This window comes from Mesocricetus auratus, unplaced genomic scaffold (assembly GCF_017639785.1).
Source record: "Mesocricetus auratus isolate SY011 unplaced genomic scaffold, BCM_Maur_2.0 Super-Scaffold_100014, whole genome shotgun sequence".
NCBI classification, from domain to species: Eukaryota; Metazoa; Chordata; class Mammalia; order Rodentia; family Cricetidae; genus Mesocricetus; species Mesocricetus auratus.
This window is the reverse complement of record NW_024429197.1, coordinates 8,561,605-8,667,359: the sequence shown is the minus strand read 5'-3', so window position 1 is coordinate 8,667,359 and position 105,755 is coordinate 8,561,605. Positions and strand designations below refer to the sequence as shown.

The following is a 105,755-nucleotide window of genomic DNA, read 5'->3' as shown; positions in this document are numbered from 1 at the left end:
ACAGCATCTGTTGGACCTCGGAGTTCTACATGCCTGGGCTCTTCAATCAAATCCTCCATTTTTGCATGTGTCACCTCAAACTAACAGTGCCTCAGTTTTCCTGTCAGCATAGTGGGCTCATAGCCACCTTTGAGGACTTTGTGAGGCTTCTGAGGCTTGAAGCAGGTGCCCAACCAACAGCCATGCTGGTCATCTTAAATTTGCAGTGAGCCTGTCTGTGGGCAGTTCACAACAGGCGAGCAGGTCTCCAGCAGGGGACTGGAAGTCCTCATGCTCCCAGGGTCCCCTGGAGCCACTGGGGAATGCCTGGAGGTGCCCACAAATCTAGCCAAAGACACCCTTTCTATTTTTCTCTTCTCTGATGTGTCTTGGGGGGGGGGGAGGCTCTGAAGCTGGAGGAATGGCAGAGCTGATGTACTCCTGAGGAGCCCCACCCCGCCCACCCCACTGCTGTCCCCAGTGAACCCTGCAGCTGTCACCTCCCAGCGTGGGCAGCCCTGGGAGATCCAAGGCTGCAGAGCAACTGAGCTAATTAAGAACGACAAAGCACTGTGTAATTGCCAGCGGCTGATGAGTCCCCTGTCTCTTCCTGCCCTCCTTCTCTGGCCCTCCCTGGAGGCCACACTGAGAAACTGAGCACTGACTGGTGTCCGGAGATGGAAAGCCGGCCACCTCTGCCACCCCCTCGAGGGAGGAAACTGAGCAAGCAGTTCCTTGATTGTCTTAAATTGCCTCCAACACACACACACACACACACACACACACACACACACACACACACACACACACACACACACCACCCTATGCAATCCACAGGGCCCTTGACTGCGTGCAAAGGGGAGGGAGAAACACAAGGTTCAGGGCCTCCAGAGACTCGACAAGGCTTTGGGGCTCAGCTCCTCTCTCACCAGCTGTCACCAGCTGTGCAACCTCGGGCAGGTCACTTGCCTCCTCTGAGCAGGCTCTTTTCCTATGCTGTGGAAGTTGTTCGAAGCTCCTGGCTGTGACCAGGAGAGCCCGTACACCCAAGAAGAGAGCCGGACAGCATGCCTTGCCGAGTGAGGACAAGCCTGAGATTGGGAACTTGTGAGCAGGTGGGGGAGGATTTTATGTCTACCATGTCTCAAAATAAAAACATTAGGTGGAACTGGAGAGAGAGATGGCTCAGTGGCTAAGAGCACTGGCTGCTCTTCCAGAGAACCCAGGTTCAATTCCCAGCACCCACTCGGCAGCTCACAACCATCTGTACCTCCAGTTCCAAGGGACATGCATGGCAAATACCAATGAATATGTTTTTTAAAAAGTCAGCCAAGCCGGGCGTTGGTGGCGCACGCCTTTAATGCCAGCACTCGGGAGGCAGAGGCAGGCGGATCTCTGTGAGGTTCGAGGCCAGCCTGGTCTACAGAGTGAGTTCCAGGACAGCCTCCAAAGCCACAGAGAAACCTTGTCTCGAAACCCCCCCCCAAAAAAGTCAGCCAAAAATAAAAATAAAAACATTAGGTTTGAGGGGTTTCCCCCAATTAATTTTCCATGTATTTTATAAAAATATTCATCTTTTCTTTCTTTTTTGTTTTGTTTGTTTGGTTTGGTTTCAAGATAAGATTTCTCTGTGTAGCTCTATCTGTCCTGGAACTCTCTCTGTAGACTAGGCTGGCCTCAAACTCACAGATACCTGTCTGCCTCTGCCTCCGGAGTGCTGGGATTAAAGGTTTAGCCACTATGCCCAGTTAGAAACATTGCAAAAACACTCCCCAGATGACTGGAGGCTGCACATGCCGAGGGGGATAAGAGCAGTGCAGTGTGCTCTCTACCTAGATCTACACTTTGATTTATAGGAACTGCCCACATTTGCCAAGTCCCCGGGCCACATCCACCTTTTTCAAACTGCAGCGTGGTGCTATATTTACAGAGTTTGTGCTCAAGAACAGCACATTCAAGTTACAAAAAAAAAAAAAAAAAAAAATGGCCGCCAAAAAAAAAAACCCCAAACGGACATTTTTGTGTTTGTGTGTTCACATGGTTGATGCCAGGTATCTTCACCAATTTCTCAAAATGTTTGTTAAAAATTATTTCTTTACTATTTATTTTATGTGTGGAGCATGTGATGCTGCGTGAGGGGAGGAGGCAGCTCTCTCCTGCCAGCATGCAGTCCTGGGGATTGAACTCAGGTTAGCAGACTTGGTGCAAGTGCTGTCATCTGACATGCCATCTCTCCGGGCCTTCACCTTATTTATCGAGACAGACTCTCCCTGAGCCTCGAGTTCACTGATTTGGCTAGACTGGCTGGCCAGGGAGCTCCAGGCATCATTTAGCCTCTGACTCCCCAGGACTGGAATGACAGGAGAGCACTGCTCTGCCTGGTCCTTTTTTTTTTTCTTCACTGAGACAAGGGTAACCTCAGACTCGAAGATCTGCCTGCCTCTCCCTCCTGGGTTTAAAAGCATGTGTCGTTACTGACCAGCTTGTGCCTGATTCTTTACAAGATGAATGCTGGGAACTGAACTCAGGTGGGGATTGAACTCTGGTGTTGTTGGCTTTTTTTTTTTTTTTTTGTCCTTTGGGGGCCCACCACCCAATTCCCAAAGAAATACACACACACACACACACACACACACACACACACACACACACACACACACAGAGAGAGAGAGAGAGAGAGAGAGAGAGAGAGAGAGAGAGAGAGAGAGAGAGGCTTGCTCTTACTTATGAATGCCAGCCTTAGCTTAGCTTGTTTCTAGCCAGCTTTTCTTAAATTATCCCAGCTCTCTTTTGCCTCTGGGCTTTTACCTTTCTCTTTCTCTGTTCTAGTATCTCTCTTTACTTCTTACTTCAAGGCTTGCAGTCTGACCGGGTACGTGGCTCCTGACGTCCTCCTCTCCTTCTTCTTTTCTCACCCTTGGTCCTCTCCTCCCAGATTCTCCTCCTATTTATTCTCTCCTCCTGCCAGCCCCACCCAGCCTTTCTCCTGCCCAGCTATTGACCATTCATCTCTTTATTAGACCAATCAGGTGTTTTAGTCAGGCAAAGTAACAGAGCTTCACAGAGTTAAACAAATGCAACATAAAAGAATGCAACACAACTCTGCGTCATTAAAAAATATTCCACAGCATAAACAAATGTAACACATCTTCAGCTGACATCCCATAACACTCAGTCCTCATGCTTGTGTAGCGAGCACCTCTCTAACGGAACGGAACGTCTCCCCATCACCTCAAGTTGTTTGAAGTGAGTTTACAGCTCTAAATTGGACTGCTTTCACAGCAAGGGCCACAGATCAGACCTGATAAATACCAAGTCTTCTAGACTTGTTTTCTAGAAACTTCTCATTCCAATCCCATATTCGTTTCTCTTTTGGTTTCTTACAATGACACAGGGCATTGAGTGGCCCAGCACTGCCACCCCCACTTACAGTGTTTTCTTACTCCTCTGGGCCTCCCGTCTACCTCTCCTACCTGCAAAGCCTTCCCTGACTCTGCTCTTCAACTGGAAAATTCCATTCTTCCTTCAAGGCCTGATCAAATGTCACCACCCCAAGAAGCCTTTCCTGCTGCTGCCCCAGCTCCTGCCCTCCTCAGAGACCCATGGAGGCAGGCCTCACAGTCAAAGCTTGAGCTCGGGAGCCAGCAGTATTTATCTCAGCTGTGACTAGCAGGTGGCTGTCCTGTCTAGATACACTGGCTCGAGCTGTGTGGTGTGACAAGGGATGGTGTGAATGGCCGAAAGAAGAGACCTGAGCCGGGCGGTGGTGGAGCACGCCTTTAGTTCCAGCACTCAGGAGGAAGTGACAGGCGGATTTCAGTGAGTTCGAGGTCAGACTGGTCTACAGAATGAGATCCAGGACAGCTAGGACTACACAGAGGAACCCTGTCTTGGGGAGACAGACAGACAGACACACACACACAGAGAGAGAGAGAGAGAGAGAGAGAGAGAGAGAGAGAGAGAGAGAGAGAGAGAGAGAGAGAGAGAGAGATCTGAGGAGTGACCACTGCTGCCACTGCCGCTGCCATCATGCCTTGGGACTGAGTCATTCTTTCTTCTGGCTCACTGCTAGACAGAGGGTAAGCGTTCCTTGGAGGGTCTGACTCACCTGGAGGTTTCCTGGGAAGCACTGCCTTCTGAGGTCTCCATCTGTTTCCTGCCGGGTGATGCTGGTGGCTGGAGCGCTCTTGTGACCGGCATTGACAATCCCACTCTGGAAGGAAAAACACGTACCACGCCGCTGTAGCGTGTTGGCACAGAGCACAGATCTCCCCTCAAAGGGAGAAAGACAGTTTATTTTCAGCCAAATGTGAGTGGCTATGGCCCAGGATGATATCCACTGTGGGAGCGGTTACATGAGATTTTATTAGTTACAAAACAAAGGAAGTCATTAATCAAGATGTTCACCAAGTATGCAAGTGGAAACACAGGTAGGTAGGTTGTAGCAAAGCACAGAAAACTCTGTTATGGGTCTCAGGTGCTGTCTGATGGTGTACTCAGCTTTTTTTTTTTTTTTTTTTGTTCTTTGTTGTTTTGGTATTTTTGGTTTTTCGAGACAGAGTTTTTCTGTGTAACTTTGGAGCTTATCCTGGCACTCACTATGTAGCCCAGGTTGGCCTCGAACTCACAGAGATCCACTTGCCTCTGCCTCCAATGCCCTCCAGTGCACCACCAATGCCCAGCTGTACTCAGCTTTTGGGTTGGTGGAAGCTGATAGTATTTTTTTTTGTTGTTGGTTTTTGGTTTTTTCTTTTGTTTAGTTTTGCTTTGTTTGGCTTTTTGAGATAGGGTTTCTCTGTGTAGTCCCAACTGTCCTGGAACTCACTCTGTAGACTAGGCTGGCCTCAAACTCATAGAGATCCACTTGCCTCTGACTTCCAAGTGCTGGGATTAAAGGTGTGTACTACCACTGCTAGCCCAGCTTGGTCGCTATAGTCTTATTCATTTATTTACTTATTTTTATGTGCATCAGTGTTTTGCCTGCATGTATATCTATGTGAGAGTGCCAGATTCCCTGGAACTAGAGTTACAGACAGTTGTGAGCTGCCACATGAGTGCTGGGAATCGAACCAAGGTCCTCTGGAAGAGCAGCCATTTCTCCAGCCCCAGAAGCTAGTAGTCTTTTTTTGTTTGTTTGTTTTTGTTTTTGTTTTTGGAGACAGGGTTTCTCTGTATTGTTCTGGAGGCTGTCCTGGAACTTGCTCTGTAGACCAGGCTGGCCTCGAACTCACAGAGATCTGCCGCGCCTGCTGCGCAGCCTGTATCCGAGAATGTGGTGAGGGTGTCAGGATAGATGACACAGAGACCAGTCCATTGACTTAAGAAATCTTTATGCTCCCCAAATCGGCTTAGGAGAACTTCCCAAGAAAAACGCTTCCCTCCAGAAAAGCTTCTGCCATACATACACACAACATCTCCTACACACCTCTCTTTTTTCCCCTCCTGCCTGGTGGTTAAATCTCTGACACCAGAATCGGGAACAGCAGGGAGCAGAAAGAAGTAGCTAGCCATCGGGAAGATCAAAGTCAGGGTGTTTCAGTGAGCGAGTCCTTATGGCATTGGATTGTTTTCAGTAAACATTGTCTCGCAGCTGCCTGCTCCCAGGCTGATGGAGGAGTGGGTTTCCGGCCAGGGTCCCCACAATTCCTCCTTTTTTATTTTCTTATGAGGCACTCCTGTCTTAGGTCAAATGGGGTGGCCCCCCTATTCCGTCTTCTGAAGTACCCGACTACCCCTACCTTAGGCGGGGGGGCATGACTCTACCCATAGGTTGCCCGTCGTCAGAGAACCTCATCTTAGAATCATCTGTAATCAGGCTTTATGGCTATCAGGATTGCCATGGGCTAAGGCACGTTTGAACTCAGCATGAAGCCAGAATGCCTACTGCCACTGTCACCATTTCTAGGACCCCCACTGACATAGCACCTCTCTGTCATCTGCCCATCCCCCGATCTGGGCCATAGCATTCTACCACTAGCCTTTCTTTGCTACGAGGGTGATTTACAGTTACAATTTGACGGTCAAAACAGTGATAAAGTTTACAATCATTCCAAGATCTACTTAGGAAAACATTTAAAAAGTGCACTTGCACACATACATTAGGTACAATCATTGATGTTACACATGTAGCATTATAAAAAATATGAACAAGAGGCTTGTTGCACTATTTACAGAGTACCAATTTGTTCCTGTGGTGATGTAGTTTGTTGATTTAACATCAGTAGCCTCAGCTGAATATGTAACTTGAGTCAAAGTCTCCTTTTTGTCGAATTAGGACAAATTGCATTTCTCCAGAAAGATACACTGGCATAGGTTCGATTCCAGAAACAGGAACCACCAAGTCTGATATTTCAAGTGACCATGTCCTGTTCAAATACTGAAAAGAGGCTTTTGTCACTCATCACAGTCCATACCAATGTCCAAATGTTTTAAATGGGTCCTTTTATTCCCCCAAAGGGAAAAACTGGCAAAATGAATTCTGTTGTTTTAAGGTGTGTCAAGGGCAAACTGCTAATCTTCCAGTTTTTTGCTGGCTTCGGGATGAAAACTCACGGGTCCAGGAGGTTGATGTAGCAGGCCTGTTGAGAACTGGAAATCTCGAACCGACTGTTTTATTTCTTTCTCGGGCTGTAGATTTGATGACATCAAGGGTCAGGAACACTGATTTGGGAGATCTCGAATTGGCTTGGGCAGGCTCCCACAGTCTCAGGTCCAGTTTTTCTCTGCTCCATGCATCTCACCAAATGTTGTGACAGCTGCTGAAGCTTTATTCTTTTCCTGCAAGAAAACACAAACATGCCCTCGACCCCAAATTAGGGTCTTCTCCACTGTCTCCACTGCATGGATGTCTCCATTTGACCTGAGTAATAGTTGCTCAAGTTCCATTATGCCAGAATCTGTCTGAAGCAGATTGCTCATTGGCATTTACATTTTAAAAATTTTTAAATGAGGAGTGGATCATGTGGGGACTGGGGACATTACTCCCTTTTTTTATTTTTTAAATTTTGTTTGAACTGTTGAAGTTGGACCATAACAGTAGAAGGATTTGTCTACCCTCCTTAGTTAACTATCTAGGTGAATTGGGATTACTATTTAAATTATTAGTAGATGTCCTTTAAAGGGGACATAACCATTAAGTACTTTTGAGAATCATTTAAGGATTGTAAACTATACTATGTCCCAAATAATTTTTTTATAATTATCTGAAGTCTGAAGTCTGTGAGTAGTCTTTTTTTTTTCTCTAACCGGTAGCTCTCACTAGCTGACAAGGCCTCATTTGCATCTACACAGACACCTTTGGGGGTGGGGCCTGCCAAAGTGGCAGGGCAGTTTTCTAAGAAAACCTCTCTTTTTTTTTTTTTGACTGGCTCTGAAGTTAAACCTTAACTTTTTTGTTAAGACATTAACCGACCGACTGGATGTTTCTTTTGGCTATATCTAAATAGATTTAGGTAGCTTTTAACTGTATTTGAAGGGATTTAAGTATTCCTTTAATCATCTCCAAGGCAATTAGAACAGTTGCTTTTGTCAACATTCACGCATTTACACTTCACACTTCATACATACTGACGTGGCCACGCCTATACACACAGACCATGCAAACATATCTCTCCTTTTGCCTAGGTTATGATTAGTTTGTTGAAATGAAACTTCTTTAACAGAACAACTCCAGTCAATCCTTGAATTAAAACAAAAGGTTGAAAAAGTCCTGTATGTCCCTTGTCATTTCTTCATTTGAGAAGTTTTGAGCTACACTTAGGGGCTACAGCCGTACCCACTCCTATAATTCTGTAGATGCAAAGTGGAAAGGCCAGGCTTTTGCCAAAAGTTTTTAGAGATGACTAATAAAATTGACCTTAAATTTGTATCAATAACCTACCCCATATAAATGTAAGTAAACATTTTTTTATTTTATATACCTTTGCCTTTTTCTTTACTAAATACAAATACCTCATTTATTAACTGTTACCAACTTTTTAAATTTACCCATCTTTAATCCATTCTCCCATTGAGGATGATCCCTTAGACAAGGGCCTGGAGATTTAATCCAATCCACCCTCCAACTGAGGGCAACTTCTTAGGTTTCCCTTTTCTTTTCTGACCTTGTGTCAGGCGAAGGCCTAGAGATTTAATCTGGTACCCCTAGCTTGGTACCTCCTTTTTAATACATCCTTATAGCCTTACTTGATGGCCAGCCTTTTAGATCTCTCAGTTTCCCTTTTCTCTTTAATTTTTTTTTTTAATTTTTTCGAGCCTTGCAAGGAGGAGGAGCAACTGAGCAATCCGCTCTCCTGCTGGGATGGAAACAATCCCACTAGCCACTGATGTCATTATTTTAATTTCTTCCTTGCTATCCCGGTCTATAACCTCAGGGTATACCTGGATGCCTCGAAGGATAGTACTGGACCGTCCCAAAAGTAGTCCGACTGTGCCTGGGGGCAATGGCCCATGTACCCCAGTAGGGAGGGCCTGGATCCCCATCTCGGGTGTTAGGACTCTGGGCAGAGGGACCGATGTCCAGTCCTGCACTGCCTGAAGTGGCTCTAAGGAGGTCTGAGAGATGAAGGGGTTGCTCTGGGGGAAAAAACGAATCTTGCTGCTGCCTACAGCAGGGGTCATTGCCCCATCCACATTGGTTTTTGGGCCCTGGGGCGGGCCCTCTTCCAGTTTTTTTTATTATTATTAGCAGGAAGGAAATTGCCCCCCAAGTCAGTTCTAGTGTAGCAGTCAGTGGCCCAATGATATCCCCTTTGGCAGCGGGGGCATAAACCAGGTCTCTTGAGACTAGTAGTACTATTTTGAGGGCACTCTCTACGGAAGTGTCCCTCCCTACCGCAGCTGAAACATGTTTTTCTCCCTCCCTGATTAGATCTTTCTTTTCCCCCTTGGGGTGGAATAGCAACAGCTAACACTTGGCCCTGGACGAAATTACCATTAATGTCTCTACAGATCCGGATGTAGTCATTTAGACTTTTGTTGCAGTGGGGGCGAAGGGCCTCCTTACAGTACTTATTTGCATTTTCTAAAGCCATCTGTTTGATGACTGGCATCGCAGGCCCAATGCCCCCAAATATTCTCTCTGCTACCTGACTGAGGCAGTCTACAAAGTCTTGGAAAGGTTCAGAGGGTCCTTGAAGGACATTGGACAGGTGATCCCCTCCTTCCTTGGAAGGCAATGCTTTCCAAGCCCCTTGGGCTGCTGCTGCCACTTGGGCATAGACAGCGATGCCATATTGCATTTGTTGTTGAGCGGTGGCATATTGACCACTCCCGGTAAGCATCTCCACATTTCTCTGGGGCTGTCCGGCCTGTGCATTTCTTTGGGCTGTCTGGCTGCATCTTTCTTGAAACTCACCTCTCCAAATCAAATAATCTCCCCCGGACAGAGCTGCTCTGCAAAGCTGCTGCCAATTGCCAGGTGTCAAATTAAGAGGCACAAAAGAAGCTGGGCGTTGGTGGCGCACGCCTTTAATGCCAGCACTCGGGAGGCAGAGGCAGGCGGATCTCTGTGAGTTCGAGGCCAGCCTGGTCTACAGAGTGAGTTCCAGGACAGCCTCCAAAGCTACAGAGAAACCCTGTCTCAAAAAACCAAAAAAAAAAAAAAAAAAAAAAAAGAGGCACAAAAGATTCCATTAAGGAAAGTGTAAAGGGAGCCTGTGCTCCATAATTTAGAGTTGCCTCTTTAAGTTGTTTTACATCTTTGAAACTTAAAGGGTCATGGCGCCGAATGACCGGCTCAGGATTGTTTGGGTCTGGAAATTCCATTACTGGGGCCACCACCAGGCAGCATTGGACCCCTCCTCTCGGTCTTCCCTTAAGGTCCGAGAAGGAGGAGTCCCTTATTTTAGAGTATGGAGGAGGGTTTCTCTCCTTGTCCTGTCTTTTTTAATTCGAGTCCTTTTTAGTGCTTTTTTAAGGGCCCAGACCTCAGCAAGTAACCGTTCCTTCTCAGACTCTGACTTGTCTGAGCTATTTTCATTTTCTAGGTCTGACAGAGTAGGATATACCCGATTCTGACTGGAGCCCCTCTTTTTGGGTCTCGCCCTGAGATCTCTATTTATTCTTTTGTTGTTGCTAAGAGGCTCCTCCTCATCCTCACTAACAATGGAGCCTCTAGTTTCAGGCAGGGTTTCTTCAGATGATTCATCCTCACTCTCTGCCTCAGAACTCAGGGAGCCTTGAGTCTCAGTCTCTTGTAACTCTGAAAAAGCCTCTTTTGTGGCCTGGACTACCTGGCCTGGCGGTGGCTAGCCTTATCTGTCAAAAGTGCGCCCCTCACTAATCTCCATTAGGAGAATGTGGATGGGGGCAGGGACTCAGGTCCCTTTTTTCGTAAAAGTTGATGAAGATCACGGCGAACCTCCTCCCAATCTGGGATATTTAAGCTTCCCCCAGTAATGAACCATGGACCTGCTCGGTCAATCGATTTTAGAAAGCCTTCTAAGGTTTTAGACTTTTACTGTAGTCCCATGTCCTTCAAGTAACGTTTTTACTTGATACTGTAATTCAAGCTTCCCGGAACTATTCCCCATGGTTTCTTCTCTTATTTTCCCCAATCTGTCCCTGGCCAGAAAAAGAGACGAACTCGCCCACTTACCTCGCTTTCACGATCTCAGTGGGACCTCCAATTGCCGCAGCCTGTATCCCAGAATGTGGCGAGGGCGTCGGGATAGATGACACAGAGACCAGTCCATTGACTTAAGAAATCCTTATGCTCCCCAAATCGGCTTAGGAGAACTTCCCAAGAAAAACGCTTCCCCCCAGAAAAGCTTCTGCCATACATACACACAACATCTCCTACACACCTCTCTTTTTTCCCCTCCTAGCTGGTGGTTAACTCTCTGACACCAGAATCGGGAACAGCAGGGAGCAGAAAGAAGTAGCTAGCCATCGGGAAGATCAAAGTCAGGGTGTTTCAGTGAGCTGAGCCCTTATCAAGCCCTTATCAGGAACTTATGGCATTGGATTGTTTTCAGTAAACATGTTTTCAATAAACATTGTCTGCCTCTGCCTCCCAGGCTGATGCAGGAGTGGGTTTCCGGCCAGGGTCTGTGGTCCCCACAGAGATCTGCCTGCCTCTGCCTCCCGAGTGCTGGGATTAAAAGCGTGAGCCACCAACGCCCAGCTAAAGCTAGTAGTCTTAAAGAATGCATTTTAAAGGTTTTACCTGACAGTCAAAGGGTGTTAAGTTAAGCACAGGGGTAGGCAGTGAACGCTTTTATTTTATTTTGCTTTTTGAAGATTTGTTTTTATTTTGCATGTGTGTATAAGGTATATAAGTGCATGCCACATGTGTTCCACAAATGTGGAGGTGCTTATAGTGGACAGAAGAGGGTATCAGATCTCCTTCCAGCTTGAGCTGGGTGCAGTGCCAGTAACTAGCTCTGGAACAACCAGTGTTCTTAGCCACTGAGTCATGTCTCCAGTCCCATGAATGGGTTTTTAAAGGACAAAGAATAACCCAAGAAAATGTGGCTTTGAAGTTGTGACATTCTAACCCTGCAATCATGAAGTCTGAATCAGTCATTTAACCTTGTAGAATTCTTTAGCACAGGTGTGTCCCCTCCCTCTGTGGGGACTTCAGCTTACAACAGTGCTTGCTGATTCCCATGGCATCAACACAGCTTCCATGACTAGTTTCAAGTTGCTAAAAGTTTAAAAGTGCTAGGCGGTGGTGGCGCATGCCTTTAACCCCAGCACTCGGGAGGCAGAGGCAGGAGGATCTCTGTGAGTTCTAGACCAGCCTGATCTACAAGATCGAGTTCCAGGACAGCCTCCAAAGCCACAGAGAAACCCTGTCTCGGAAAAAAAAAATTTTAAAGCTAGCTTGCAAATTCCCCAAGTAGTTTCTACTCTGTTCTTCTGGGCTTCCTGCCTCTAGCACTCAGCTATTATACTCAGCTCCAGCACCCAGTACCCAGTTCCAGCACCAAACTCTGGCTCCCAGCTCCTTCACCAGCCCCAGCATCCAGGTCCAGCACCCAGCTCCTGCAACAGCTCCTGCACCAGCACCCTGTGGGTGTGACCTGTGTTATCTATGGAACCAGACCTCATCTAAATCCCCCAGAATGTTTATTCCAGACTCTTCCTCCCCAGATCTTTCCGTCCACAGAAGCCATCCTCAGGGAAATGTCACATGTATTTTATAGCCTGCTGACCTCTACACTATCTCAGTCAGAGACCACACCCTCATTCACATCCCAGACACTTTAACTATACAACCCATCTTCATGGCCACACGTACTGTGCAAAGCAGTTTCTAGGTAGCCATGCCTTAAGCTTTATTGTGCATCTGGAACTGGAATGACTGTTTAAATATGCTAACAATAAACTGCCTGGCATCAAACTCTCTCCTTTACTTTCCCACCATCCTCAGTCTGCCGTGTCTGTCATTCTGGCCAGCTCAAACCCATCCTCATTTCCCGGGATGAATCACAAAATACAAATCTTGCGGTTTTTATGATTCCACACATGAGGGACAGACTCTGATGTTTGCATCTAAAACTGGCAATTCTCACAACAAAGATGAATGGCAAAACTCATGCTAACCATTTAAATTTTTAAATTTTCATTACCTAGAATGACATCAACAGCATATTTAAAAAGCGGTGGCAAGAGATGGGGGCAGGGACAGCAGAGGGAAGGGAAAATTGCCCCAGGACCTGCATTTACACTTGACTTTTTCAAATCTTCGGTTGTCTTGTCTCCAGGCTCCTGTGGGTCCTTTTTATAATAGCTTCAGAACTGGGAGGTGGTGGTGCACGCCTTTAATCCCAGCACTTGAGAGGCAGAGGCAGGAGGTTCTCTATGAGTTGGACGCCAGCCTAGTAGTTTCAGGACAGCAGAGCTGTTACACAGAGAAACCCTGTCTCAAAAGAACCAATAAATAAATAAACCAAAAATAAAATAGCTTCAGAAGCATCCTGGCTGTCTGAGTGATTGACTTTTTGTTATGGTTGTGGGGATGTCCCCTGCTAGAACCCAGACTCCGGAGGAAGAGGGGTTGCCTGGCTCACAGAGGGACTCAATGCGAACTTACTTGGCAAACAAAGAAACACAAAAGGAAGGCATGGGAGAGAGTGGATGGGTGGAGCAGACCTTCCCTGGTCCATCTCTTCTATCCTGTTCATTTTGGCGCAGGCACTTCAGGCCAGAACTTGGTGGCTCTGGCAGTCCTGTGTCCAGACTCTAAGGATACACCAGCCATTTCCTGTCACCCTGGGCCTGTGGCTGTGAGCAGTGGGTCTACAGGCTTGGAGGCCTGAGGCCCTGGTCCAAAGGCATCCCCGCCCCCGCCCCTGGGATTCCTTAGGTCATTTCCATCCATTGTCTGTGGCCTCTCTTTCCCTTGATGGCCTCCCATCTGCTTCCCCCTCAAACCCATTCTGGCTCCAAATCCTCTGCTAGGGTTTCCTCAGCCCCTTCCGCTTCTAACCGCCAGCCAGAGAGACCTTGGGCAAGCCAGTCACCATCCTCCAGTCAGTCAGGCCTTCCCAATAGGAGGACTCAGCGGGGACCTTTGCCCTTTCCCCCTAAGTCTGAGCCCTTAGAAGACCACTGGCTGCACAGCTGGATTCTGTATGGCTCAGAAATGCTGCATTTCTCATGTCTTATGACCCCCCTTCTGTCCCTTTCTTTTTGGGGGTTGGGGGGCCCGAGACAGGGTTTCTTTGCAGTTTTGGAGGCTATCCTGGAACTAGGTCTTGTAGACCAGGCTGGTCTCGAACTCACAGAGATCTACCTGCCTCTGCCTCCTGAGTGCTGGAATTAAAGGCAAGCAGGACCAACGCCCGGCCTGTCCCTTTCTTTAGTTGCATGAGAAACAGCTTTTGTGGTAGCAGCCATTCATTCTTTCACTCATTATACAGTGAAAAGGTCCTTGAGAGCTCTGGGTTTCCTTCTCCCTTCTCTCTCCATCACATGGGATCAAAAATAACATAACCCCCAGTGACCCCAACAGTGGCTTAGAGAATACAGATCAGGCTCCTATCTCTTCCCCATTTTGAATGTTTGTTTGATACAAGATCCCACTATGTAGCCTAGGCTAACTTGCAATCCAGCCAAGGATGCCTTTCAACTTCTGATCTTCCTGCCTCAGCCTTCCAGGTGCTGGGATTGCAGCGGCAACCCACTCTGGCTGAGTGTTTCTCTCTCACAGACCATCCTGGGCAAACATTCTAGACCTGGAAGGACTTGGCCACCTCACAGAGACCCAGAATCCTTCCTCGCAGTGACCGTCATTTTATCCGGGGTTGTCATCAAGTCTAAGATGAGCCAGCAGGAAGGAACAGAGGGTCTTCTGGGACCGAGGGCTGGTCCTGCAGTGGCCTCGTCGTCCTGCTTTCACACTGGGAGGCAAGGACTTGGTGTTGGCCCAGTGTTGCAAGGGAGGCCCCCTCCCCCACACTCCCTCTTAAAGGTAAGTGTGGGTTTTACTTTATTAAAAATGATTATTTTTACCAGGCAGTGGAAGCACACGCCTTTAATCCCAGCACTCAGGAGGCAGAGGCAGGTAGATCTCTATGAGTCTGAGGCCAGCCTGGTCTACAGAGTGAGTTCTAGGACAGCCAGAACTGTTAAACAGAGATTTTTTTTTTACTGGGTTTACTTATTTTTGTGTATGAACATGTTTGCATCAAGCTTGAAGGACAATCTATAGGAGTTGGTTTAGCTCTCTCTTTCTACCATGTGGAGCCTGGGATTGAACCCATGCTGTCAGGCTTGGCAGCAAGCACCTTTACCTGCTGAGTCATCCCAATAGCCCATATCTGGGTTTCAGGCAGAATTCTTTCAGGTTTTGTATCACAGAATCAAGAAAATGGATAGAAATCCTTAAGCAAAAACTTGAGAGGGAAAGGGAAGCACAAAGGTTTTGAAAGCATCGTAGAGGGCTGGAGAAATGGCTTACTAGTTAAGAGCACTGGCTGCTCTTCCAGAGGACCTGGGTTCAATTCCCAGCACCCTCCTGGTAGCTCACAACTGTCTGTAACTCCAATCCCAGGGGATCTGATGTCCTCTTCTCACCTCAGTGGGCATGAGGCACAAATGTGGTACACATTTATACACACAGGCAAAACACTCAAACATGCCTGGCGTTGGTGGCTCACGCCTTTAATCCCAGCACTCGGGAGGCAGAGGCAGGCGGATCTCTGTGAGTTCGAGACCAGCCTGGTCTACAAGAGCTAGTTCCGGGACAGCCTCCAAAGCCACAGAGAAACCCTGTTTCGAAAAACCAACCAAACAAACAAACAAAACCACTCAAACATATGAATTGGTTCTTTTAATTTAAAAATTTAAAGATAAAAATAAAAGTATTACAGTTATAAATAATGATTGCAGTTTTTAATCCATTTATCTATTTGTTATTATTATCTTATTATTAATGTGTATATGCACATGTGTGCACTTGGAAAGCTGCTGTGGGGACAGAAACAAAAAGGACAGTAGTGCACACCTTTAGTCCCAGCACTGGGGAGGCAGAGGCAGGCGGATCTCTGTGAGTTCAAGACCAACCTGGTCTACAGCCTGGTCTACACAGAGAAACCCTGTCTCGAAAAAACAAAACAGTCTGTTTTCCTCAGAAATGCCCAGATTTTCCCCACGAATGCCGCGCATGTGCTCACGGCCCCATCTCAAGACTGCAGTGCAGGCCCTGAGCGGTGTGGCGGGGTGTGAGGGAGGCTTGCTTTGAGCTGACTGAGTCCTGGGTTACACCCCAGCCCAGTTTGCTGTTTGTCTCAGGGCAGCGTCTAGCTGGCCTCAGCTGGGCCTCCCAAAATCGGTGACTCTGATAACCTGGAGTCTCTGAGCCTATCAGACTTGATTATCCCAAGCCAGCAACTGCCGTCCTGGGCACCTGTCATGTCCTCTGCAGGGTATAATGGAAACAGGAACCCGCAGGAGGCCCGAGATGGGGCCCTGAGCCTAGCTGGAGCAATAGGATGGGTCAGGCCCTGAGTGTCCCAGGCCTCTGAGCAGCACGGAATGGAGGAGGCTAGAATGTACAATGTGGGAGTGGACAGGGGCCTGGCTAGGTGGGACAGCAGGACAGAGCAGGTGGACAGCAGGGACTTATTTCCTTGGTCACCAGCTGCAGGGAACACAGCTCAGTGTTGCTTGGTTGGCTGGGCAACTGAGGAGCGTCCCTCAGAACTTCAGGGGCTCCCAGCTGGGACTCAAGACTTAGGCCACAGGGAAGAACTTCAGTCACTGAAACAGGCAGTTGCCATGCTTGAGGAGAGTCAAGGGAGGGACAGTGGGGAATGAGGAACAGAGCAGCAGCCACTGTAGAGGAGCCCTAGGGCCAGGCATGGTGATGCACGCCTGTCATCTCACCACTGGAAGGGCTGAGGCAGGAGGAACGCCCTCAGTTTGAGGCCAGCTTTGGCTGTATAGCGAGCTTTAGAGACCCTGCCTCAATACACAGAACAAAGAACCAAAGTGATTTAGGGTGGTGATCTGTCATAGGGCAGGGTCAAAAAGGAAACAGTTGGTGGCAGGACCTAGGACACAGAAGCAAATGTCTACCCCCTTCTTACTGACCACCATCACCAAACCAAGGTAACATTCCAGCAAAGTCCATTTTGGAAAATCAATAAGATTATTAGGTTTGCTGGCTGGGCAATGGTGGCCCACACCTTTAGTCCCAGCACTCAGGAGACAGAGGCAGGAAGATCTCTGTGAGCCGGAGGCCAGTTTTCTGCCCAGAAGAGAGGTGGGTCTTTACAGCACTGACTAGAGACTTAGGAATGGCTCTTCCTGATGGCTCTACCCACAGCACATCCTGGGGGCTGGAGAGATGACTCAGGTTAAGAGCTTTGACTCTTCTTCCAGAAGAGGGCAGCAGATCTCATTATAGATGGTTTTGAGCCACCAAGTGGTTGCTGGGAATTGAACTCAGGACCTTTGGAAGAGCAGCCAGTGCTCCTAACCACTGAGCCATCTCTCCAGCCCTGTTGTTTTGGTTTTTTTGTTTTTTGAGACAGGATCACTTTCTAGGACTTGGGGCTCAGCACTTAGTGTAGACTGGCTGGCCCAAGGATCCAACTACCTCCATCCCACCCTCACTGGGATAACGAGTGCATAGCTCCATCCCAGGTGCTCCCATGTGAGTTCTGAGGATTGAACTTGGGGAGTCCTCAGGCTTGTCTGACAAGTGTTTCACAGACTAAGCTATCTATCTAGCTCCCTCTTGGTGTGGCAAAATTGTTTGTTTTTCCGTTTTGATTCCTGCTTTAGTCTTGACCACACTTCTTCCTCGTGTCGGCCTTCCTGGGGCTGCGTAGTCCACTCTATATAGTTTCATTTGTTCAAAAACCCTTTCTGTGCTGGGCAGTGGTGGTGCACACCTTTAATCCCAACACTACAGTTACACACTGTAGCACCCCCCACCCCTTATATCCTGTAGCACCTGCCCAGTAGCCATGGGGAGAGGCAGGAGGGAGTGGCCAGAGTCCAAAGACCCTCCCCACCTCTCCTTCTGTGGGAGAATACCAGCTGTCCACAGGCCAGGCCTCCAGGGTATGTGTAGTCACCTCTGCTCTGATGACGATGCGGGCTGTTAGGACAGCAGTCTGGACAATTGGCCTCCTCACGTCCTTGTCAAAAGAAAAGATGATTTTATTTCTAAAGCGTTATTTATTTGTCTATTTTCATTTTCCAGACAGGGTTTCTTTGTAGCCACAGGGTTTGTAGCGCTGGCTGTCCTGGAACTAGCTCCATAGACCAGGATGGCCTTGAACTCACAGTCCCGAGTGCTGGGACTAAAGGGGTGCACCACCACTGCCCTGCTGTGACAGGTTCTTAACTGGGTTATCAGACATTTGCCTCCCTGCAAGACTATACACTGCTCCCTGAGGGCAGGGCATGTGCTCCCACTATAGGAGCTGGCATAGAAGAGGTACTCAGCGCATGCACAATTGGAGAGCATGGACAGGAACCCGGTGAGGCTCCAGGCTCATTCACTTTCCTGGCATGGGGGTCTGTTCTGTGGACCTGGAGAAGAGGAGGGGGACAGAATCTAGAGAGACGGACAGACACCTGCCGAGGGAAGGCAGCAGATTTGGTGTTGTGGTTTTGCGGTGACAGCTGTCTGCCATGACTGAAACAATGATAAAAACAGGAAGTGTCACAGGACCTTGGGTGGGACCCTCCCCACCTGGCTGTCCTTCCAGGTCCAGCAGCCTTAAGCCTGCCTGTATGCCAGAACTCATGCCGATGCCTATTGCAAGGATCTCAAGAAGACCCTGAGCTCCTGGCTGTACTCTCCTATGCCACGAGGGAGGACTCCCCACAGCCATGAGGCTCTTGGCATGTTGGGTGTTGGTCCAACTCTGCCTCTGCCTCGGTGTGACAGTGACAAGCCCTTCCTATCTACTCTAGCTTTCCTCCTAGGAAGGAGTTGAATGACAAGGGGCCTAGGCAGCAGGACACAGGCCTGGGCAGTCCAGGGCACCCCCACTACAAGGTGTGAGCCAGTTTCCCGCAGGCTCCAGACCCAAGTGCCATACTGAAGGCCCAGCCCAAGTGATGGCATGAGGACTTTTGGCCATTCATGCACTACAGCTGCTGCCTACATGAAGCTGTGGCTACAGACGGGGACAAAAGAGCCAGACACGACTTTGCCCTTGAAGGGTTCCTAGACCAGGTGAGAGACTGGTCCAAAAGAAATGATGGCATCCTGATAACCTTATTCACATTGCAAGCCAGGTGGTGGTGGTGGTGGTGCACACCTCTAATCCCAGCACTCAGGAGGCAGAGGCAGGCCAATCTGAGTTCAAGGTCAGCCCGGTCTACAGACTGAGTTCCAGGATAGCTAGAGCTACATGGAGGAACCCTGTCTCAAAAAACAAAACAAAAGAAAAAAAGATTGCTCACATACTCTCCAGGGGTATGGAGGGGAATGTTAGCTAGCATTGGGGCTTTTTGTTGCTGTTTAGGTGTGATTTACTTGTATGTATGTCTGTGTGAGGGTGTTGAATCCTGGAGTTACAGACAACTGTGAGCCGCCATGTGGGTGCTGGGTATTGAACCCAGGTCCTCTGGAAGAGCAGTCAGTGCTCTTAATCACTGAACCATCTCTCCAGCCCATGCTTAAGTAGTTTGTTTGTTTGTTCACTTATTTGTTATCCTTAAGTGTATATGTACACTCCTGAATGAGTGTCTGTGCATCGCATGTGTGCAGGAGCACAGAGACCAGAAGAGGGCATCCGATCTCAGAACTGAAGTTAGAGGGGGTTATGAACCACCAGATGGATGCTAGGAATTGAACCCATGTCCTCTTGAAAGAATGGGAAAGACTCTTTACCACTGAACCATCTCTCCAGCTCCTCATGGCTTTTTTTGTTTTGTCTTTGTTTGGTTTGGTGTTCGTTTTTTTGAGACAGCGTTTCTGTGTGTGGTCCTGGCTGTCCTGGACTCACTCTGTAGACCAGGCTGGCCGTGAACTCAGAGATCCTCCTGCCTCTGCCTCCTGAGTGCTTGTTTTTTTTAATCATGAAGATTTATTATTATTTTATATTCATTTTATTTTTGTGTGTATATTGCTGTGGTAGAGGCCCATGGTCAGTGTCTAGGGGCCAGAAAAGGACATGTGGTGTCTCTCTCCCTCTGTCACTTTCCACCTAATTCTCTAGAGACAATCTCTCATTAAACTTGGAGGTGGCTCTTCAGCTGGGCTAACTGGCCAGTGAACCGCAGTGACTCTCCTATCTGCCCGTCAGGGAATTGGGGTTACAGTCGAATGAAGCCACACCCAGTCCTTCCTCCCTCCCCTCCCCCGTGCCCTGAGACAGGGTTCCTCTGTGTAGCTTTGGAGCCTGTCCTGGCACTCTGTAGACCAGGCTGACCTCAAACTCAGAGATCTGCCTACCTCTGCCTCCTGAGTGCTGGGATCAAAGGTGTGTGCCACCACTACCCGGCATCATGTAGTCATTTTTTCATTATTTCTTTCAGAGCATAACCCAGAGTTCCCCATTGTAGGTTTCTCACCAGGGAACTCCTCATGGCTTTTTCCTTCCCTGTCTCACTTCCCCACTGCCTAAGGGAACTGGCTGCTCTTTCGCCTTTGTTGAGAGTTGGTTTCCAAAGACTCAGGCTTCACAGGAGTGTAGAGAACTACAAAATGAGGCCATGCCTGCTCTTGGCCTGGTCCCTGCAGCAAGCCATAGTGCAAGCATCAGTGTTACCTACCCATTCTACAGATAGAAAACCTGAAGCTCCAAGAAGCACTGGCAAAGACCGGGACCAGGGTTCCCATATCCTGAACACTCAGTTCGGTGTCTCTGGGCCCCTAGAGGGCCTAGCACCCTGGTGAGGTCACCTCTGTGCCTGTGCCACCCATCTGACCAGCCAGGCCAACTCCAGCCCCTAGTGAACCCTGGACAGCGAAGGGCTGCCAGTGGTGATGACTGGTTATGAATTCCATTCATCACTAGGTGGTCCTGGCCTCATTCTGTCTTCAAAAGACCTGTCCCAGGGCTAGCCGTGGGCAGCATGGCGTGGGATGCTGACCCAGAAGGAAAGGTAGTGGGGGCTGCGAGGATCAGGGGCGACTCTGTGATTCCATGTCCCCACCATGAGATGGCAGCCAGGGCCCCGGGGCAGTGAGAGGAAGAGGCAAGGCTGGGGCAACAGCCTACTCCCACCTCAGCTCCTAATGCCTCTTAACTGCCTGCGCCATGGACACCCAGACCCACCAAATCCAGACTCCCACGCTCCAGGAGATGGGGCTGGGACAGTGGAGAGGCTAAGACACTAAATGGGGTGTTAAGAGCGTGCTGTTGTTCAGTGGATGCTAATTTGTCCTGGTAGTTGTTGGCGTGTGCTGGGGTTGGCTTACCACTGAGCCACACTGCTCCTCTTGTACACGATTTTATTTATTTATTTATTTATTTGGTTGGTTGGTTGGTTTTCTGAGACAAGGTTTCTCTATATAACAGTCCTGGCTGCACAGAAACTTGTTCTGTAGACCTTGAACTCAGAAAGATCCGCCTGCCTCTGCCTCCCAAGTGCTGGGATCAAAGGAGTACACCACCAGCACCTGGTTTTACTCTTTATTTTTTTAAATCTCAGTTCTTTTCTTTTCTTTTTTTTTTTTTTGAGATAGGTCTCATGTAGCCCAGGCTAACCTTGAACTCACTGTATAGTCGAGGATGACCTTGAACCTCTAATATGCCTGCCTAGATCTCCTGAATTAAAGGTAGGAAGGAAGGAAGAAAGGAAAGAGAGGAGGCATGAATACTCCTAACTATGGAGAAGATCTTTGTAGATATAAGGAAGAAAGCAGGAAGAGTCCAGACTGGGGGTGGCTGGTAGACCATGATGACAATCCAGGGGGAGGGAGGGGGAGGGAGAGGGAAGGAGAAGGGAAAGGGGGAGGGAGGGAGAGGGAGAGGAGGGAGGGGGAAGGAGGAGGAGCCGCTGACCAAGAGGTAGCTCAGGTCAAGAGGTCAAGAGGGTGGAGGGTAGACCAAGGGCTGGGTGACCAAAATGGCTAGCTGATACAGAGAATTTCGGCTGGGGGAAGGGCAGTCCAGCCCCTGGGCTGGAGAGTTCAGGGTAGGGGAAGGGTATGCCAGCCATACCCTGTAACAGGTAGGGACTGAGGGATGCTGGGAGAACCTGGCAGTCAGGTTCACCTTGATATGTTAACTAGGCACCTCAGTCAGCCATTTGTCCAAGGTTTGAGACCTAACATCGCCCAAGTGGGATTACCAGCAGGGGCTGTCATGCCTGCTTGGGGTGCGAGCCTGGGTTTGTGCGTGCTATGCTCACTCGCACTCCAGCAAGTGAACGGCGGCCCAGCCCTCCTTTTGCTTTTTATTTCGAGCCAGGGTCTCCCTGAATCAGGCTGGACGAGAAGTCTCTATAGCTAGACAAGCCTCCAACTAGGAAGCCTCCTGCTTCAGCCTTCCAAATAGTGGAAATGCCAGGCTGGTGGGTAGCCTTCACTCAGTCCTTACTCTTTTGGAGCTAAGTCAGGTTTTACCTCCAGGCCCAGCTCAATGACATCTTTTACTGTGCTGGGCACAAAGTCCCATTTCCTGTCTCAGGTCAGAAGGTGGGTCTGAGTTCTAGAGGGGTCAGACCTAGACAGGAATCCCACCTGGGCCAGTCCCTTGCCTTGCTAACTGTAATGCGCCACCTCTCTGGCCCTTGTAGAAATACTTGTGGGCGAGGCTTTCCTGGGGGCCCAGAGAGGGCACGGAAGCAGTCAGGGAATGCAGAGCAGGATGGCACCTAAGCTGGTACTGGAAGCCAGCACGCTCTGTCCAGGCTTCGGTTCAGGGCCCCCAATGTCATTTCCAGCTCTTCTCTGGTCCCATCCCGTACCCACCTCACCCCCTCTTTGCAGAAAATTCCAGGCCCCAATCAATGGAAGCTACCAAGGAGTGGGACTGAGACCCCCTTCTTCTCTTCCTGCAGGAGCTGATTGTCTGGAACGTACTGAGCACCTTAAAGGTTTGGTCACATCGGACATCTGGGTTACCATGGTGACCTCACTTTTAATTCGCTCTTCTGAGGGAGGTAGTGATGACAGCGCTCACTGTTGGCGGCCCACAGCCAGCGTGGGGGTGCATCATGGACTCACAGCACAGGAGAAGCAGTGCCTCCTCCAAATGTCCCCAAGGAGGCAGGGAGGGGGATGACAACGGCAGGCCCACTCAGCCCTTCACCTGGCAGTCACTGTCTGGAGATGAGCATTTGCTATGTCCTGGACCCTGGCACCAGCAGTGATGGAAAGGCTGGTGTTCCGGGTTTCAGGGCGTTTCTGCTGGCTTCCAAGGCTGGGGCCACCCAGCTCCAGGGTTTCCTCCTCTCCTCCCCCCAGTTACGCCAGGGGTGCTCTGGAAATGCCAGGCTGGTGGGTAGCCTTCACTCAGTCCTTACTGTTTTGGAGCTAAGTCAGGTTTTACTAAACGGTCTGGAGGGTGGGAACCAGAGAAGGGGCCCCGGAGGCAGATTCAAGGGGCCTTCAGGTAGGGCACAGCTTCTACGTTTCAGACAAAGGGCTCTTTAAAGCAGAGCCCTGTGGGGTGCTCAGCCTCGGGGGCTCTGTGCCAGGGTTTCTTGCACACCCCTCCCCCAATCTGGGAGGAGGGGAAGACAGATGTGGTGTTATGCGATTGGCCTCCATAGGCTTGGTCTGCAGTTGATGAGCTGTCAGGGAAGGGTGTGGCCTTGTTGGGGAAGGTGTATCACTAGGGGTGGGCTTCTAGGTTTCAAAAGTCCAGGCCAGGCCCAGTGAGCCTCTTTTCTCTGTGTCCAGGGCTCATGGGTCGGGGTGTAGAGCTCTCGGCGGCTTCTCCAGCGCCACCCCTGCCTGCATGCTGCCACGCTCCCCACCGTGACCATGGACTAGCCCTCTGAAACTGCAAGCAAAATCCCCGATTAAATGCTTTCTTTCTGAGCTGCCTTGGCCGTGGTGTCTCTTCACAGCACTAGAACGACATGGCAAATATGTAATAGAATGAGCAAGAGGGCTCAGTCTGAGTCCAGACTTGGTTCCACTGCCTGAGTGCCTCAGAGACCCACAGCCAACACAAGATCAATGCGGTTCGAATAGAAGCAGCCCAAGGGTAGGGCCTGCACCCGTGAGCCTTTATCCTCGGGCGGAACTCTCTCCAGACTGGACCTGGTTGAGGGCCAGGGGAGGGCTTAGCTCTGGTGCACAGGGGAGGGCAGAGCGGGCTGGGAATGCAGTGGCTGGAGGACAGAACCAGGAGGGAAGGAGAACCAGGATGGCTTCCTGACAGAAACTGGAGACGGTGGCTCAGAAAAAAGAAAGCAGCTGTAGACTTGGGCACTCATTTGGGAAAGCAGGCTTGAGCAACGGGGTGAAGGACTAGCTCTGATATCTTTAGTCGTGTCAAATAAATTGGGGCTTAAAATATTTTGTTCACTGGGACGCTAATCAAACCTGTGACTTTAGTATGCTGTCACCAGGTGGCGCTATAATGTGGCTACTCAGAATTTGATTAAAAAGACAATTTTCACTTAGTTTTTTTCAAATGTTTAATACTGCTTTATTTTTCAAACCCTGGATGATTTGTTTTTCTTTGCCTTGTTCCCACTGACTTGACATTGACTTTCATCTAAGTTTACCATCTTCTCAGTTTTTTCCATCACTACAAATCTGTTCACTTAGGTTTTTTTTTTTTTTTTTTGAGACAGGGTTTCTCTGTATTGCTTTGGAGGCTCTCCTGGAACTCATTCTGTAGACCAGGTTGGCCTCAAACTCACAGAGATCCGTCTGCCTCTGCCACCAATGCCCGGTGCACTTAGTTTTTAAGAAGACAAAAGTCCTGAAGACTTTTGAGCTGGGGCGATGACCCAGGGGTTAGGTGCTTGCTGTATATGATTGAGGAACCTAAGTTCCAGCCCCAGAACCTGGCCAGACAGGTAGCACGGCTCTATAATCCCAGAGCTTCTGCAGAGAGATGGGAAGCAGAGAGGAGACTCCAGAAGCTTATGGGCTAGCTTGGTGTACACAGGAGATTGTGCTCTGATCTCCACAGGCACACTGTGGAATGGGCACACCCACACTCACATACATAAACACGCATGTGCAGGAATATGCACATACATATGAGGTTTTTAAACTTTTATTTATTAGTTGGGTGGTGGTGGTGCGCGTCTTTAATCCCAGAACTCAGGAGGCAGAGGCAGGTGGATCTCTGTGAGTTTGAGAACCAGCCTGGTCTACAGAGTTAGTTTTAGTTCCAGAGAAACCCTGTCTCGAAAAACCAGGCCCTGACCTCAGTTTCTTCTGGCTACATCTCTTACACTGATGTTTACCAGTGTCAATTAACCCCAGAATTTATTCAAGGAAGTTCTGTGAACATCACCTGAATTTGTGGTCTGTATGTTTCACCATTTGTGGCGGTCTTGTTTGGTTTTGTTGATGGAGTCTTGTTATTTTGCCCTGGCTGGCCTCAAACTCCTGGGTGAGCCTCTTGCTTCAGCCTCTCAAGTAGCTGGGACCACAGGCACATACCACCATGATTGGCTTTACCTCAGGCTTTTCCATAATCAGCCATAGAAACTGGGGCCAGGACAAGCCCAAAGAAGACAAAGCCAGGACAAGCCCTGCACTGTCAGGAAGCCAGGGACCTGGCCAGGGACAGAGAGAGCAGCCAGCCAGCAGACCAGTCTGCTGGACAGGAGCCACTGGTCGTGAGTCCACCCCTCTGTGCTGTGATCTGTTGTGAGGCATAACACTATGAACGGGTCAGAGCAGAAGTGAATGGCGTATACACCAGGGACTCAGCCTCTTGCTTCCCTCGGTAATAACAGTAGTCCCAGGGGGGCATTGGTGGCGCACGCCTTTAATCCCAGCACTCGGGAGGCAGAGGCAGGCGGATCTCTGTGAGTCTGAGGCCAGCCTAGTCTTCAAAGAGAATTCCAGGACAGTTTCTAAACCTACAGAGAAATCTTGTCTCGAAAAACAAAAACAAACCAAAATGTTACAACAGAAGAAAGTAGAGCCAGCCCTCAGGTCAGGTGGCAAAAACTTGTGTCATGCATTAGGGTTTGGAGACTGTTATTCCAGTGAAAATGATTGACACAGAGAAAGCACCTGGTTGGGGTCCCCTGTTCTCTCTGTGGCCAAACTCGGGGCTAGAGTTTGGGAGCCCAGGAAGGAAACTTGGGCCCTGCCAAGCTCTTAATATGCATATCTGTCCCTAGTTCCTATGTTGACATCCAACCCCAAGGAAACGGCCCATGATCCCAGCTACTCAGGAGGCTAAGGCAGGGGCAAGATGCCATCTCAAAGTCTGCCTGGGCCATGGAGAGAATTCTCAGCCAGCCTGGAGGACTTACAGGGACTCTGTCTCAAAAGGGGAAAGTAGGCTGGGGATGTAGCTCAGTGGTAGAGCATTTGCCTAGCACGCGAGTCTCAGGTTCAATCCTTACTGCAAGTCAGTAAATGCCAGTGGGGGAGTTGCAGGTGTAAAGTCTACTTACTGTGCAGGGGCAGGGGTGAGGGGGCACAGAGGCAGGGGTGAGGGGGCACAGAGGCAGGGGTGAGGGGGCACAGAGGCAGGGGTGAGGGGGCACAGAGGCAGGGATGAGGGGGCACAGAGGCAGGGGTGAGGGGGCACAGAGGCAGGGGTGAGGGGGCACAGAGGCAGGGGTGAGGGGGCACAGAGGCAGGGGTGAGGGGGCACAGAGGCAGGGGTGAGGGGGCACAGAGGCAGGGGTGAGGGGGCACAGAGGCAGGGGTGAGGGGGCACAGAGGCAGGGGTGAGGGGCACAGAGGCAGGGATGAGGGTGCACAGAGGCAGGGGTGAGGGGGAACACAGAGGCAGGGGTGAGGGGGCACAGAGGCAGGGGTGAGGGGGCACAGAGGCAGGGGTGAGGGGCACAGAGGCAGGGGTGAGGGGGCACAGAGGCAGGGGTGAGGGGGCACAGAGGCAGGGGTGAGGGGGCACAGAGGCAGGGGTGAGGGGGCACAGAGGCAGGGGTGAGGGGGCACAGAGGCAGGGGTGAGGGGGAACACAGAGGCAGGGGTGAGGGGGAACACAGAGGCAGGGGTGAGGGGGAACACAGAGGCAGGGGTGAGGGGGAACACAGAGGCAGGGGTGAGGGGGAACACAGAGGCAGGGGTGAGGGGAACACAGAGGCAGGGGTGAGGGGGCACAGAGGCAGGGGTGAGGGGGTACACAGAGGCAGGGGTGAGGGTACACAGAGGCAGGGGTGAGGGTACACAGAGGCAGGGGTGAGGGTACACAGAGGCAGGGGTGAGGGGGAACACAGATGCAGGGGTGAGGGGGAACACAGAGGCAGGGGTGAGGGGAACACAGAGGCAGGGGTGAAGGGAACACAGAGGCAGGGGTGAGGGGGAACACAGAGGCAGGGGTGAGGGGGAACACAGAGGCAGGGGTGAGGGGGCACACAGAGGCAGGGGTGAGGGGGCACACAGAGGCAGGGGTGAGGGGGCACACAGAGGCAGGGGTGAGGGGGCACACAGAGGCAGGGGTGAGGGGGCACACAGAGGCAGGGGTGAGGGGGAACACAGAGGCAGGGGTGAGGGGAACACAGAGGCAGGGGTGAAGGGAACACAGAAGCAGGGGTGAGGGGAACATAGAGGCAGGGGTGAGGGGAACACAGAGGCAGGGGTGAGGGGGCACACAGAGGCAGGGGTGAGGGGGAACACAGAGGCAGGGGTGAGGGGGCACACAGAGGCAGGGTTGAGGGGGTACACAGAGGCAGGGGTGAGAGTGGGCAGAACCTCAGAGCTGGGGCAGCTGAGAGACGGAAGCTGCCTGTGTCCCTTCCAGGGAAGATAGGAGTCAGCAGCTGTTGACCAGTCAGTCAGAAAGACAGACAGACCATTGGACAGCCTGAGGGTTAGACGTTACATAAAGCTATAGACTGGAGAGATGGCTCAGCTGTTAAGAGCTCTGCCTCTGCCGCTGCCGCCCGGGAGCTGGGATTAAAGGTGTGTGACATTGCCTGGCATTTATTACTCTTTATTAAACAAAACAAACAAAACTTTTACTATTTTTATGCTGTGTACATGTGTGTTTGCAAGAATGTCTGGTTACCACATGTGTCCCTGGTGGTCATGGAGGCCAAAAGAGGGTGTCAGATCGCCTGAAGCTGGAGTTACAGACAGCTGTGAGCTGCCTTGTGAGTGCTGGAATTGAACCTGGGTCCTCTGAAGAGCAGCCCATGTTTTTAACTACTGTGCCATCTCTCCAGTACCTCATTCCCAATAAAATAAATCTTTTGAAAAGTAATGGGCCTGCTGGTAGTGGTGGCACACAGCTTTAATCCCAGCACTTGGGAGACAGAGGCAGGAGGATCTCTGAATTTGAAGTCAGCCTGGTCTACAGAGTGAGTTCCAGTACAACCAGGACACAGAGAAACCCTGTCGCCCTCATCAAAAATATCCCAAATTAAAAAAAAATCAAATTGCCAGGTGGTGGTGGTGCACACATTTAATCCCAGCACTCGGGAGGCAGAGGCAGCTTGTGAGTTCGAGACCAGCCTTGTCTACAAGAGCTAGTTCCAGGACAGCCTCCAAAGCCTCAGAGAAACCCTGTCTCAAAAAACAAAACTTGTCAGGTGTTGGTGGCACATGCCTTTAATCCAGCACTCGGGAGGCAGAGGCAGGTGGATCTCTGTGAGTTGAGGCCAGCCTGGTCTACAGAGCAAGTTCCAAGGCAGCCTCCAAAACAATACAGAGAAACCCTATCTCGAAAAACCAAAAAAATAAAAAATAAAAAATAAAAAAATTAAAATAAAAAAGGAAAATAAAAAAATCAAATTAAAGAATTATTTAGATCTGAAGCTTGGGGATTAAAAGTATTTGCTGCTATTTTGCAGGGGACCTGGGTTTGATTCCCAGTGACTATATGATGGCAGCTTGCAGCTAGCTGTCCCTTGGATCTGCTGCCCTCTTTTGGCCTCCATGAGCACCAGGAGACTGAGTCCAACTCTATAACTTCTCCACCTCTGGCTCCATCCCAGAATCACTCATTTATCTCCCCTGAGGCCCCAGGCCATCAGGACAGCAGCTTCCTTTCAACCCCCTGCCCCCCATTCCCAGTTTTCCAACCCTGCTGCCAAAGGATGTCTGGGTGGCTAGAAGAGGGCATGTTGCCAGTTCCCAGGCAATCATGTAGGCGGGGTGGAACCATGGCCCCACCGCCCCCAGGGGCTGCAGAATACAGGGGGTATTTGAACAGAAACCTCCAAATCCTTGGTCAGGTGTATAGTCCTAGCACTCAAGAGGCAGGAGGAATGGGAATTGAGGCTAGCCTGATCTACACCAAGACCCAGTTTCAAAAGCAAAGTAAGTCAGGCATTGTGGTTCAAGACTGGCATCCCAACTGTTGAGATGCCAAGGCAGTGGCAAGGCCAGCCTAGGCTACATGGCAAGACCCCATCTCTAAATGGGTGATAGATAGATAGATAATCCATAGATGACACATACATAGTTGAATGATAGATGATTGATAGAACCTCAGAAACTTGATATGCACTCTCCCAATTTTTAAATGTCTGAAATTCTACGCAACACAAACAATATGTTGACAAGCCACAGATGTCTATGCCAGGATGTCTCTGAGGTTTTATATGTTGTCCTGCTCCCAGTCACTCGGCCATGGGTGTTCCCAGGCATTCAAGAATGGCTATGTCTGCACGTGATTTAAGGGATGAACTTGGACTGGGCTATCTGAACCCAAACACTCTGGACTCCAACTCTAGGGACAGTGCACTGCAGAGGGGATGGTGGTGGGGTACACTGCAGTGATGGGGCAGATCCTTACCTTTCCTGGACACTCAGCCAACTGTGACCCCACTAAATCTTCACCCCAGGCAGATACCTCAATAGAACCCGACAGTAGGGGTTAAGTACCAGTGGGGCGTTCTTCAAGCTGCTCAAGCCCCTGAATCTTCTCCCTCCCCTTCCTTCTCCCTTTATCCTTCCCTTCCCCCTCCTCTTCAAGCCATGTGTGTGTGAGAGCAGGTGCATAGGTGCCATGGCCAGCAAGGGGGTCCGAGGGTAACTTTCCAGAGTCTGTTCTCTGCCACTACCATGGAATTTGGGGATCAAACTTAGGTCTTCAGGCGCACATAGCAAGTACTTCCAATCCCTGAGTCATCTTACCACCCCTGTTCTTTTTTCCCCTCTGTCTTTTAGATTACATCTAAAAGGTTTTAAAATTAATTTCTTATAAAAGCAATCAGGTTTATAGTTGAAATCTGGGGATACGTATGAGGCACAGAGAAGAAACAAATCTCACCTACCATTTTATCTAGAGGAATTCTGAACAAAGGTTCTCTATCAGGGGAGGGAGGTCAGCCAGCACCCCCAGGAGGAGAACTGTGCTTGTCAGAGATTCTGAGAGCCATTCAGATAGAAGGGAGTCTTAGGGGAAGAGCCTCTTGCCCAGTGGTGCCGGTGGCTGGGGAGGGCCAGGTACCCCTGGCTGGTGGCCTGTGCCCTCTGGTGGCAGCTGGTGGGCATGGCCTCCGGCAGTGGTTCAGGTCAGGGGCTCTCAAAGTAGGGTGGAGGACCTGGGACTCAGCCTCACTGGGAGCTTGTTCGGGATGTATTTTGAGGTCTAACCCCTGAACCTTGTGTGTCAGGGGATGGAACTTGGAGTGTTTATTTCAGGCCATTCCTATGAACCCTAAATTTGAGAACCAGCTAAGTCGGCACGAGTCTGATACAGACTTCTGAGAGTAAGGCCCCATCTCTGATTGACACCACCATGGAGCAATAGGGGGTGGGGGTGGAGTGGAGTGGAGTGGAAGATCGAAGATTCAAAGTACGGGTTTGGAGACCAACAAGGGTAGCCAGTAAAGGAGCTTGCAGATAAACGGGGTAACTTGAATTGACTCCCATAGCCCGAGGAGGAGAGAGGGCACTGACTCTGAGGCTGTCTGTCCTCTGACTTCTGTACGTTTGCTGTGCTCCATCTCCCTCAGCCCCCTCAGGGAATAAATGGAAAGAGAGAGTAAAAGAAAGTGCAGGTTCCAGGTCAAACTCACAAAGCCTGGCATCCCTAGGAGCAGAGCCGAAGAACTTGAGGACAACTCCAGGATCCAGAGAGCCCAGCCCAAGGGGATCTGAGCTTGAATCTCAACTAAGGACAGAGGAAATAAAGGCAAATGCTGAGACGCAGAAGCAGCCAGAAAGGAAGGAGGGAAGAAAAGTGTGGCGCCCTTGGCCAAATGAAGATCCCTGGACAGTAGTCTCCAGACTCCTTCCTGGAGGAAGAAATGGGAAAAGCCCCCCCCCCCCCAGGAAAGAATGGCTGGCTCCCCTGTTCCACGTCCCCTGCTTCCAGGGTGCCCCAGGGAACAGCTTGTTCTTAGAGCGCCCAGCTGTTGCGCCTGACTAGAACAAGCACGTGCTTGTGGGGAGAACCTGACGAGAAACACAAGGCTTCAGCAAAAGCAGAGCCAGGCAGATGGGAGACGTCATGGTAAATAGACTCCTTCTGCTCCCGCCTGTCCTGGGGGCAGTCTGTTTGGACTTGTCTAAAATGCCAGTTGGGCACTGATACAGGATGCTCCGGTCAGCTGATCTGGGTCAGTCAGTGGTACTGACCGCACACTGTTGTGTGGCCCACACTACCGTGAAGCAGAGGGGGAAATCTCCACTCTCAAAGCCTGGGCTCCTAGACGGGGGTGGGGGAGGGTGGGGGGGGACAGCAATGGCACACGTTGAGGCAGAGGTCTACACAGCCAGTTATAGGCCAGGCAGAGCTACACGGTGAGACTATCTCCAGACAAAACAAGAAGTAGGGCTTAGAGGTCTTCACCTTCACCCCTCATCAGCTAAGTTCTTCACCCTAACACTTCAAAAGCCATGCTGGATGGTGGCGGCACATGCCTTTAATCCAGACAGAGGCAGGCAGATGGATCTATGTGAGTTCAAGGCCAGCAAAGAAAAAAAAAAACAGAAACCTGACGATGGCTTTTTTGGACTAGAAGCAAAAAGATACCATTTTGCATCTTCAGGTTGGAGATGTCACACAGGAAGGGGTGTCTGACTATGTAGCAGTGGAATCAGTGCAGACTTTGTTAAAAGTGGGATCAGGCCGGGCGTTGGTGGCGCACGCCTTCAATCCCAGCACTTGGGAGGCAGAGGCAGGTGGATCTCTGTGAGTTCGAGGCCAGCCTGGTCTATAAGCACTAGTTCCAGGGCAGCCAGAGCTACACAGGGAGATCCTGTCTCTAGAATAAAAGAGGATACTGAGGCAGTGACCCCGAGGAACAATTACCATCGCCCCACAGTCAGGCACTTGAGGTCTAAGACCTTTACCGTTAGTGAGCCTGGCTCCCATCCCTCCCCTAGCTCACCCTGAAAAGAGCTGACTAGTTTACCTCTGAGGCATCTGGGTTCTCTCTCCTTCAGCTCCTTCCATGTGGTCTGAACCAATTGTTTCTTTTCATAATGTAGCTGGCCTCAAACGCACTGGACTTGGGCCTGCGATGCTTCTCAGGACTGTGTCACAGGCAGCAATCAGACAGCAGCTGTTCTGGGTGGCATGGGATAAGGGGATGACAGGGTGAAGGACTGGTTGGTCCCTTCCCTCAGTTCTGAGCCACAGTTGTTCTTTCTCGATTTTAGGATCTCTTGGAAGGATTACCAAGGTGGGAAGGACAGGTAACAGCCATTTCCTCATGTAGTTGAGGGATGTCAACCAAGAGGATTCTTGGCTAGTGACAACACACTCAGCCCATCCTTTCTATAAATACTGGACCATCTAGAATGGCAAACATTGCTTTATGACATCTAATAAATCACAAATCTTAGGATGTGGAGTCACTTTATAATGGGCAGACATGACAAGTGGTGATTCCTAGTGAGAGCACCACGGGCAGGCACGCTCTTCCAGGGAATGGGAAGGCCAGTGCCACGCCCAGGACTTTCCTGGGGAACTCTGCTCCTGGTATCAAGTGTGGTGTGTCTGTAAGCCTTAATGACCATGAAACAGGACAAAGGGTGAGATGCCAAGAGCAAAATTTTCTAGAAACTCGATCCCAGATAAATTGTAATAATGGCCAAGATGGAGAGCATGGGCCAAGACAGGCAGGTAGCTACTACCTCTCAGATAAAAATAGACAAGCCTCTAAAAACAAGGGCAAGGGGGTGGGATGGGTGGAATCTGTCACCTTGGGAGGTTGGTTAACGATCCATAGCAGAAGGGAAACCCAACAGGGTATCTGGTCATTAAGTAGCCAAGTGAGAGTCTAGAAAGTGGAAGGGGGGTAAGGGAGTGTGAAGGGAATTGGTTCTCAGGATTCTCCTTCTGGAGCAGTCACTTCCTGACCCATTCCAGTTTGGGTCTTGGGGAAGGAGGTTGCACCAGAAGCAAAGACAGCTTTGGCTATAATGGATGCTGGAGAAGGGGAGAAGTGGGAGGAAGGCGGATGGCGGGAAATGTGTCTGAAACCAGCTGGAACTCCTGGGAATGCACGCTCTCAAGTTCTCACTGGCTCCCTGACCAGTGCCACGTGTAGCACCGCCGTCTGACCTGAGCTGAGACGAGGTGAAAACAAGCTGGCCAAGGCCTCAGCCCCACCACAACCATCTAACTGCCTGCGCCCTCCTGAAATGTTAAAAAGGCAGAAAACTAATTATCAGTAAGAAAATGTTTATTCTTATGAACCCCACAGGGGAAAAAAAAGAATGCAGCCAAGACCAATATTTAACGAAAACAGTGTCCCAAAGGCAGCAAAATGGGGGAACCTCAACACAAAGTTGGTGACAATTTTCCATGTCTTTGCACAAAGATGGAAAAAAAAAACTGACAATTCTGAGTAACACTTTCATGGTGACAGTTACACAAGATGATTCAAAATGCAAATGGCAGCAACATGCACACCTGGCTAAAGCTAGAAGTTTGTTTTACTCCAAAATAAGATCTGTGATTGAAAGGGTGATTCTCTTTAATACTTCTAATTTTACTGACTGGTTGTCCTACCTAATTTGCTTTAAATAAGATATACATGCCAATCAACAGGAAATTTTAGAACTATGTCCTTCCAGAACACACAGCACAGAAGCAAAGCCAATTGATTTGGTTTCTTAATTTCACCAAACTTCCAAATGCAACTCTGCTTTGCCTGTCCTCTCCCCTGCCCTCCCCCTCCCTGATCCTTAACACACTTTCTGCACAGAAACTTTCTACCAACGTATAATACACAGTTGAACCAGCATCTTTGTGCAGAGTTTAGGTCTTAAAAACAAACAACAACAAATCCTCCTTGGCACAAGAGCTCCGGAATAGTCAAGCACCCATAAACCACACACGAAATGAGGAGAGTGGAGAGAGCAGCAGATGACATGTGGAGTCTGCTCCTAGACCACAGCGTTCATTAGCTATCGTTCGGCCTCTTTCCACACCCACCAGGCTGACTCCCTAAGGTTCTTGACTGGTAGCAAGCATGGAACCCTGTGCAGTTCTCATGGAAAAAAGCCTGTGGTGGCGTGGTGACCAGCAGCCCAGCCACCTACCAGCTGTATAACAGAATTCACAGTGAACTTGACAAATAGAAGAGAGATGACAGAAAAGGGGCAGGGGGTACTGGAAAGTGATCATGTTTCCTCTTGAAATGTCTTTTCTCAAGATGATACAAAGAATACTCTCAGACATGTTCTAGAACTACACATCAACGGGAATGTCAATACTCCAAACACGCCGTCACAAGCTTGCAAGCTAGCCTCACCCCTTAAGTCTCTCTCATGAGGCTTCCTTGATCTGTCTAGTCCTTGTAGGGGCAATCAATCTTTCCTTTCTGTAATAGCAATAATGATCTTTAATTCAGCTATGCAATCAGAGCTGTGTCGGGTTATTTAGCCCTCTCCTGCTGGAAATAAGCTTTTGTTGTCATCCATGTGAATACAATGTGCAATTTTCTTGCTTATTTAAGAACAAAACAGAGTTGAAAAGCAAAAAATTCTGCTTTTTTTTTTCTTCAAGAGGAAACTATGTAAAAATACATAGAAAGGCAAAATTGGCTACTTGAAATCCAAGAATGGTTTTAATGTGTTGGCCAAGAAAAATAAACTGCAAAGTCCTGTGAGGTCTTCTAAAAACTTACAAGAACAACTGATGGGCAGTTCTAATCAGACTTGGATGTTATTTCCCCCCTTTTAAAAATGACAACATATACAGTCCCACAAAACACAATATCAACGTTTTTATCTTGACCGCCAGAGACGCTGCTTTTCGAAGACTTCTGGTTCCAAATGGTTGGGCAAACACACAGCTGGCCTTCATTTCTTCAGGGGCTGATAGACAGAGGCATTAGGATCGAGTCCAGAGGGGCTGGTCTCCACAAACTTGGAAGAATAGTGGGGGGACACGGGGCTCAGGGGACTGGTGGCAGCACTGTATGTTATGCTGGGCATGACGGCCATGACTTCGGCTATCTTCTGTTTTAGGTCCTTGATTTCCTGGTCTTTCTGAAGGATTTGTCCTGCAAGATCAAAGACCTAGCGTGAGTGAGGAGAGAGGGCTCATACACATACACCCCAGGTCAGTCCCATACTGTTTGCAAAGGCAGGCACCTCCACGTAAAGTGCCCAACAGCAGGGCATTTTTAGGCACCATGGTTCCTATGCTAGCCTCTGTCATTCTCCTTTTCTAAGTACGGAAAATGCTGACCAGCTCTTAGGTTGTGGGGGTACAAGAAAGTAGCAGCCTGAGGGGTGCTGGTTTTACAGCTCTACCTCCTAAGCTAGGGTTTCTTTCTAGAAGGCTGGGCTCTGAGGTTAGATCAAGGAATGTAGCACCAGGATCTTTGATCGGTCACGACAGGTTCTCTGACAGAAAGCAGATAACATTCTGGGACAGGTGCCCAGCTTAATGGCAAGATGCCCTAACCTCTGCCTACCATTCAGCCGGCTGCTTCAGCACATCAGCTAGCTTAGATCTTCGTGCATCCCCTGTGTATGTGCTGTTATCTCCTGATCATCAATCTCAATCAGTGTCCAAGTCCGAGATTCTCAACACACCCCCAACTTTCCCTTATGTTCTGTTGTCTCTTCAGTTATGACAGCAGCTAAAACCCAGCATGGCATAGGGGTCTGAGTGCTCACAGACCTACCTGCTTCTTGCTTACAACCACGAGAGAGGAGTATTAGCACCATCCATTTTATGATGAAAGAGCAGGGAACAGGAAGCCGTACCACTTGGTCAAGTACTGCTAGTGACAGAGCTGGGAGCTGACTCCATTGGTCGGGCTGTAGCACATACATGTCCCCAATGCATTAGATGACCCATCATCTCTCTGCTGGATCATGGGCTCTGTGAGGCAAAGACTGTGCCTCTTAATTTTCCATTGCTAAATCCCTGCACCCAGCCCAGGAGACCCAAGGCTTCACAAATTATTCATCTTCTTCAGTCCATCTCTTATTAAGACAGAGCAGGACTGAGACCAGGACCACCCTGTTCCAAATCCATGCAATCTCCATTGTACTAGGTGCCTCCCTGATCTAGGGAAGGAAAGAGGCTGTGTGTTGAGCAGCCCTCTCTGTGTGAAGACAACAGTGTGTCTAAGATGTGAGAAGGTTGGGAAGCATATTCCAGAGGATGGGGTAAGATAGAGTCACTTTGTAACCAGGATGAATAACAGCATAGGAAGGAACAGGTTTGGATTTGAATTACAAAGTTGGACAGGATCTGGAGGGAGGCAGTGGGAAAGCAGGAACAAAGAGCAGGAGAAAAGATCTGCACCCTCACTTCCTTCAGGGCCCCTAAGTTTCAAGTAAGCATCAAAGAGCCACTTTCTCTTGAATACAATGAACTTCAGATGAATAAAGTACTCAGTAGCACCTGAAACATGAGCTACTGTTTTCCCAATGCAGACTTCAGTCTGATTTCTTTAACTAAAAGAGGAAAACATCCCAACAGCTTCAACATGGACCCTTCGCTCTTTGTGGGCTAAGAGTGGAGTAAAGTTGCCAGGAAGCCTGATGCCTTGACCGCAGAGAGCAGGTGCTGCTTCCATGCTAGGGGATCTTCTCCAAGTGCACAGATCCCAGCACTAACCAATCAGTTAAGCAGAGCTGTCCATTCCTCAGTGCTAAGCCAGACAGGGAAGAAAGGGCCAGTGGAGGTGAGATCCCTAGTGCAAGGCAGGGTCCCTAGGAACCTTCCAAGTACTTGTCCCTGAGCCCACACACAAGGTAGCCTGATGTACATCCTATGCCCCGGCTTAATCACATGGGCCACCCCAAGCCTCTCAGGTGGGTTTACCAACGTCTTAGCTTCTCTATTTTCTAAACATTTCCAGGCAAGGTCAAAGTTCCCAGTGACTGATGACTGTGCTTCACCTGGGAGTCTAAGGAGCACCTACCAATCAGTGTCTCGAACCAAACACACTCCCTTCCTCGCTTCCTAGAACGTCTCTGTTCTTCTGCCTTGCTTCCAGCACCCTGATCCTCTTATCGTTCAGGCACCTCTGCTCTTCATACACCATCCTTCCCTTGCCCTGTATTTCCTTAGACAGGACACAGCACCGGTTTCTCAAGTGGCTCCGCCTCTGCTCCACTGAGCTCATCATTCATGCTGCCATTTGGAAGAGCCCGCTTTCTCTGGAAGACCTAGGGACTACATTCTTTGGTGAGCTTCAGTCACAGTCCACTTAAGCTCCCACTCCTTTCTTCCATAGCTTCCAAAGGCTCGGGGTCACCAGAACCCTGGCCTGGACAGCCCCGAGCTTTCTTTTCCTGGCTTACACCACTCCCTGACCGTGCTCCTCCCATCATTCTCTGCTTTCAGGGTTCATCCCATGAGCCTACTCGCTCCTGCCTGCACGATGCCCAACTCTGCTCTCCCATCTTCTCCATCCTGTCTACCTGGCTTTCCCTAACTCAGCAATTCTCAACATGCAGGGCCCACAGGACATCAAAGCACCATTGTCTTCCGCAGTCAACAAGCACAAGCTAGGCCTTTGGTGGCCTGCGCAGAGTGTAAAATCGCAACAAAACGAACAGCAATAGAAGAGCATGCAAATATTTTCTATTATGTCGCACAGTAAAGATACATGATAAATCTAAGAAAATGACATTTCTTGTTATTTTTTGATGACAGTTATTTTCATAAAATATCATTAACAGTAATATGTTTACATCATTTTAAATGGCTTACTAGATGTTTTAGGACTCAGTAGGGAGAAAGAGCTAGATAATCTACATGAAATAAGTTTATCCAGGATGCTCAGTAATCTTAAGCATCTGGGCCCTGCTACCCAAGTAGACTCTGGGCTTTCTGGGACAGTGGCTTCTAGAGCTTGGCTACTTGGTGAGTCCTACTCAAGTACCCTTTCCATGTACCAGGTCAACCGGCGGAAAGGTTTTCTCAGTATTCTAATCATTTAGGTGATTAATCTGTTTTCTTTTCCCTCCCGTACCCCTCCATGTCACTTAAAGTTCTGAGCTCTTTCCACTGGACACTGCTACAAAACCTGGCTGCTGCTACCCTTGCCCCTCCTGGGCCAGCAGACTGCTAAGTCTCTTCCCCGCCCATGGGCTTTGCCTTCCTGGTCTCACTCTGCTCAAACACCACATGTTCAAGGACTCCTCTGTGACCACCATGTGCCAGGAGACCTCTTTCTTCCCCTTCTCCTCCTACTTCGTTCACTGCCCTTTCCCTATCTTACAAATACTGTAATGGTTTGCTCACTGCTTGTCCTTGGTGGGGTGTCTATCAGTTATCAGACACTAGTAGCTCTCAGCAATTCTCTGCTGAGTGGATAGCCTGTTCTTCAGACTCTAGTCTCCTCTGCTGCACTGTCCACCCCAATTCTAGCCTTCTGCAGCTTGGAAGGTCCTGTGAAACTGTATCTTCTGCAAGGTTTCCTGACCCTCACTCTCACCATGCTCCCAATCCCCTTTCATCATTCATGACCAGCTTAAACATCAGCTCCCATGATGTGACTTAGCTCCATAGCCTGCTTTAAGCCCTGCCTCTCTCTGTCCCTAAAGACTGCCGGCGCACAGGGTGACAGAGCTCTAGACTCAGTGCACCCTTTGAGGAGACATTCATAGTCTTCTCTATAAGTTCAGTACTTGCTATGCTCTCATCTCAACATGCACCATGAATTGATAGGTCTCCTAATCTTAACGCTGGGCCCACGCACTGAGGTGCCCTCTGGTTCAGAGCTCCTGAGAGGAGGTCCACTCTATGCAGCCCCATGAGTCCACATCTTGCCACCCCACTGGGGCCTGCCGCTTTCCTACCCTGGGCAATCTCGAGCTGCCGCTTTGCATCACCCAGTGCAGAGAACAGGTCCAACTTGATTCTTGTCTCTGCGCTGAGGCTGTTCTCCAGGTGTTGCGTCTTGTCTTGCATGGCGGAGAGTGCTGACATCAACACCTCAGTGTCCTTCTCATTCTCTTTGTACTTCCGAAGCTCCTATCAACAGCATCGAACCAGCAATGTCATGAAGCAGTTCTGGTATTGATGTATACAGATTACACTTGAACTCACAAATTAAATTCCAGTCCTATTGACCTGGCCATTAGAACAGAGAACCCTGATACTTTGTGTGTTTACACTTCCTTTTTAGAGCCCATGCCATGCAATGCTCTAAGATTCTCAATATTCAGGTTCTCAAAGGTGTGCAGCGGGCTGTGTGGAGCACATGGTTGGAAAACAGTGGCCTCTGCTTCCAATCAAGTACTCTCTTTGAAGACTGACTCAGAGCAGAGACACTGCTCTTCTTAGCCACTTGCAAACAGTGCCTTATGCTGAAGTTACATTTCTAAAAAACGTGCTAAAAATTGAAGAAATGTTTGTTATTTGATAAGGCAAACTGTAGGAAAGCCCATTTATAATAGTTGGTAATACAGACAGTATTGAACTTGATTCTTTTTTTTCATTTTGAAACATGGTTTCACAATGTAAACTAGGTTGACTTGCAACTCACTATATAGCCTTGGCTGGCCTTGAATTCTTAGAGATCTTCCTGTCTGTGCCTTCAAAGTACTAGGGTGAGGGTCAGTGCCACCATGCCTGGCCTGAATTTTTTTTAAGATAGAAATCCAAATTTACTTCGGAGAATTCAGAAATACAGAAAAGTTCAAAGCTACCAATAATCTTTTAATATAACCCAAATCATACCATATGTACAGTGCTAGTTGAAGCCTTTTTAAAAACTAAAACTTAGATAATTTCAATTATTCAGGTTCCCAAGTGCTAGGTTACAGGCATGTGCCACCACACCTGACTGAAAAAAACCTTCTGATGGCTCAGTGATGTTTCTGTATGTATAGATACTATAAGCAAATATCTGCCCATTATTAAAACTGTTTCCTTCTTTTTTGTTTTTGTGTCTCTATACCACCACACCGGACATGGTGTAGGTCACTGATGAGGTCTTATCGTCTAGAATCCTGTGCTGGACACGGCAACCCACACCTATGATCTCAGGATATGGTAGGCAGAAGCAGAAGGATTGCCATGACTTTGAGGCAAACCTGGGTCACATAACAAGACCCTGTGTCAAAGCAAAATGAAAATTCTTTGCCAATTTCATAGGAGAGAAATGATATCTAGTTTTTACACTCATGTCATTACTGGCTAATAAGAGTATATTTAAAAATGTTTACATTAATCTTAATTTTTAAAAATATTTAATTTTATTTGAATGTATGTGTGTCTGAGAGTATGTATTGTACCATGTGCTTGCAGGAGTATGTGGAGGTCAGAGAGGCGTCAGAGCAGCTGAGCTAGAGTTACAGTTATGAGACACCATGTGGGTGATGAACATGGAACCTGGGTTCCAAAAGAGCAGCAAGAGCTCCTAACCACTGAGCCATCTCTCTAGGCCCTATCTTGATTGTGTGTGGTGGGGAGCATTTGGGAGTCAGAGGACATGGAAGTTGGTTCTCTCCTTCACCACGTGGGTAACTGGGGTCATTAGGCTTGGCATGGAGCCACGTTGTTGATCCTGAAGATCCACTTTTAGCACTTGCATTTCTTCTGTAAATTATGTTTGCATCCTTCATTTCTCTGTATCTGTTTGTAGCTTTCGTCAGCTATTTATACTCTAAAAGTGCTACTTATTTTTAATATTCATTGATATCTGTATTTTTTTGTTTTTGTTGTTTGTTTGAGACAGGGTTTCTCTGCGTAGCTCTGGCTGTCCTGGAATTCACTCTGTAGACCTGACTATCCTGGAACTCACAGAGATCCCCCTGCTTTTGCCTCCTGAGTGCTGAGATTAAAGGGGTATGCCACCACACTCAGTGAGCATCTCTCATTTTTAAAAAGTTTAAAGTATCTTTATTGTATCAATGTTTTGCCTGCATGTGCACTTGTTTGTCACATGTGAGCCTCATCCCTGTCCCCGAGGAGGTCAGAAGAGGGCATCAGATTCTCTGGAACATTAGGCAGCTGTGAGCCACTGTGTAGGTGATAGGAATTGAACTCAGGTCCTCTGCCAGAGCAGCCAGTGCTCTTGACCACTCAGCGACCCATCTCTCCAGCCCCCACCCCCAAGTACCTCTCTCTCTTACGCAACTCTTTTTGGATGTTGTTGTTGAGTTTGTCTACTGTTTTTATGCTTACAAGTTCTTCTTGTGTCTTAAAATTCAATAAATGAAACTTTATTTCCCCTATCTTTTCTTTTTCTACATTCAATTCTTTGTCTGGAATTTCCTTTTCTGTGTTAATAAAACTCTGATTTTATGTCCCCCACTTGTCCAGCTATTCGAAATCCTTTTACTGGCTCACTTTCCCATTTCCTGCCAATTTCTAAAGCCATCTTTACTACATACTTTAATTTCTGTCTCAAGTTATCTGTTATGCTCCACTGACTTGCCAGTGATTTCCTATCAGTCTCACACAATTTAAGTTACTATGCTCTTTACAAAATGACATTAATTTAAAATGTCACTTTGAAAAGCTGTTATCAAGTTCTTAAGTTACCTATGTCCACTGCCCTGGCATCTTTTCTGCACATGTTCAGCACTGCCACCTGCCTGGTCAGAGCCACCAGGTGGCAGTGGACAGGAGGTCAGGAGAGATCCAAGGAGAGATGCAGGTCCCATAGGAATTAACTTTGTCTATAGCCTTAAAAAGTTAAAGGACTCCCTGCTAAGACAGATTCTGGGCTGATACGCGCAGTATACTGTCAAAACTTGCAGCTGGCATTAGGACCTGGCTGTGTCAAACAGGACAAGGTTGGGGTTTAAGTCCCCTTCTGTGTGGATGATGAGAGACTCTGGTATGCGGTGCTGTTCTACAGGGGAGCACACACCCTGGCAGGCTGCAGGGGACCGGGTGACGGGAGGCCTCCCTCCTGCTCACCTGGACCTTCAGCTCCAGCTCCCTGATCTGTTCCTCTTTCACCTTCATGTCCGTTGTGAGCTTCTTGCCCTCAGCTTCTAGCTCTCTGATTCGACTCCGCAAGGTTTCGGTGCACTCTCCCCTTTTGAAAAGACAGAGGAAATAAGGTTTATTGTTTCCCCTTACAAGGGAGATTGTTTTGAAGACCACCATGGATACAGATTCTACACATGCTCAAATCCCTCATATAAAATAGCAGTTTTTACACAGACTTTCCATAAAGTCATCTCTAAATTACTAATAGCTAGCACAATGTCATCTGTGCATGCTCAGCAGTTGCAATTTAGCTTTTCAAATGTTTTCTTTCAACTTCTTATCACAGTCATACTTCACCACACCAAGTTTTCAAATACTTTCAGTGTTGACTCCATTTGTAGAGTTGATGGGAAGGTTAAGTGTACTTACTTCAGGACTCACACACTTTTCTTAAGAGTCTAGGTCTGCCTAATTATTACGGTGATTCCCCCCCAAAACTGGGTTTCTCCGTGTAGCCCTGGCTATCCTGGAACTCACTCTGTAGACTAGGCTGGCCTCTAAGAGATTCGCCTGTTTCTGCCTCCTAGTGCTGGGATTAAAGGCATGTGCCACTATGCCAGATTTTAACTGTTAACTCAATATTCTTCTTCCCACTATTCTTTGAAAATTTTAACAATGATCTAAAATAATTTTTTTTTGAGACAAGGTCTCTCTATGTAACCTTGGTTGAACTGAAACTCATTGTGTAGATCAGACTGGCCTCAAATTTACAGAGCAATCTGTCTGTCTCTGCCTCCAGCGTGCTGGGATTAAAGACATGGTCACCATTTTAAAATTTGTATTGTGTCTATGTGTGCTATGGCGGCCAGAGGTCAACCTCAGGAGGTATCCCTCAAGAGCCGCTCACCCTGTTTTCTGAGACAGGGTCTTTGCAAAGCTGGTCAGTGAGTTCCAGAGATCTGCTAGTTCAGGACCCCCCCCCCATGCTGGGATTACAAATGTGCACTACCTCACAAGGGTGCTGGGCACCACAACATCCAGTTCTTTTACATGGTGACTGAACTTAAGTCGTCAATCTCACACTTCAAGCACTGTGTCAGCTGAGCTATCTCTTCAGCCCTCTAAAACAATCAGAGGTTGGAAAGATGGCTCAGCAGTTAAGAGCACTTACTGTTCTTGCAGAGGACCCATACTTGGTTCCTAGCACCCACATGACAGCTCACAAACCTACATCACTCCAGTCCTAAGATATCCAATGCCTTCTGACCTCCATGGGTACTGCACCCATGGTGCACAGACAATACATGCAGACAAAACACTCATATACAGAAAATGAACTAATCTCAAAAGCACCCACATCTGTGTTGGAACCATGGACAGTCTTATGAAGAAGATTGCAGATGGTTCTCAAGCACTTAGTGGCCACACAGACAATGAGAGGAAGCTTGTCAGGAGCACAGGCTACACTGGTTCCGTACCTGCTCTCTTTCAGTGAGGCCGCTGAGAGATGAAATGTTAGAGGGCAGTGTAAGATGGCCCAGGTAGAGCTGAAACAGCTAGTAAACAACTCACAAAGCAATCCATCACATAAACTATTGTCTGTTCCATACCACCCAAGCAGCAAGTCCCCAGCCCTGAGTAAACACCCAGTACATGGACATACCTAGATGCGGCGGCAAAGGCAACAGCCCGTGCAGCAGTGGCTTCTTCTAACTTCTTCCTTTTTTTCTCCTCCATTAACTGTTTTTCTACAAAGCTTCGGGCTTCCTGCTCAGCTTTTAGCTTTTTCTCCAGCTGGCTGATATTCTGCTTGTCTTTTTGCTTCATTTGCACAGCATTATGTAACCTATGTGGAAATGATTGTCACACAGAGTCTTCTTACTAGAGAGATTTGCCACAAGCCCTGAGAACCACGGCCTCTATGCAACCCCTGTTAGGAAGGTGTACATGGGAGGTTCACACAGCAAAGTGTCAACTTCCAGTGTGCCAGAGAAAACACATGGTCACTACTAATTAATGGCTCCTAAACACTCATAAGCTACCTGCTTTATGTAACCAATAGTTAGCCCTTCCCTCCACTCTGTTAGGTGATCTACGGCTCCGAAAGCATCTACTAGAAGAGGAGGTGACTGACTATAGAGCTAATTCTAGTACCCCAGAACACTGAAAAAAAGTCAGACCAAAGATCTACCGATAGGACCAGTCCTGTCAAATCTAAAATGGGTTGGAGGGGAAAATCTATCTTTTTCTTTTCAGTTGTTTTCTTAGACATCATCTTACTCTGTAGCCTAAAGGCTGGACTTCAACTTGTGGTAATACTCCTGGCTCAGCCTCTTGAGTTGTGGGATTATAGGTGTGCACTACCACACTGGCCCTTCTGAATTACAGCAAAGAAGTGGCCTTTCCTTCCCAGGTGCAAGGTCTTTCTAGTGCAATTAAGGTCCCCCCAGCCTCACAGAGCAAAATGAAGGGAGCGAGTCACTGGACTGTCTGGCAGAGGCCAATGCTAAGAACTGCAGAAGTTGCTCAGAATGATAGAGGGGTTTCTTACACATACTTTAGTGTGACAGTTAATTCCTAGAATTGTGAGTGTATTCTTCATGGCAAAGCCTGTGAAAGGCATCACTGCTACAGACACACACTGCTAGAGGCTAGAGATAACTTTACACAGTCAGCAACTGACTCCAAAATGGATTAAAGGAAAGTTTACAGGAATTCACACAGAAGAGCTGCCTGTCTCTTCAAATAAAACCAAAGCTTAATATAATTTTTGAGGTCTGACATTCAAAGGTCTAATCCTCAGAAAAGGAACAAGATTTTCAAACAGCAGAACTCCTTATCAAGGTTACTTAACACAAAAGCTTAGTAACTAATATTAAATAGTCAAACTATGTTATTGAAGGAAAGATACTATTAATGAACTCTTGTTGGATTGAAGCTAAGTGTAGATTTGATGAGAATGCTCAGTCAGTGGGCAGGAAAGACTGGGCCACGCATGACTCTTGGCCGGCCTGAGTCTGTGTGTCCTCCCCCTGGTAACAGCCCAGGGCTCACGTGGTGCACACACTTACTTATTCTGCAGCAGCTCGTTCTCCTGCCGGAGCTGGCCCATTTCTGAGCGGATCCCTCGTTCTGTGCTTGAGAGAGAGCTGATCTGACTGCGTAGCTCCTGTTCCACTTGCCGGCTGGCTTGCAGGTCAGCTTTTAGCTTTTTAATGTCTTGTTCCAGCCTAGGAAAGTGAGAAAGGTAGATTTTCATCTGGGAGAGGGCCCAAGGGCTCATCGAGGGTTCACACTGGACATAGTCCTTCTGTGGCATGACTCCCTTCACAGGAGGGCTAATTTTTTATTCTATTCCCCCTCCCACCCCAATGGCTGTGACACTCAGAGTACCTGAGCTGTGTATAAGGGAAGAAAGAAAAACAGAAGGATTTAACACTAAAGTCCTCTCCCTATTACTGAGTTCCTTAGCAATTAAAGTCTGCCAAAACAATGAACTCAGGACCTAGGCACTGACTTTGCTTTTTGACACTCTTCTAGATCAGACTGCAGTGTCCCCCACCCCCACCATTGAGAGCTACCTCATAACAGGCTCTCCATCCATTTCTGGAAACTGCTAGCCTCCTGGCTAAGTAACATTCACACTTTTTGGTGATTATAGCAGAAGAGTTCATTAAGGGTCAACAAGAGAAGGGACTAGTAAGAAAATTGTGAGTTAAAACCTACCTTACTACTCTGCCATTCCTTACTTCTTGTCCCATCTAGCCAATAATAACGCCATTTTAAGTGATGTGCTATAAGGACATAAGCAAGCAGTGAAAGGAACAAAAGGCCAACATTTCTGTACAGGAAGGCTTTATAATGTCAACAGGGGCCCAAACAATGATGATTAAAAGAACCAGACAGTAACACAAGAAGGCTACAATTAAATACATACTATGAGCAAGAAGAGCAATACACACTCCTCACTGCTCTCTATAGGCTACAGGAACGTGAACTAGTTTAGTCAGCAGAACTAAGGGCCACCTGCAATGATTATCCCTATTTCTCCCAGATGAAGAAATAGAGGTAAGAAAAACTTTGTAGCTCAAGGACCCCAGGCAGTAACCCCAGGATCCATTCGCTTCCCATCAGTTCACCCACAGCACAGAACTGAAGAGCTGTGCTCTGCAGAGTCTGGGGAAGATTGTGCAGAGCAGATGGGAATGGAACGAGGCCCTGACGGCTGACGGCATTTAGAGAAGCAGGGAAGAAGTGTTCTAAATGGAGTGGGCACACTCAAAACCTCAGACGTCTCAACAGCCATGTGTATTTGGAGACAAGTAGTCAGTTTGGTGCCTGAGAAGGACTAGAAACTAGACATAGCAGGAAAGGGTTAGATGGGACCCTCACAGCAGAGCTGAGGGTCAGGCCTAGGATGTACACTACATGAGAAGCTCTGAGAAGAGACATTTTTCTACCATGATGCAAATGTCCAGATGGGCAAACATCAGTTTGCTTTAGTTTTTGTGTGCAGAAATCCCAACCCCAAATTTTAAAGATAACCTGGGGCCTTGCTCATGCTACGCCACACTCAACCACTGAACTACCACTCCAACCTCTGATAAAACTCCTTTTTTCCTCTAACCCAGCATACTAACAGAACCAAGACTTCTGGAGGGCAATGGTGCTCTCTTTGGAACTTTCAGCTCCATAGACTACAAACACATACATGTTTTATTAAGTACAAAGTCCTCAGGGCCTACTACGTAGACAAATCAATGCTCACTCAGTAATGTTCCCTGGCCTTTCAGAGAAAACCAAAGAACAGCTTTCTTCCCCTACCTACCATTAGACAACCTAAAAACAAGCCTCAAGTCCCCAGTCATGTTGTAGGTGCTGTCACCAGTGTTCCCATTCCAGGTGTGAGCTCACGGCCTAGAAACCTTGAGTTCCGGTAACACTGCCTCTCCTGCCAAGGCTCACTCCCTAGGGAAGGGTCACAGGTCCACATCACACCACACTGTCCCTATCACCAGGGTTATTCCAGTTCAGTGTACTCTCAGATCAGTATTTAGACTGCAGCCATGCTGTCCCTCCTTCACCTCAAGTAACCCAGGGCTATGTTCCAAACAGGTTGGTGCGTCAGGTTCATCCCACTAAGCAGTCTGGCTGAAGGCATGTTAGGTAATTCTCTTGTGATGCCAGCCTCACAGAGGAAGAACTGCACTTTCAGTGAAAAGGCAAGTTCCTCACTGAGGACAGGGACAATATGGTTTGGTAATGGGCTTTGTCATCAGGGTTTTAAAACAGCTCTACTGCCAAGAGATCCGGTTTCATAGCACAGCCTGCAGCTGGAGACAAAGGGAAACTCCCTTTTGTGGTCATTACTTTCTTTCATTTAAAAAATCTTTTTTTTGAAGTGGGGTGTTAGTGGTGCACACCTTTAATCCCAGCACCCGGGAGGCAGAGGCAGGCGGATCTCTGTGAATTTGAAGCCAGCCTGGTCTACAGAGGGAGTTCCAGGACAGCCTCCAAAAGCTACACGGAGAAAACCTGTCTCGAGGGGGGAAAAAAATCTTTCGTTGTTGTTTTGTATTTGGTTTTCCCCAAGACAGGATTTCTCTGTATAGTCCCCCTAGCTGTCCCAGAACTTGCTCTGTAGATACCAGGCTGGCCTAGAACTCACAGATCAATCACAGCACTTGGCTGAGATTAAAGGCGTCTGCCACCAATACCCAGCTCATCTTAAAAATCTTTAAAGCGTATTTTCCTATCACAAAGTAAGAATAACAATATTCACTGAGTAAATTTAGTAGGAGTTTCTTGAAAAACTGCAATAATCTAAAGAGTTTTGAGAACAAAAGGTACAAACATAATATTTGCAAAGCATAAAACACAGTGCTTAAAAGACATTTGCTTCCACTTATTTACTTAATATGTACATTTAAATGTGCGCACATATGTGGAGGTCAAAGGACAAGTTCTGAGAGATTTTTCTCTTCTTCCACAGTGTCGTCAGGCTTGGCAGTAGTGTCTTTTCCCCCTGAGCCATCTCACTGGTCTCCCAAAGTGCTTTCTTACAAGTGAAGTTCTATAAGAATGTTGTCAAAGCCAAACCAGCACTACACAGCAAAAACAAAGTTATGAGAATAGGTTCCCTTTGTTTAAAACAAAGCAAAATAAACAAAAAACCAATTAAGGCATGTGTACTCTTGTGTGTCTGGTATACTGTGGTAGGAAGCTGCTTACTTGTGCTGCTGGGATTGAACTCGGGCTTCTTGCATACTAGACTCTCCCACTGAGTCACATTTCTAGCCCTAGAAATGGTTTATTTTTGAGGCAAGGGCTTACAACATAGTTCTGGATGGCCTGAAACTTAACATGTACAGACCAAGCTGGCTTCAGAGATCCACCTGCCTCTGTCTCCAGTGTACTGTGATCAGAAATGGCTTATTTTGAAAATACAAAACAACTTACTCTCTTATAAGAAACAGGACTAGCAGGGCAGTGATGGTGCAGGTCTTTAATCCCAGCACTCATCAGGTAGAGGCTGGCAGTGAGCTCCAGGACAACCAGGACTATACAGAGAAAGTGTCTTCAAACCAAACCAACCAAATCAACCAAACAATAAACCCAGGACTAAAATGATTCAGGCTTTTTGGAACTACTGTCAATAGCTTCATCAACCCTGAATTACTGCTTTCCAAACTGCTACTGCAAACTGAGTTAAATCAGTGTGTCTGTAGCCAGGCATTGGTGGTGCATGCCTATAATCCCAACACTCGGGAGGCAAAGGCAGGTGGAACTCTGTGAGTTTGAAGCTGGCCTGATCTACAGAGCTAGTTCCAGGACAGGCTCCAAAGCTACACAGTGAAAACCCGTCTCAAAAAACCAATAAATAGGGGCTGGAGAGATGGCTCAGAGGTTAAGAGCACCAACTGCTCTTCCAGGGGTCCTGAGTTCAATTCCCAGCAGCCACATGGTGGCTCACAACCATCTACAATTCAATCTGGTGTCCTCTTCTGGCATGTAGGCAGAACACTGTATATGTAATAAAAATAAAATCTTTAAAAAAAACAATAAATAAACAAACAAATAAATAAAAATCAGTGTCCCTGTCAGACAAACACTGGTCTTCAGGACCACAGCCTACTGACATAAGTTAGTGTGCCATTTCTCAGGAACCTCAAACACTCATAACCCAAACATTTCAAATGCTGACAAAACAAACTTCTATTAGCTAAAGGCCAGGCTAAGCCATACAGCAAAACCTTGGCTCAAAACACAAGTCAAAACTTAACCATGAGTAATTGTTCATGGACCCTCTACTGAAAACTTTAACTTTGAAGGTCTGCTACATAGCTTAAATCTTTACTGAAATAGGTGGTAAAATGATTTACAGTCTCTTACTGGATTTAATGTTTTACTGTGAAAATGAAAACCACTAATCATCAAAAATCTAACAAAAATATTCAAGGTGTATAACTCACACTCTCCTTGTTTGGGCTAAGTCATACAGCTTACATTTGGTATGCTTCCATCCTGTGAGTCTTTTTCCTACTTTTCATACATGCAATTACATTTATCATGAAGGGGGATTCACATATACAGATTGCATATTAAATGCACCTTCACCTACTCAGTCATTTTCCTTAAACTACTGTACAGTGCTCCACTGTGTGGGGTTAGCAGTGAGCAAAGGTACTTTCCAGAAACCATGAAAAGAGAGAATCAACTTCCAGAAGTTGTCCTCTGACCATGTCACATGACACGTACATTCCCTCACATACACACATGATAAATGAGAAATAATTCCACTGAATAATGTACTTACACAGCCTCCCCTCCTTCTTTTTAGATAGGGTCTCACTATATAATACTTACTGGCCTGGGACTCACTATGAAGACCAGGATGCCCTTGAAATCACAGAGATCTGCCTGCTTCTGACTCCTGAGTGCTGATATTAATGACATACACCATCATGCCTGGCTACTCTATTTTCTAAGATATGTTCAACCGTTGTATCTGCTTAATAGAAGGATGGATATTGGAGATTTTAAAAGAACTGTGAGAGTTAGTAAACTGAACTGAATCAAGCCATTCAAGTGCTAGGGATATTTATCAAGCAGACATGACTACTTGTCTTCATGATACACTTAACTCCCTTAGTGTTAAAGGACACACTTCCCTAGGTAAAATGCACATGTATCATTTATTGTATGATGAAGAAAGCAGCTCTGATTAAAGTTGGCAATGGTGGTGCACACCTTTAATCCCAGCACTTGGGAGGCAGAGGCAGGCGGATTGCTGAGTTCAAAGCCAGCCTAGTCTACAAGAGCTAGCTAGTTCCAGGACAGACTACAAAGCTACACAGAGAAACCCTGCCTGGAAAAAAACCCAAAAAAACAAACAAAAAGCAGCAGCAGCTCTGGTTAAATAGTGTTAAGAAGTTGATGCAATGTCTCCAAATGTATATACAGGACTCTATTCAACTGCCAATAGCTACCTAAACTAGAAGCAATATGATTAGAGAGAAGACAGGATACAGGGAACAGTTTATAACCCTCAAAAAGAATCCCAGTAAGCAAGGATGAAAAGATGGAGGACAGTAATCCCCTACCAGCTTGGACTTTCTTGTCTCACAACTAAGCCTTTTCTATGCTACCAGGGGTTGTTCTGAAGGGATAAAGGGAACTCTTCCTGGAAGTGCTACAATCTCATCAAGCCTGGCTAGGAAGCAAACATACTTCCTGCTGTGGAACTGTCACTCTGGACAGATCAGCCCTACGTATTTTTGTCTAGATTCTAACCTGTTAATCACTAGGGCATGACAACCTGATAGCTACTCCAGGAATATCTGGTGAGACTCAGCATCTTCCATGCAGCTCTGAAGCACTCACTTGACTCATCGGAGCTGGGACTACAGAAGCACTCCACAGGTCCCCAGGTCAGGATGCAGGGTGCCTAGGAAACCAATCTCCTAAATTGAGGGTTGCTCTTACCTACTCTAATCTTTATCTGTTCCCCTAATCTCACCTATTCTCTAATCCTGCCCAAGAAGGCAAGCTCTTATGTAGTTGATAATGAGTTAATTTAAGAGAAAAAGATTCACATTTTAATAAGGGGAATCTCCAAACTGCAGGAATGAAGTGCAGAGACAGCCTTAGGCAGGTGATAGAAAAACACCCACACACCTCTCAAGGGTCAGCCTACTCTTGGAAAGGATATTTTAAATAGCTGAAAAGGTAAGGAAACCCAGAATCTAAATGTTTGTACTTCTCTGGTGATGGCCTTGAATCACAGACCACAGCAAAGACTGGGACTTGCAGAAGCTTACAGGTAGGTCTCTAATGGTGCTGCAATGACCTCAAGCTTTTACAAGGCCTGACTGTAAGCACAGAGGAGGCTTAACCCATGGTTAGTTCATTTTTGGTAAGATGAAGACCTGTCAGAAACAAGCTCATCTTTTCTAAGTAGGAATTCACCAAGGAGGGACTAGATTCTCCGACCACTCTAGGAGTCAGGCATCACCATGTGTCTCTGCAGGCTGCTGGCCAGACCCTTGGCTTTGCTCCTCTCCTCTGTGCTTCTAGATCTAGTGGCAAAGGAAAGGGGTATGTGAAAGCCATGTCTAAGTTTGTAACTGAGGCAGGTTTCATTACTGATCTGTTCCCAGACACTTACCTGCAACTGTACTGTGGGAACAGAGAATCCCACCCACTCTTCAAGGCCCAGCTAGGAAATGAACAAAAGTCAAACAAACTCAAGCACTATGTGCCATTAGTGCCTTCTGGTGGAGCCCAATGCCTCATGGTCAATGGCAGTGCTCACTTTTTTGCACTGGGTGCCATTCTGGTGTTAAATCTGCTTGGGTACATGTGTCTTATTTTTTTCTTTTGGTTACATTCTTTGAAGCCTGGAACTGCCCATGCTAAAACATCAGGCCACTAATCCTCACACTGTGCCCTTCAGTGTCCCAACCTGGTACTCGGGGCCAGTGTTATACTTCTGGAAGTAACACATCTACAACTAGTGGCCAGATTTTCAATTCAGGAGAGAGGGTAAATGTGTGTGTTTGTGAAGAAGGCAGGTACACACGAAAAGAACCAATAGAGAACCTCATCCAGGTAAGTACTAATGTCATCAGTAGTCCCTTGAGTACTTTAACTGAAGACAGGGCTTGTTGTAGGTAAATCAAAGCACTAACCCAGAAGAAATGTAGATAATCCCCCATACCAGCTTCCACTCCCCTTCAGGTCACTCACACTGACAGCATGGGTCAGGCAGGGCAAAGTCTAGCCATGCACATGGTGGATACACCTCCTTATGTGAGGCTACACTGACTGGAAGCTGCTCTGGTACAGTCTATCAACCACAGCTTGGCAAATACCAATGTGAAGCTGCCTTGCTTACTGAGCACAAATGTCCAAAAATACATATCATATTCTTGATGAACCAATTACTAGCTGAAACTGTTACAAAGTATCTTATGTATCTGCTGCCAAACACAAATAGCAAACAAATCAATTTCCCTTATAGAATAGAGAGAACCATCATACACTAAAATCTTGGTGTGTGGCACTTTTATTTATAATAGAGTCAATGGGAAAAATATACAGCCAGTGGTAGCATATGCCTTTAATTCCAACACTAGGGTCTCTGTGAGATTGAGTCTAGCCTGATCTACAGAGTGAGTTCCAAGACAGGCAGGGCTACACAGAGAAACCATGTCTCAAAAACCAAAACAAACACAACAAAAAACACAAACCACAAAAAAGTCCCCAAACTAGCATCCTAAAGAAACGTGATTAAACTTGATAGTTTACCTAGCAAGATGACTCACTGAACAAAAGGGCTTGATGTCTAGCCTGATGACTTGAGGTTGATTCCCAGACCCCAGATAGCTCTGAGCAGAGAACCAACCCTGCACGTACCCTGACTTCAACACATGCATTGGAAATATACAATAAAACATTTTAAAATCCCATATCTATCATTGCAGCACCTGGAGATGCACACAGATTTATATCAAAGTATGCTTGCTGTGATGGGGGGAAAATCAGTTTTTGGATATTCAGCAAAAGCCTGGCCAAATAAATTGTATCTGATTGCCATTAAAAATAATACCACTTAAAAAAACACTAGAGGCTATTCTATGACAGTGGATTAATGCTTATGATACAATCAGTAAAGATGGATACACACACATGCCCATAAACATGTGAATATATGGGATACTGTAGAGTAAGCCCCATTTTTATAAATAGTATACATATAAGAGAAAATGCTGAGATGACATATATATTAGTGATTATCTCTTCTTCATCAAGATTGAACAAAATGTTAAAAAAAAAATTAAACATTTCCACAGAAGCTCCCTGTTACTCTGAGATATGCTGAGGGTCCCAGCAAGTTTTAGGGTAAATTGAAGGTATTAGGAACAACCGACTCTTACGTCCCTCTCTAAACCTAACAGCCCCTCCTCCATCACAGCGACACTCCATTGCACATGTCACAAGGACACTGTAGGGTTCAGATCTCCAAGCATCATGAGTCTATGAATAACCAGAGCCACACGCTACGCTATGCTGACTCTATGCTCTCAGACGAAAGAACCCGCCAGTTCTAGTCATGCTGGCCTAAGCTACTCTTAGGAATATAAGGCTTGAGGAATGCCAGAAAGCCCCAATCTACACTTTCCTCTCCTGCATGGTTGAAAGCTCACTTGGATGTGGGATTCAACAGAAAAGGGTGGCTGCGATTCTGGAGGGGCACCGCCACCATGTGCTGTGCTTGTTTTCCATGAGTACAGAACACTGGAGAGGAGAAGGTGACAGGGGACCCTTCAAGACATGGCAAATTGTTCACAGGACTTATTAGCTCCACCCTGATAGAAAAGCCAATCTATCTAAGAGTACAACTGATCAGCAGGACCAGGAGAGGAGGAAATAAAATAAACACAGTAAGGAATGGCTGCAAAGGGCTGGAGAGATGACTCAGAGGCTAAGAGCACTAGCTGTTCTTCCAGAGGTCCTGAGTTCAGTTCCCAGGAAACACATGGTGGCTCACAACCATCTGTAATGAGATCTGGTGCCCTCTTCTGCCAGACAGGGATACATGCAGACAGAACACTGTCTACATAATAAACAAACAAACAAATGAATGAATAAAGTGGCAGTAGAGGCTATGACTGTTGAGCCGATCTCACTAGCATGTTTTGCTTAGCCCTCCCCCACAGCAAGATGTTTTTAAAAATGTTCTTTTTTAGCCAGGCGGCAGTGGCGCACCACGCCTTTAATCCCAGCACTCAGAAGGTAGAGGCAGGAGGATCTTTGTGAGTTCGAGACCAGGTGGTCTACAACTAGTTCCAGGACAGCCTCCAAAGCCACAGAGAAACCCTGTCTGAAAAAAAAAAAAAGTTATTTTTTTGTTTGTTTTTTGAAACAGGGTTTCTCTGTGTAACAGCCCTGGCTGTCCTGGAACTAGCTCTGTAGACCAGGTTGGCCTCGAACTCACAGAGATTCACCTGCCTCTGGCTCCTTAGTGCTGGGATTAAAGGTAAGTGTCACCATAACCAGGAAAATGGTCTATTTTTACCATCTTAAAACATCATAAGCTGTCAGGTGTTGGTGGCACACATCTTTATTGCCAGCACTCGGGAGACAGAGGCAGGCAGATTTCTGTGAGTTTGAGGCTAGCCTGGTCTTCAAAGAGAGTCCCAGGTCAGCCTCCAAACCTACAGAGAAACCCTGTCTTGAAAAACCAACATAAAAAAAAAGTCATCATAAGCTTTGTTAACACTGATTTTTAATATCCAACAGCAACAACCAGCCATCCCTTTACAAGTTTACGACCTCATGCTCCCAGGCACAGTGGCAGTCTTAAACACAGATGATGACAGCACAGACCCCAGAACCCCCCTCTCCAACTGTACTCATTGAGGGGTCTGCCTTGCCCCCAATGGTCTCTGAATTTGCACTACTTTCTCTAGAACCTGTTGTGTGCAGAGGCAAAGAAAGGTCCTTCATAGTTTATTATTTCAGGTTTCTGCAAATGGTCATTCTTCATTTATAAAAAGAAATCAGGGACTGGAGAGATTACTTCAGTAGTTAAATGAGAATCTGCTGCTCTTACAAAGGACCCAGGTTTGATTTTTGAATTCCAGCACCCACATAGCATCCCACAACCATATATAATAACTCCAGCTCCAGAGAATCTGATGTTGTCTTTTAAGGGCAGTAGGCACACACGTGGTACTCAGACACATGCAAGCAAAACACTCACACACATTAAAATGCACTTGTTTTAACCCTAAGACCCCTAGATGGAAAAGGAAAAGAAGGGTATAAGGGGCTCCTAGGAGATTTGTAAAAAACTAATGTAAATCCACGTTGACAGACAAAGTACCCAAAAACCCAATTTTTTTTTTTTTTTGGTTTTTCGAGACAGGGTTTCTCTGTATTGCCTTGGAGGCTGCCCTGGAACTCGCTCTGTAGACCAGGCTGGCCTCGAACTCACAGAGATCCGCCTGCCTCTGCCTCGAGAGTGCTGGGATTAAAGGTGTGTGCCACCAACGCCCGGCTTCAAAAACCCAGTTTTTAACTGACAGTCTCTTCTTCAAGGTTAACGCCCTTTAAAGAGCCCACTGAACTCTCTTGGCTGCAAACATCAGTTCTAGAGGCTCTGACTCAGTGGGATGGGAGCTTTCCCGAGCATAAGCATCCCTTCTCAACTGTAGTGAGGACATTTTCCATCCACCTAGAGACTGCAGCTCTGACAGGGTAAACTCTCAGAAGCTATCACTCCAAGGTCCCGTGTGTGAATACCTACCTACCAGGTACAGGTTACTCCATTACTTATCTATTCAGAACAACCACATTCCTGTTGGACCACTCAGATGTAGAACCATCATACAAACTACATGTTTAGATACATTCATTCAGATGCTACATGGTACCCAAGTCACATAGTAGCCCTACTTTAAGTATTAATCATGTTCCCACTACAACAATTATATTTTTGATACTATAGTTTAAAATTCCTTCAATGCTTAAAATAAGCACAACCTGTCTTGTGAATTAATATGAACAAGACTAACCAACTAAAACTACAGGAGTCTAAAATATTGTGGACATAGCAGAAAATGAAAATAAATCAGGTCTGCCAAAGTATACTTGCTCAGACACAGTGCCAGACAAATATAAATTAAGTATGTTTCCAAAGAGACAAAAACAAACCACTAAACTTTTTAAAATAGACTTATGACTCTACTATTTTTTTTCCACTTAGTACTTTCCAAATAATCTAGGAGTCACTTTTTCCAACACATTTAACCTAATCTGAACAGCTCCATTGAGTGTGTGGCTTTCACAGTCCTCATCCTAAAATCTCACACATTTTGACCCTTAGCTAGGAATGACACCATCTGAAATACCCTGATGTACTCCACTAAAACAGAAAGCCTGTAGAGTGGGGTGAGGCCAGCAGGTGAGTCTGCAGCAGCACAGCTATGCTACCTGCACACATCTTTTTTTTCTTCCACCCACCATCCCTGACCCGCTAGCAGTGCATTCGAACACAAAGTGCCAAAGTGCATAAGCAAATGGAGGTGCTCCCTTCTGTGCAGGAAGTGATGCTCCCATCTAAGGAGAAGGAAGGACAGAAATGTGGGATTTGAGTTCCCTTCTGTGCAGCAGGTAATGCTCCCATCTAAGGAGAAGGAAGGACAGAAATGTAGGATCCGAGTTCCTTTCTGTGCAGCAGGTAATGCTCCCATCTAAGGAGAAGGAAGGACAGAAATGTAGGATCCAAGTTCCTTCCAGGAGCCACAAAGGCAGAGCCTGGTCCTGGGCTGACAGAGCCAGGCCCAGCAGGGCAGAGAAGGAAGACAAGGCAGATTCCTCTTTGTTCTTGCTGAGAGGTGGCCTGCACCAAAGTCTCTTGGTCCTGGACATAACCAACTGACAGCTGGAGTGAATGGCTGGCTGGACAGCAATCTCCCAAAGGATTCTTCCCTGGTCCTCTCTCTGTAACTTCCAGTTCCTTTCACCTGCTAATCCTCTACAAAATAAAGGGACAAATAAGCCAAATGTAAAACTTCCAAGAACTCAACCAAAGGGTGTGCCAGTGGAAGCTCTTCTTTCCTTTCCTTTTTCGAGGCAGGGTTTCTCTGTGCAGCCCTGGCTGTCCTGGAACTTGCTCTGTAGACCAGGTTGGCCTCAAACTCAGAGTATCTGCCTGCCTCTGCCTTGTAAGCAGCAGTATTAAAGACGTGTGCCACCACTGCCTAGTTCTTTCTTATTTTTTATTAAATAAAATTGTTAATGACTTCCACAAAAGCAACAAGGTCTAGACCTAGCCATAGTTGCCCAATGTTCGGGAAACCTTGGGTTCCTGGAAATAGATAGAACTGGGTGTGAACAGCACACGCCTGTAATCACAACTTGACTCTGCAGGAAGAGGCCTATGGGGAGTTCAATATCATCCCCACTTACAGCCTGAGCTACAGAAAACTGACTAAAACTTAAAAAAGCAAAGGCCTGAGTTAGGAGACTACAGCTCTCAGGTGCCTCCTCTCTGCCAAGACCCCCAGTTGTGACTAACATAAGCTAAAGAAGCCCTGCCCTCACTGACCACCTATTTACTATGGACATTAGGATGCCACAAAGTAGTGATTCTCAACCTATAAGTTGCAACCCCTTTGGGTGTTGAATGACCTTTTCATGGGGGTCTTGTAAGACCATTGGAAAACACAGATATTTACACTACGATTTTTTTCTAAGTCAGGGTTTCTCTGTGTAGCTTTTTTGAGCCTGTCCTGGAACTAATTCTATAGACCGGGCCTCAAATTCACAAATATCCGCCTGTCTCTGCCTCCTTAGTACTGGGATTAAAGGTGTGAACCACCACTGCCCAACTATATTAAGATTTTTTTTTTTTTTTGGTTTTTTTCAAGACAGGGTTTCTCTATGGCTTTGGAGGCTGTCCTGGAACTAGCTCTTGTAGACCAGGCTGGTCTCGAACTCACAGAGATCCACCTGCCTCTGCCTCCCTAGTGCTAGGATTAGAGGTGTGCACCACCACCACCCGGCTATTAAGTTTCTTAAGACTAACAAAATTACAGTTATAAAGTAGCAAGGAAAATAATTTTACGGTTGGGGTCCCCACAGCATGAGGAACTGTATTAAAAGGCCACAGCATTAGCAAGGTTGAGAACTACTGCTGTAAAGGGTAAACTATACAGAAAGTCACCATGCAGGAAGTATTCCTACAACTACAACTGACCTCTGGTAATGTTGCAAACATTTTCTGTGTACCTGAGTGTTTCAGGATATTTGATCATGCTGTGAAACTCTGAGAATGTGCTGATAAAATTAACACTGGATCAGGGAGAGGAGCCAGTGACTAGCTGACAAGAATTACAAAGGACCCAGCAATATGGATAGCTAGACAAAGCAAGGAGTAGGGAAGGACTTAAAAATTCCAGTCTTTTTGGTTTGGAACAGTTTGGTAAGACTCTCTCTTGCAGGGTCTCTGACCAAAAAGGAAGGTCAGTTGGTTGTTTCTTGGCATCTCTGATCTAGCAGGTTTTCACCCCTGAGTCTTCATTGGTAAATAATTTAGATAAAAACTTTTGGAGGTGGTGCTGGCAGGACTCATATTCCTCCAGGCCATGGTTTGGGCGACAGGGTGCTGACTGTGGGCCATGGGGCACAGAGAGAAGTTAAAATATCAGTAGCTTCAGGGGTGGCTGCTAAGCAGGCAGAAATCAACAAAGAAAAACACATCAGGTTTCCACCATTAGTTACCTTTCCTCCCTAACTACTGGTTCCATACAGTACTTTGTAGGAGTCTTCTAGCCTCTCCTTGGGAAAAGAGTGCAGTACTCAATAAAAGATCTGTCATTCCCCCCCCACCCCCAGGAGGCATTCAGCAATAGATAAATTGCTGTTCAGATCATCTGTGCCTATTTCTAAGACAGGTACAGCTGCTGGCCCAAGTGCCATCTGGCGTCCTCTACCAGTTAGGCCTCAGCATGGGACAGATCTACTCATGCTTTGTCCCTGACCCTCATGCTGGAGTTTCAGAAGTCAGTTTCACCTACTGTAAACCTTGGCCTAGGCCTGGCTCCCTAAAAAGAGTAAGGAAAGACTAGCAATAAAGAGTTACAAGGAAGTTAGGTCATTTTGTTTTTCCAGAAAAAAGTACTAGCCCTAAGTATTCCCTACTACTTTAAAAACTTCTCTTAGTATCACAAACAGGGACTTCTTCAAATTTCTGTTTCACTACATTTCACAGAAAAAGGACTATACAGAATCATCTGTCTGTCTGTCTGCAGGATTTCTCTGTGTAGCCTTGGCTGTTTTGAAACTAGTTCTGTTACCCAGGCTGGCCTTGAACTCACAGAGATCCACTTACTGACTGAATCTAAAACAATGCATCTTTTCCTCCCACAGAATGTTAATTTTTGGTTTTGTTTTTTCAAGACAGGGTTTCTCTGTGTAGCCCTGTAGAGCATGCTGGCCTCAAACTCTGCCTTCCCAAGTGTTGGAATTAAAGGAGTGCACCACCATTGTCAAACCTATGTTTAAATTTTTTAGACCGGCCAGGCAATAGTGGCGCATGCCTTTAATCCCAGCACTCGGGAGGCAGAGGCAGGCGGATCTCTGTGAGTTGGAGGCCGGGCTGGACCAACAGCCTCCAAAACAATACAGAGAAACTCTGTCTTGTAAAACAAAACAAAAAAAAATTTTTTAGACCGATTGTTTATTTGTATATGCCCACCAAATACAGGTGAGTATGCTACAACATTGTGTGTAGAGGCTAGAGGAAAATTTGCCAGAGTTCCTCTCCTTCAGTCATGTGGGTCCGAAGAGGGTGAATGTGGGTCATCGGGCTTGATGGCAACTGCTGAGCTATTTTTTATTTATTATGTATAGTGTTCTATCTGCCTGTATGTATGTATACAGGCAAGAAGAGGGCACCAGATCTCATTATAGATGGTCATGAGCCACTATGTGGTTGCTGAGAATTGAACTCTGGACCTCTGGAAGTGTAACCAGTGCTCTTAACCTCTGAGCCATCTCTCCAGCCCTGTTTATAAGTTTTTATTTACTATTACTGTTCCTATGTCAGATACAGATACAACTTTGTAGAGTTGGCTTTCTCCATTCATCTTTATTTGAGGTCTAGGGCTCAAACTCAGGCCACAAGGCTTGAAGCAAATACTTTATCAGCAAGGTCTCTCACCAGTCCAGAATATGCTATTTTGAATTGCGTGTAGACATCTCATAATGTGAGGAAATGAAAAACACCAAGTATAATAAACTATCCCAGAGAACAAGACCACACATACTAAGGAACCTTCTATAAGTCAGAGACCACATGGTACCTAGAAGACAAGGCTAGATAAACTCAAGAGTCTGTGGAGATCAGTCAAACCACACTGAGTGAGTGATCTTCTACCACCAAGTTCTAGTCAGAAGAGAAAGCTAGCCCCCCCCCCCGGTTTTTGACATTTTCATTCCTCTTTACATTTAATTTGATGTGTATAAGTCTTGTCTGTGTGTATGTATGTGTGTCACATCTGTGCCTGGTGCTTATGGGGGTCAGAGGAACGTGTAGGATCCTCTGGAACTGAAGTTACGGCAGTTATGAGCACTAAGAACCAAACTTAAACATAAACAACGGTATTCCTAACCTCTGAGCCATCTCTCCAGTCCCAACCCTCTTTAAGAGAAACCTAAAGTGTAATAAATAGAAGGTTCCTGTAGACCACAAAGGAGGACAGTGACTCCAAGTTCATCCTAACTTCATGTTAGTGAAGTTCTGTCACTAATGAGCTACAACAGTCAAGTCTCTTTCCCAACTGTGTTGCTCTGAAAATGTGTCCTGCAACCTGATCCTGTCATCAAAACTGGTTCTTGCCTCTGAGTGTAAGTTACACACTGCTTAGTGTAAATGAATGAATGGAAACGTCTGGAAGTGTTTCTCTAGACTCCTTTCCCTCTGAGGCAGAGCATCTATTGTTTAAAGACCTGTTTCCTCCATTCTCCTTTCCTAGAGCTCAGGTCAACAAATGAACAGAAGTAATTACAGGAGCAAACTAAGTTTTAAGTAATTACATGTTGCTGTACCTAAAAGAGCCTCATCAATTTAGAAAGGAATAAAGGAGGATGTAGTCAGTGGGTTAGTGCTACCAGGATTTCTATTTTCCCTATTTCTAAAGGCTTTCTCCTTCCAAATCTTCAAAACCCCCAGGACCTGCCCTGTCAGTGACACACTTAGGACTGCAGCCTCCTAAGCAGAGAAAAGAGCAAGTAAGGATTCCCTTGACCAGCTAAGTCTCAGTTCTATCCTGTCTTCTTCCAAGTTAAAGCACTTAGGCTTGCTGCTGCCAGGCTGGGCCTATTCAACACTAAGGGCAGAGCCTGTGCAGATAGCTCTCACTGGAGATGACTTTCAGGGACTCATAAGTTTAAGAGCACAAGCCCTGTTCTACTAATACTACTGTAAGTAGCACCTTGTGTTTTTGTAAAAAGTAAGAATTTTTAAGATAGTCAGGTTAGGAAAGCATGTCTTCTACAGATTTTGGCATTGAGATCAAAACATCTAATTTTGGTGCCAATCTTTGAGGGAGTAGCAGTTGTACTTGAATTTTAAAAACACAAAGAACAAGATTAAGAAGAAAAATAAAGCAGGTTGACCAACATTTTCTGAGGATCCTAGAAGTACAAAAGCTTCAGGCTGACCCTGGCACAAGTTGTCATCTTTAGGGCCCATTTATTGCACTGATAGGGATAGGGCTGGGGAGGCCAGTATACATGCCTCTCAGCTCTTCTTTCTTTCTTTCAAGATTTTTATTCATTTTAATGTAAACAGTGTTCTGCCTGCACACCAGAAGAGGGCACCAAATCTCATTATAGATGGTTGTGAGCCACCATGTGATTGCTGAGAATTGAACTCAGGACCTCTGGAAGAACAACCAGTGCTCTTAATCTCTAAGCCATCTTTCTAGGCCCCGTCTCAGATCTTTTCTATAGGTAACAAAATAATCATTCTAGATTCCATATAGTTGTGTTAAGTGCTATTCTGCAAATCAACATCTGGATACTTCTTTTTTTTTGTTTGTTTGTTTTTTGAGACAGGATTTCTCTGTGTAGCTCTGGCTGTTCTGGAACTCATTTTGTAAACCAGACTGGCCTTGAACTCAGAGATCTGCCTGCCCATGCCTCCCAAGTGCTGTGATTAAAAGTGTGTGCCACTACTGCCTGGCTGGATTTTTTTTTTTTTTTTTTTTTTTTTGGTTTTTACAAAACAGGGTTTCTCTGTTTTGTTTTGGAGGCTGTCGGTCCAGCCCAGCCTCGAACTCACAGCGATCCGCCTGCCTCTGCCTCCCGAGTGCTGGGATTAAAGGCATGCGCCACCACCGCCTGGCACTGGATACTTATTTAATGACTCTTTATATCATATATAATTAAACTACTTTAGCAGATTTATGACATATAAAAAATAATAACGTTTAAGTGAGTCTCCTAGTCAGGTTAAGGTGGCACATGCCTTTAATCCCAGCACTCCTGAGGCAGGTGGATCTGAGTTTGAGGCCAGCCTGGTCTATAAGGTGAGTTCCAGGACAGCCAGGATTATAGAGAGAAACTGTCTCTTGAGAAAATGAAGTCTCTCATTTTGGATGCATAAAAAGGCAGTTGGACAGAAATAAACTGAAAAGAAATTTTTTTTTTGTTTCAGCCTTTCCACAGAATGTGAGCAATTTATATTTTGTTCTGAGGTCTCTGCCTTAAGCAGGGAACTGAAATAAGTAACAATCACCAACAAGAATGCTCAGTCTCAGGCTGTACTTGAGAAGAAACTTTGAGCCAAATGCAAACGAAACTGCTGACCTGTCCAGGACAGCGGCAGTTCAGGTGTCATGCCCTGACCTGCTGGATCTCAGACAGAAGCTTCTGACAACCAGATCTACAATGGACTATTTTATTCACCAGGAAAACGAGGGTGAGGATAAGTAGAGAAAGTGATTATAATATAATTTAAGTGAAAAACAGGAGCATAAAAACTACATATTCCCAGCATGGTCTATAAGAGCTAGTTCTAGGACAGCCTCCAAAGCCACAGAGAAACCCTGTCTCGAAAAACCAAAACAAAACAAAACAAAAACAAACAAACAAAAAAAACTACATTTCTACAGAAATGAGGAAAGCAAGCACTTCAAAGCTAAACTACATTAAAAGTTAAAATTTCTGGGGTTAGGGACACAGTTCACCAATAAAGTCCTTGCCTAGCATAAGCAAGGGCTTGCATCCAACCCCAGTACAGGGGTTAGATGGGAGATGTGCTCTGTAAACAAAACAAAACAAAAAACTGTCAAGGAGGGCTGAAGAGACAGTTTAGCAGTGAGGAATGCTTACTGCTCTTTCAGAGGATCCAAGTTCAGTTCCAAAGTCAGGGAGCTCACAACCACTTATATATAACTCTAGTACCAGAAGTTCCAATACCCACACATGTGACACACATACACACATAAAGGAAAAAAATTATAAAGAAAAATAAACCAACAAAAAACTATAGAAGCAAAAAGAAAAAGAAAAACTGTCAAAAGTATAAAACAACAAACAAGGTGTGGTGGTACACACCTTTAATACCAGTATGGCAGAGGGGCAGAAGCAGACTGATCTCTGAGTTTGAAGTTAGCCTGATTTACAGAGGGACTTCCAGGCAAGCCAGGGCTATCCAGTGAGACCCCGTTTAAAAACAAACACACAAATAAAGTTGTGATGGCTCAACGGTTACAAGCACGTGTGCTTGCAGAAGACTTGGTTCAATGCCCAGCACCTATGTGGTGGCTTAAAACCGTCTCCAACTCCAGTTCCAGGTGATCGAATGCCTTCTTTTCTGACCTTCTCAGGCACCAGTCATGCACGCACTTGGTGCAGACATACATACAGGCAAAACATTCATACACATAAAAATAAAATAAATCTGAAAAAAAGAAAGGGAAGAGTGTTGAAGAGATGAATCATCGGTTAAAGGCTAAGGCTTGCAGCAAATGAGGAGGAAGGAAACTTCAGACTGAGAAAATATTTCCAAAAGAGGTTTAATAAAAATCTGTTATCCAGCCAGATATGGCAGTGTATCACTGAAATTTCAGTGTTTTGAAGCTGAAGAGGATTTCATATCCAAAGGTGGGTCTGGGCTACATACAAAGTGAGACCCTGTCTCAGATAGAAAAAAGAAAAATCCAAATATACAAAAAAATTCTTAAAACCCAACAATAAGAAAACAACCTGATTAAATACTGGAACTAATTGTTTAAAACACCCTATCAAAGAAGATGGTAAAAACTGCAAATGAGCTATAAAAAGACATACTCCATCACATGGGCCCTAATCACTGTGGCTTCGATCCTACTGCAAAATCTGGAAGCAGTAACTATGCTGCAGTAGACAAAGGATCACAGGAAACTGTGATACGTCTACCCACACGTAAGTTACCATGACAGAAAGAATCTTAGATGTATTTTTTATGTGAAACTTCATAACAAGGCTGGTAAGAATGCCAGAGCTTCACAAGGTTTAGTGGCAAATGAGGAGTAGAGTTTTTAACACAAACTCCTGTGTGATACTCAAACAGTGGATAACTGTTAGAAATGTGTCTAAGCTCACCAAGCATAAATGCACATCAACCCTAAGGACTGGGGTGACAGTGATAGTTGTAACACAAGGTGGGCATGTGTTAGGAAATCTCTGTACCTCCTGCTCAATCTAAGAACTTAAAAACTGATCAAAATAAAGTTTTTTTTAATTTCACAAGTACTGTTCACAACTATAAATTAGAATTAGCTGATGAGAAGAAAACACAACAAAAATTTTCATGGACTTGTGCCATGGTGGCGGGGTAATTTCCACCTTTTTAGTTTCTATTTCTATGGGTGGTGGATTTTGAGACAGGGTCACTATATAGTTCTGACGGTCCTAGAACACACAGAGATCTACCTGCCTGTGTCTTCCAAGTGCTAGGATTAAAGGTGGGTGCCACTATGCCCAACTTCCTTATCTATTTCTCTTTCTTGGTTTTTTTGAGACAGGGTTTCTTTGTGTAGCTCTGGCTGTCCTGGAACTTGCTGTGTACACCAGGCTGGCCTTGAACTCACAGGTATCCGCCTGTTTCTGCCTCCCAAGTGCTGGCTTCCTTTTTATTTTTAAAAAGATTTTTTTCTTAATTACAGTGTGTGTGTTGTTCTGTCTACACACATGTACACATGATCATGTATATGTAGGTACCTGATGGATCCCAGGAGCTGCAGTTACAGACAGTTTTAAACTGGGTACTGGAAACTAAACCCTGACCCTCTGGAATAATAGAAAAAGCTCTACCTGGTGAGCTACCAATTCAGCTCAGTTCCTTTTACTAAGAGTTTCCACAGGACTTCTCTTGCAGCACAAAAAGACTAACATGCCTTTAACCTGGCCCCTGAGAACACAGGCCAGCTGAGTTATGGTCTTCCTCCCCTGCACAGACTGGGCTAAAATAACTCGTCTGGGTGCTTTCTGGTTTGGCTCAGATTTTTGCCACATTAGTAATAAAAACATTTTTGGTTACTAACATTTTAAGTCTCTCTCTTTTTAATATCCTGAGTTAAGAATTCACAAAATTGCTGGGAGTGGCTTCAGGCTTTAATCCCAGTATTCCTGAGGCAGAGGCAGATGAAAAGTGAGTTCGAGGCCAACCTGGTCTACATCGCAAGTTCCAGGACAACCAGGACTACACAGAGACCCTGTCTAAAACACACACACACACACACACACACACACACACACACACACACACACACACACATACACACACACAAAGAACAAAACAAAAAATTCACAAAATCAAATTGTAACAGGGTCCTTTAGCAACATATGTATTTCTCAAATCAAAAAAGGGCTTTGAACTGGCCATGAGACGTTTTGAAAGTTTTCTGGAAAGAGCCTATAGGCAATACTTATTATTATCAAATGCCCGGCCTCCTCCAAGTTCCCCTAGATTCCTTTACATAGCAATCTTCCCAGCACTGTATCCTGCATCTCCTACCTAGCACAATACCTGCTTTCTACCCAGCATCACCTGAGAGGCCTTCATACACTCAGTTCCTTTACTCCCATGTTATTCTCTTAGCCAACATCCACTCATTCACTAAGATTTATTTATTAAATGTGTAGTGTTCTACCTGCATGTATGCCTATACACCAGAAGAGGCACAAGATATCATTATAATTGGTTGTGAACACCATGTGATTGCTGGTAATTAAACATAGGACTTTTGAAAGAGCAGCCAGTGCTCTTAACTTCTGAGCCTCTCTCTCTAGCTCCAAGAACCTTTTTTTTATAAGGACACAAAAATGAAACTCACAATCTATTAAAACGAAAGAGCAAGCAAGTGCTGTACAAAGCAGGTCAATACACCTTTGTGAATAAGACCAAAAGGTATTTGTGGCTTTGTAGCTAGTCTCTGTGGAAGTTACTCAACTCTGCCAAAAAAAAAAAAAAAAAAAAAAAGCAGCCACCAGCATTGTGTAAACAAGTGCTCTAACAAAATATGTATGTACAAGACCAGCAGAGTGAGAATGGAGAGGACTCAGTGGGGAAGAGTGCACTGTTCTTGTGCAGATTTCAGTTCCCAATACCATGGTGGGTGGCTCACAACTGACTGTAACTCCAGCTCCAAGGACTCTAATGCTCTCTTCACACTTCCTCAGCATTGCACTCAAATGCATGAAAGAGTGCAAGTATACACACATAATTAAAAAATAAAAGTAATCTTGGCGGGGGCTGGAGAGATGGCTCAGAGGTTAAGAGCACTGACTGCTCTTCCAGAGGTCATGAGTTCAATTCCCAGCAACCACATGGTGGCTCACAACCATCCGTAATGAGATCTGGTGCCCTCTCCTGGCTTGCAGACATACATAGAGGCAGGATGTTGTATTCATAATAAATAAATAAAATCTTTAAAAAATAATCTTGGCATGATAGCACACAAATTTAGTTCAAGAACTCGAAGAAGCAGAGGCAGGCTGATTTCTGTGAATCTGATGCTACTGGGTCTACATTGTGAGTTCCTGGCCAACCAGGATGACAAAACAAGACCTTTTCTCTAATAAATAGACAATATATAACATGAAAAAGAAAAACCTAAAAATAAAATCTTAAAAAACAAACAAGCAAAAAAAAAAAAAAAAAAAAAAAAAAAGGAAAAAGGAAAAAAACAAACCAACAAAACCAAGCAAGCAAGGCAATGATGGCGCACGCCTTTGATCCCGGCACTCAGGAGGTAGAGGCAGGCGGATCTCTGTGAGTTCCTTGTCTATAAGAGCGAGTTCCAGGATGGCCTCCAAAGCCAGAGAAACCCTGCCTCGAAAAACTAAAGTACAAGCAAACAACAAAACTGGCACTGAGCAAAACCTTCCTGTTTACTAAGGAATACATTACCCTAGAGTGCGCTCAGAGAGCTAGAGAAGTTTGAGAAATGACCTACCAGCATGCTGGCCCTGCACAGCGTTGGTAAGTCTTATCTCAACAGCCATCCCACCAAGTCTCTTGGAAAGTTGTTAACCACTGAGTAACACCCCTCAATAAATTATTAAATTCATTCCTCAAAAATAGTTTTCAGCAATGGTCCTGAGAAAAGTAACTGAAGAATTATAAAAGAGCTGCAGGTTAGTTTATGTAATTCTGACTTTCAATTTTTTGCCCAAATATCTGAAAAGGGGTAGAAAACTTCTCTGTGGGGTGATAGCCAGCTCAGAACTATGCACAACCATGGCCTGCCTGAAGAAGATGCATGATCACAGTTGATCCTGCATGCCTGTACTATGAGATTAGGGACTATGCTGGCTAGTGTTATGTCAACTTGACACAAACTAGAGTTATCTGAAAGAAGGGAACCTCGGTTAAGAAAATGCCTCCAGGGCTGGAGAGATGGCTCAGAGGTTAAGAACACTGACTGCTCTTCCAGAGGTCCTGAGTTCAATTCCCAGCAACCATATGGTGGCTCACAACCATCTGTAATGAGATCTGGTGCCCTCTTCTGGCGTGCAGGCAGAACATTGTATACATATTAATAAATAAATAAAATCTTAAAAAGAAAAAAAAAAAAAAAAAAAGAAAATGCCTCCAGGGGCTAGAGATGGCTCAGTGGTTAAACTCACCAACTGCTCTTCCAGAGAACCCAGGTTCAATTCCCAGCACCCACATGGCAGTTAACAACTGTTTGTAACTCCAAGATCCGACAATTGCACACAGACATACATGCAGGCAAAACACCAATGAACATAAAATAAGTAAAAATAAATAATTAAAAAAGAAAGAAAATGCCTCTATAAGACTTGATTATAGGCAAGCCTGTGAGGACTTTTCTTTTTAAAATTTTATTTGTTCATTTATTTGCATTGGTGCTTTGCCTGCATGGGGGTTACAGACAGTTGTGACCTGCCATCTGGGTACTGGGAATTGAACCCAGGTACTCTGGAGGAGCAGTCAGTGCTGGGCCATCCCTCGAGCTGTAGGGCTTTTTCTTAATTAGTGATTGTTGGAGGAGGGCCCAGCCCATTGTGGATGGTGATGTCTCTAGCCTGGTAGTTCTGAGTTCTAAAAGAAAGAAGACTGAGCAAGTCATGAAGAGCAAGCCAGTAAGCAGCATTCCTCAATAGCCTCTGCATCAGCTTCTGCCTCAAGGTCCCAGCCCTGTTTGAGTTCCTGTCTTGACTTCTTTGAGTGATGAACAATGATACAGAAGTATAAGCCAATAAACCCTTTTCTCCCCAAGTGGTCATGGTGTTTTACCACAACAATGATAACCCTAACAAAGACAGACACAACTGAGTCCAGCTTACTTATTTGCAGATGGCACACACACTCCACTCTCTAGTTAACAACTCAAACACATCAGGTTTAGATAAGCAGCCTTAATAGCAGTCATCAAAACATGCATTAAGTCAAAAACAGAGGAGTCTGGCAGTGGTGGCACAAGTGATAACACCTCCTCCAACCAAGGTGGATAACTTGCTGAGAAAAAAAATGTTTTTCCTTTCAAATGCTCTTATTATTGTTCACTGTTAATTAAAAAGAAAAAAATGAATGCTTGATTCTATTACAGGCTATAGCTTTTGTCAACATTTTAGCTTTTCTCTTCAAATTTCTTTTCTGTATACATAGAGGAAAATGTTTTAAATTACATTGCTTTCTTCTTCATCAGGCATCATATTGTGAATAGTCTCCCAGATTCCTAAATATAGTCCAAAAGTATGATCTTACATTATTTATATTAGAAACCAGGTGTAATGATACAGACACAGGACAGTGACAGCCAGAGCTACATAATGAGATCCTGTCTTGAACAAACAAACAAATAAAAAAAAGTATTATTAAATGTATCAAAGGGCCAAGTGTGGTGGTGCACCCCAGCATTCAAGAGGCAGAGGCAGGTGTATCTCTGTGGGTTTGAGGCCAGCCTGTCTACAGAGCGAATTCCAGGACAGGCTCCAAAGCTACAGAGAAACCCTGTCTTGAAAAAACAAAACAAAACAAAACAAAAAGTAAATACGTTAAATAAAGTGTGGTAAAGGTTTCACCTGTTGCAGTTGGTGAATTCTGGTGAATTCCTTCTGAAATAAGTAGTACAAAAACTGGCCTTTCTCCTCTGGACATCTGGAAGCATGCTCACTGCTGACTGTTCACTCTGCAGGGTAGGGGAAGGATGTGGATGCCTGACCAGCATCAGCAATGGCAAGCTTCCAAAGTGGTGCAGAAGCCTGCTACAGGAGTGAGAGGAAGGTGTGGATGGAACCCATGTCCATTTTCCTTATCTGGCTACTCACAAAATTAAAACTAATCAATATTCTGGTTCACATTATTTACAAAGCTGAAAACCCTTGCTAGAAGAGTAAGTTGTCCTTGGCCTTTAAATAAACCAAAGAACAGGCAGTGGTAACACACACTGTTAATCTGGGAGTCTGAAGCAAGGGGATCTTTCAGTTCAAGGCCAGTTGGGTCTACAAAGCAAGTTCAAGAACAGCCAGGGCTACACAGAGAAACCCTGTCTCAAAAACAACAACAACAAAAACCTTACTGGACTGTGTGGGTTACCTATAGCAAAAACAAAAAACAAAAAAACCCTCCAGCTCAGCTCTCAGCTTCCGGATTGAAGACGGGGTAAAAGTCACGCTTGTTCGCCAATTTAGTCAAATGAAGTCTGTGCCAGTCGGTGTCATTAATTAAGGTTGAGAAAAAGAATGTTTCTAATTAAAATCCATATCTAACACTGTGTTCCCATATGTAATTTTTGGCAGATTTCTTTTGTGCACCTGTCATGAGCATGTGGAGGTCAGAAGACAACTAGTCAGCATTAGTTAACTCTCTCTGTCCACCATGTGGATAACAGAATTACCAGGCTTGGCAGCAAGCACCTTTACCCAACAAGTCACTTTGTCAACCCAGATTAGACTATACTTTTTTTTTTGGTTTTTCAAGACAGGGTTTCTCTGTGGCTTTGGAGGCTGTCCTGGAACTCGCTCTGTAGACCAGGCTGGCCTCGAACTCACAGAGATCCGCCTGCCTCTGCCTCCCGAGTGCTGTCACTAAAGGCGTGCGCCACCAACGCCCGGCTAGATTATACTTTTCAACCCTGAATATCCTAGACTTATCTACGGACAATTTAAATTCTAGCTGCAGAAAAAGAAACTAACAAATAAAACAAGGTCAGAGTAGTAACAACAACTTTCTTCCTCCCTCTTCCCATCTATGTCAGTTTGATTATAGAAGATTTGCACCAACAGGACACAAATTTTTCTCTTTGTCTTTTTGCCAAAAAGAACTTTAGATATGCAAACATAAAAGGACAAGACTAACAGCATCCTTTAAGGCCACCAAGAGGGCTGAATGTAAATCTGTCACATGTGGGAAGCCATCACCATCATCTGCTATTCTTATTTAACAAAAAAGGTTTAGTCAGTGTTGTAATATACTGACAAGGTGGCTAAGAAGCCTGTGCAAAGCAAACACCCAGACACTCCGGTCCCACGTGTGATCGCGCGCAACTCCAGCAGGCCCACGGAAGCATTACTCTGGAGCGTGGCAGAAGTGGGAGGAGTGTGCACTTACCTTACCAGCGCATCTGGCTTGCTTAGCTGGTTGTTAGGAATACAGTTCTCCATTAAGTCCTTGTGTGCACTTGGGCTCTTGCTGGTGCACTTCTGCTTCTTCTCGTTTTTACTAGATGAGGAAGGAATGCTTCCGTTTGTGGCGCTGTGACTTCGAGGTGAGGAGTTCACAACTCCACTGGCATTTTTGTAATTTTTTGAGGAAGCAGTGCATGAGTCCTCTTTTAAAAGATTTTCTGTACTTCCCACAAGATCATTGTTTAATCTTTTACTATTGATATGGTTTTCCATATACTCAATTTCTTGTATTTTAGAGTCTACAGGTTGTAGAATATTGTTGTTATTTATTCCAAGATTATGTTTTTTGGCATCCTTGTCCTTTTCTTTCCCTTTTTCTCGATATTCAATTTCTGGCAGCGTTGTGGAAAGTTTTTTGTTGGCTGGGATGCCTCCATTGTGATGTATAAGGATTGAGGAATCCATGTCCGGCAATCCTTTGGCTGCTACAGTACCAGAAACAAACCAACAAACAAAAACACATACTGGAATATTTAGCTTTTAAAAACAGACTACATTGATTTAGTAAATATATTAGCTAGGCCTAGAAATTTACTACATTAATCACAGTAGAAATTTAGAAGCAAGCCAGGCGGTGGTGGCGCACGCCTTTGATCCCAGCACCCACAAGGCAGAGGCAGGTGGATCTCTGTGAGCTCGAGGCCAGCCTGGTCTATAGAATGAATTCTAGGACTGACTCCATAGCTATTAAGAAACTCTGTCGATCGACAGATAGATAGATAGATAAATAGATAGATAGATAAGATAGATAGATAGATAGATTAGATAGATAGATAGATAGATAGATAGATAGATAGATAGATAGATAGATAAAGCAGGACCGCATCTCCTTGTTCTGCCAGAAGGCAACATTGCATGTCCACACAACCATATTGCTTATACTTTGGTTCTTGACTTGCATCAATTATGTCATAAACAAGATATATTTTGTAACAAAATATTTATATTTTTAAAAATTAAAAATAACAAAATAGGGGGTGGAGAGGAGGCTTAATAGTTAAGAGCACTTGTTGCTGTATGACCTGGGTTCAATTTCAGTACCACATGGTGGTTCAGAACAAATGATAACCCCAGTTCCAGGGCTCCAGACTACTACACATATAATCATGCAGAAAAATAATCCATGTACAGCTGGGCGGTGGTGGCGCATGCCTTTAATCCCAGCACTCAGGAGGCAGAGGCAGGAGGATCTCTGTGAGTTAGAGACCAGCCTGGTCAAAAGAGCTAGTTCCAGGACAGCCTCCAAAGCCACAGAGAAACCCTGTCTCGAAAAACCAAAAAAAAAAAAAAAATCCATGTACACAAAAATAAATATATGTAAAACAAATACCGCATTTAGAAGCAGATGGCCTTCAGAGAGCAAAATACTGCACTCACATTCTGTATTTCATGATCAAACAATGGCCCCAAGGAAGAATCAGAAAACTGGAAAATCTAAACTCTCAGCCATTTTTTAACTGATGGAAAATTTGACTAGCTTATTAGGCCCACAGCTTCAGAGTAAAGACCTACCTTCCTCGGCCTCCTTTTCTTGCTTCTGCAACATTTGCTGTTCTGGAGGGAGGGCCTGCTGAAGAAGCTGCATGTAAAACTCGTTCTCCTTTTGAACTTCTTTTTGCTTCCTTAACCGCATCTTGTAGCTCACATAACTTTTGAAGCCAAAGCCCAAAGTCACCACAGGGTACCCAATACTAGAAAGAAGACAGCCCAGCCAATCATTGTAAGCTCAAAACAAACAACACATACGTCAAGCACATAAAGTTACTGAGACTGAAAATTAGAAAATCATTTCTAGTTGATGATAATTAACCCATACCCACAGGGTTACAGGTCTAGTGGGTCATAGGAAAACATTTCCCATCACACTTTAGGGTTCTTTAACTCTAGGGGTCCTCACAGGGACTGACAGATACAGCAGCTAACATCTTTGAGAAAACAATGAGCATTATAATTTAGGCATCTTTATGTTTTTCAGAATGAAAAGGTATCTGGACATGATGGAGCCTGCTCACAAGAACTTCGAGGCTATGGCTACACGATATCAAGCCAAAGCTGTACCACAGATCAGGGAAGGGCTCATCAAGCCCCACCCTTAGTAGAGGGACTGTTAAAGTTACCCATCTTTCAGTGGATAACCTACACCCATGCACATACTGGCAGCACTGAGTGGACCCATGAATTTAAAAAATACATGAAGTTGGAAGAGATAAGTATGTGTGTATGTGGAAGGTATAATAGGGAGAGTTTGGGGAAAAGAATCAACACATTATATTCATGCATGAAATTCTCAAACAATAAAATTTTGAAACAGAACTAAATAAAGAGTAGAAAATTTTATGGGTAGCCAAAAACAGTCATAAAAAAATCAAAAGGCACGAGGTGATAGTGGTGCACGCCTTTAATTCTAGCACTCAGGAGTCGAAGGCAGGCCATCTCTGAGTTCAAGGTCAGTCTTTGAGTTCTAGGACAGCCAGGATTACACGAAGAAACTCTGTCTTGAAAAACAAACACAAGGCTGGGCAGTGGTGGCACGACTTTGATCCCAGCACCCAGGAGGCAGAGGCAGGAGGATCTCTGTGAGTTCAAGACCAGCCTGGTCTACAGAGCGAGTTCCAGGACAGCCTCCAAAGCCACAGAGAAACCCTGTCTCAAAAAGCAAAAACAAAACAAAAATGATAAAAAATTGTTTTATGTGGGCATTGGTGGCGCACGCCTTTAATCCCAGCACTTGGGAGGCAGAGGCAGGTGATCTTTGTAAGTTCGAGGCCAGCATGGTCTACAGAGCTACTTCCAGAACAGGCTCCAAAGCAATACAGAGAAATTCTGTCTAAAAAAAAAAAACAAAAAACAAAAACAAAAGGGAATTACTTAATTTTTAACATCAGAAGATAGTCAATTTTAGGCAATAGCAATAAATTAATCTTGTGTTTGAAGACTAAAAGCAATAGCTGCTTCTATATAACTAACTCATAAACACTTCATCACACAGCAATTACAAAAATCACTTATGTGTGTCAGGAATCATCAGGGTTGTGTCCAAGTATTTACAACTCTAAGATAGAAAGTAAGCCGGGTGGTGGTGGTGCACGCCTTTAATCCCAGCACTTGGGAGGCAGAGGCAGTCGGATCTCTGTGAGTTCCAGGCCGGGCTGGATCGACAGCCTCAAAAACAATACAGAGAAACCCTGTCTCGTAAAAACAAAAACAAAAACAAAAAAAAAGACAGAAAGTAAAAGTACTTCCTCCAACCAATCAGACTGCCTAATGATTTTCCAAAGCTATAAACACTGTCAAACCCATATTAAGGCTCCTAAGTGTTAAAAGTATTAATAGTTTTTTAATTAGTTTAAATGTGGTTTCAATACAAATTTAAAGTGACAACGTTTATTTAATTCATTTGTTTGTAAAAAACTAAGAAAGTGGAAATAATTCTTATTTTTTAGGGGTTTGTACTTTTCACAATTGATATAAACAGAAATCAAGCTTATTCTCTATTATTTTTAGTTAAGGTGAAATGAAATATACCTCAGTATTCACTGATACTTCATAAGAAGAAATGTTCCCTTTAAAAGTGTTAACAGTCTAGCCACTTCTGTAAAAGACTGTGGGAGCTTTAAGACATGGCCATAGCTCACCAAGAGTTTTTGGAATCATCATCAAAATCATTTGTCAGATACTTACAAGCTTGGCATTAAATTAAACACTTGACACATTGTACCTCCTTCCCATAACCTCAGGAGGAAAGTTTAAAAGCTGATGCTTAAACACATGACAGGCTCAGTGACACAGCTGTTGGGACAGAGCTGGGGACTCCATCACTGAAAAGGTTCCCACCTTTACCAGCATGCTACACTGATACTAGGCTCAGCCCAACTTGCCATTCTACACTGAAATGGAGACTAAAAATATAGGTAATACTCACCAGTGAGCAGCAAATGGACGACAAAGGTCTACATGAAAATTTTTCAGATCTTTGAACCTAATTGCTGCTTCAATATAAACAAAGAGTATCCAGAGGGACACTGTAGGCAAACAGACTCCCCTTTCTGTGGGAAAGCAGCAGAGAGACAACCATTAATGAGACAGTAGCTGACACAACAGATGGATCGTCTGGGCGACTCAGTCAATGATAGCCACTTTCAACTAAACTCAAAAGCAATTTGATCTAAACTGAAAGCTTTTCTATGACAAACAAGCCCACAAACTCATTGACAAAAATAAAAGGTAAATGTCAGTCAGGAAATGTTAAAGATTCATAATCTTGAGCTGGAGAGATGACTTATCGATTAAGAGAACTGGCTGTTCTTCCAGTGGACCTAGGATCAATTCCCAGCATCCACATAGCATTTCACAGCTGTTCTGTAACTCCAGTTCCAGGGGATCTGATACCTTCAAGCACATAAAATAAAAGCTAAATAAATGATTTTTAAGAGTTTATTTTTAAGGATTCATAATCTTAATATACAAAGAGCTCCTAAAAAATCAATTAAAAAAAAAGGCAACCAAAGTTGAGTATGGTACAGTATGTCTACCTGTTGTCCCAGTACTTGAAAGACTGAGGCAGGAGGATGGCTTGAGCATAGGATTTTGAGGCCAACCTGGGAAAATAAATGAGGTCCTGATACAACAAGCAAATAAAACCAATCAAAACCACAGAGGGTATGGCCCAGTGGCAGACCACATGCTTAGGCACTGGGCCTTGGCTTCAACTCCAGTGATCCTACCCACAAAAAAGAAAGAAAAGCCGCTGAGTGTAGTGTAGCAGTGCACACACCTTTAATCCCAGCACTCAGGAGATAGAGGCAAGCTGAACCTTTTTAGTTCCAGGCCAACCTGGTCTGCAGAGTGAGTTCCAGGTCAAGACTACACTGTGAGACTCTGTCTCAAAAAAAAAAAAGAGTGGGGGGTAGATGGAAAAATGAAGAAAATTCCTAAGTCATAAAAAGAAATACAGATGGATAAAATATGCAAGGAATGTTCAACTTTCACAACACTTTAAGGGAAATGCAACTTAAACAATCAGGTTCCTAATTTAACTCATTATTAAAAAAAAGATTAAAGCCAGGGTGTATGGGGATATAGTGGCCCACATCTTCAACCCCAGCACTTGGGAGAACTAGTCGGGTGAATACGACTTTAAGGCCAAGCTAGTCTACAGATAGTAGTGAAGGGAAGGCATGGGAAAGTTTTACTCTCAAACTAGACAACTATGTACATTACGGTGACTCCTTTGGGAGACAGCTTGGCAGTTTAAGTAAACTTTAAGTGCCTGTACTTGTAACCTAGAAATCCCAATCCTAGATCTCACCCTGAAAGAAATACAAGACACAATACCCATTGTAAAACCACTTACAATAACAAAGATTTCACTTAAATGTTCACTAACAGAAGCCATTTAATTATGACAAAGCCACACAATAAAATGTTGAAAGTTTTCTAAAGAATGAAGATCTGGCCTAGCATGGTAGCCCACACTTTACTCCAGCATTAGGGTGGCAGAGCCAGGCTGGTCTCTGAACTACAGGCCAGCCAGGGTTTGTACCTTTTCTGACAGTAAGAAGCATTTGAAAAAAACTTTCTTCACAGGGGTAGATACTCGTTTAAGTGAGCATGAAAACACTAGGGAGGTGAAAGCAACTTGCATCAGAATAAATAAAATACAATGTGCAAGCTGTGTCCGTCAGTGTTGGAAAGGACCGCTGGAGAGTTTGTGAGCATGGATAACATAAGGGCCCAAGTTTACAGAGACAGGACTAAGTCTGCTTCTAAGAAAAGGAATCCAAGCACCTAAGCTAAATTAGGAATCTCTGTGATTCTTCAATCGCTCTTACAGATCTAACACACCCAAAATAGATATTTTCACAATTAACCAAGCCTTCAAATTAATTTCAAATTTTTTATTTCCAGCTGAGTATCGCAGTACATACTTGTGATCCAAGTACTATGGAGGTAGAGGAAGGTGGAGCTCTCTGGGTTCAAGGCCAGCCAGTTAGGGTTAGGGCTAGAGATACATAATGAAACCCTGTCTCAAAACAAGTTATTTTTTAAAAACATTTCCTACTTTCTACATTAATTTATTAAGTTAAAATAAGTATAAAAATATTGCTGAAAAATAGGGAAAACTGAACAGAACATATTATTTCTCCATTTATTCAGTGAAGCTTTTAAAGTAAGTGTATAACCATATTACAGATTTTGTCTTGCTCCCTGGCTTTAACATTTAACAGTATGGAGAAAGGTTTATAAAAGTTGAATGTGGCCGGGTGGTGGTGGTGCACACCTTTAATCCCAGCACTCAGGAGGCAGAGGCAGGTGAGTTCGAGTCCGAGCTGGACCGACAGCCTCCAAAACAATACAGAGAAACCCTGTCTCCTAAAACCAAAAAAAAAAAAAAAAAAAAAAGAGCACCAGCTGCTGTCCCAGAGGTCCTGAGTTCAATACCCAGCAACCACATAGCAGATAACCATCTATAATGGGATCTGATGCCCTCTTCTGACATGCTGGCATACACGCAGACAGAACACTCAAACATAAAATATACAAATGAAATCTGAGGGGAAAAAAATAAAAAATTACCATTTTTGTGGCTATATACAATTTTATCTTCTTTTTTAGTTTTTTTACTTTTATTCAGGTATTTTGTGTGGGTGCATGCATTTGTACATGCCACTGCAAGTCTGTCTCTATAAACTTTTCAGAGTCTGCTTCCACCAATAGGATTCTTGGGTTCCAACTCAGGTCCTCGGGCTTTACAGCAAGTGCCTTTACCTAACGTCTTGTCAGCCCTTGTCAACCATTCTTTTTTGTTTTGTTTTGTTTCGAGACAGGGTCTCTCTGTGGCTTTGGAGGCTGTCCTGGAACTAGCTTTTGTAGACCAGGCTGGTCTTGAACTCACAGAGATCTGCCTGCCTCTGCCTTCCAAGCGCTGGGATCAAAGGTATGTGCCACCACCGCCCAGCTGCCAATCATTCTTAATCTCAAGGAATTTTAAATTTTAACATATGGAAAAAAAAAATTAGCCCTCCAAGTTATATATACTATACTCCTATTTCCCAGGGCCAATAAAAACATGGTATTTCTATTTCATGTAGCTTGTTTGTTTCAGCATTAACTATTTCAAAGGAAAAATACTTGGCTATTCCAATGTGTATGTCACTTTATGACAGTTGTTCCAATACCTGGGAATCCCAACAGGTGCTATTAAGAGCTATGCCATTAGTTTCTTCCTCATTGAAACAACACTGAAAAAATTAGAAAGGCTGTCATTGCCTAATAGAGTCCTAGCACATTTGGGCTGGAACCTCTGAGACATTTAGATTACCCCATCTTCAGGTGACAGAGAAGAACCTGGGATTTAGAGACAGGGATGCAAACAAATGGCCCAGGAGAAGGAAATACAAGTGAAAACTGATTAAAAAAAAGTCAGTTCGAGGCCAGCCTGGTCTACAAGAGCTAGTTCCAGGACAGCCTCCAAAAGCTTCGGAGAAACCCTGCCTCAAAAATCAAAAAAAAACAAAAAAAAACAAAAACAAAAAAAACAACTCTTGAATTAGATTGACAACAGCCAACTTGAGACCATTCTGAGTGGCTTGAAACCAAGTCTGATCCTACAGGGGAGAAACCATGCTCCCGGTGGAGAGCGCCAACAGCAGGGCTCAGCTGTTTTCTGCAGTGGCCAGCACCACTTTCAGCAGCGCTGCCTAAAGGATGCCGCTGCTCCAGACAGCGTTTACTGTCTCATGTGCTCTCAGAACCCAACAGATTACAGCTGGGTCTGAGAACCATGTTTCACAAAGCTCTGCAGACAGTGACTGAGGACCAGTGCTCATGCCAAGTATGTTTTTACAGTGAGTTGGAGCTGTCAAAATACCTCTTCTGATCCTGGTTCAAAATAACAGGATAGCTCAAAAAAAGAAGGAAGCTGACTGTGTATCTCTATCAGTAAGAATCTATCTGAAATACAGTGCAAAGAATTAGGAGCACAAAATGGGAAGACACTTAAAATGCCAGACAATTAAAATCTCATGACATCAAGGGTATTTTTTGCCTTCGGAAAACAAAGACTAAGAAGTTATGACAGGATCTGTCAGCTGGGAGGGAGGCCACTCATTCAGAGTGGTCCTATGAAGTTTGGCACTGTGTCAGGCCCCCTGAAAAGCCAAATCCTGTCCATTCCCATATGCTTGGATAAATCCTTTTTGGATCCCTAAGAATCACTAAGCCCCAAACTGTAACATCATCTTGAGTTAAAAGCACAAGGAGGACACTTGTGACCAAGTATAGAGAACTATTTTCTCCTATGTAGGCCCAAAGTGAATTAAGAGAGGCAGAAATGGCTGAGGAGTCCATACCATTGCATATTTCAAATTGTAGAAGGACCACTATGTACCTGGGATGCTGAAGAGATTTTTTTCTTTTTTTGGTCAAATTATTGGGTACACATAATGACTTCTATCCCTCCTTTCAATACTGAAATGCTGTTAACGGTTTTCTTGTATGGTACATTAATGTCTTCAACTGCTCCTAAACACAAATCACTTCAACACTTTTTAAGTTGGCATCTTTGCAACTGATTCAAATAATTAATTCAAGTTAATTATTGATTCAAATATTTTTTAAAACAAGAAAATCCATGTAAAAAGTGTATAGCGCAAGACATGGTAGAGTACACCTATAATCCCAGAATTCAGGAGGCAAAGACAGGAGGATTGCTGTGAATTGTAGGGTGGCCTGGTATACATAGTGAGTTCCAGGACAACCAGGATTACCCAGTGAGAACCTGCTTCAAATAACCAACCCTACAACCATCAAGCAAACAAAAACCCACAAACCAAATAACATATTAACATGTTTTGGAGAAACGCAACTTTAAAATGTCAATCTTAAATAGTTCATCCAAAGAATCCACATTTTAAAAACTTGCATCTAAAATTTCTAACCAAGAAGTCACTAAGACTTACCTGTGTGCCATACGTACTGGACCCATACATATGTGCTAGCAGCAAAAAAAAGCCATTGTATGGGAATGAAGAGGAGACATATGATATTTGATGTAAATGCTACACAAACAAAAAATACTGAGAAGGCCTAAGGAGAGAAAATAAGGGCAAATTAAAATCATATTTGAGAATTTGTAATTTTAAGCACATTATTAAAAATCTTTGAATAAAATCACTAAATATAGAGCAAGTTAACAAGAAATTCAACACTTAGAATAGACCATGTAGAAGTGTTGGTTATTAGCTTGCTTGAGCAGCACATATACTAAAAAGCAGTGGCTAACTCAACATTAAAGAGTGCTATTGTTGGAGGTTTTTAAGCCACGGGGAAGAACTGGACCAGAACTAAGGTTGGACCACAGTGAACTCATTGGAATGCTTTAGGCAGGTTACCTGAATGAACAAGAACTTTAACACTGAAAAGCCTCCTGTTTTCTCATAAACCATTCCTAAAGAGTTTCATTCTTAAAGGAGAGACTTGTTAGAATGCAGATGAACTAAACATGGGCAAGAAATATGCTGGTGGTAATATTAACAATGCTGCCTTCCGCTAAACACCACTATTCATTACCACTAACACAAAGGCTTGAAGTCATCTTTTGGAAGCATGGATTTGCTCTGACCAAAGCGTCAGGCCTGGATTGGAGAGTTAGTTGTAACATGTAGCTATGGAACACAATAGAAATAACATATAAGTCAAAAGAATAAGTTCAGGCTATGCCCCAAATTCTAACTGGATAGTTTAAAACTTGTAGTCTGGAGACTCCTGGAAGAGCTTTCCAAACAGAGAGACCCTTCCAAACAGAGAGCTCTAAAAAAAAAAAAAAAAAAAAAGAGCCACTCTTATATTTTATTTTTAAGTAGTTATTTTCAATGAATTAATACATATAATCTAATCTTCATTTTATTTTTTTCTTTTTCGCTTTTTAGCTGCTGCTTTTTATTTAATTTTCATTGAGAACAGGGCCTCTGTAGCCTGGTTGGCCTGGAACTCAGTTTTAGATCAGGCTAGCCTGGAATTCACAGAGATCTTCCTAATTCTGTCTCTTGAGCACTGAGATGAAAGGCGGGTGCCACCACCCAGCTTGTTTACTTTGTAACCCACATTAACAGAAGCTCTTTGGAGTTTCCAGTAATTTTTAAGAATATAAAAGGAATCTTGAGGTCAATGAGAATCACTGCTTTAATTCAATTACAACCTAGTGATGGGAACTCCAGAGCACTTTAGAGTAAGACTAGGCAATACCAAGTCCTCCACTGATGCCTCCCTCTTGCAACCTCCACCCAGGCTCCTCACTCGTCTCAAGTGGGAGAGGAGGAGGAAACAGAACCACGGATCAGTGGGCTTAGAACAGTCAAGTTTTAATCCTCAGGCCCAGTTAGCTCATCCCAAAACAGGCACTTCAATATTGCTACTAAAATCCATTTAAAACAGGTCAATATCAGTCACTGAAGATACTCTCTTAATTAGAAGAGTAAATTCCTCACAGTTGGAGATTATGCAATAGAAACATACCAGTCCCTGGTATCTGAAGGAATCATAGACGCTTCTGATGAAAAGCCAGAATGGCCACAGATATTCAAATCGGAACTCCAGGACAAAGTCTGCAAGGAGGACAAGTGCCCACACTACCAGGAATTTCAGGTATAAAAATGTGCTGCAAAACATAAAAAGAAGGGATTCAAGGTTATGCACGAAGAACCAGAAATAGTAATGTACTGCTTCTGTTTAAAATAGATATAAGTAACTTTATTTACCACAAGCACAATGGAGATAAAGCTCAGAAAGCTGCTACTGTGGCTTATCTGAACTGTAAAAGCCTCCTTACTCTAAGCCTTGCACTGTCAAGATCAGATGATGACCAAACCTGCTCAACTCCATTTAAGATGGGGGAAATAACGCTAAATCTCACCACCCCTTTAAAACTGTGCTAAGTGTCTGACTTTAAAATACTGCAATATGCTCAGAATGACATGGCTGAAAATGTCATGGCTGAAAGGCTCCAAATGTGCTGCTTCCTCAGCCTCCACACCTGCTTGAGAGCAGGAATTTCTCCCTGTGCACCTGTGTGCTCCAAGAACTCTGTGCTTTTCTCTCTTCTTTTGCTTCCCTATACAGCATTCATCTGCACTGAGCAAACAAGGCATAAGTGACTTCCCAAATATATGCCAAAGCTAATTCATGGGGCAGACACCAGTCACTACCAAAGACTGCGGGCACAAAAACGTCTGTTAAAGGAAACATCTTCAAACACTTGAGGTGTAAATGTGTGTTCTGAGTTCCCTCCTGTTCATGTTAAAGAGATACACACTTTGAGAAGTCAGTATACATATATAACTACTGTACTGAGCTCAAAATAATGGATGGATGGATGGATGGATGGATGGATGGATGGATGGATGGGTGGGTGGGTGGGTGGGTGGGTGGGTGGATGGATGGATGGATGGATGGATGGATGGATTGTAGAGCTGAGTGGTGGTGGTGCATACCTTTGATCCCAGCACTCGGGAGGCAGAGGCAGGTGGATCTCGGTGAGTTCCAGGACACCCAGGAGAAACCTTGTCTAAAAAAAAAAAACAAAAAAGGTTTCTAAAGCAGGCACGGTAGCATACCCTTACAATCCCAGGACTGGGAAAGCTAGGAGTTCCAACCTAACCTGAGCTAGAAAGACTCTATCCTAGAAAAATAAATTTTATAAACTGACTATATGAGTACTGGTGAAAATATAAGCAGCTGAGAATGAATTTCCACACTGTGGAGGGGATGATACCCAAGAGAAACACACACTTGTCTACAGACTCATGGAGGATATTTATTACCAACAACTGCAGCCAGTTAAAGACCAAAGGTAAATTAACACAGAAAAAAGTAGGGTTTTACACCAAGTAATACTATTCAGCACCCACAGGAAATAAGCCATTCAGGAGAAAGCTCAAAACTATCCCCCAAAAGATGTGCAAAAACACAAGTAAAGCTTCAGGAAATTGTTAACTGGTCTAGAGAGCAAGAAAGCACTGGGGCAGGCTGGAGAGATGGCTCAGCAGTTAAGAGCACTGGCTGCTCTTCCAGAGGTCCTGAGTTCAATTCCTAGCACCCACATGGCAGCGCACTATTGTTCTGGGGGATCTGGCTCACAGCCATCCACGATGAGATCTGGTGCCCTCTTCTGGCATGCAGGCATACATGCAGACAGAAAAGTGTATACATAATAAATAAATCTAAAAGGAAAAAAAAAAAAAGAAAGCTCTGAGGCAGAGAGGTAAGAACCAGGAATGGTAGTAAACACCTTTAATCTCAGCAAAGACCAATCTCTGTGAGTTTGAGGCCAGACTGGTCTACTAGAGAAAAAAACTAGCAGCAGGAGCAGCAGCAGCAGGCCAAAAGGTAGTGAATCCTGTCAGACAAAAAGCCTAAGAACTTTTGCTACGAACAGGACATCTAGCCAAAGACCTACCTGGCTGCAGTGGCAAGAGGCTGTCTGTCCCCTATAAGCCACTGAATGTGCCACCTGACTGACCAGTTCAACCAGGCTCTGGACTGGCAGACAGTTTCCCAGCTGCCTAAGTCATCCCACAATTACAGACCAGAGACCATACAGGAGTAGCCAAGGCTGCTGGCCTGTGCTAACAGGAAAACTGCTGGCAAGAGGAACAAACATTCCCCGCTAAGAGACCACCTGTCCTTTGAGTGGGGTCAATACTGTCACTGTGTTGGTGGAGCATGAATATTCAGCTAGTAGTGATTGTACATTATAGACCCAAAGGAACTGCTAGTCTTCCTGCCTTATGTCCAAAGGTGGGTCCCTTGCTGTACCAGGGGGCAGGCCAGGCTGGGGCAGCTGGCCACAAGAAGCCCCCACCACTGCTTTCACACAGGTTAACTCAAAGACAAAGGCCCTGGCTAGGCTAGTGGAAGCTACCAGAGCCAATGACAAAGACAGATATAATAAGATCTGTTGCCACAGGGAGGCAATGTCCTGGGTCCAGTTAGGGGGCTCAAGACCTGGCTCAGAGGTTAAATACACTGGCTGCTCTTCCAGAGGACCTAAGTTCAATTCCCAGCACCCACATGGCAGCTCACAACTGTCTGTAACTCCATTCTGGGGAATCTAGCTCCTTCACATGGACATACATGCAGGCAAAACACCAATGTACATAAAACAATAATAAATAATTTTTAAAAAAGAAGTGCTTTTTAAAAAAAAATTACCCAGGTAGAAAAAGTAAAGGCCAAAAACTTTGCCAACAAAATGGATTAAATGTACACTACTGAATTTTCTGCACATAAATGTAATGTGCAAAGTGCCCTTCAGGAGATAGTTCAGTTAAGACCACTTGTTAATTCCCCAAACCCACACAACAGCTCACAACTGTCCATAATTCCAGTTCCAGGGGATTCAACATCCTCTTCGGGCCTCCAAGGGCACCAGGCATGTACATGGTGTAAAGATATACATGCAAGCAAAACAAAACACTTGTAGACATGAAATATAATTATTTTTAAAATTAGGGTTTTTTTTGTTTTGGTTTTTGGTTTTTCAAGACAGGGTTTTTCTGTGTAGCCCTGGCTGTCCTGAAACTCACTATGTAGACCAGGCTGGTCTTGAACTTGGAAATCCACCTGCTTTTGTCTCCCAAGTGCTGGGACTAAAGGCATGTGCCACCACAGCCTAGCTTTAGATGCTCTTTTAAAAAAAGGGGGGAAAAAAAAGCAAATTGGCTCAATAGTAAAACAAGAAAAGCATAAAAACAGCTTACCCTGAAGACCCAAGATCCACAGGGGAAGGAGAAAAAAGTTGAACATTATCCTCTGGCTATAGGCATGTGAATACCAACCTTCCTTTTGTGCACACATACACACACAAAAATAACAATGTTTTTGTTTTGGGTTTTTGTTTGTTTGTTTTCTCGAGACAGGGTTTCTCTATGTAACATCCCTAGCTGTCCTGGAACTTATTCTGTAGACCAGGCTGGCCTAGAACTCACTGAGATCAGCCTGCCTCTGCCTCCCGAGTGCTGAGGCTAAAGGTGTATGCCACCACCTCCTGGCACTTTTTTTTTTTTTTTAAGCTTTCTAGTCTTGTATACTTTGAAATGCAAGCATCCCTATGCTGATGTGATCAAACTAACCATCTGAGTAAATACAAACAAAAAAACCCAAGGTATTTTCCCTTCTGATTGTAGAGATTGAATCCAGGGTCTTGTAAAGACATATGCTCTATCACTTGGTGATACTCTTAGCACAAATCAAGATCTGTAATAATTAATTAAAAAACATTTCTGGCCAGGCGGTGTTGACGCTCGCCTTTAATCCCAGCACTCCGGAGGCAGAGGCAGTCGGATCGGAAAAAAAAGTTAAAAAAAGAAAAGAAAAGAAAAGAAACATTTCTGTAGATACAGAATGGTTTATATGCTTGAGTACAAGAAGGACAAAAACAAAATTCAGTTGGAGGATTCTCTGTGCCCTATGAAGCCACATAAGTAGAAGACAGCAAGAATAGGAGTATGATATTTAAACAATATAGAATTTGCTGTCTAGTGCTAATTTCTTTTATTTTTAATTTTATAATAATTATTTTGTGCAGGAGCATTTTGCTCTCATGTATGTATGCACACCACAAGTGAGCCTGATACTCAAGGAGGTCAGAAAAGGGTATCAGACCCCTGACACTGGAGTTCCTGATGGCTGTAAGCAGACATGTAGATGCTGGGAACTGAAGCCAGACCCTCTGCAAGATTGCTCTTAATCACTGAGCCATCTCTCCACCCGCTACTGTTGAAGTCTGACATAGAAATCAAGGAGCCCAAAGTAAAGAAGCCACTCCAATCCGTCTGAAGTTCCACCTTCAGTGCCACTGCACTACGGCTGTGTGGGCCAGTCAGACAGCCCACCACTCCTTAACCCTCAACTATTACGGAAAGCAATGAGCATCTCAGTAGAAAGAACTGAGTCCTGCAGACACTTAGAATTATAAATGACTTCAGAACTAAAAAAATTCCTGTGGTTCAGAACTGTCTCTAGGAAAGCCAGTCTCTTGGCCATGTTTTAAAGGCATTTAAAAATGGCACCACGGGGGCTGGAGAGATGGCTCAGAGGTTAAAGAGCACTGACTGCTCTTCCAGAGGTCCTGAGTTCAATTCCCAGCAACCACATGGTGGCTTACAACCATCTACAATTCAATCTGGTGCCCTCTCCTGGCAGAACACTGTATATGTAATAAATAAATAAATCTTTAAAAAAAAAATGGCACCACGGGGCAGGCCAGCAATGGTGGCACACACGTTTTATCCCAGCACTCAGGAGGCAGAGGCAGACAAAGCCAACCTCACCTACAGATCAAGACTTGGAAAACCTGACTTGGGAGGAGTGGAGGGGGGCGGCGTGGGGCTAGCTGGAGGGGTGGAAGTATATAGTTCAGTGGTAAGCACTTGTCTAGCATGTGCAAGGTTTTGGGGTCCATCCCCAGCCATCACCAGCACAAAAATAGGCATAAAAGTGTATTTCTGTATTATGCAAACTGGTAAGCATACACTCAGTAGCTTCTAGTTCCTTAAACAAATACCAGCCCCGTGACCAGGACACTTCTCTGCTAGGTGTCACAAAGAAAAAATGCATGTGTCTCTACAGACTCTCATGGGAATGCTGGGTTGGTTTACTCTCACCTACATATCTTTTTTGCATGTTTAGCCATCTGTCAAATGGTAATTCAAATCTCCACCTGAATTCTGGGTCCTACCTCTCCTTTTATTTTCAATGTAAGAGACCTTTTTTCTTTCTTTTTTTTTTTTTTTAAAGATTTTTATTCAGTCGGGCAGTTGTGGCCTACACTTTTTTTTTTTTTTTTTTTTTTTTTTTTTGGTTTTTCCGAGACAGGGTTTCTCTGTATTGTTTCAGAGGCTATCGGTCCAGCCCGGCCTCGAACTCACAGAGATCTGCCTGCCTCTGCCTCCCGAGTGCTGGGATTAAAGGCGTGCGCCACCACCGCCCGGCATGGCCTACACTTTTAATCCCAGCAATGGGAAGGCAGAGGCAGATGAATCTCTTGAGTTCAAGTTCAGTCTGGTCTATTCAGAGAGTTCCAAGACACCAGCACTACAAAGAGAAACCCTGTCTCAAAAACAGTAAGAGCTTTTATTTTTAATTATGTGCATATACCTATGTGAATACAATGTCTGGACCCAAGTCAGGGTTTCGCTTATAGGAGGCAAGCGCTCTTAATAACTGAGCTACATCCCTGGCCTTTTTTCCCAGGTGAAAAAAGAACAGTACTACCAACTGCTCTGTCCAAAAGGCACCCAAGGAATGGCAGAATTCCAGTTTAGCAAGCAACACTCTATTTCAATAACAGGAGAGCAGTGTGCATAGCCTGATGAGTATTTTTTTGATATTCTGATGATCTAAATGTAAAGTAGTACAAATGGTCTTTACTGGTGACTATTGTCTTTCAATTCTGCAACTTCCAGCTTGGAGGTGGGGTGGGGGTCTTTCAGACCTTTGAAATTCCTTGACAATCATGTTTTGCTGAGTCCGTTTAGAAATAAAGACATCTAAGTAAATTTGAATGGTAAACACAGGCCACATCCTAGCTTTTCCTCAGACTCCCTCTTTAGGAAGGTCTCCTTTGAGGTCTAGAGACAGCCTAACAGAGCTGATTTTCCCTCTGAGCTGAATTCTACTGAGTTGCTTTAGTTACAGGTTTAGAGAATTTAGGAGAGATTATGATCAGGGCACTCAGTCTCAGCATCACTGTATGACCCTTATCCTGGAGAGAGCAGGGAAAGCACACCCTTATTAGTCCCCATCCTGTATTCAGAAGTTCCTGAGATTTCTCTCAAACTAAAGGAGATGGTATCCCAAGAGCATTTCAAGATATTTCTTTTAATCAATGAAGAAAATATGATTGAATACATTTCTACATACACATCTCATTACATGACTTATAGCTAATTTGATATTCCAGTAATTATAAAATACCGTGAATAAATCAGGTGCACACACCTTTAATCCCAGCACTCTGGAGGTAGAGGCCGGAGGATCTGTGAGTTCAAGGCCAGCCTGGTCTACAGAGCGAGCTCCAGGACAGCCTCCAAAGTCACAGAGAAACCCTGTCTCAAAAAACTAAAAAAAAAATTATTTTGCAGGTATGCTCTTTTTTTCCCCACTCTTGTCCCAACAATGTCATTTATAGTGATTTTTTACTTGAATTCATCTAGCAATACTCTCCATCTATGGATCCAAAATCCCCAATTAACGAGGATGAGGCGTGAACATTCTTCTTCCTTCCAGTGACAGTGCACCTCTTTCCACTGTCACCATCTGCTTGTCTGAAGTACACATAATTACCAAGGGGTAGCTGTCCATCCTCGGTCCCTGACCTTTTCTCTAGGCAAACTAATGCTCTGCTGGTAGCCATCTGTCCCAATCCAGGCTCCCTTGTCCTCTCATAATAGCAACCATGGATCACCTTTCATATTCAGTGTGTGGTTTACTCCTATCACCCCTTGTCTTCTCTGTTATGGAGCACTGCTAGAATAGTCATCTAGCCCCTTTCTCACATTGGCCACTGTAACTGCAGGCTTGCTACTCAGAGGACAGTCTACAGCACAGCAGCATTAGTATCATGTGTATACTTTTTGGGAAAGCAGAATTTCAGGGCCCCATCCACACCTACTTAATCTAAACCTTAATTTCAACCAGCTCCCTAAGCCTGTGCATATACTAACATTTGAGAAGCACTGGCAACTTGGCATGGTTCGATTAGAGGTCTCCTGAACTCAGGTTGAAACTCCTTAAATTCATGCACTGATGGTAGTTGGGAGTGAGACCTCAGAGGGGTAACTGGGATTAGATAAAGCCATACGCTCATGGCTTCGTAAGTGAAAGAAGAACTGGAGAGAAGGCTCAGCAGTTCATTTCCAGAATTCACATCAGGTGCTTCATAGCCACCTATAACTCTAGCTCCAGGGGATCTGATGACCTCTGCTGGCTTCTACGGGCACCTGCACTCATTTGCAGGCACATACAATATAAAAAATAAATCTTTAACAAAAGAGGTGAGGCGGCAGCAGCCAGGGACAGCAGTGCATGCTTATGTACTCACATGGCCAAGGCAGGAATTTGCATGTTCAAAGCCAATCTGGAAAACATGAGAACTCATTTCAAAGAAAGAGGAAAACACCTAAGCTGAAACAGCCTAGATTTACTTTGCCTCATGAGGCAGTCAGTAGGTCCTTATTAGATGCCAAGCAGATGTCTCTTGATTTCATAACCCTGGCCCTCTTAGCTCCAGAAACTTAAGAAATTATATATTTATTTATATAGGCTTGGTGTGGTGGTGCATGCCTTTAATGCCAGCAATTGGGAGGCAAAGACTATTCTACAGAGCAAGTTCTAGGACACTCAGGGCTCCACAGAAAAACCATGTCTGGGGGTGGAGGGGGTGGGGGAAGAATTATACATTTATTTATAAAAAATGCATTTATACATTGAGATGGGATATCTACCAGGGCTGGTCTAAAACTTCCCATGTGTTTGAGGATGACCTTGACTTCAGATCCTCCTGTTTCTACTTTCTAAGTGTTGAGATCTGCAGGCATATACCACTGAGCCTAGTTTGTGCAATGCCAAAGATCAAGCCCAGGATTTCCCGAACGCCAGGCACACTCTAAAAACTGAACAACGCTGGGCGTTGGTGGCGCACGCCTTTAATCCCAGCACTCGGGAGGCAGAGGCAGGTGGATCTCTGTAAATTCGAGACCAGCCTGGACTACCAAGCGAGTTCCAGGACAGCCTCCAAAGCCACAGAGAAACCCTGTCTCGAAAAAACAAAAAACAAAAAACAAAAAAAACAAAAAACTGAACAACATCCTCCCTAGGCCAAGTAACACATTTTAAAATAAATTAAAGACCCAAATATTCCGTTACACACACGCACGAATGCACACAGAGGGAGGGAAAGAGGGAGGGGAAGGGGGGAGAGAAAGAAAAAGAAACTAGGTATGGGGCTAGAGAGATGACTCAGAGATTAAGAGCACTGGTTGCTCTTCCAGAGGTCCTGAGTTCAATTCCCAGCAACCACAGGGTGGCTCACAACCATTTGTAATTTGATATGCAAGCATACATGTGGGCAGAACATTGCATACATAATAAATAAATCTGGTATTGACATACACTTATAAGCCCATCACTAAGTTTCATCCCATCCAGGTGGATTATTCAGGAGATTTAGCTAGACCTTATCTCAAAAAGAAAACCTAACCAACCCACCCAGCCACCCCCTTAAAAAAAAAAAAATGAACTTAGACGAAATGGTCATGATCTCTCAGAAGACTGTCCACACAGACAGATAACCAGCTCTGCTCCAGGCTGCTGACCAGCTTCCTCTCATCAAGAACACTGAAAGCTGTCTAGAGTTAGCATTCCCACTCTTGCCCATTCTTTGTAGCTAAGTACACTACCCAAAGCACTTCTACTGTTGCTCATGCTCCAGCACAAAACATAATCACTATGCTACCTCCTCAAAAGAACACACCCCTGCAGGAGGTGGGACCCACATACACTTAAAAGGCAGAGTTAGGCAGATGTTTGAGGCTCTGAGTTTGAGGTCAGCCTGGCCTACAGAGCAAGTTCCAGAGCAACCAGAGTTACCCAGAGAAACCCTGTCTTGAGCTGGGTGGTGGTGGTGCATGCCTTTAATCCCAGCACTCAGGAGGCAGAAGCAAGCGAACTCTGTGAGTTCGAAGCCAGCCTGGTCTTCAAAGAGAGTTCCAGTACAGCCTCCAAACAATATGGAGAAACCCTGTCTCGAAAGAAAGAAAGAAAGAAAGAAAGAAAGAAAGAAAGAAAGAAAGAAAGAAAGAAAGAAAGAAAGAAAGAAAGAAACCCTGTCTTGAAATAAAAGAGAGGGAGGGAAGGAGGGAGGGAGGGAAGGAGGGAGGGAGGGAAGGAGGGAGGGAGGGAAGGAGGAAGGGAATCCCTAAAATAAACTTTTATAAATTTGGGGGTATGACATTTTTATAAAGAGCTGGACAGACCACAAAGCTATCAAAAACAGATACTGTAACCATGCAAGTGGAGACTTTGAAATTCTAGAATTTCTGCTTCAAAAACACTTGCAGTGGAGTACAGGTTGCATGTATGTGAGTCCCTATGCACATATGGAGGCCAGAGGATGCTGGGCGTGCTGCTCTTGCTCACTGCCTGTCTTGAGACAGGGTCTCTCACGGAACCCACAATAGTCAGGAAGCCCCAGTGATCCTCCTGCCTGCCTCAACATCTCACAGCACTAGGGTTACATGACCACAGTGGTCACACTTGGATTTTTAAATTCAGGTCCTCAAGCTTGCACACACACACACACACACACACACACACACACACATACATTTTTTTTTTTTTTTTGGTTTTTCGAGACAGGGTTTCTCTGTATTGCTTTGAAGGCTGTGCTGGAACTAAAACTCCCTCTATAGACCAGGATGGCCTCGAACTCACAGAGATCCACCTGCCTCTGCCTCCCGAGTGCTGGGATTAAAGGCATGCGCCACCGATGCCCCGCCTGGGCCAAATTTTTTAAATAAGCAAATATGCTCTTATCAAAGAATAAAAACTTAGATCCTCATAAATTTCCAATTGATAATTATAGACACACTACAAAACTACAGAAAACACATAAAATTTAAAGGTTCTTTACAAAAATAACTATGTCACAAAAGGTGGTTAAGTTTCTATAATCTCTGTCCCTTCTTTTCCTGAGGGAGGGTCTCACTGTGTAATCCTGGCTGCCTCAAACTCAAATATTCGCCTGCCTATGTCTCCTGACTATTGGGATTCAACTCATGCACTGAAGACTCAGCTAATGTGGTCACTGTGTCAGAGAAGCATGTCACCTAAAAACAAAAACTGAAAGCAGGCAGTAGTGGCTACACAGAGAAACCCTGGGTAAGAGGGGAAGGAAACAGACTGGAGAGATGGCTCAGTGGTTAAGAGCACTTGCTGCTCTTTCACAAGAGCCAGGTTCACTTTCCACCCACCCACTGAACCAGATTCAGTTATATCGGTTTACAAGCTTCCATAACTCCAGCTCCAAGGGATCTGACATCCTTCCTCTTCTAGCCTCCTTAGACACCAGGCACACGTATGGTACCCGTGCAGGTATGCAGGCAAAACAGTCAAATGCATAATTTTATTTGAAAACATTATAAAAGACAGAACCTGTTTTTAATGTCAGTTGAACAATAATCACACGCAGCCCCTTGCTAAACTTAGAACAGGAAACAGTTCATCATGTGTGAGAAAGACTTATCTCCATTTCTCTCACTTTAGACAGAAATTCATTTTTAAAGGTTTATTTTATATTTTATGTATATAAGCCTTTTGTCTGCCTGTGTATCTATGCACCTTGTGTGCCCTTGGTACTTATGGAGACCAGAAGAGGGCACTGGATCCCCTGGAACAACAGTAACTGATGGTTGTGAGCCACCATGTGGGTTCTGGGGACCCAACACAGGTTCTGTGCAAGGTCAGCCAGTGCTTTTTTAGCCATGGAGCCATCTCTCAGTGGGAGACAGAAATTCTTGCTCTGACCATCACCCATGGCATTCATTCTCTCTAGTGTTGACAGACAGGCCAAATACTGACTTTATTATTGAGCCTTTTTTTTTTTTTTTTTTTTTTTTTTTTTGGTTTTTCGAGACAGGGTTTCTCTGTGGCTTTGGAGGCTGTCCTGGAACTAGCTCTTGTAGACCAGGCTGGCCTCGAACTCACAGAGATCCGCCTGCCTCTGCCTCCCGAGTGCTGGGATTAAAGGCGTGCGCCACCAACGCCCGGCTGTGTGTGTTATTTTCTAGGCTGCTAACATATTGTGGAGTCTATAGAATCAGATAAAAATCTCATAAACACAAGGCCAGCAAGATGGGCTGGGAAGCCCCACAACCTGAATTCAGTCTCTGGGACGCACCTGGTGGAAGGAGAAAACTGATTCCATAAGTTGTGTTGTGATCACACACCATGATACATGTGAGCACACAAAAAATAATAATAACATGCAAACCTAGTTAGGTGAAATACTGAGTTAGTTCACAAAGTGTGACATTCTCTTCAGATGCACCGATTGTTTTCTGGGCTTACTCAGTTTGGGTGTAATTGTTTTACTTGGACACTTTTCAAGAGTTGGATTCTGAAGAAAAAGTTGGCTGTGCAACAAGTGACTCAAGTGAGCTGATGCATGCAGGCAAGAGCATATATCTTCGCTAGACTTTCCTCGTGGACTTCCTCAAGCCTTTTGATGATTCCCACCTCATGACCTCACTTTTAGGCACATGTGTCCTGGCAATGGAAGCTAAGACAAACAATAACTTTTAGGATATTTTTTGAGGTTTATATCTTTAACTTGACAATCCCTTTGACTGACATCAGCTGGGTCTCAGTTCGTCAGACTTCTAAAGCACCTTTCACATCAAGTCCTCTCATAGCATTCACTGCCTTCATTCCTTCATAGTTTTTAGCTGCTGCCATCAAGGACAGTGTGCTTATTTTGAGTAATAGGATTATAAAATCAGAAACAGTTTACTCCTCACTGCCATCTCCTCTGTGAGAAATAGGTTTTGTATATAGTGAATTGAAGCAGTGAAAGTCTCTCAGATTGGTTTGTGCCACTGATGCATTTGAGCACGAGTGATCCCAGCACAGAGGAAGTGGCTGGAAATAACCTTGCTTTGTCCCTAGATTATACTACTACTTTGCTCACCTTCAAAACACCTTTAAAAACCAAGTTAATGGCTCAATAATACAGCCTGGTCTACAAGAGCTAGTTCCAAAAAAAAAAAAAAGGAAAATAACACATACACAAATAACAACAACAAAAACCCAGTGGGCAAATCTGAGAGTAAGAACCCTAGAAAAAGCCTCTGGACAGCAAATGAGTCCATAGCAGACAGGGTACACAGCAAGAGTAAGAAATTAGAAAAAGTATCAAGTTCCTAAGCCTTGAACCTGTGAGGTTCAAGAAGAGCTCTGAGCAATCAACATGGAGATAAAGGGAATATAGCTCCTACAACAGGGCAGTTCTGCAGATAACCTGAACTGCACCACATGCCTTCTTCCCCTCCTCAACCCGGCAGCAACAATTTAAAGGGCTTTACTTTGTTATTATTTTTAGTATTTCATTTTATGTGTGGGGGTTTTGCCTTCCCTTGTGTCTGTATATCACCTGTGTGTCCAATGCTCACAGAAGCCAGATGGTCCTGGGTCCCCGGCACAGGAGTTAGAGACGGTTGTGAACTGCCATGTAAGTGATGAGACTTAAACCCAGGCCCTCCACAAGAGTAGCCAATGCTCTTAGCCATTGAGTCATCTCTCTAGCCCCATGAAGGGCTTTTCAAAATACCTAACAAAACTAACCTACCAAAACTACTCAGTTAAGAATCATAATGGGGCCGGGTGTTGGTGGCGCACACCTTATCCCAGCACTCGGAAGGCAGAGGCAGGCGGATCTCTGAATTCAAGGCCAGTATGGTCTAAGAGCAAGTTCCAAGACAGCCTCCAAAACAATACAGAAAAACCCTGTCTCAAAAAAACCAAAAAAAAAAATAATAATAATAATGGTGCTTTTTTTAAGGGAGTATACCACAGATAAAAATTAAACACAAACTCCAGTGTGACAAATTATTTAATTGTAGTTTACAGAAATAACAAACCTAAATGTTTAGCTGACCACTGATTTATTCTTTATAGGCACCCCTTCCCAATGGACCTCAAAACGTACAGGAGCCTGTATCTAAGTCTTTTATGTCAGGTGCATTGAAGTCAATGCCTCCCAAGATTACAGAAATGCTTCCAGGCTGTGAGATTGCGACACTGGAATCTAGAGTTCCAGTTGCAGAACACATGTACAATCAAGGCAGCCAGCCTCCAGTGACTTTAATAAGCATAGCCCTAAGGAATCTAAAACCAGGTTTAGAAAACATCATTAAGGAGGTAGGAACAACAACCAAATGAAAATCTCAGGAGACATGGTATGTACACAAGGGTCTGGAAAAGGAAACTGGAAAGGAGAGGAGGGTACAAGGACGGGTGGTTTCTAACAATACCTCCAGAGTTGAAAAACAGGTATAAAAGTCTCATGTAACTAGGGCAGTCTTAAACGCCTGTGCTGTCAGGTCCAGGACTGCACTGTAAGCTTCAGACATCATTTCAAGTGGAGGCCCACACAGAAGTGTTGTAAGTTCACAATGAAGAGAGGGGCTACCTTCAACCACCAGTAACAGGAAGAAAACCGTTTCCTGAAACTAGAAATGCATAACTGAACTAAAATTCTTATTCTAATTTACTCTTTTAAGTAACAAGTTTAACTATAGAGACTTGAAATATACTTTAATAAAAAATGTTTCTGTTCAGTCTTGAGTTAATGTATTTTTACCTCCATATCCTCCTCTTTTAAAGTCTTAGGAGGAAGGAATGGGGAGTGTGGCAGAGAACCGAATCAGACACCACAACAGACACTCACCTCACTAGGAGAATCACCACCTGCAATGAAATACTGAATAGCCTAGTGTACTGACAGCTGTGAGGGAAGCTGTGGCCAGCCACTCACAGCCAGGAAGTCCAGAGACTTCCGTGTGTAATAATTAAGGAGCGTTTTCATTATTAATAACTTGCTTGCATAATTTTCAAGTCTACCTCATTTGTGTTAGAAAGCATTCCCTCTTTTAGTGGCAACTGTCTACCTCACAAAATAGCACAGGGAAAATATACAGTTGCTAACATGTCAGGTGAACAACCAAACAGGAAGTTAAAAATCTGGTCCAACAGAAATATTTTTAAATGAACAGAACCCCAAGTTCTTTGGAACTTCTAAGCCATTACACAAATTTAAGAGAATATTACTATTGCCAACTAGACTATAAAGCCCTGAAGCTGGAGACCTTATGTCTTATCCTATAACTTCCACAGCTCCATGAACAATGTAGGTTTTGAATGAATGGAATTCATTAACTTATATTTATGTATTTATCTATTCACTTGGTATCTGAATAGTGATTGCCTACCATGTTAAATTCTTTGGTGACTTTTTTTAATTACACTTAATGCAAGCTCTAATAATGGTGATGACACCATTCCTGTTTCCTCCTCTTAATCCTGATTATTAACTTGACTGAAATAACACTTTCAGAGAATGTTTAGCTCTTTAGATAATGGTTACACACATTATCATACGGTACTAATGTAATAACTAAGATTTATACTTGTAGCATCTTGGCCCCTCAAACAGAATTCCCATGGAGCTACTATACTAATAATGAGTGCTCTCACCTGACAATCACCTCAGTAACAGCTGCCCATGACTAAAAGCACCAGGATTTTTTCATTTGTTTTTGTTCTTAAGGACAAGGTTTCTCTGTGTAGCCCTTGCTGTCCTGTAATTCACTCTGTAGAACAGGCTGGCCCCAAGCTCAGAGATCCACATACTTCTGCCTCCCCAGTACTGGGATTAAAGGTGTGCACCACCAACCCCAGCAACACCAGGATTTTTAAAGCAGCAGTTCTCAATTTGTGGGTCACCACCCCTTTGGAGGTTGAAAGACCCTTTCACAGGGGTCACCTAAGACCATAGGAAAACAGATATTTACATTACAATTCATAATAGTAGCAAAATTACAATTATGAAATAGCAATGAAAATAATTTTATGGATGGAGGTCACCACAACATGAGACACTGTATTAAAGGGTCACAGCATTGAGAAAGTTGAGAATCACTGTTGTAAAGCAAGATCAAGTAGCAAGTGGCCACTTGTTTTGACTACTCAACTTTTTCTTTTGGTTGAATCCAATCTAATGGCCTCCTTCAGCCACACTGCTAGGTGGTGGCACAGCCTTTAAACCCAGCACTCGGTAGGCAGAGGCAGCCTGGTCTACAGAGTTTGTTCCATACAGCCAGGACTACACAGAGAAACTCTGTCTCAGAGGGGGGTGGGGAATTAAAGCTATACATGTTAACTGTAACAGTAATAATGCAGTAAATAAGAATTCATAGGCCGGGCGTTGGTGGCACACACCTTTAATCCCAGCACTCGGGAGGCAGAGGCAGGCGGATCTCTGTGAGTTCGAGGCCAGCCTGGTCTACAGAGCGAGTTCCAGGACAGCCTCCAAAGCCACAGAGAAACCCTGTCTCGAAAAACCAAAAAAAAAAAAAAAAAAAGAATTCATAGAGTTCCATAAACTGATTATGTTCGAATGTGTCTGTCTGTCTGTCTGTCTTCAAAGCTCATTTAACAGATGGGAAAACTGAGCTTCAAAGCAGTGGATGCTCTGCTGGTCCAAAGCATCAGGGCTGCAGCATCAGGGCAGGGACTTTGAATCTGACCCTAGGTCTCTGGTGGGCTGCAGTCCAGTCTTTCCCACTCAGCTGCTCCCTCACATGTGCAGGGCTCAAGAGAACTGAGCAGACAGGGAATATGAACACAGTACTCCATGAGGTTAGGCTATGTAACAGTAGACAGTAGTTATCAAAACTGTCAAAACAGCCCTTGGGGGAATGGCTCCTTTTTAATGAGACAAAATTGACCAGATGTTCAGAAACAAAACAGGCAATAGATGGTGTGAAACAGAATTGAATACAGACTTCAATTTGATGATCAACAGAAATTTGATATTCTTGAATCCTCAAATGTCCTAATTTCTAACTAGCCCACTCATTTTGTTTTCTTAAGGAAAAAATTGGAAGTTTTCCAAAACAGTCCTTAAAAACAAAATGAGGTGATAAAACACACTATATGACTTTCCCATTGCAGTACTCCATAACATTAAGAAACAGATAAGGGAACTAAAATATTCTTTGCCTCAAACAAGAAAGCTAGGTAGAAATATTTAGGTTCCTTTATTGACATTAAACAAAGAACAACCAATAGAGAGCAGACAGATTTTTAAAGGCTGGAGCACCATTTGGTTTTTTGAAGTTTTCATATGAAACCAAATGATGGACAAGGTGTATCTACTACTAACCTTCAGGGTAAGGAAATTCAAAGTCTAAACCATTAGTAAAACAATAGATCTTCATTAAAAGAGGAACTCTTTGTCAACACACACTGATTGACTGCAGAGGTACAAGTCACAAAGCAGGTGTTAGTTTAAATAGGAAAAGAAGATAAAGTACAACAAAAAACACACAAACACCACCTAATTCCCAATCATGTTTCTTGTTATGAGGGACCTCCTCTCAGTTGTACTAACCTGCCTACTTTTTCTGTTCTTGTGTTGCTATTTTTTTTGTTTGTTTTGTTTTTTGAGACAGGGTTTCTCTGTGTAGCTTTGGAGCCTGTCCTGGAACTCTCTCAGTAGACCAGGCTGGCCTTGAACTCTGAGATTGGCCTGCCTCTGTCTCTGCCTCCCGAGTGCAGGCATGGGCCACCAACGCCTGGCCTTTGTGCTGCTATTAATGAGAAGTTCTTTTTCAATGGCTAAGGAAAAAAACCTTGCTTCATTCAAGAATTTATAGTAAGCAGACTTGCCTCCACTCATTCAATCTGCTGGAAAAATTTAGTTTTGCTTTTTCAGTTTTACTTATCGTCACATCTGATTCAGCAACAGTGTTCATCAGTTTTACTAACAGCTGTGTCCTGACTGACTCCATCACTGTTTAGCAAACAGTATTTATGTTTGTTGAGTGAATGAAGGGCCCTATGATCGATGACTCCAGGATTTTTGACTTCTCAATTCTTCTAAACTTGAATCCCCCTTCATGTTTCGGTCAGTCACCTGCCTGTGGAGGGCAGCCACTTCGCACGTGTGTAAACAACAGCATGCGCAAGGTGTACAGTTAGGATAGAACTAGGCTGTCAACATCTACCTCCTAAATTTCTCCAAGGCTCACATCACAGCAAGAACTAAACGGTATGGCGCAGTGAGACTCAATTAAGCCTATAGCCACATGCTGAGTATTCTCCTTTGTAAACTAATTACTTCTCCACTGAAATCGGTTCTTTCGGAGGCATTCCCAGAAAATAACCACCACACACAAACTGGGCTTGGGGAAGCTGTGACAGTCAACTGAGTTGCCCCATGAACCTGTTGTCCTCCTCTCCAGGAGTGGATTCAATTTCTATTTAAAGAGACACCACTTTCCTTCATGAAAGAGAGATCTAAAAGATAAAAATCCCAAACCTAAGTTAGGAGAGAATCTCTGCTAAAGGTTCAGAGCAATGTGTCTGCTTGCAATTGTCAAACTGTTTGCTGAGGAGCTAATGGTCTGGAGCAGGGTCACGGGCATGATTTGGGGGTATCAGCCTTGGCACTCCGGGTCAAGTGGGGAATCCCGTGAGGGCAGCGGAGGGCGGAAGAGTAGCCGGGGAGGCCCCGTTCCAAGCCCGGGGGTCCAGAGACCCTGGCAGCTCCCAACTTTGGCCGCCTCACTCTCCCCGTCGCACGGGTCCACGAGCCTCGGACAGCCAATTCCCCAGGTCCCGAGCCCAGCGTGACCCGGGCTCCGTCAGGGGCCCGGCGAGCAGGCTGCTAGGGACCCCCGGGCTTCTGGGCTCCGGGCCGCGGGGGTGCCGCCCCTCCCCCCCGACACACCACGGCCAACGGCGGCCCCGCGGCTCCCGCCCGCGCCCGCCGCGCCCTCCGCCCGGCCCTCGCCACACCCCGCGGCCCGGGGCGGACCCTCGGCGGGCTGGCCGGGCGCTCCGCGGGCGGCGCGCCTCAGGAGAGCCCCCTGCGCGGGCATGCGGCCTACTCGGGGGTTACATAACGGGGCCGGGCCCCTCCAAAGCGGCGCCCGGGACCCGCTGGCCCACGCCGGACGCCGCCGCTCACCTGCCGTAGATACCCTCGGTGATCCGGTTCCGCTTCAGGGGACGGCGGAGCTTACTGCAGTCGGCGTTCCGCCGCTTCATCCTCCCGCTGGGGGGCCGGTGCCCGTGCCGCGCCGCCGCTGCCTCTCACCTCTGCCGCCGCCGCCCGCCCGCCCCGCGTCGGGCCTGGATTCTACCCCCGCGGCCGGTCACACAGACATGGAGCCAGCACCGGGGGAAGGGGGGCCGGGAGGGGGGCGCCGAGCCTCCTCCGCCTTCGGAAACAAAGAAATGACAATTCCGGGGCCCGCCCGCCCCGCACCAGCCAGCCGCCCGCCCCGCCTCCTCTACCCCGACAGACGGCCCGCGGGACCAATTGAAGGCGCCGCCGCGCCGCGCACGGCCAATCCCAGGGCACTCTGAGGCAACACGGACTCTTGAGCCCGCCTCTTTGAAGGACAGAAGGACACACCAATCAGGATAGGGCCTAGACTCGTGGCTGGGCCTATCAGAAAAGAGTTAAATAGAGGCTTATAAATAGGCCCTATAAATATAACATCCTATATTATGCCTTGTTGCGAAGGTGCGCTTCGCGGTTATTGGGCTGCGTCTCGCTGTGGGAAGGCCCACGCCGGAGTACACCGTGTGGTACGGCGCCGCAGGCTCCCGCCTAGCGTGTGAGACCCGAACGGCGTGGTGTACTGCGTGTGGGGACCTTGCGCTGACATGTGCTTCAGTCAGCCGCGTCCTTATGTAAGAGGGCGTCCTGGGAGCGAAGCCGCGGCCCCTTCCGCGGGCGCCCGAGCGTGCGGCCCTACCGCCGCGTCAGCTGGGGTACGAATGACAAAGCAAACCCCACACACATACACACACCCGGCCAGCTTCCCGCGACGTGGTGACAGCGCGCCGGCCAATCGAAGGGGGCGGGGCGGGGCTTGCGGTTCCGCCCCGATGGGGTGCGTCACGAGGGGCGGGGCCTCGGCTGCGCGCGACGTAGCGCGGGGCTGCCGGGGGCGTGTGCGGCAGCGTGGCCGGGGCTCCACGTCCGCAGCTTCGCGCTTGCTGAGGGTTCCGCGGGCTCACCTCGGCCGCGGAGGCTATGTGACCTGGTCTGCTGCGCTTCGCGTCCACCCTGCTGACTCCTCCAGTCCACTAACTCTTTGGCTTAGAGGAGCGGACCAAACAGCAAAGGACCGGTGAGACGCGCAGCGGGTAAAAGGCGTTTGCTGCCAAGCGTGATGACCCCGAGTTCGATCCCCGGAACCCACGTGGTGTACTGAGTACTGACTCTTACAAGTTGTCGCCTGACCTCCACGCGCTCGCCCACAAACGCACCTAATAAGTAAATGCATTTTTTTTTTTTTTGGTTTTTCGAGACAGGGTTTCTCTGTGGCTTTGGAGGCTGTCCTGGAACTCGCTCTGTAGACCAGGCTGGCCTCGAACTAGTAAATGCATTTCTTAAAAACAGCTAAGAGGGCTGGAGAGATGGCTCAGAGGTCCTGAGTTCAATTCCCAGCAACCACATGGTGGCTCACAACCATCTGTAATAAGATCTGGTGCCCTCTTCTGGCATGAGATGCATAGAGGCAGAATGTTGTATTCACAATAAATAAGTAAATCTTAAAAAAACAACAACAACAACAGCTAAGAAAGCCAGGCCTGGTGGCAAAGGCAGGTGGATCTCGGAGTTCGAGGACAGCCTGGTCTACAAAGAGAGTTCCACAACAGAGATGCTACACAAAAACCCTGCCTCGAAACAAAACAACAACAAAAATGAAATAAATATAAATTTACAAAAAAACAGCTTTAAGCCGGGCAGTGGTGGCGCAGGCCTTTAATCTCCAGCACTCTGGAGACAGGCAGGCAAATCTCTGTAGACTGGGCTGGCCTTTAGCTCAGAGATCTGCCTGCCTAGATCTCAGAGCTGGAATTAATGCCACTCCCCCAGGTATCTTGTATGGGTGATATTACCACTATTAAATAGGATGGAGCTCTCTAGGTAGTGGTAGCACGTGTCTTCAATCCTAGCACTCAGGAGGCAGAGGCAGGTGGATCTCTATAAGTTTGAGGTTAGCCTGATCTACAGAGTGAGTTCCAGGACAGCCAGAGCTGTTGTTACACAAAAAAAAAAAACCTGTCTTGAAGAAAAAAAAAAAAAAGGGAAGAACTTATAGTGGACATCTAATTACCTAATTTCATATCCTGTTCTCCATTTTAAGTGTCATTATAACCCTTTATGAGTATGTCTTGTAAAGGTTGCAGAGTATCCGAGCAAGTGGCTTTCCCACCTTAACCCCTCAGAAACAGTGCCCTTAGTCATGTAGCACCCTTCCTTTTTTTTTTCTTTTTTTAATATTTTGAGTAACTAGGTGCCATCTTATTTTGCCCTGGGACTTCAATGAACCACTCCTGACCTTGTGGTCAGTCCTCCTAGTCAGTAGCACTCCAAAGATCTAAGTTCCCTTAGGTGACTTCAGAGATCCCCTAGCATCTGGAAGGGAAAACCCAATGTTATTGGCACCCAGAGTTTTACCATGGGAAATTACTTCCAGGCCACCCAGGCAAGCAAGCCTTCTCTATTCTGTCTTGGCTTTGTGTATGAGTCTGTTTGTTTGTTTGTTTGTTTGTTATTCAAAATAGGGTTTCTGCCTGCTGCCTCCCAAGTGTGTGCCGCGATGCCTGGCTTGTGTTCTGTGTTTTTAACCCAGCTAAACTTGATCTCTCCTTCCCTTATCCTCAAACCTAGAGAATCTCTGACCGTGTATTGACATGTCTGTCTACCCATACAGGAAGTTCCTTTCAGATCAGATCCATACCCTGTGGAAATGCAGTTTTGAAAAAATGGCAAAGATTCCCCCTGGTTAAGACCGAGGTTGAAATTCCAGCTTGTCCACTTACTAGCTTGGGCAAGTTACTGAATCCATCAGAGCCTGTGATGGCTCTCCAGTGTGTGTTAAGGAGGAAGGATAATGAGCCCTCAGAGCCTGGCATCAATGTTGTTGGTGAAGCAAGTAACTGCCCCTCCCCCTCCCTTTCCCCTTCCCCCTCCCTCTCCCCCTCTCCCTGTCCTTTCCTCTCGTCTCTCCCACTGTCTCTCCCCTGTTCTTAGCTTTCTTTGTTGGTTTGTTTTGTTTTGGACCCCAGGGTTGAGGTTTGCCTTGAACTTTCAAAGTGCCAGATTATAAACTCAAGCCGCTACACCCAGCTCTGCTCTTTGTTTTCTTTTCTTCTTCCTTTGGAGACAAGGTCTCAACATAACCCAGGCTGGCCTTTGAGCTGGTAAGCTCCTTCCTCATCCTGTCAAGTGCTGGCCTTCACCACTATGCTTACCTTAAGTAAATATTTTCACACTTGTTTTGCACCTCTCACCTCTACTCCAGCTTATTGACAAAGTGATACTGGATGGCCAGGATAAGAGACTCTGAGCTCAAAGGTTTGCCCAGGTTTGCCCATCATTGAGAAAGGAAAGAAACAGAATGTCTGGGGTAGCCAAGATCTCGGCTGCACACTGCTTCACAAGGGAAGGTCAGGTACTTGGAGATTGAATACGTTGGTGGAAATAGATACCTGCTTAGGGCCCTGCTCTAGACTCTGGTCACTCCAAATCCAAACATCCCTCCTCCCTATAAACTAAATTGTTCTGGATTTGAAGGCCCCAAAGCTGCACTCTCCTCTGCTGAGCTTGTCTTTGCTAGGGTTGCACTGGGTACATCGCAGATAGGACAGGGAAACTACAGCATGGCACTGAGGACATGTGTCAGTTCATTGTAGCTCACAGTCCAGTCTGTCACCAGCTCCCAACAAAGACTTTCTGTAAGGTATCGAAACTGTGCAGGGAAAAGTGAAATAGGAGAAGTAGGAGGGTATGGTGAGAGTTACTGTGGAGTTCTCAAATCAAGCAGGACAGAAAGGTCAGCCAAACTCTCAGGGTGGTGACTGAGAGGCAGCAGTCAGATGGTCTGGAGGTGTGAGTAACTGGCTTGGCTGAGTGGGATTTTTTTGTGTAGCTCTGGCTGTCCTGGAACTTGCTCTGTAGACCAGGCTGGCCTCGAACTCACTGAGATCCACCTGTCTCTGCCTCTTTAGTGCTGGGATTATAGGAGTGTGCCACCACTGGCCAGCCTGAGTGGGGGTTCTGAAAGGATGCCTGTGTCCTCCCTTCTGCCATCAGACTACTGAAACAGTGGATCCCAAGGAACTGGAATCCCTTGCCAGGTAGTGGTGGTGCATATCTTTAAACTCAGGACCCAGAGGCAGGTGGATCTCTGTGAGTTCAAAGAGAAAACATGTCTCAAAAAATAAAAAGGGAAGAAAGAAACTGGAATCCCACAGGAATAACAGACTGAGAGAAAAAAGCCTAAGACCTGGGGCAGCCAGAGCAGGAACTTTTTTTCTTGTTATGTATATATGTAATTTATTTTTAGTGCATTGGTGTATCTTGCCTACATGTATGTCTGTATGAGGGTGTCAGGTCCCCTGGAACTGGAGATAGATACAGTTGTAAGCTGCCATGTGAGTGCTGGGAATTAAACCCAGGTCCTCTGGAAGAGCAACTACCTCTCCGACCCCAGAGCAGGTATTTGAAGTTTTACAACTTCTCAGACCACCTTGCAGCAGAGCCTGGGGCTGAGATAATCTTGGGTCAGTGGTGGGTGGAGCCACACTTTGACCCAGACCACTTAAGTCTTGTACACCTCTAGCTCTCTTTGTGTAACTTGCCTTCTTGTTAGGACTGAATTTCATCTTGGGGAAGGGGGCAGGGGCGTCACTGGATAGCTTGGTCCCTTTCCTCAATGTGGCCAAATAAACAAAGCTTTTTATTTTTAATTTTCTCTATTAATGTGTCTGCCTAATTGGCTTATCAAGGACAGGTGACTCAACTAGCTTGTAGAGGATACTAGGGCCCAAGCTCTGAACCGACAAGTCAGTGTCCTTGAGTCACCTGTCTCTACCAGAATCCACCCTGGAGCCACTTCTAGCCTGGTGTCTAGAGGCTGGTTGGGTTAGCTTCTTTGTTTGTTTGCCTTTTGGTTTGTTTGTTTGGGTTTGTTTTGTTTTTCAAGAGGGGGTGTATCTCTATGTAGCCCTAACTGTCCTGGCTGACCTTGAACTCATAGACATTTGCCTGCCTCTGCCTCTCTCATGCTGGGATTAAAGGTAGACTCCATTTTACAGAAGAATGAGGCTTCTGACCATCCCAGTTTATAGAGTAGAGCAGTTAGCAACACACCTACCTACAAGGAATGGGCTCATACCCCTGATCCTGCCATGGCTGCTGACAGCCTGAATTGGTGTTATGTGTCTGGGATGAGAAGATAAGAATGATGTTTTTTTTTTATTACGAATTATTAGTTGTGGAGGTAGTGACGCACATGCTTGTGTAGAAGTCAGAAAGCGGGCTGGAGAGATGGCTCAGAGGTTAAGAGCACTGACTGCTCTTCCAGAGGTCATGAGTTCAATTCCCAGCAACCACATGGTGGCTCACAACCATCTGTAATGAGATCTGGTGCCCTCTTCTGATGTGTACATTGAGGCAGGGTGTTGTATTCGTAATAAATAAATAAATTTCTTTAAAAAAAGAAGTCAGAAAGCAACTTGGGAGTGGTTCACTTCTTCCACCATATGAGTTACAGTGACACACTCAGCTTGTCGACTTCAAGTGTCCTTATCCACAGAGCCCTCTTGTCAACCCAAGAGAATGGTGTTCTTGTCATGAGCCCAGGGACAGGCCGGAAGAGAACTTCCTCTTCTGAGTCCTTCCCTTAGACCCCTCAGACCAGCAGGCACTGAATCCCTTAGGCTGCAGCCAAGTGCATCCCTTTCCCCCAAGTCCTGAGATAGCCCTTGGAATCCAGAGGATGCAGAAGTCAGCTGACCTCTTTCCAGAACACATCCCACCCTGCTCCCTTGCTTCAGTACCTGTCTGGAAGCAGAGGGGATCAGCAGTGGCCATCTCACAGGTCACTA

At 45.5% G+C, this 105,755-nt stretch overlaps 1 protein-coding gene across 1 annotated transcript; it reads right to left on the bottom strand.

Moving 5' to 3' along the window:
• Positions 1-33,087: 33,087 nt before the first annotated feature.
• Maco1 (macoilin 1) lies at positions 33,088-100,087 on the bottom strand. Its single transcript, XM_005079592.4, has 11 exons — positions 99,811-100,087; positions 81,519-81,660; positions 79,964-80,090; positions 74,926-75,049; positions 72,516-72,694; positions 70,927-71,428; positions 44,858-45,016; positions 43,450-43,632; positions 41,772-41,892; positions 38,699-38,873; positions 33,088-34,932 (listed from the first exon to the last, which is right to left on the bottom strand). The coding sequence occupies exons 1-11, from the start codon at positions 99,888-99,890 to the stop codon at positions 34,730-34,732; spliced, it is 1,995 nt and encodes a 664-aa protein (XP_005079649.1). The 5' UTR covers positions 99,891-100,087; the 3' UTR covers positions 33,088-34,729.
• Positions 100,088-105,755: the final 5,668 nt, after the last annotated feature.

Excerpts from the sequence above, each read along its gene's own strand:
- Maco1 (XM_005079592.4), bottom strand. The coding sequence starts at position 99,890 with ATGAAGCGGCGGAACGCCGACTGCAGTAAGCTCCGCCGTCCCCTGAAG. Across the intron at positions 71,429-72,515 it reads AGAAAAGGAGGCCGAGGAAG|CAGCCAAAGGATTGCCGGAC; the intron begins GTAGGTCTTTAC and ends CTGGTACTGTAG. Across the intron at positions 34,933-38,698 it reads GCAGCTCGAGATTGCCCAGG|GACAAATCCTTCAGAAAGAC; the intron begins GTAGGAAAGCGG and ends TTGATCTTGCAG.